Source organism: Topomyia yanbarensis, unplaced genomic scaffold (genome assembly GCF_030247195.1).
Source record: "Topomyia yanbarensis strain Yona2022 unplaced genomic scaffold, ASM3024719v1 HiC_scaffold_91, whole genome shotgun sequence".
Lineage (NCBI taxonomy): Eukaryota > Metazoa > Arthropoda > Insecta > Diptera > Culicidae > Topomyia > Topomyia yanbarensis.
In genome coordinates, this window is record NW_026684169.1 from 1 (window position 1) to 134,000 (window position 134,000).

Below are 134,000 nucleotides of genomic sequence, written 5' to 3' on the forward strand. Positions count from 1 at the left end.
AATATTTCTTGTAAGTACACACATTAGGTTTATGTGCCAGCAAATAGTGTCTATATACCTCCGTAAATTGCAAAAAAATACACATAGATTAATAGGCATAACGTTTACTTTTTTTGAGTGTAGAGAGGGCGTTAAATGTTGTTTTTGTTAGCCACCGCAGCAACCAAACTATGGTAAATGCGGTGTGAGCATATTTTCGTGTGACAAAATGATTTTGCTGTGTATCATTTGCCTTATAAAAAGTACTCAGAATCAACAAGCATTACTCCAACTTTTAGTAGGTTCAAGTAACCTACGGCTGAGTTTGCGCACTTGTTTGGTTTTTAGGTACAAATTACGAATATCTTGTGATTAGGGTCGTAAAGCCAATGATTTCAAACCGAGAAAAATTAACATAAAGATTATCATATATTTTTATTCATTAATTAAATGGTTTTTGATCCTTAGCAAAAAAAAACTGTTTAGTTACTTGGTAAATAAAACATCGTTATTTGCCATTCGTCGGCTGCCTTGGCAAAATGGATTACTGCTACCTCCATATGAAGATCGTTGCGCACTCATCAATCTCCCTACGTTGCGAAATAGGCGAATTTTTCTACAACGACTCTTCATCTTCGACTTGCTTACAGTTAACTTAGATTCCCCTGTGCTTTTAGCGTTCCGAGAAGGTCTCTCCGGAGAAATGATTTTTTTTTTCCGACGCTCAACACATCGCAAGCTAAATGGCCAGAATATTCCACTGGATGTTTGTTGCCAGCTGTACAATAGCGTTTATCATATTTTTGATTTAAGTATAAGCAAAGAATCATTCAAATTGAAAATAGTTAGTTTATAATTAGATTAAAGTTATTTAGTTTGTGCGATGTAATATTTTCAATCGAAGACAATACAAAATATACAATACATCGAAATATAACCCACACTATTTTTCTAATTAACGGCAGGATGCCTAGAACAACTTTCCAATAGCCTGCTGTTTGCCTTGCTGCCTAGTCGCCTAGTATGTAGAGTTACTGTGAGATTTAGTTATTGAATTTTAAGTTTTATTTTCGATTTTTCATATACATTAGTATATAAACTTGAAGTGAAATAGAGTTGTCGGGATATATTTGGCATATGGTTTGTGGAGCCAATTACTATTTGATTTAGCGGTATTCCGTAAAAATGTCCGAATAGACCTTTCTTGTCAGACCTAACCCCTACTTTTTTTTATTTTGTATCTAAAGACTTCTAATTCCTAAGATCATTCCTACTAAAATCTGATTTTTTGGGCCTTTCCTGATTTTTTGATGATTTTTCAAAAAAACCGAATTGCAAGAATGTTGAATATTTTTTTCACCAAATCAAGAATGGTGTGAATCAAAATATCCATTTCGGCAGCACGGTACTGCATATTTCTTAAAAAATTGATGACAACACTGAAAATGAAGTGGTGAATCGTGGTACAACGTTCATTCGTAAATGTAAACAAATGGAAGTGAACCTTCCACTGACAAACGATTTTCACGGCATAATCCTGAATTTCCTTATTAAAAAAAAGGTGTTCTGATTGATCGGCAAGGGATTTATCATGTTCAATATGTATCTCTGCTTATGTGTCTGATGGATGTGGCTGTATTGAAGGCCTTTATTGATACTAATCATTCCTCGCTCAAATTAACAAAACAACCTTAACAGGCAACGTTCTTGTCCACTTTGCCTTATTTGTTGTGTAGCTACAGGTCACTTAGAGCCAATAGTGGCTCGTCGGGATAGTTACGGAACGATCTCGTTATGTGAGAACGAGTGTTTTGCATTTCTATGAACCTACTTCAAATGAATATTGTGTTCAAGTGACTTCCAGACCACCAAAAAAGTTACTGTCGATCTCCAAATACATTCCAAGTCTGTTTATAAACGGGACAAATTAGAAATTGAGAAATTATTGTTTCACTCATCATGAAATTTGTTTGCATTGTGACAAAAAATCACAATTTGGTCTCCTTATGGTATGAACAATCCCGCGCGAATCACTGGAGTAATATGCCGGTGGATCCGTAAAACTCGTACAATCACTATTCTGACCGTCATCGCAAGTCAGTCCCATGTTCAATGGGATTCCCTATCTAGACTTGCGATTATAGGCAGTATTCACTAAAACGGTTTTGCTTGAGGCGAAACTGAATCAGGTTCTAGCCTAAAGTAACCAGACGTCCCGGTTTAGACGGGATATCCCGCATGGTAAAACGTCCCGGAAAGCATCCCGCATTTACCAACATGCTGATTTTTATTAACCATATTAAACCATAACCAAAATAAACATAATGTACAAAAAACTCATGAAAAAAACTGAGTCATGCTGCTTAATCTCCGAATTTTGTGCGGAATGTACAAATTGAGCCAATTTATTCTGATTGTCACCGTTCATAATATGAGCCAGGTCATGAATCTTTACGAAAAAGTCCTCAGTCTTGCCAAAGTTGCAACTATTTAGGAAAAGCACATCGCGAATAGGTCCCGTATTCGTCCTGAAAACATCTGGTCACTTTATTCTAACCCCAACTGCTGTTAAAATTTATGAACTAACAGCGGTTGGGGTCGGAACCGGCCTCAGTTTCGGAGTCTAGCAAAACACGGCAGGTTATATTTGGATATATACAATGTTCGAAAGAACACTAACTAGTATGTAATATGATATTACCATCCCTGATATTTAACTATGCGGTTCCTTTGGCGATAAGTTTGGTACCATTGAATCCATCATTACTATGAATTTCATCTAGTAAGCCAGTATTCTTAAAATTATTACAACCTAAATTAATTTTTTAAATGTCTTATGGAATGATTTATCAGATTTGGAATGATTTTTCCGCGTGGTAGATATTAAGTTAATTATTCGTACGCCTGCCAGTTCGGAATGAGTGACTCCCGTTGATTATCAGCATAAACAAACTGACACCCTGATGTTTCTCCTCTAGAGCACAGTTGGCAAGAATATATATCGTATCCGGACTAGTTAACATGTAGCATACTGTACATGAGCTTACTGAAATCGCTATGTACATCCAAGTACAACACATGACTTTGAAACTACACCAATATCAGCTTTGTTCGGCAGTTATTTCCAAACTAACCAATTCACGCATCAGTGGTTGCATATTTTCTGTACTATCCCTAATATTCACCCGTAGTGCCATTGAGACTAGGGCTACTCTGAAAGTGAGAGTATTGGTGAGCAACGATTTTTTCTAAATATTTTAACAGTCAGTTTTCGCACCATTTAACAGACAGACCAACAGGATATATTTCTTTATTAAGGCCTAAAATAATTCGTATACGTGATTAAACGTATCTTCATAATAATTAAAAAAAAGTTTTCTTGTGCATAACTTTTACTATAACCATAATGACTCCAACGATATATTACGACTTTAAATTTTATTAGTATAAATTATTTATAGTAAGAAACACGATGGCGAGATATGGTACATTTTACTATCATCTTGTTGTAGATAGCGATTGTAACAGTAGAACATACTATTTACTACTTTCATTTTAAAAAACCTATGTGATCTACAATATTTATGTGGGTCAATATTTTTATTTTAATCCGTTTGGCCGAAAGTGCATACAGGAAGCATTTTGTTCGTATGCGTGTCGCTCTCCATTCCCGTGACGAAATGCGAATGTTGGTAATCCCTTGGTTACACATTTGCATTTCGTTCCAAGATTATTAATCTTTTCGCCGATGATGCCTAAACCGAAGATATTGTAAAGAATACTCTGGTTGCACAGATAGGCCGGCTGGTTTTGTACACTGATCTCAAAAGTTTAGACAGTGAGGCATGATTGCGTCGCAATAGCATCGAGTACCATTCGGCAAGTACGATTCACACGACACATCTGCTTCCGTCAATGGAATAGAACCTTGACCTCAAGTCACCGTTCCATCATGATACGTTGAATACATTTCTCGTGTGCACATTCATACGTTCCGTACGTCATAATGTTTTGTGTCGTGGATGTTGTGCCTAAACGTCTCCATAGAAACTGCATGCAACTAAATTTGATGTTCCGTTGAAGTGCTATACCTACCGGTGACGGAAGGCTGACGCATCGTGTAACTGGCACTTACTACGGGTACAGTTTTCTGCCAGTCACTTGTGCACTATATCACCAAAACAACACGATTAAATTGCTGCAATAAAAGCAAATCATTGTTAATTGAGTCTTACAAGTAAAGGTACAATTTCTCTATGAACATAAGAGTCGACCACGTACCGTCACAATCTTCGACCAGTGGCCTCAATTATCAGGTGTCAGCAGACGTGAAACTACGATTTTGACGACTGAGTAGATTGTTGATATTCCTTCGTTCAACCATATGCTAAAAAAAATTTTGTGTGTTCAGATCTTAAATAGAATCACAAATCCTTCATCTGAGGCCAATTGTTCAATCGGAATAGGTTGAGCCAAGATTTTGGCGATATTAGGATATCTTATGTTCGTGCAGCATGAAGGAATCAATTTCACGAGTGTTACTGCTGGCAATATCCTGTGGATGGCTTGCACTTGTATTAAACGATTTCTCTCGGGATGTCTTGCCGTTGGGATTTGTCATTTCCCTATTCAGCAGTAGATTTACTAGGCCTTGCCATCCAAAATAAATATGCTTTACAGTGGCTTAAGTGGCGGGATGAAACTTTTATCACACCGTTAACATCTATTATCCGCAATTTTGATTTCGTGTACTTGGCCGAATTTGACTGGATATTTGGGGAGTGTATTCCGTAAGCGAAAGTTCTGTTCCTTATCATCACCGATGACCAAAAACAGCACTGAAAATCACAACAAAAGCAATTCAATTAAAACATTCTACTTTCCCATCAACGCTAGCAAATTTACCTGATTTTTTAGAAGTAGCAGTGAGCAACCCAAAGATTGAATCAGCCAAATCGTTACAATATTTTTGACAATTATTTTTGACGAGGAAGATCTATTCCACTTACACTAGCGAGATTATTGGATTTTCGGGAGAATTTATTCAAGTTCAAGATGGAAAGGTGGTTACATTTTTCATAGGTTTTTTTCGGGGAATAATCAGATATGAAGAAGAAAGCGAACCAACATGGTACCACACTTTGTTCTGATTTATTAGTGATAAATTTATTCATTTTGCGACACTAGCTACTAAACGTATGTTTATCGCATGCTTACAACTTCGTTTGTTAGTTTTATTGTTATGCTAAACATGCAAGTATCAAACACGACAAATTTTCACACCTTTCTGATTCTACTTCTTGAATCAATTTGACAGGGTTTGAACGAAGACTACATATTAAGAAGACTGATATCTCTTTCCTTTCCCCATACAAACGAGAAGCGACAGAGGTTACAGCGCCTCTATTGGAAGAAGGGAGGAAGCTTAATGTAAAAATGTATATGTGTGTGTGCATTACTATGAAAAGTACCACCTTCACCCGCAAGTGGCGTTGCTGTTACTGTCTCCGGATTCTGGACAGAGTTGCCAGTCTTCTTGATATGGAGTCTTCGGTTTGAATGAATTATCTTAGCATCAGTGATGCCAGGGCGATATGTGTAATAGCTTGTAGCAGAAATCGAAAAAGTTTGTATACTGTCACATACTTCTGCAATATACTTGAAACAAAAAAGTGATGCGATCATATTTATAATAATGAAAAAATGTTAAAGACTGGTTGGAGAGTTTATTTTCCGTAAAATATCTGTAATCTGCAAAAGTCTGCAACTTATGTGAAATATCTGAAGTTTCACTGATGCAGCTACAAACCTGGCATCCTTATTACATTATTTCATATTCCCCACTCAGAATTCATTCATTTGGTGAGCAAAAATGAGGAATCAAGGCAAGATAGGTCATTAGAATATGGGGTTAAATGGGCAGTTGGAAGAATTTTTGATTTTTTCAATAGTTAGGAACCCCACATCATCGCGCCAATATGCAGTATCGATTCAAAGATGAAAAACGAAGCATTTAGGCATATAAAATTTTTCTGCAAGAAAGGTCTATTGTCGCCTGTCGAATATGTATGTTCAATTCAATAAAAAAAAATTATCACATCAATTTCAGTGCTATCACAGCAAATTTGGAAAAGTGTGTTTTCAGTGAAGGCGTGAGTTGACACAGAAGCAGAAACTACCACAGAATAAGGAACTATAAACAACTTCAAGCGAATATAATTGAGTCAATAGGGATCTTTAGGGGTGTACGGGTTAAGGTATATTCTGATGCACATTAGTACCATGAGTTAATATCTCCGAGGGGTAAGCACTAGCTGGTTTGAGTGCGTCGTATTGAAAATACCAGCGTATTTTGAATATTATTAAAGTAAATAATGAAAGTATTTAAAAATTCTGCTGTTGTACTTAATAAGGTAATTAATGTAATTAATATTGATGTGTACGTACTTAAAGTATTTAAAACACATGTGATGGTAATTAAAATATTTTGCGTATTTAAAGTACGAAGATGCTGTACTTAAAATCGTTTCAGTAATTCAAGTAGAAAGAATTTGACACGTACTTTTTGGAATCTTTGCGGTACTTAATGTACTTTATGGTACTTAAAGTAACTAATTAGTAAGACTTTTGGCACTGCGTCGTATTGAAGATTTAGTGCTTGCCCCTCGCTTTTTCTATATATGTGAATAAAGGCTTCGAATATAGAATAGAAAGAATTTAATTCAATAATTTTAAAAACTTTGTGAACCCGAATAGAATTATACAGAAACAAAACCATGATTTTCACTGTGACAGTACAGTAATTTTACAATAATTTATTGTAAATTCTAGTGTTATGCTACCACGCAAAAACAATAAACTTTAACGTTTCTACAGTAAATTTCAATGTAAAATCGATTTTTACAGTAGAAAAGGGGGGTGGTTATGTATCTTAACATCAAAAAAATTGATTTTTCTTCATACTTTTTTTCTCGAAAACAGTCAACTTTAATGTGAATTTACTGTATCAGTTTTTTCTGAACAGTAAAATTGATTGTTACATGAAATTTTATTGTAAATCTACTGCAAGAACGCTGCGTCGAACCATGTTGAAACAGTAGAAACTATAATATTTATTGTTTTATGATTGTTTGTAGGGTAAATGCTATTGTAAAATTCTATCCGGGAAGCTTTGCGTTTCGATCACAAAATCATGCAGTCTAGTTTGCAAAAAAGACAAAAGTTTTTAATTAGCTTTTAAAACCAAATCTGCAAATATTCACTGTTAATTTTTTTTTGAATAATGTTACTTGCCATTTTCAAGAAAAATCGTTGATTCAAATGATTTTATCCAAACATGATTTTTTCTGCTCGTATAAGTAAAAACATTTAAGCGTGTATAAATATTTCCCAGCCCTGTGCCAACAGAGTTGTCATTATTATTCCCCCAAGATCCCCATTTCAACATGACGTTTGCTTTGCCTTCCAGCCATTTAGTACAACACCGATTTTGCCAGCAACTTTTTGGTCTAACCGCACCGATCACAGCCCGCAGTTGTGAGGAGATCATCGCATCGCCCAAAAGGCATATTACCGCTATTCGCTGTACGGAAGAAAAGCATACTGGCTAGAAAAGTTATTCGTTGATTAGTGTGCGCTGCTGAAGGCCACCCCCGTCCGTGTGTATTACTATTTTCGCGTCATTTACCCGTTTTGCATCGTCACCGTGTACGAAAATCCACAGGAATTCCGATTCGCTGTGTGTAGAGAAGATAGTGAAAATCGTGTGATTCCGGGTGTGAATTTTTCGCATCGGTTCTCATTCTCTAGCACCCCATCAGAGGGAGAAAGCAGCTGGATAACCTTCAGTCTTTGTGCAGTGTGTTTTGTGGTGAAAAGTTGTGAAATTGTAAAGTTCTGTTTGGAATAACATCTTAGCGGCAGTGGATTACAGCAAAAAGTACCAGAAGCGAAAGAGGAAAAATCATTTCTCGTCGGCCCCAATTGCGATTTTTTCTTTTCATTATTCAAGTCTACTGAAAACGGTGTACTAAAAAGTAAAAAGAAAACGATTCTCTCTCTTGGCCACTCAACACAATCACCATCGTATCCGTGTAGCTTGCCAACTTTAGCCAGTCAGCAGTAACGATTTCTGTGAAGTCATCGGGAATCCGGAAAACCAGCGAACACAGCAGAATGGCGGAATCCGGCGAGGAAGTTCATTCGCAGCTTAGCAAGAATCTACCAGGTACGGTTTAACAATTCCTTTAATCCGTCCCTTGCTTCCCGATCGTTCAGGTATATTGGGTGTCAGCAAATGGGGAGAGAAACGATTTGCTCCCCTACGAAGCAGAAGGTGCACACGAACACCGTCCCTAACGCTCTTCCGCAGCCAACAACAACAGCAAACATTAATCCCGAACGAAACGAATGATACCAATAGGGAGAAATGGCATATCGATCGGGTGAGTCAGTAACCTTGGTCGCATTTGGGGTCGGGGAATTTCCGGACGGATTCATGGGAATGTCGAATAGTTTTGTTTTTTTTTGAGTTGAAACCACCTCACAGTTTTTTAACTGAATTTGAAACAGCAGCAGCGTGAAAACAATTACGATTGGACAAGACACGTACAGAGATGATTGACCACCGTCTTTCGGAATCGTACTCTGCTGCTGATGTGCTGTGCGACGACGGTTCATTTGGTCCACTGTCGGTGGCTTTTTGTTGGTATCTCTAAATGTATTAGCGAAAGTCTACGTTGATTATAATTGCAACGTCTCAGGGTGCCAATCGGCCCCATGTACGGTTCCGGACCGGTATACGTGTTCTGGGAAAGTAAAGCTCATGCACCGATAGGTTTCGAGCAACCAGTACTGGATTAGTGAATTTTCAGGGTATTCGTTTCAATTCAGTTTTAGCAGAGACTAATTTAGGGGCCATCCATGGTGGACCCAAAAAAAAAGTTCCTTTTTGACGCCTACCTTCCCCATAATGGACAAGCGTGGATAATTTATGTAAATCTACCTCCTCCCCATGATGCACACGATTTCAATTTTTAGGGAAAATTCCTTCAAACCTGAATTAAAATCGTTGAAACTTTGTCCACAGTCTTCTTAAACTTTTGTGAAAATATCAACTTTTTGAACAAAATTGATAACATTTAAAATTTGATGTATTAATAACAGTCATATTGAACAAGTAGGCTTTGGATGATACTGAACAAAATTCAGTTCTCGGTTCTACTAACATTTTGGAAAATCGAAGGAAACTAATTGAAACGCCGAGGAATGCCAAGTAATTGTCTGGATAGAATTTAGAGACAGTTTGTGGTCAATGGTTTGAAGAGACATATGCGTGGAATGTGAAACTTTTCAGCACCAGTCAAAATTTTGCAATGCGGTTCTGATTTTGAAAAAAATCCTAATATTACCTCGGGTATGAAAGGATCGTGCACGGAAGTGAAAACAATGATGTGATTGGCCAATGAATAGTGTTTGTCGCTGGTGCCCAAGTACCCGGACGAATTCTGATGATTATTAGGAGTGATTAACTAGTGCTTGCCCGGAAAAAGGTGGATGCGAGTTTTCTTCAATCTCGTTCTTATCAAGAGAAACTTGGTAGGTTTCGGTGGAGTAGTAAATTTAAAATGGATTGTTAAAAAGGTGGACCGAATTTCATGAGAATAAATGCCAAATGGATCTTACGCTGCTCATAACTCAGATGAATGTAGCGATAGCTCTTTTCGCTGTAAGTCGGTCATGATCTGCGTCATCAGCGGCCCTTACACGTTCAATATTTTTGTCAATACCAGTATTGACGATATTGTTACAATATTTCAGTCCCGTTTGAAATCCACATCGTCAATAATTTTTTTTCCATTACACGTACAATACTACGTACAAATATTGAACGTGTAAGGGCCGCTATCACTGTGTCGACCACGTTCCACGTGTTTACGTCGCTTGTCTCCCTGCGCATCGCTTCAAACCTCGGACATTCGAAGACCACATGCTGCGGTATCTCCTCGACGTTCTCACAATCCGGACACGATGGGGATGTTGCGTGCCCGAGCAGTTGAAGAAACTTCTTGAAGCAGCGTTCCTGTTGTTTCTTCGATTGTAGCACTCGATATCCGCCAGAGGATGTAGATGGGGATCATCCCGGCGATAACACATACTGCCTCCGACGATATTCTGTATGCGCTCGAGACTCGTAAGATCATCAACCGAACGTCCTGTTCAGTTTTTAGCGGTTCCACTTGGTTTCCAGCGCTGCACCCCAGATGGGAACCGTATATCGCAGTATTGATGACGAAACACTAGATAGCAGACGTATCGCACTATTTCTCGGGCCGTCGACCCTCGCTATTTTGTTTATCGCCTTCGCCGACTTTTCACAGGCATAGCATTCACAGGCATAGTCACCACGTCAATTATTGAAGTTCAACCGGATCTTCGATTATCACTCCCGATTGCTTCGGTGCACGCTTCGATGCAATCACGTGCCCTCTGACGTCGATCTGCATTTGCTGAACCGCTTTGCAGTTGCTGACCAACAACACTTCCGTCTTGTGGTGAGCTATTTGTAGCTTCACCCCGTTCATCCAGTTCTCGATCGCGTCTCTTGTTTTCGTCATAGACACCTTCACTTCTTCAAGTGTCTCATCCATCACTGTTAGTGACACGTCGTCCGCGAAACCCACGATTTTCACTTTTCTGGGCAGCCGCAGAGTCAAGACCCCATCGTACATCCCGTTCCAAAATGTTGTACAGCTGTGACCCGCATTGACTCCTGTCCTTCGCCTCGTACAGCAGCACTCTGCTCTGAAAGTAGCTCTTCAGTGTCTGGCTTAGATGGTCGGGGACCCTCATTCTGTGCAGCGATGGCTTCCCAACTGGCGCTGTTAAATGCATTCTTGACATCTATCGTGACCACCGCGCGGTGTCGATCCCCTTTACGCTTCTGTTTAGATGCCTTCTCGGCACTCTCGAACGCTGTCCGAATTGCATCCACTGTCGATGCTCCTTTGTTGAATCCGAACTGCATCTTGGACAGTCCGCGCTCGCCTTCCGTGAATTTAGTCAACCTGTTAAGAAAGATCCTTTCCAGGAGTTTTCCGAGTGTATCCAGCAAACATATAGACATATACGAGGCCGCATTGCTCGTTGGCTTTCCTGGCACCAACACCAGCTTCTGTATCTTGAACATTTCGGGGAAGTTGCCTTCATCTAGACACTGCTGCAGCATCATCCTGAACATAACCAGATATGCCAGGATTGCAGCATTAAACACCACGTTTGGTATTCCATCAGGACCGGGGGCTTTCATTGATTTGAGTCGCTTCAATGCTTCTGCAAGCTCATCGTTATACACCTACCGATCGTCCCTGTTTGCTCCTTCTTCTTCGTCGTATGGTGTCCGTGGCCAGGTAGTTGGATCGTGTTTCGAGAAGAGATCCTCAATGATTAGTTGAGTTTACCCGGGTACATTTCGGTTGGCGTCGATGGGCCTCAGATTTTCGCCATCCCGGCTCGGTACGCGTCGCTTTCTTCTCGGCCCAGTTCCTTATAGCATTCTGATTAGTCAAGCTTTACCTCCCATTTTAAAGCGGCTAGCTTCCCGAAACGCCGCCTTGCGTTGCTCTCTATCTGGGTTGGACGCCGTTCTCTGAGCCCGCTTTCTGGTTCTGAGACCATCAGCTCGTAGCGTACTGAGCGTCTCGGTCCACCAGTAAGCTGGACGCCGTCCATTGCGTGGCTCCAGTTTCGCGGCATTGTGACATCACAAACCGTCAAAATCCTACTTGTTACATTAGTTGCATCCACGTTCTCGGTCCCGCCGTCCGGCGAAATGCGTCGACGAAGGAGTCTTTTTTGAAAGCTTTCGTTTTCCGCTTTCGCTCGCCGGTCACCTTTATCCGTGCTGCAACAGAGCGCAGAATCGCCTGGTGATCGCTATGCGTATACATCTCTCATACTCCAATCCCCGTTCGCCGCCGTTGTAGGGCTACAGAATGTGACGATGGTGATAGAATGCCTCTTGTCTCTCCAAAATGTGCTAACGCAGCCTTCATTGCACAATTATGCGACTAACTTCGCTAGAGCTTCCTGCAGGGTATACCTTGGTTACTCTACTGCTCCAGCCCATATTCCAGGTGTTGAAGTCACCATTAATGTCTTTTCGGACCGTTTTTCGGTTAGCTGTTCCAGCATTAAGCTGAACTGCTCCGTTGTCCACCGTGGAGAAGCATAACAACTGCACACGGAGACGCCGTTGATTTCGGCGTCCACGAAGTTTTCGCATGAGCGTTCTACCACTTGTTGAATGGGGAATATGCCCATAACTTTTATTGCAGCCATTCGCTATCTATAAGCCACCCAGTTATGACATGACCGGGAACAAGTGAAACGGGAGAACTCACTTTTTGCTAGCATCTGAACCATACACTATAAATTAAGCATAATCGCGGCCAGCGCGCGATCATTCAAGAACACGCGAACATGCGAATGTATCCACGCGAAGTCACATACACACTAGCACATACAAACGCTCGAGTCCTTCGCGATCATCCACGCACACCCACGCCCACGATCTCGCAAACGGGATAACACCCCGGCGACTAAGTGAACGGTTGAGCACTTATAAATTCACTTACGTGGTCTCAAGAGTAAACTTCCAAATGCCCGCTTTCGCGCGATCATGAATAGGTTTCGTCCGGAAGTCGCTATTCTCGGCCCTAGTAGCAATGCCTTCAGATGGACCAATCAAAAAGATGATGCTCATATCTACTAAACAACACGTTCCATGGCGACATAAAAATTGAAATTGATCCCTCCGTGACCATTCACGGCACCTACATCCGCTATCTCGCAAACATGATAACATCTCGGTGATTAGGTAAACGTCTCAACGCTTATAAATTTCCAAAAGGGGTCTCAAGCGTGAACCTAAAGACTCCCGCGCTCGCATGATCATGAATCGGTCACTCCCGGAAGTTTTTATCCTTGGCATCAGCAGACTAGGTCCATGCCTTCAATTGGACCAATCAAAAATGAAAGGTCCCATATCCAATGGACAACATGTTCAATGGCGACATGACCGGGAACTCTAGTGATATGGGGTAACTCACTCCCTATCAGAATGTAAAGTGTACACCGAAAACTAAATATCAGAATGAAGGTCCGCGTAACCATCCACGAACGCACGCGAATAAATGAATGGCCAAAGGGTTACAAAATCCAGTTGTGTAGACGCGAAATCACATGCACGCGAGCACAAGTGACAAACACGTTAACATACGAACGCTTAAGCCCTTCGCGATTAATGACGCAGACGTACGCGATTGTGCAAACTTGATAACACCTCGATAATAAGGTAAAAGTTTTAGCAATTAAGAAGTTTCAAACGCTGTCTCAAACGCGAACATACAAACCTCCATGTTCGCACGATCTTGAATCGGTCACGTCCGGAAACCATTACCCTCTGTCGTAGTAACTTAGGGCCATACATTCAGTAGGACAAATCAAAAAATAAAGCTCATATCCACTAGACAACACGTTCCAGGGTGACATGACCGGGAACTCTAGTAATGTTAAAGATCTCACTTTCTTCTAGCATCTGACCCGTACACCAAAAATAAAGTATTAGATTCATGGTCTGCGCGCATTCATCCAAGAACACACGCGAATATGCGAAAGGCACATGGTTATAAAATTTATACACGCGAAGCTACATACACGTTAGCACACGCGACATACAAACGCACGCGTGATCGAAGACGTTTACGTACAAACGCTTGAACCCTTCGCGATGATACACGCGATCGCGAAGTTTACTCCCACACATATCTGAATTGTACAATGAATATCACATTCAGAATCACGACCCGCTGCAATTGGCCTTAAGAAGTGTTTTAGTTGGCGCCATTGCCTGTCTCGTCTGCAAATTGTAGTATGTGATTCTGACGGGGTGCCCTTCCGAGAACCTAGCTCTAGTAGGACAAATCCCGCAAAAAAATATCGACAAACGACTCGGTGACGAAGCTTTTTGTAGAACGTCTCTGGGAAAACATGATTTGCGGTGTTACCTGCCATTCAAAAACTACTAAACCGCTTTCTTTCAAATTTTGCATACAAATTCTATGTTAACAATACCTAACCTCTACGTTGAGTTTTTGAGGTAATTTTTCATTTAAGGGGGTGTTTACTCATAAAAAGGAGGAATTTTTCGTGAAAAATAGAAATTTTTGTTCAATATTTTCTAGAGACGTTCTACGAAAAGCTTCGTCACCAAGTCGCTTGTCTAAAGTTCTAAAAAAATCGCAAAATAGCGTTTTTTCGCGCTAAAACTCTTACTCCCCCCTTAAGTTTTAAGTCAAGAATCACCTCCAACGTACTTAACGTGATCTGCGATAATAATTTCAGAGTCAAAGAACTGCAATGGACGAGCTCCGGTTGTAATCTTTCGTTGCGTAAAAAGTACCATTGATGTTTTATTTGGATTAACTGATAGTCCAACATGAAGACACCATTGCTCAACAACAAATAAGGCTTGTTGCATCAAAACAAAAAGTGTGTTAATGCAAATACCGGTAATCATTATGTGATACGTTGGAAACCCAAGGTCATTAAGTTTTGTCAATAAGCCATTAGCGAAAAGGTTCCATAGAAGTGGTGACAGTACACCACCTTGAGGACATCCGCAGATACTCAGTTTCCTTATCTCTACTTGTCTTAACGATGAGCACAAATTCCGATTGCTAAGCATTGCGTGTATCCAGTTCGTGGTATATGAAGGTACCCTATGACCTCGTGCCGCTTTCAAAATGGATTCGAAAGACATGTTGTCAAAAGCACCTTCAAAATCGAGGAAAACTCCTAAACTTGATTGCTTTTGTGAGAAAACTTTTTCAATGTTGTGGACAACATTGTGTAACAGGGTGGTAGTAGATTTCTCTCGCTATATGCATGTAGCATTCCAAGCTAACATCCCGAATGTACTGGTCGATTAAACGTTCGCTCTAAAGCTCTTTGCTTCCTTATTAGTGACGCGGCCACCTTTAGAATTATTTCCTGCCACGCTAATGGAATGTATCTAGTTGCAAGACTACAAGTAAGAACGTTTTTCAAAATATGCTTGAAGTGTTCATATCCTTTGTAGCCGTCGCTGACCGATCCTTGGAAGCGCCTAGTTTTAGCGCCACTCCTTTCGGAGACTACCGCCAAGTTTGAGATGTCCGGATGAGACTGCAACAATGCCAGTCAAAAAAAAGAATCCTTTCTTTGAAAGAATCCAGATCGGTTCAACTAGGCACACAAGCTAAACCCTAGAACAGGTCCCTACCCTAAATGGCTAAACTCCCCAAGAATCAAAGCTCACCTTCTAAATCCCACAGTCGAAACTCCTCATAGCCAAAAAGCTTATCATCACTGGCAGGGTCAATGTTTGCCACCAGATCGCGCTAACAACGTGGAAGAGATTTTACCATCTAATTCAAATTTGCCACGCGGCGAAGAAAAAGCGAACGAAACATAATTGGTGACGTGGGAAATATTTCAGTGAACTAAAAACTCTATCTCAAATACACTAACATGAAACATTTACTCAAAACGAAACATAATTACCGTAAACCGGAGTGACTTTGATCACTCGAAACTTTTTTCGTAGATCGCTTATTAAACCAAAATAGTCTACCGAATTTGAAATGATTTTTACTCTAAACTTATAAAATACTGATTTGTTATACATTTTGAGTATATTATTCGGTTTTTTGCTACAAAAACTACAAAAAACCTAAATTTGTCCTGGGCTTGGGTGATGAGCCTAATGGGCGCGTACTCTTGCTTGATCGATAAGAGTGGGAGATCCGAGCGAGTGCTGGTTCATTGATCTCTGAATCTCATGACTAATAATCATTCGATCGAGTGTTTTGGCGAGCGGCTGATATGGATGTTTTTTCTTTCAAATGGGGGAACATGCTGGTTCGGTTGTTCGGGGATTCATTTGATCTTGAGCATAGTGATCGAGTCATTCGATTCGGATCAATGGACTGTCATCTATAAGAGATGATCAGACTGAAGGTGGGTGTTTTTTATCTCTTAAATCGCTCTGTCGCTCTGGCTCGTGAAGATGGCGAGTAACACTCGTCTATAACGAATCGGATTCGCTGTTTTCAGAAACGGAGATGACAATCTCTTATGGATGGAACCTTCTCTTAAACATACTGTTCAGCCACTAGTTAATGTTCAACTAGATCAACTTAATAAACTGAAACTGAATATCTATTTCTTTATCCCTCTCGCAGGAGGATTGACGGTATTGTAAACATCACCAAGCCACAATAGACTCAATATCTAAAATTAAGGACCCCTCGCTCTTTTTGGTTTCTATTTGCACCAAGTGCTACTACTAGAGGTTAATTAGTTCATATGTTAATAATCCACCAATCATTATGACGCAAGATTTTATTTATATAAGAAGCCCGCTTCAAGATGTTGATTGCAATACGCCTCGATAGTGGTGTATCGAGGAGGCCGGGAGGGCTGATAGGAGCCTTTTTTTCTGTTCTTTACCTTTCTTCTATTCACCCCCTCATAAACAACAATCAACTAGTAACAAATAGATAATTGAGAAAGGATGTGCTATGCGTGGTGGTTGGCTATTCAAGTATTAGTAGTGTTTGAAGTACTAATGTATGTCTTTCATGTGATGATCATAACTTTAGCTGTATCTTGTACCTGTCTAATCTATTGCGTCTCTCATATATTGTCTTTTATCTCTTCTTTTCGAATCCTATACTGCCATTCTACTCCCGCCTTCAGCTGGGTCAGCAAAGATTGTGATAGTGAACGTCTTAACACTCACACATTCTCAAACGCGGTCTCAAGCGGGAACCTACAAAAATGCCCTCGCGCGCGATTACGAATCGGTCACGTCCGGAGGTCTGCCCTTGATCCCAGAAGCCTGGGTCCATGCCTTCAGCTGGACCAATTGGGCAAATACGCTCATACCTATTGGGCGGCACGTCTCATGGCGACATGACCGGGAACCTTATCGATATAAGAGATCCCACTCTCTGCCAGAATTCTGGCCGCACACCAAAAATTTATTATCAGACTCACGGTTCGCGCGACCATTCAAGAACACACAACACACGCTAGTATGTTACAAAATGACGTCAGCGTACAAACGTTAGAACCCCTCGCGATTTTCCAAACAACCTACGCCCACCAACTCGCAAGCATGATTATACCCCGGTGATAAGGTTAACGTTTCAGCGCTCATAAACTTACCAACGCGATCTCAAGCGTTAATCTACGAACTCCCGCGTTCGCGCCATCATGAATCGGGATTGTCCGGAAGTCTTTATCCTCGGTACCAACAGTCTAGGTCCCTGTTAATTTAAAAAAAAAAATAAAATTGAAAAATTAAAAAAAATCGCTCCCATATCCACTAGACAAAACGTTCCATGGCGACATGACCGGGAACTCTAGTGATATGGGATAACTCACTCCCTGTCAGAATGTGATCCGTACACCGAACTAAATATCAGAATGACGGTCCGCGAATATATCAATGGCCGCAGGGTTTCAAAATCGAATTTATACACGCGAAGTCACATACACGCGAGCACACGCGACAAACACGTCAACATACGAACGCTTAAGCCCTTCGCGATCATCTACGCACACCTATGCCCGCGATCGCGAAAACTTAATAACACTCCGGTAATTATGTGAACGTTTTAGTACTTACGAAGTTACGAACGCGAACCCGCAAGCGTGCGATCATGAATCGGTCACGTCCGGAAATCTTTAGCCTTCATTCTAGTAATTTAGGTCCATATATTCAGTTGGACCAATCAAAAAAATAAAGCTCATATCCACTAGACCACACGCTCTACGGCGAAATCGCCGGGAACTCGTGATATGGAAGATCTCACTTTCATTTAGCATCTGAGCCGTACACCAAATATAAAGTATTAGATTCACGGTCCCCGCACGATTATCCAAAGAACACACGCGAATATGCGAAATGCACACGGTTATGAAATATATTTTATACACGCGAAGTTACATACACGTTAGCACACGCGACATACAAACGTACACGCGATCGAGCACGTTAACGTACAAATGCTCGAGCCCTTCGCGATAATACATGCGATCGCGAGTCCCTACGCCCGCACATGCCTGAACCGTAGAATGAATATCACATTCAGAATCACGGCCCGCTACAATTGGCCTAATGCAGTGTTTTATTGGGCGACATTGCCTGTCTCGTCTGCAAATTGTAGTATGTAATTCTGACGGGGAGCCCTTCCGAGAACCTAGCTCTACAGCTCCAGTAGGACAACTCTCGAAAAAAAACAATTATTAGCTGACAATGTGTGTGTGTGTGTATGTTAACCATCCTATCTATCACGCGCAGGTAGTGATTTACAGAAAAAAGATGTTTGCGTGTATTTAAACATATTCATGCAAATAACTTTGTTTACGGATTTAGGTAGTTAGCTCAACTGACTTTCCGACGGCCCATTTCGTATACAGCGCCAGATATGTTCCGAGGTCATAGTTCCATCAACCAGCCCCGCCTTAATGTAATGTTTGTATCAAATGGATTTCAACATTCCAGTAAAACCTTCGATTCCTTACAGGAAGAAATCGACGCGTATTTAGTGTTTTACTTTGATTTGTATATATAAATTTACTCATGTATACTGAAAACCTACCAATTTTCTATCTTCTACCTATGTCTCATTCAACTCGTATCAATATTTCCTGTATTTCCTGCTTATTAAAGAAAAAGGGAAAAAAGAAAAAAACTGTTTGACATCGTGTCTCGCTCAGTGCTGTCGCTCCACTGAGTCTGATATCACTGCCGCCTGTTGGACTTGTATAGGTAGTTCCATTAGAGATCTCATAGGAGCAATCCACGGTGAATGAACTACGAGGCTTAGTCGCCCTTAACTGCCCTCAGGGGAAGTGCCTGTTGATCGATTTTATCGCCTATGTTGGGAAATCCGGGAAAGTCGTGGCTGCATCTCCCCTCCGTTATACTACCTGTTCATTCAATTCAATATTTTAATATGTTACAACTAAATCACTGAGAACAGACATCCATGTTCGTACAAGCAAGATTAAAATACTTGTTTTGCAATTCCGTTAGAACACTATGGCCACCATACTGGTACATCCCAATATAATTATGACGGTCACTTGGACATCAAGTTTGTGGTCCACTGTCAATTCAGTAAAATTCACGCATTAAACGGAATAATGGAGGGACATCACAATTCCCTTTGGTTGCGCTGTAATTTTTTTACTGAACTTTCACGCTTGAGATGGACGTCTGTTCTCTGTGCCTAAATTGATGTTGCTTCTCAGTTTTGCGCGACCCAGAGGGAACTTGGCCTTAATCCCACTGCTCTATTATCGCTATTACGTCATAGTCGTTATGGAATATTGTTTGTTTGGGGCCATTCATAAACCATATTTCGCATAAAAGAAAAAAAAATACTCCAAAATACACTTGCCCTCCAAGCTTATTTCAAATTGTTCTACTAGTACGTTCTACTAGTACGACTCAATCGATTTTTAGTTTTTTTTGGCACTATATTTTACGTCACGCTCTTTTCCAACGGTCAATACTCGGCCCTTTTGTGAGAATATTTAGAGCAGACAATCTAGCGAAAACTAGGATCGACAAGATTTTAGTGCGCTTTCAGCACCATGTGTCACATCTTCATGTTTGTTATACATACTAAGAATACCAAATCATATTATGTGATGGCCGGAAGATTAGAGAAGCAATCTCCCCTCCCTTCCCACAATCAGCAACAATTATTAGCTGACAATTAGCTAAAATATACTTTTTCGAAATCTCGACGGATCTGATTTTTTCAGATTTGGACGAATCTTAAACTGACAAGTCCATACAAGTAACAAATAGTGTTTTCACTAGTGTATTATGAAAAGATTGAAGATTTAAAATAACTCATTTGCTCCTTTTATAAACTGGTTGTCCAGAAATGGACGAAAGCAAACAGAACAAAATCGAATATGATTTTTAATTATTCGAGTTGTTTGAAACAAACAAAAAACATCAATTTGAAGGAACAATGTTATCAAATGGTGGGACTAGTTCGCTATGGACGTGTGTGATAAAGATCTGTTTTGCGGAGAGTACAATGCGACTTGAGACGAGAAGGTATTTATGGAAAATTGTTGTCATGTTTGTTACTATTTCAAGCAAGATACCTTCAATGCACATATATGCATTATAGAGAGAACATTGTAAGATTGATATATTATTAGAATTGTCTAAAGTTGATGAAAGTTATTATGAAAATTCTGCTAGTTAACTTCAGTACGTATGCTACAGAATTTGCGAAGTTAAAAGCTGATGAAGCACTATCTCTAACAATCGACATTAATCTAACAAGGTATCAATACGTATTAATTAGCGAATAAGTTGCGGAAAGGCGTCTTTTAATATTTGGCTAGATCATAAAAGATACTTTTTCCAAAGATAAGTGCTACAACTAAATCGAAAACACAGCTAAGAAATCAACCGAATTGAGGCTAGTCTAAAACACACAATTAATAAAATTGTCGTTTAAAATCAACAAACGATACCGAGTTGATACCTGAAAGTCATAGTAAGAATGTCGATAGATTCTATCATCTAAATATAAAATTTATGTTCTCATTCGTATTCACCACGATTGGCAAAATTTATATCATAAAATATGTGACAAAATCAAATTTATCAGTATAAGATTAATTGATCCGATATTATCGATATTAAATATGTGGCTACCGGACGAAATTCTCTGAAAAACTATATGACGGATGAAGAGAATGTAGAGGTTATGTAGGAAGAGATTGTGTGAGGAGAAGTTGTGAGGGGGTTAATGGAGTATGCAACACCCAACCGCATATTATATCCTCCATTTGAGATTTGGTTTATGAAAATCGGTTCAGTCATCACCAAGTAATCGATGTGACTAATTCTGGAATACGTCCATAACCCGAGAATTCCGGAACTTTCGATAGTGGACAATATATTCAAAGAATCTTTGATTGGCCATCAGTGATCTATACTTGCAAATAGAAATGATGTGATCTAGATTTGCAAATAGAAATGGAGTTTCAACGAAGTATTATGATTCTACCGGTTTATATGTTTGTAAAAATCGGTCAAAAATTCCCTGAGGAAAAGGTGTGACGTTAACTTACGAACTTGGAAAGTACCCAGGAGCCTCAAGAACCACCATAGGTGGCCAATGTGGTCAAAGCTGCTTAGAATGATCATTAGTGACCTAGACCCGCAAATCCGAATTATGTTGCAACTTTTTTAGTATGTATTGCACCATTTGGACATCATGGTGTTACCATTTTATGTGGAAATTTGCTGGGTGACCGCACTCTTCAACCCGTAACTCCGGAACCGGAAGTCCGATCGACAAGAAAATCAATAGCAGCTTATGGGAGCGTTATACCTTTCATTTTAAATCATAGCGATTCGGTTCAGCCATCTCTGAGAAAAGTAAAAAAATACTTATACACATACACACACATACAGACATTTGCCGATCTCGATGAACTGAATCGAATAGTATATAAGACTCGGGCCTCGGTTAAAAAGCCGACTTTCACAGTGATTGCATATCCTTTCTATTGAGAAAGGCAAAAAGATAGAAACTTGTGTGATTCACAAATCTCTAAAAATCTCTAGAACAAAGCATTTGCAGGGAATTGGAAGATATAAAACACATGAATCATTGGAGATAGTCATATAGCTTGTTCGACAAAGTTGCTTCAATTTAATTGTTTTATATTTTGTAGTACACTATGTGGCTAAATTTTAAAAATTTTGTTGTGGACACCATATATCTAAAACCAACGTTTTGGGCGCAAACAGTTTTGTCTTTCTAAATACAGCTTTGAGACCATAGTGCACTGTGCACACGGGGTACGATAAAAACTCTTCCACCTATCATGGATGTTATGCAACAAGCACCGACCGACGCACAAAATGTAAATATAACTAATCCTGTCGCGAACAAATCAATCCTCTTGCTTATCACAAAATCTGATTAAGGGGTAAAAATACGTAATATAATGCACTTTTTACCGACACTGATAAACGACCAGGTGGCAAATTTCTGCAGTCGGTTGGAACTTTGAACTGTGCAATGGCGGCGGCGATCGTCGTCTTGTTTAATTCATATGTTAACAGCAAACCCGTAAACGGGACTTCGTTGACCGAATGTATGAACCAAATGAAATGTTTTAAAACAAAAAAGTACGAACTTGTTGATTGTAGATTCCCGCAACGAACATCAGTAACACTGTCTATAGGCGTATCTATGCGAAAATGGATGAAAATTTAGCGAGGGCCGATGCCATGATGCTTATTTTTTTCGCAAACCACTGACCCATATACGACCACTCCACAGTGAATGTTGCTTGGAGCTTTGAGGGTACCGCTGCTGCTGGGCTAACTTTGCGCTACACCGCGCCGCCCGGTTAGCGGATCTTTTGTCTTTCCAGCTCCTCCCACTAGCATTATTTAGCTGCTGTTTGTCGGGGACCGGTCAGCAAGACAACGTGTTACGGTACGGGCAGCCGTCGTCGTGGTACCACCAACACGCGATACTTTCACCCTAATTGATAGGCTGCCATAATTAATTCATTGGCCGCAGCCCGAAAAGCTACCAAAAATATCGCGGTCGGTGTGCGGTGTTGTAGAGGCAGGTTGGTTGATATTGTGAATTTGTAGAATGTTATAAAATAGAGATCACAGAAAGCAAATAGGACAAATGTAGACATTGTAACCATAGTGCAGTCCGACTCCAAATTCATGACAAAATACATGAGAAATCAACAAAAAGTATAAAAAAACGCGAAATACATTTTCAAGGAAATATAAACTAAGTCAGATAAAAAATGACGTTTCCTAGGCAGAGTAATCCACGAGAGAAAAACTTCCAGAGGTTTAGACCATGACACTGGCCACAGAGCAATACTTTCACAAAGTTCAACCATGCTCCACGGGAATTCGGTATCAATTTAGCAATCATTGGCGTAATCCTTTGTGAGCGAATAATAGACTCGTATTGAACTTTGAACATTTTTGCACAGCCATATGTGGCTAATTATCAAATGCTTTACCACCCAGTACGAATAATTCCATGCCGACTATACAGACATATATTGGTAGCACCAGATACTCACGAACATACAACCCTCGAGTGGCAAACCTTGTTGGCCGTGTTGTTTTTGTTTGATGTGCGTATTCTTATCGAACCAAGCAATACGACTGCATGTTTAGAGCCCTTGAAAAGCTTGTTGCTGGACCTAGACACTAACGCCAATAGGGTTGTCTACCACGTTCTGATTATTTTGACCTATGTGTATATCGTTTTCACTAAACTTTCATCATGTTTGTCCAAAACATCGCGAATCAGTAAGAAAGCGACTACGCAAACACACAATCAAATCCGTATGCCCAAACAACTTGAGTACCCCATTGACACAGTCAGCGGGAGCCTTCGCGAAGTGCATCACCACATATGGTCAGCCCCAGTGCATGCATCCAACAGAGGCAGGCAGGTAAAAGGTAGCGCTCAAACCGTGGCACGAATAAAACGATTCCGTATCGATTAAAGACTCGTGCACGAGTGCGGCTTCAACTTTCGAGCTTGCTGGTGTGTGTGTGCTTGTTCGTGTCCGGTAGTAGAAGTAGTAGTTGTATTGTAGTTGCAGGCAGACTCGTAAGGCAATCATCGAATCAGCTGTGTTATCATTATGGCTGCTTTTGTTGAGTGGTCACTACCAACACACTCCCCCACACCATCGGCAGATATCAGCTGCAGTAACAAAAGAAGAGCATAACAATTGCCGTGGGATGTGCACTAGAGCAAAACAAGATATATGGAGTGACAGTGTTAGTGAAGGAGAACTGCTCAATTTTAACTCTCTGTCTTTTTTGTTTACTGTTACGTTGGGTGGTGGTGATAGTTTTTATCGTGGCAAAACTGCTGGTGGGTTGAAAATTTACACTGTCATGGTCAAGATGAATACGCTGCGTTCTCCGTGTACCGATAAGGTGTTAATTGGCGTAGCGAAAGATGAAAAATGTGGCGTGCATGCGGAATGATGTTAGTTTTCAAGAATGTGATGAACTCCTGGAAGAAGGTGGAGGAAACAATCATTTAAAGCCGATCGTCTTGGTAAATATCTGACATCGTGGTGAAGAAACTCTCACAATGTGCGACTCTGGAATGGATTGACGGTATTGCAAACATCTTCGAGCAATATTACAATTATTAGTTTGAATAAGCTTAGTGCATTAATGATTAACAATTAATACTAGTTCAATCCTAAATCTGTATTTAATGGGACAGGTAAAATAACCACTCAAACTCTATTGAACATAATTGTAGCTCTCACCAGCCCAAACCAAAGTTCAGTCAGCAGTTAGTATTTGTAGTAGTATTTGTATGGTGCTCGGAATACTAATGTGTGCCTTTTCTTCCTTTAATTTTAATTATTTTTTGCTGTTCTGCGCATGATTGTAACAATATTTAATATCTTTCTCCAATATGTTGTAGTATATGAGTCTGAATTAATGTCTAATGAATGTGTCATTTCTTATTTTGCTCTGTTTGTTTTTCGGCCACAATGAAAAGCAATGGAAATATAAAAACTAGTTTGCTGTTATGAAAAACGCATCGGTAGATTCGAACTTACAAACGCGCTAGCATACGTGACATTCAAACACACACGCGGTAAGTAAACGCGCACAATAACATGCAAACGCTCGAGGCTTTTGCGATAGTACAATCCCGATTACAAACGCGACCGTTCACGCATGCATACTAGAGTGACAAGAAAAAAAACCCTGTCGGTTTTTCATGAAAAAACATGAAAAAGGGTTTTCATGAAAAAACATGAAAAACTCTCGGTCTCCTCGATGCACCACTATCGAGGCGTAAAGCAATAACCATCTTAAAACAATTGTCTGTCAGAGGTAGTTTAGCAATGATACACGCAATATGCTTGATGATGTTTGCAATACCGTCAAGCCCCTCAACCAAACGGAGGATTTCTAACCAAGACATGACCCGTATACTAAAATTCTTCTAAATATATTATTTAGCTAAACCTAACAGCATCTATTTCACAAATTTACTTTTTAACGACATTAAATTAGCTACAGATTACTGAGCAGGGAATGTTATGAAAAATTAGTACTTAAGTGAGAGCAAGGATATGAAATATGCAGTTCGGAAAACTAGAAATGGCAGGGTCATTAGAAACTGGCTTAAAATCTTATCTTTTGTCTTCTGCTGGCAGTAGTCGAGCTTAGCTAACTACGAATCACTCAAATCTACCAACATGTCTCCTGGTAGAGACAGACGTTGTCCCTTTTTATCGTGAGAATCGATTTCACAAAAATGTATAGTTCGTGGGAATCGAGTACTGATACACAACCATGCGCTGTTAGGCTCCAAACTGACTCAGACATCACTTCAATAAAAGTTTAATAACTCCTTCTAACAAAGTCGGATTCGCTTGTAGTCTTCGACAAAGTTATAGATAATTAAACTATTTTCTTATTTTCACTTGTATTGATAGCAGTGCCACCTAGCGATGGAAAGGCGAGTTTTCTCCATGTAAAATGTCGAAAAATCTCGTAAAAATTTCAGACACGTTGGTCCGGTAGCTATGATCCTGAATCGGTCATGTCCGGACAGCCCCACTGTTCTAGCAGCCTAGGTTCATGCCCTTAGTTGGACCAAACTCAAAAAAGTTACGCTCTTATACGCTAAAAAGCGCGGGTCAGGGTAATATTGCCGAAAGCTCTAGTGATATGAGGGGACTCACTGTGTTTTAGCATCTGAACCGTACACTCAAAATTAAATATCAGACTACATCACTCGAATATTCAAGAACCCACGAAAATAGGCAAATGGCCACACAACCGTTATACAACCGAATTTATACACACGAATTTTCATATAAGCTAGCGCACCCGGCATACAAACGCTTAAACTCTTCGCAATCATCCACATACACCTACTTCTACGATCTCGCCAACAAGAAAACGCCCTGAGTGAACGTTTTAGCACTTATACATTTACGTATGCTGTCTCAAACGTGTACATACAAACGCTCGTTTCCACGCGATAATGAAGTTTTCACGCTCTCGTGTCTGAGCCGCACACAAAATATCACAATCAGAAGCGCGGCCCGCTGCAATGTTTTAGTGGGTGAATTTTCCGTCTCGTCCACAATTGTGGCGAGTGATTTTGACGAGGAACCCTTCCGTGAACCAAGCACCACTCCACCTAGTGGTGCGATTGTGCCTTTGTCATTTATCCAAACTAGGATTTATAAGCTGGCTTTGTTCCATAAAATTGTGGAAATGTCTATTATATTCTTATTTTACTTAGCACGTATCGCACGACTACCACGAAAATTGACACTGACTTACTTTAAACATAAAAGTATAATATTTAATTAGCTTAAGGGGTTACATACCTTTTTGTGTGAAAAATGTCAAGAAAATTTGAATTTACGAAAAGGCATAAAGCAGTGATTTCATTACATCAAACTTATAGGATTTTGGTAGTACATTTTTCAGTGAAATATACAAGTATAAGTTTATAAATCACGATTGAAGACCAACAGAACAACTAAAATCCCAAAACTCAAAAAATACATTACAAAATAACTTTATACATGTTTTTAAATTTCATACTAAATAACATACAAAACTGTAATTTTATTACAGAATATAATTCTAAGAATCATTTTAAATCAAAATGCATTTAACAAAAATCTTCTAAAATGCGGTAGTTTTCGAGATATTTGGAATTTTGTTCCAGCAAACACAGTTAATTCATGTGATTATGTCCTTTTTAAAAGTTATTCACGTTACCCCATTATAAAATGTCAAAAATCAAATGTTTATCGTTTTAAAGACGTAAAAGAAACTTTTTCAGTGTATTTGGATCAAGGAGAAGCTTTCAATAAAAATGTTTTCCCAACAACAACTTTTGATATATTTTTAAATTTCATTCAATTTGCAGACCCTCTCCTAGGCTGACGGGTTTGACGGTATTGAAAACATCTTCAAGCATATTTGAGCAGACACCTGCTTTAAGATGGTTATTGCATTACGCCTCGATAGTGGTGCATCGAGGAGACCGAGAGGGCTTATGGGCCTTTTTTATGTTTTTTGTTATTTCATACTCTGCACCAGCCCAAACTAACAGTCAGCTAAGAACCTGTGCACACTGGCGTGGACGATTGGCGGGTCGCCGTGGATTGACTTTTTGTGTGGGCTGTGTCTGCAGACATTGTTCAACAGCTTAACAGCTGTCTTTTTGAGCACGGCTCACAGTGGGAGTCATTGTGTGTCGATTTATCGGTCGATCTCGTCAACGTGCACAGGCGCTTTAAAAATTAGCAGTTGAACCCTACTAGTTGTATTGTGTTGTAATAGTTGTCGTTTTTAGTACTAGTGTAAAATTGTTATGTGCTAGTCGTATGTCTATCTGTGTATGTGTTCGTCTGAGTATTTGTGACATATGGGTCAGGGAATGGATGCAGAACTGGCTTATATGATAGAATAGTGGGTAATCCTTCTTTGGATCACTTTTTATCGGTGTTCAATTCGTGCATTCGATTCGACTCATTCGGATTGGATAAATGAAGGTACGATTAATTTACCGACGCACAGCAATCATCCATTCCCCGTCAGCATAGCATGAGAAACTTTTAACGGAATGCAATTGTCGTTAATAGTAAATATATATCATTTTCTGGCATTTAGACGATTACAAGTAGTTTTATTGCATGTTATATGTGTGTTGTTCAAATAATACTCAATAATAATACTAACTCTTCTCTTTATTTCATTTTGTTTTATTTATTTTCGGTCTCATGCGTCACATTCCTATGATGACCTCTCCGAGTTCATTCATCAAAAAAGGGTAACATTGCTGCCAACAATGACTATTCGCTACCATCAGACGTCGCCAGGTTTTAGAAGAATTGAGATATACTCTCATACTCAATTGAATCAGATAAGTAGGAACGACCAAAAACTGCAAGGAGCATATTACACATGTCTTATTTTAACACATTAAATATTATTTGTATTAACTTATTATTTACAGGTAACACACATATCTCAACACACAACACTTCCCATGCACACGTAAACATTCAAACTCGCAAATATACAAATTCTCGACAGGTGACTGGGCCAAGTGCATTCACTCGTAGGATCTATCATTTCGATGATCGCCTCGATTCTACGAAACCAGTGCACAATTAAGCTGACATAAGCTATTCGCGTCTGGTGAATGCATGTAACCTGGAAGCCCCAGACACGACAGGACGAGACGGACAGATGACGGACTGGACTCGACGGGGCCTAGTTCAGAGTTTTAGGCATTCTTCAATGCACGACTAGCGACATAAAAAAAGAAAGGACGTGCTATGTGGTGTGGTTGGCTATCCAAGTATTGGTAGAGTTTGAAGTACTAATGTATGTCTATCATGTGATGATCATAAATTCAGCTGTATCTTGTACCTATCTAATCGTCTCTCATATATTATCCTTTATTTCTTCTTTTCGAGTCCTATACTGCCATTCTACACCCGCCTTCAGCTGGGTCGGCAAAGATGGTGATAGTGAACGTCTTAACACTCACACATTCTCAAACGCGGTCTCAAGCATGAACCTATAAAAAAGCCCTCGCGCACGCGGTTACGTATCGATCACGTCCGGAAGTCTATCCTTGATCCTTGAAGCCTAGGTCCATGCCTTCAGCTGGACCAATCAAGAAAATACGCTCATACCTATTAGACAACACGTCATGACCGGGAACCCTATCGATATAAACGATCTCACTCTCTGCCAGAATTCTAACCGCGCACCAAAAATTTAATATTAGACTCACGGTTCGCGCGACCATTCAAGAACACACGTTACAAAATCACGTCAGCGCACAAACGTTAGAGCCCCTCGCGATTTCCCAAGCAATGCCAAATATCTCCAAAAATATCGCATTTCGGAAGATTTTCGTTAAAAGCATTTAAATTTAAAACGATACTTAGATTTATATTCTGTAATAAAATTACAGTTTTGTATGAAATTTAAAAACATGTATAAAGTTATTGCTAGAAAAACTTTTTTACCGATACCGATTTTTACCATCATACAATCACATTCAAAATATTTCTTTTCTCTTTCGGTTTTTGTTCATAAAATATAAAAAATCAGAAAAATGGGTTTTTTGCAATTTAAATTTTTTATAAAATTTTTTGTTTTTATGAAAAATGATACAACATTTTTTTCAGAGTATTTTTTTTTTCGTACAGAAATGTTCATTTCCTGTAGCTCGTTCCCAGAAAGTTTGGTTGTATAACATGCAGAAATCGATCAAAAAATATTGGAAATTAATGCACGTAGAAATGTCCACGCTCTTTTGAAAAATTGCTCTTGTATCAAAATATTTCAATTGTCAGAGAAAACGATGGAGATTCATAAACCGAACACAACTTCAAAGTTTCGTTCGAATGGACGATAGTCATATTTTGTGGTCGGCCGGTTTCTCATGGAATCCCTTATAAACTAGCACACACGGCATACAAACGTCTACGCGTTCCAACACGGTAACGTACAAACGCTCAAACCCTTCGCGATCATCATCTTGAAAGCTATTCGACAGGACTCGGGGTTTGGTGGTAAAAGATCAAAGCCTGGAGATATTCAAAGGGATTGAAGCCATATACAAAAAGATTTCGGGAAAACTTACGTAATTTCATAAACGAATTGAGTAGTTCCGATTACGAAGATTTTACTTAGGATTTAAGCTGTGTTTTTTTAGCTTACATATGTCAATCAAATTTTAGGATGAGTTTGAGTAAAATGTTTGAAATATTTAATTGGCGCACTTCGTTAGAACTTGTCAGTCGGTTCCGGTACGCGCAATCTGCTTTTGTCTACTTCCTCATCATGTCCATTTTGCCCTTTGCCTCTGTTTTGCCCCGCCGAGCTTCGCGGTTTATCATGGTCCAATACGTTTTTGATTGGACAAAGTTCAAATAAGTTCAGTGGGTCCATGTCTTTCGCACAAAACCAGCCAAATTAGCCAAATACTGCTCCCGCACGGTTTGGTAATAGTGGCATGACGTCAAATCAAGGGTTTTTGATCATGATATCACGAAAACGGCAAAAACAGTTTTTAGAGGTACTCAGTTTTCTAGATCATACCGTTGAGGGTGCCTTGTATCACGAATGGTTCACTATGTTTTCCACAAGTGCATATGGCCTGCCAAACCAGGTGCTTCGAAGCGAATCTCGACAGCTTTGTCCGTTTGAAACGGCCATCAACAGTAAACTTGTCCTTACCCTGGAACCCTTGGAGGGCCATTGAGATTGTCGAATGACATATATATATTAGTTTTCTCAAGTGCGATGCGACAATCCACGATTTTACTTGTAGGTACACAAAATCATTTCCCGAAAGGTTCGCTGATTTTTTTTCTGTTTCGACAACTACACAAAACAGTGGATATAATCACCACATTCTAAAGAGAAACTGGGCAAAATACGGTTAATTTCGGTCAAGTATTGAAAAAGTTACGCAAGTTTGAACGTGTTGCAATAACTAGCGACTCACCCTTTAATAGAGGATCTACTAATTTAAAAAAGTTCGTCTTTCAGGAAAGTCTTAAAAAATGCATGGAAAACTAACTGCTTCAAGCCTCCGGAATGCCCTAAGAACTTCAGAGATTATATACGTGTTGCAGTCAAGTCGTTTAAAAAAATGGGACAAAAATCAGGGAAGTCCTGAAAGCTTCAGAGGAATTTCTGCAAACTTTACAGAAGTTCTTTCTATAAGCAGGGAAGTCCAACGTAGTCTAAATTGTTTTTATTGAATTTCAGAGTATCTCTCTGATTTTTTGGGAAATCTTTTCGGTTTATGGAAACCCTACAAACTTCAGAAAAGGTGAAGAAGAAGATTGTTGTAAAATCCTTCAAACTTCAGATAATTTCTACGATTCCAAATAATTTTGTCCACGAGATTTTCAAGGATTGGTGGTATCTTGTGGTCCATTAGGCTTTAGCCTATCAGTTTCTCGCAAAGAATGACCAGAGACGCGTACCGTTCGCTGAACTGCGCGTGCAGGAGCCTACTAAAGAGGTAAGAATGCCACGTAGATAATATCAAATATACATATTATTCACGCTACTGCGGTCTCAGAAGATAGTCAGTATCGCTCCAGAATAAATTACTATATGTAGGTCAAATATAAGTCATTTTAATACTTCATAATATTAACTTGAAACCTTAAAATCAATTATGGGCCATCTATATACCACGTGGACCAAACAACGTTCTTTTTTAATCCCAGTTGCCCCTCCGTGGCCAAGCGTGGACAATCGATGTACCCTTACCCTCTCCCCACGATGTCCACGTGAACTTTCCCGATGTTTTTGTCGAGTAATCTCAGTTTTTAATTTCTGGAAAAATAAGGATTTTTCAATGTGTTGGATTGCTTCGATACTATAACCTGAAGAACTGAATGAAAATCGTTTTAACTTTGTCCACTGAACTGTATACGTTTTCTTAAACTTTTGCGGAAATATATTTTTTTTATTTTGATTATAAAGGTTTTAATCTTAGGGCCATTCGCCTCTTTTCGAGTTAGAGAAATCTCTTTTGAAAAAATCTAACCCTATGTGCGGGGTTGGGACTCGTGAGCTGCGTACAAGGCAATCGATTTACCAACTACGCTAGCCCGTCCCCTCGGAAATATTTAATTTTTAGGCGTTAACTGGTAACGTTTAAAATTTGTATGTCTAAAACCCAATTTTTACATTCATCATAACAGTACAAAATTGAAGTGACCTATGCAATCTTGAATTGGCTAAAAAAATGTTACTTAATTCTAAAAATAGCATGATTTGACAAGCATACAGAAAATCGATGACATTGACAAATGTCTTGTCAATTTCTGTAATTTACTAATGACGGAGTGATCACTATCAAGGCCCAAGCTGCCGATCTGCATCCAGTGAAAGATACCTTGGACAATCTATCTACTTGAGCTCTTCAGCAGAGTATTATTAGCACAAATTATCCACGGGAAAACGGAAATTTCGAGGAAGTGAGAATAAGGGCAATTACAACTTATATTTATGGGTTAAACTATTGCTTATGTTTTAACATTTGGATGCCGCGATTCATTTGTATTTTTCGACACATCCTTCAACGAAGAGATTTATGGAATCACATTCGCCCATAACTCTCGACGGATCCTCTGGCTTCGGTATCTTCAACGCAAAATCAAACCTCCTAGTTCCAACACCACATTGAACTCTTGCAGAACCGAATAAAATGTCAATTGAAACAGGATCACTTTCAATTGACATTTTCATAGGTTCTGTAAGAGTTCAACGTGGTAGCAACCTTGCCCCTACGTTGTTCACACGCTTTTTGAACGATGTAAATCTTTTCTTTAGCGATCGTTGCAAATTAAACTTCGAAGAAATCTAATTTGAACGCAACTTTCTAGCAACAAATCGAACACCTTCCCAATGGGTCGATGACGGCACACGACCGATGACACATAGGTTCCTACCAGCGCGGCCGCGTCATCTATGTCGTCTGTCAGTATGGCATCCCACGTACATGGACGGTCCGATTTCATCGATTCACAACCGACTGTGACTGTCGGCGCATATTTGAGACTCGCGTATCCCTCCCGTTTCTCGTCGCGTTGCTATTCTCTCGATCCCTACGGGCAAGGGTTTCGATTCTGAGGTTTCGCCGGTTTGACAATACAATTTTATATGTACAGCAAATTCCAACAATAATGTCAGCGTTTTTGTTGTTGTTGATGTTGTTAGTACCGCTCACCGGGCAGTCGCGATTTTACGTTATTCGGGAGTCGAAAATAGATTGCCGCATGAAACACAGGGTATGTTGTGAAGACACCATCAATCTGTTCGAACTTACTCGATTGGTTGTTGTCATTCACACTTTCTGTCCATCGTGTTCTGTGACTCAAGCAGCGAGGTTTAATTATTCTTTCAGGAATTTCATAGATTATTCATCAAGTGTTAAATTCATTTACGAGAATCGTTCCGCATACTGATTTAGAGGTAGATTCCAAATTCTGAATTCCTTATTTCTGCCACAAAATGTTTTTTTCTATAATCCATGGTTCCAAACAAAGAAATTTGTACAGCAAGAAAACATGTTTCCTCATCGGTATGGCTTTTATTCTTCAATACATTAACAGTTTATTTAGCTCTTATTTGACTAGTCAAGATATAGACATTAATTCTCTCTTCACAGTCGTAATAAAAAGTCGCACTGCAGAAATAAACGTCTCCGGTATTTATTACGATACCGAAGACACTGCATAGATAACGAGTTGCAAAATAGGGACAGCTTAACAGATTGAGGTGCGTTTTGTCGAAACTGTTTTTTTTTTCTGCGATATATTCAAAATTCACACGAAAAATCAAAGCCGCTAGGATTTATCGATAGAAAACTCGGTGTACAGAAATAGCACAGAAAAATAATGTTCCATTGCCGCCGACAGGTATTATGAGAAGGCGCTTTCGCTGCTATCACCGAACAAATAATAACAGGAAAAGGGGCTAAGAATCATCAAAGTGATGGTGATTGGCGAGACCTTATGATGCGATGTTTTTTCCTCTATACAGTAAGCACGGTGGTATTTTTTATGTGTTCCCTTTGGCTACCGCCCGATGACGACGACGATGATGTTGATGGGAGGCCTTGGTTAATTTGAATCACTGGTAGTGCAACCAACCTACGGTGAGTCATGTTTTGTGTTTGACCAATTATATAAATAGCGTCACGTGCGACCGGTTACCAAATGCGATGATGCTGGTTAGGAGCTCTGAAGTTAAGCATACATATTTACATTTGCAGATTTGGTTTGGTTAAGTCATCGTCGGCACTTTGCGCATTCGGGTGTGGATTTGGGATTTTTTAGTGAAACAAACGAACAGTCGTAACTTTTGCAGCATTCCGGTGAATAACGCAGCATTCCGGTGAACGCTAACGTTCTTGTCAGATATACTTCAATCTATAGTTACTCCAGAAAGTTTATGGTAAAGTAGAACTGTGTACTCCAAGCTAGTTGATTAGAAAATTCACAAATAAAAATGTTAAAAGGCCGTTGATGTATCTAGTGGGGGGATACATGACACTGTGATATATGTGTACGTTTCGTTATTCAACAGACAATATAATTTCCTAACCTATGATAAACAGTCAACAAACACTCTAAAGCCACAATTTATTATCCATCTGTAGGAACCGCATTCGACCATTTAAATGAGCACGTAAAACGTTACAGCAAGAATAATGTTGAATCCACACAGCACATCTCGCAGTAAAAATATTCACTGAGTTTTCCAGATCTGTTTAGTTTTCCCAGTACAGTAAAAACTCGTTTTAATCAGCCTCTTGGTGTATTTTAGGTTGACGAAACGGGGATATTAACAATATATATTGGAAGATTTTTTTTTCTTTCTTTTTATTCAACCAAAGCTGTTAAAATATTTTTCTTTTCTCCCTAGACGTTTTCCTTGAGAGGGTCTTCCAGTGCAAAATTTAAATAAATTGATTTTTAAATTTATGCATATTTTGACTCATTAAGATGAGATAAATTTTCCCAAGAAAGGATTTACTCGATTTTGATTTTATTAGTTTGTTAGAGTCCATCAAATAGATTTTCATATAAGGCTGACAAAATCGAAAGGGCAGACAAAATTGGGACTGATAAAATCGGGTCTTCACTGTATACATTCGGAATTAAAAGAAACACTATCTTTTAATATTTTTTTTTTTGAATTATTAAAGTAGAAAGGGGTCAAATAGGTATGGGGTACAATAGGTATAAGATAATGATCTTTGCTACGTTATTGCAGAGGTCGCTCATCTTGCGGAATTAGATACACGGTAGAGAACTTGTGTTGTTTTTTCGATACAATAGAGTTTTGTGTTGTTTTTTCGATACAGTGAAGACCCGTTTTTATCAGCCCCTTGGTGAATTTTAGGCTAATAAAACCGGAACATTGATAAAATCGGGACATATTTTTTTTCTTTTTAAGAAACCGAAGCTCTTAAAATATTCTTCTTTGGTCCCTAGATATAGCCTCATAACTTTTCCTGATTATTTAGCTCAAACTTCCCTTAAGGGGGTCTAACAGATCAAAATTTTTAAAAAATGAAGGAAATATTTTTTTTGCATATTTCGGATCTTTAAGATAAGAAAAATATGCTCAAGAAAGGATATGCTCGAATTTAATTTGGTTCTTCTGCTAAAGCCCATCAAACTACCAACTATCAATTTTCATATGAAGCTGATAAAATCGGGTCAAAAAGCTGATAAAATCGGGGGTAGATGAAATCGGGCACTGAAAATCGGGTACTGATAAAATCGGGTTTTCACTGTATTTTCGTTTGAAAAAAAAACGGACATCAACATGAAACATACGCTTGGGGCCCGATAGATCAGCCATTTGGGGGCACTACTACCCATGATCGCATAGTTGTCCCGTTTTCTATGTGACTTTCTATCTTTATGGGACTGATATGCGATCATAGGCAGTGTAGGTCACTACTGATCGTCTCACAGCTAATCAATCACAAGATCCGGAATGAACAACTTCAATTCCACACTCTGGCGACGACGATGACACCGAAGAAGTTATTCGCAAGTACAAAGCCAGACGCAGCTGTCGAAACAACATGTTTTTTCAACATTTCCTTTCGCTGTTTCATGATTTTTCACATCATTTGCTCATTTTCTTACCTAAATGACGACAATTTAATTTTTAAATAATCTGCACTATTAATACTCTTCAAATAAAAGTTGAACCGGTGATTTTCTAGGCGTGTATGTACATCGTTCACAGCTTATCGTGCCCCAGATTTTAAAAAAATACATCGAAAAAAGTAACTTCGCCTTATTGGATTTAGCTTGAAAAATATTTAGCGAGGCCTAAAACCGTTATTGTCAAAACGTTGCCAGATGTATAACCTATCCAACGAGTGCTTGTTTGTCAAAATCAGTGCAAAAATACCATCACACGAGCTCGCCAAAGAAAACTGACCTATTAATTATGGGGAAAATTTATTATCATACCAAAGTTTCGTAGTTTCTTCTACTTTTCAAGAGTCGACATAGTTCATGTCTTCAGCAAAGTTGTTCAAAATCAAATGGTCGTGTAGGTGATAATCATTTTAGTTCGATACACTGTTACCATGTGGTATATGTGTAATAATGCATTTTCAATCAAGTGATTTTGACTACCAAGAAAGTCCCTAGCTTCAGATACATTTATAATCAGACCAATGTCGTGCGGGTGGTGATTAGTTTCATTCAAAACTCTACCGGCAGAGGGTAATAGTTTAGATATGATGAACTTTTGACCATCCAGATCTCAATCCTATCTTGCTTATTTGGGATGCATTGGATCGTGAAGAAGCCCTTTTAAAACCTATCCATCGTTTGTAAAGAATGCGTAATGCAGTGATAAAGCTGATGTAGTATATTTCGAGGATGCTAAAACATAAATACGCCACGTAATTAATAATTTTTATGTCTAGTCCAATTATTTCAACCTATTCACTTGATATTGATTGAATGTCAACAAACTTTTTAATGTTTGATATATTTCAAAAACACCCAAGCACCGAGAGTCAGCCTATATAGCATTAATTGTCATCATGAATTATTTTCCACGTACACTAACAAAATGTTTTACTTCGCTGAAGACACGAGTTTCAGTAGATAATTTGAGTTCTAAAATGCATTTTACATGTACACTAGCAACACCAAATGATAAAATTTCAAATCGAAATGATGTGCCATGCCCAAAACATGATAAACTATGCTATATTTCACCCTAAGGAGGAAAATTTTGGTAAAAACCAAAAGTGTTTTCGCATAGGCCTGCTAAGCCAAGACAAGTTTCGGCTTCACTGTGTCTCATCGGCATAAACAGAACTTCTGCTCGAACGGGACATCACGTTTGATCAGTCGTTCGATTGAAACACAAAGTGTGTTTTAGTTTAAAGGGATTTGCGTCAAGCCGGCGCTAATCTATTCCGACAATAAGTTAGTGTCGGTTTCTGATGAGGCGAAGCCGAAACGCAACTAAGTATGATAAACTATGTTAAAGACACAAATTTGAATCGTACACTGAAAATTAAACATCAGAGTCACGGATCACGCGAACGTTCAAAAGCTCACGGGAATATGCAAATAACCACGCAGCTATTCAAACGAATGTATTCCAGCTAAATTACATACACGCGACATACAAACGCTTACGTGATCAATCACGTTCACGTACAATCGCTCAAACCTGACGGAAAACGCGAATATGCAATCGCGATCAGCCACATTTACAAACCCCAAGAAGTAACCAACATAAAAAACGGTCCAGTCAATAAATCAGCATGTTAGCATTTACGAATTTTGAAACGCGGTCTCAAGCGCAAAAATTCAAACGCTCGTTTCCACACGATCATGAATCGTCCACTCTTGGAAGCGCTCACTCTGCGTCCGAGCTTATGAACGCGGAATGAAGCGTATATTCAGTGCACTATTTCAGTGGATGATAGATCCCAGTTTGGCTGTAAATGTTGTTAGTGATCTCGAGCAAGAGTCCTTCCGCGAATTTGGGTCTAAGCCTCCAGTTGGATCACTCTTGGGAAAAAGGTACTTATGTTCATTCACTGAAAAATATGAAGATACCATTCAACAGGAAATTTTCTCAGCCTTTCAAAATTGTTTTCGAGTTTGAGGCACCTTAGGACATAAGTTCGTTAATTAAATAACCGTAACGGTAGAGATTTTAAAAAGGAGCGTATTACGAGGATCGCAAAGCAATTGAAAATAGCCAAAACCACCGTCTGTGCTGTTCTGAAATATTTCAAGAAACGTTTGTGGCTCGGAAGGTGTACTCAAGGTATCTGGCATTGTGGTTAACAAACTCCGTGCTGTACAGTTCGAAATATGCGCATTCGGAAAGGTTTCAGAGCCATATCGCAAAAAAGTACGGCAAAATGCACGTCCAAAAGCTGTGTGATCATGTGCTGACCAAATCAAACGGATGCATCCTTATAAACAATGAAACCTGTGTCAAAATGGATTCCAATCAGTTTTAGAGACAAAAATTTTATGTCGCCAGGGATCGCTGAGATGTTTTCCAAGAAATATAAAATAGTTTTTGCGGATAACTTTGCCAGTATTTTTTACATTTTAACGATATTCAATTATCTGGAGATTACTGAGTAGGAAAAGTTATGAAAATTTAGAGCCATAGTACGCAGGTGAGTTGCAAGGATGTGCAATATACAGATCGGAAAACTGAGAGTGGCGTGATAACTAAAAACAGGCTTAAAATCTTACTGACTAATCTTTTTGATCTGGCAAGGAATTTGCAACTATGGCTGGAAAACCTTGATTTTCATGGCATTCATGCATTCATAGTAGGCATATCATCCATGTGTCTGTTCACGAAAAGAAAATTTCAAACCCTGCAACCAACAATACAGGCTCGATTCCTTAGAAATGTGATACTTTCTAATGCGCGCATTTGCCTAACCTTTATGAAAACAACTGCAACAAATCATTCATCGTTCCACGCACTTTTCTGTTTATGTCACTCTTCATCCGACACACACCTTCTTGATTAACGGTCTTGGCCTGCAGATCCCACCAATATTCTTCATCCGATCGATCTCGCTGGAGACCGTGCTGTTCATCTTCAGTTTCCGTTTCATTATCGGCCAATACTTCGCTATTGGACGGTGTTGGGGACAATTTGGTGGATTCTGCTCTTTTTGGATGAACTAAATGTCATTGTCGTATTATTATAGCACGTCATTGCTGTAATAGCAGCTGGCTAAATCTGTTCAAAACGTAACGGACCATCATGGCACTTACCGAAGGGTAACATCCTTTTGTTGAGTAAATTCGTTTACTTCCCAATTCATAGTGTTATCTATCACGAAAACGCTGGTTTTCTAGCCATAGGAACAGATCCCTTGCCAAATTATATATTTTTCGGGAACTTATCCGCGAAAAATTTGAGCAAACGGAATTCGTTTGAAATCGGTTATCGTATAGGTTTCATCGTCAATCGAAACACATCCATCGAGTTTCATCCGCACCTGGTCGAACAGCTCATGGATATTGATTATGAGCACTGATTGTTGCTTGAGGTTACAGATAAATTGCTTACTTGTTCGATAATATTTGTAAAATTTTCGAAGACAGATTTAGCAAAATTATATATGAAAAACCTAGAACAGTAATTGTCGATATACGGATCCATTCCGAGGTTTGGTTTGCACATTACTACACACATATTTAAAAAAAATCCCAAAATTTCATCAGGATCGGAGCACAACAACTTGAGTTACAACTTTTAAACCACTCATAGGTGAAAGTTGAATATTTATTCTAAGTGTTTGGACTTCTGCTCAATCAAAGAAACTGTAGTTAACTGAGTTCATAAGAAACATACATTAATTAAAATGATTGCAAACATTACTAAAAACTTTTGGAAAAGCCGTTTAAAAATTTCGGAAGAAATATGTGGAAACATTTTTGAACGTTATTAGCTTTCATTGTACCGAATGGAGTTACATTATTAGTACAAATCAATCTCCAGCACAGCAACTATTAATCTATCTCGACTTATGCATGAAGGTAAAGCTTCCATAATATTGGTTCATGAACCGTACTCCCTTAAAGGAAACTTCTATATTGCAAAGTTACTTTTTTTTTATTAATTTCGTTTATTTGATAGATAAATGCGTTAGCTTGGCGGTGCCAAATTCTTTTGTTTTTACATTTTGGATTTTAAAACTAGGAGGTTACAATGTTGAAATATTTTTTTTATAAAAGAGAGAAATTTTACAGCTATTTATTTTAAGACTACACACCAAAAAAATCTGAATTTTATCGTTGACGTAATTGCAAACTTGACACAATTCAACAAACCGTAATTTACGAAATGACGGAATATTACCGTGTTCCGTTTAATTTTACATGAAACATATACTTTACATGCGCAATGACATAAAGTTACACTTCCTACCATTGAGAACAAACGCTGTATGTGGAGTAAAATTACATGATTTACGAAATTAAACGTCATGTAAAATTAAAATCAAACGTAAAACTAAGTCATTTTTGATGCTCGTATATGTCAGGGTCAGGAGACGTAAATTTACACTATTTTTTCTAGGTGTGTAGAAATAATATTCTATATACCAGAGAGGAGGCAAAAGATTTTTTATGAAAAATTTTAAAACAAGGAATTCAGTTTGATATACAAGAGGGGGAGTAGCTTTATAAGAAATATTTTACAGTTGTCTTAAAACTAACAATATAGTTTGGTACAAAAAAGATGGAACAAATATTCATGAGAAATTTCACAGATGTCTTAAAACTAGCGCTACAATTCTATTTACAAGATGGAGGACAATAGTTTTAACAAAGAGTAAAAATTACAGCTATCTTAAAACTAGGAATACAGAATACAAATTTGATTTTTTAACGAAGACTTATGCTTGGTCAAGATATTCAGAGGGGGGCTTATTTCCACATCAGTGTAGCAGCAGTTGTATCAAGGACAGGGGAGAGAAGGCGTATATGGTGACCGGGAGAGAAGAGCAAAACTTGCAACTTTCGGGCAAACGGGAGATCAGCGAAACAAATTAGCGCCTCAGTCTAGTAGGTCGGATTGGCGGATGGTATACTTCGGACCCGCGGGGAATCCTTCAAGAGTCATCGGACCTCAAGTCGCTTTCGCATCAGTTTTCACAAGGCAGGAGGAAAGTTCTAAAGACGAGAAATAAAAGAGAGTGGCTAAATTGGGATATTTATCGTTTTTATGAAAGTATAAATAAGGGACATATAGGGGAAATCGCGAATTGCCAGAATATCACGAACTGGAACATTGGACGGTCTACCTCGAGCCCGAAGGGAATTCTTTAACTGAGACCTGGCGTCACAATACCGTGCGCACACCCAGACAACGTGCTCGATGTCGTGATAGCCCTCGTCACAAGCGCACAGACTGCTCTCTGCCAGCCCAATACGCCGCAAATGCGCATCCAATGTGTAGTGGTTGGACATAAGCCGGGACATTACACGTATGAAATCTCTCCTCTGACGACATATACTAAAAAATTCTTCGAAGCAGATTGGTCTTTCGTATGTCACCATCTAATGCGCCTACCTTTGCTAAAGAGTCGGCCTTTTCATTGCCCGGGATACAGCAATGAGAGGGGTCTCATATCGGAGCTCAGCTACAGTTATATTGAACATAACCAGCTAATGAATCATAGGTTGATAAATAATAAAGGCACATTAGGTGGATTGAAACAAGTTTTTTATTAACTTTCGAAGTATGTATGGACTTCTATAAATAAAGCCCCTTCGTAAGTTACGCGGAAAACCCAAAATTTGATAGTCTATTTCTTTCGAAGTCGTCAGTATCATGCACCTAAGAGACCTCACAATATTGTTGAATATTGGGATATTATATAAGTCCTGCATGCATTTTTGTGCTAAGTGCTTCATTCATCGTTCGCTAGTCGAATGAAAAGCATGTGGGTGCACGGTTAAACGCGGTGCAGTAGGAAGACAGCAATCAGAATTTTCGTCGCCCATATATTGTTACGCATATTACCTTTTTCTGCATTATATCGGATCGCTTTTTAGGACGAATGTGATTTGCAAGTTTTGAAGATTTGTTGGCAATATTGTATGTGCTTAAGAACCACGCAAAATCTCGCTCGGATTTGGTGCGTTTCTAGTCTATTGTCTTCCGTAACATCGTTTTAATCAACTGAGTCGTTTTCATATTTAAGAAACGTAGAGTTGTTTCTCTGACATTTGCTGGCGATGCACTCAACGATCTTCGTTCCGTTAGTCATATTTTAACAAGAGCAGAAAATCTTGGAATAATCGATCACGGCTGGCTTTACTAATGCATTATTCGATTTTGCAAGTAACACACATAGTACGAAATATATTCACCATAAATATTCAAACCACAGCTCAGCCAACCGAATACAACCAATAGTCAAGGTTGTTGGCTTCTCTTACCGGAAGATCTACCCAAAAGAGCTAAGGGTTTTGTGATGTGAGGGAGGACGCAGACCCACGCGGAACGGACGTATATCCCACAGCTGCATAATGCATGTTGTTCGCTAACCAGCGAGCCGTGCCGGGAGCGACGGGTGTATGCTCGAACCATAGAGAGAAAGACAGAAAGCAAGCAAGAAAAGAAAGCCAAACTAAGATCCAGCTTGCCCGGAGTTGAAAACTGTCGGCAGTAAATCTATCGTTTTTTGCTGGTTAAAACTTTTTTTTATTTTTTCCTGTAGTGCACGCTGTACCTGCCCGGATAGCATACACGTAAAGAAGCAGGAAAATCTTCACGGTGGCAGCAACTCCGTTCTTCGCATAATCCTAACCGGTACCGAAGTGCCCACCATAAAAGCGAGAATTATTGGCATGAGAGTCTTGTCTATTGTGCACCGGGTGGTAACAGCGTGCCAAGTGCCGGCAGAATTGAAAGAAATGGAGTGCAGTAAATTTACAGATCTTCAGGCGTGGTTTTTGCTGCTTGAATCGGAGCTGTAAGCGGTAGAAGGTACTCGTCTAGTAGTACATCATCAGCACCACACCGTAAGATAGTTGGAGAACATAGATAGTTGCCGCCGGGAAGCGTTACCATCATTAATAACTTTCTAGCACAATCCAGCATCCAAGCATACGGATCCAATTGTCTACGGTTCGAAATCACGCTGAGTTCAGCGCAGTTTTAAATCTTCAACTGAATATGAAAACTTGTCTAGTTTTGATATGGTCGTTGGAAATGAGACCGAAACTTGATTTTTTTCTCAGCTAAAACCAAGGCCGGCCAGTTGCTCTATTAAATTAAAGTAGTTGCTAAAACAAAATGGCAATCGATTGAGGCAAAAGTTGAAAAAAAACGCTGCAGGTTGCACCACTTTTTTCCATTTATTTAGAAATCATATTGGAATCCGAACGGGCTAATCAAAACAAGATTTTCCACCCACAACCGACAGATACCGAAACTCAACCCGAACAAACGGAAACGGCAAAAAGGAAAGCATGCAACGTCGGCGCAGTTCAACGACCTCCTGTCCAGCGGAAGATCTTCGGTGGCCTTGACATTAACGGTGTATATACCTATCTAACGAAAAGGTTCGCACCCCTCTCTTTTTTGTGCTTTTTCCTTTGCTGTTTCCCTCAGTCAGCACACCTCATTTGCTAGGTTAAGTTTTTTTTTCGTACTCCCTCACACTCCCATCGCGCACTATACACTATCTTGTTTTGCTTCTTTCGTTTCATTTCGCAGCATTTTTTTCTGATCCCCTATCGCGCCCATCAAAATTCAATGCCAGTGGCGGCGGTGGTGCAGCTCAGTGTGTAACTTTTATTGTTATTGTTCCAACTTGGCGTGATTCGTGTTTTTTTTATCTCCATCGTGCTTCGAACTCCTCCACACACCCATTCATCTCTTCGTCCGCCGTACACTTCGCGATGCGCTCGTCGCGGTTTCGGGGTGAATGAATTTCAAAAATTCAGAATTTAATTAGCAGAGTGGATGAAAACCGTAAGAGCGCCATTTCTTCGCCATCGCTTGTTTCAGTTTTTTTTTCGCACAGTAGGGTGAAGTGCCTATTTTCACCATACTAAGGAGGGCGCCGCACTGATTCATTAATTACTCGGCCTACAAACAATGGAATGCGTACAAATTGGCATCAACAGCTTTGCTTCGTTGTTAAGTACCAAGATAATAACATACATGCGCTGAAAACAGTGAAATTCTCGTGTTTGAGCGCAACGAAAACACGAACCGAGTGCCCCTATTGTTGCGCTACCATTTGATTCAATGCGTTAAACAAAGATGGCAGACACTGCTCTAACCAACGGCTTCAAATGGGTAGCGTGATAATAGAAACATAGCGATAATGGGCTCATCACCCTACCTGTTTGGCGGTGATGGTGATGGAAGTGCAGCTGAACAGTATGGGACCGAGTATAAGCTTGTCCGGTAGTTTCGTTTTCCGCTTGATTCATCTTTGATTCTTCGACATGCATCGTCAGGGTTTTCCCATCTTTCTTCACGGCTGATTTTCCGGAAGAAAAAAAAAATCTACAAGTGCCTTACATATTATTTTTCGATTCACGTTCAGCTATAATAAAGCAAAGGAGGGAAAATAAACATTAATTTTGTAAAATAAATACATCGATACAATGAAAAAACAACCAGGTTCCGTTGATCCGGATCAGAACGCGTTCAGCATATCGTAATCGGATCTTCGGATCACTGCTTCCGAAGTGAACCTTGGATCAAATCATTTGTTACTAGCTCGGTTTGTTATAAGATAAGATCATATTGATTTCAAATGCAAGAGGCGATACCGATCGCAATCGTTGAGAAAAAATGTAGCGGGTTGTCCTGAGGCAGCCGATTGCTTATATAAATGTTTGGCCAAGAAAAAGTAAATACTGTAATCAGTTAGTATCTCTTTTGTATCCTGTTAACTATACAATCAAGGTAGTACAAGTTAGTTTCGTCAACAAGTGATACATCTGTAATAATCAAGCTAAATCATTGTATTCGTGGCTATGTGATTTTTGGTTACCGAATGAACGATTGCACAAGATGAATATGCTTTTGGACCAGCAACCTGAGGGGCCGTTTATAGGCCACGTTGGTAATTTAGTGGAAGGGGGGGGGGGGAGGGGGTACTAAGAAGTTCATGCCAAAGGAACAAATATCCACGTGGACTTTTTCATTACATGAATATTTTAAATTTATTAAATAAAATTGAACAATTTTGCAACAGTGGCACACGGAAAACATCTGCTTTTAAATTTGTTCAAGCGTGTGAAATACTGAAAGCATTCATCAGAGCTCAGAAATAGTGACATTCCCGGGTGAACTTTGAAGAGGAACGAAATTAAATCATATCTGCTGCGCTGAAGGGCATGTTTAAATTGTTTACTTCGTCAGTCATTCGTTTGGTGCAGCCTATTCATTCAATAATTTTCGTTTTAAATTCAATTTTCTTTTATACTGGTTCTGAATAGGGATTATCGAGCAAAAACGCATCAGACATAGATTACGCAGTTCGTAAAAATGTAAATAATGTCACCTTCTGCATTCAGTTTCACAGAGATCTTCGTTTATTTGTCAGAATTTGATTGGAATTTTATTTATCGTTCGACAATGGTTTAACAAAACTGCTGTTGTTCAGGCTAGAGCCTTGTTGTCTCTTGATGTATGTAGAAGCCGTCTTCACTCCACTCGGTCCATTGCTGCTTGTCATCAGTCTCGCAGTCTTCGAAGGGTCCGCAGGTCGTTTCTATCTGGTAGATCCACCGTGCTCGCGTCCCTGTCAAAATGAAACTAGTCTCGTCTAATAAGAGTACAGCTCTTCTTCAGAAATTGAAGCGTGAACGTAATCAGTGTCAGCGTCGGCTGCTGGCTTGTAACTCAAACTCAGCAATAGTGGCAAAATTCAATTTCAAACGGGGGAGTGCTGAATAGAAAAAGTTAAATGCTTTATTTACAAATCATACGTTCTCAGGGTGCACTTTGGATTACGTTCAAATTCCTTGTGGGGTTTCGTAACAGTAAGAGGAATCACACCTCAATACCGTTGAGTGTGATATATGCTACTAGGGAGTACATGTCACAACACTGCGATTTCTTAGCTAAACACATTGCATCCGTTTTCCAAAGTTTGTAATCATTTAATTATTGGATCTAACTACAACTCGTTTATCGGGAAAGAAAGACAATACGCAGGTCGCCGTTATTCATATAGACTTGACAGCGGCGTTACATAAAATTGATCATAACGTTATACTCAATAAACTGTTACGACTAGGAGCTTCGAGCCGACTGGTGTCGTGGTTGTTATCGTACTTGATCAACAGGATGCTACGTGTTAAGTTATGTTCGAGCCTTTAGCTCCCGTTTCTTAGCACATCTGACGTCCCGCAGGGAAGCAACCTAGGCCCCGTACTGTTCGAATGGAATAATTACACAAGAAGAAAATGTTTCAATTGTGTCATCCACTCTCGCAGGTTGATGGGATTGACGGTATTGTAAACATCATCAAGCCACAATAGATTCAATAGAGTTATCTAAATATAAAGACCTTCGCTCTTTTTAGTTTCTATTTGCACCAAGTTCTACTTCTAGTTAATTAGTTCTCATGTTAATCAGAGGCGACGCGTCGCACAGTGGCGTAACTACTACCAAATCCTGGCCAAAATAGCAAAACATAATTTTTGGTGTTCTTTCCAATTTTTTTCGACAAAATAGTTTTTCAAATCACACTCTAATAAATGACAACAGAAAAAAAGGTTTTTCGATTGATAATTTTTGTATGTGAGTATTTGAAAATGGTGAATTTCTAACGGATTTTCTAACTTTGAATTACATTGTTTCACAATTTTTCATATCGCCCAAAAACTAAGTATACAAAGTCAATATCTGGTATAAAATCGTGATTTTCATAACAAACACTAACAAGTTTGACCAAAGAACATCTATTTTTGTTACATTTTTTTCCTCTTTTTAGTTGGGTTCAAAATGCGCAAATTTTATCAATATTATTAAAAATTCGGTGGTGGAAAAAATATCTTGTCGGGTATTGTCGGGCAGATCCGTTTAAACGACACGGTTATTTGGGCTCTCTTCTCTCCGTTTCACGAAAAATAATCACCGAACACTTCCAAGTTGTGTGGAAGGAACTTGATAACTTATCAGTGCAAAAATGTTCATTTGTGCGAACCTTCTGACTGCAATTTTTCTAACTTATAACCATCGGATCGATCTGAAACATATCGGAAAATGAGAAGCGAAATAAATAACTCCAAGCAACGGCGCAGCCAAGAGAAGGTTTTGGGGTTTAACACCATACAACCCCCCCCCCCAACCACACCCAAAAAAATATTGGATTGAAGTTGAAACTTTATTGATGCAGACTGATTTAATTCAATATTACACTAACAATTATCTGATTCGTACATTGATAACCTGTAGTTGTAAACATCATGAGGACTTTTGATAAATTGTCATAATGGGGTCCTGATATGTAACTGATCTATTGGTCTTGATTTCACAGTTGTCTAATAGCATCAATATCAAATTCCTGCCTGAAAACATTCCAATAGAAAATTCCAGAGTTCTGTAATCAATCATAATCCTCAGATATATTTTCAAATTGAGCTCGTTTTTGTAGAAATGTACTGTAATAAGGGTCTTTATTCAATAGGAAGCGAAGTTAAAATTGATTTAATTCTATGAAACATAGAACTGCTCACCAAAAAATGCATAACTTTCAACATTTGCTAAAAATGTTTTTGCCTTTCTCATTTACTCTAAAATTCGTCAATCTAATCCCGACCCGGAGGGCCGAGTGTCATATGCCAATCGACTGAGTTCGTCGAGATCGGAAAATGTCTGTGTGTGTATGTGGAAAAAATGTGACCTCTGTTTCTCAGAGATGGCTGGACCTATTTGCACAAAGTTAGTCTCAATTGGTCTTTTTTATTGATTGGACTTCCGGTTCCGGAGTTACGAGTTGAAGAGTGCAATCACACAGCAAATTCCCATATAAACTGAAATGAAAAATTTTCAAAATCAAATTTGTATTTTTGATGCCAAATGACTTTAAAATGCATGAAACATTGAGATGTTTCACTAAAATTGACTTTTTTGGACTTTGGTACATTTTTGCCTTTCTCATATAGAAAGGTTATGCAATCACTTTAAAAATCGTCAATCATACCGGTCCGGAGGCAGTATGCAGTGAGGGGTTGCTACTTTAAAATTAAAACTAGTTTAAAATTTCTTAACAAGTTGAAAATTTTCGGCAGGACCTGGACCTCCCCGATCTCCATGATCGGCCGCTGGTTTCAAGCGATGTTTCAGTATCACATAGTATCTCAAGATCGTGGCTGTCGATCCATTGTATGTATGTGCAAATCGTACTGAACATGTAATATTCATTTCCACGATTGTATTGAACATAACCAGCCATGGAATCGTAGTCTGGACAAATGAGACAAGCACAATTGCACCACTAGGTGGATTAAAACAGGTTTTTATTTTGGGAATGCGTCGAGTTGAGACGAAAACGTAATATAATTAATAACGAGGATAACACTTTCCGAATGTAGTGAGAAATTCATGAAAAATGACGATTTCCATTTGACTCAAGCAGGTTCTGATCGATTTTGATGAGCATTTGATTTTTGTTGTATGACCAATTATATGTATAGGTCAAATGTTCAAAAACCGCCAATTTCGGAGGTTTAGTATCTTCGATGAGTTTTACAAACGTTAAACAGCGCATCATTTGATAAAATAATTTTGACGGTGTATCGTCCAAGAAGTATTTATAGTGAATTTTCTCAGGTTAATATTCATGACTATAATAAAATCTCAACAAATTCGCTAAAGACACGAACTCTGTTACTATTTTCTGAAAAATTAATTCTGCATAATTTTAAAACTTCAAAAATTACGGTTTCGGAATTTCTGGCTACGCCGCTGACTTCAAGTAAGTTAGTTCTACACTCGTTCACAAGAAACTTCTTCGAATGCTGAATATCCATTACAATACATTGAAACCCCGATTTTATCAGCCAAATATGAACATATGTTTGATGGGCTCTAGCAGACGAACAAGACTGAATTCGAGTAAATCCTTTCTTAAGCATGTTTTCCTTATCATGAAGATGGAAATATGCAAAAATAAAAAGTTCATCATAATCAGAAATAGTTATCAGACTACATCAAGGGACGGGAAGAATATTTTAACAGCTTCAGTTTAATATAAAGAAAAAATTGCACGTTTTAGTCAATGTCCCCGTTTTGTCAGCCTAAAATACACCTTGATACTGGTAAAAATTGGTCTTTATTGTATGTATTATTCACTGTATTTCATTTTTGGAGATTTTTTTATTGCATCGAACTACAACAATTTTTAGGTAGTTTTCAAGGGGTTATTTTATAGACTTCCAATTCGTATACAAAATTATTGGTATACTTAAGGGTTTATATGTTGCAGATAGAGAAAATACTGAAATTTTCAGCTTTTTTCCTACACAATATTACGAAAGCTTATTAAACAATTTTTCCTAATAAGTTTGTGAAAATTATAAACTATTTGAAATTTTTTAATAGTTTTATTTTTTATTTAACCGTGATTTTTTAATAAATAGTGACCATCGCTTCACAACGTAGTACCATTTTTTCGCTTTCCCATTGATTTGGTTTGAGATATCTAGCACTGATATTGTCGTATGCTGATTTGAGCGATTCTCTGAGTCCTGTCACTATCCCATGTAGTATATGTTATCAAAAACAACGTGAAGCATCAAGTTCTAAATGTTCTCAAACGATATAATATCCGAAGAGAGTGATAAGAGTTATAAGAAATGTCTCATCACACTGTTAAGTGGATTAAAAATGTTTTGTTTGCATTTACATGCTGAAAATATGTCTACTGAAAGTGTAAAATAGACAAACTCAAATCAGGAGATGTTCTAATCATGAGTGCTCGATATTGAATGCAGTTTTCCTATGATATTTTGCGAGGAAAAAGTTCTCTGGATTTAATTAATTGCATTTGGAAAATTCCAATTGCTATCCCATTTGAAAGATGTAATATATTTTTTGCTTTTGTTCTACGGTAAATTAAGTATGATGATCAGAAACGTCTCATGGAATTGAATTAGTGACGTTTCTGATCAGTTGCTTATTTCGTGACATTTTGAGGGCCCTCGTGATACATTGAACAGGTTAACGGTGGAACCACGCGTCGCCTCTGATGTTAATAATCCACCAATCATTATGACTACTCATGATTTGATTTATATAAGAAGCCCGCTTCAAGATGTTGATTACAATACGCCTCGATAGTGGTGTATCGAGGAGGCCGGGAGGGCTGATGTGAGCCTTTTTCTGTTCTATACCTTTCCCGCTCATAACCAACAATCAACCAGTAACAAATAGATAATTGAGAAAGGATGTGCTATGTGTGGTGGTTGGCTATTCAAGTATTAGTAGTATTTGAAAGTACTAATGTATATCTTTTATGTGATGATCATAACTTCAGCTGTATCTTGTACCTGTCTAATCTATTACGTCTCTCATATATTGTCTTTTATTTCTTCTTTTCGAGTCCTATATGTACTGCCATTCCACACCCGCCTTCAGCTGGGTCAGCAAAGATGGTGATAGTGAACACTCACACATTCTCAAACGCGGTCTCAAGTGGGAACTTACAAAAATGCCCTCACGCACGCGATTACGAATCGGTCACGTCCGGAAGTCTATCCTTGATCCTAGAAGCCTAGGTCCATGCCTTCAGTTGGACCAATTAAGAAAATACGCTCATACCTATTAGACAACACGTCCCATGGCGACATGACAGGGAACCCTATCGATATAATGGATCCCACTCTCTGCCAGAATTTCAACCGCACATCGAAAATTTAATATCATTATCGCGACCATTCAAGAACACAAGCAAATATGTTACAAAATCACGTCAGCGTACAAACGTTAGAGCCCCTCGCGATTTTCCAAGGAACCTACGCCCACAAACTTGCAAACATGATTACACCCCGGTGATAAAGTGAACGTCAACCTACAAACTCCCGCGCTCGGCGATCATGAATCGGGATCGTCCGGAAGACTCATTCTTCGGTACCAACAGTCTAGGTCCATCTTGATTAATAAAAAAAATTGAAAAATTAAAAAAAATATATAACTCGTATCCAGTAGACAAAACGTTCCATGGCGACATGACCGGGAACTCTAGTGATGTGGGATAACTCACTCCCTGTCAGAATGTGATCCGTATACCGAAAACTAAATATCAGAATGACTGTTCGCGAATATGTGAATGGCCGCGGGGTTTCAAAATAGAATTTATACACGCGAAGTCACATACACGCGAGCACACGCGACAAACACGTCAACATACGAACGCTTAAACCCTACGCGATCATCTACGCATGCTTATGCCCGTTATCGCGCACCTGCAAACGCGCGAGATCATGAATCGGTCACGTCCGGAAAACTTTACTCTTCATTCTAGCAACTTAGGTCCATACATCCAGTTGGACCAATCAAAAATAAAGCTCATATCCATTAGACCACACGTTCTACTGCGACATGACTGGAAACTATAGTGATATGGAAGAACCCACTTTCTTCTAGAATCTGAACCGTACACGAAAAAATAAGTATCAGCTTCACGGTCCGCGCGCGATCATTCTAGAACACACGTGAATATGCGAAAGGCACGCGGTTTTAATATAGAATTTATACACGCGAAGTTACATACACGTTAGCACACGCGATCGAACACGTTAACGTACAAATGCTCGAACTCTTCGCGATGATACACGCTATCGCGAGTCCCTACGCCCCACTATGGGAAGGTTCCATACAAACAGGTGGCCAAAAAAATTTTGTCTCATATTCTTTCGCGAAAAGCTTGTTTGAGTTGTTAATAATGAACGAAACTCATAATGGACGTATCCAGGTTTAAAAACCTTAAGGGGTGGAGGAGGGGGAGAGGTGGGGGGTTTGGTGTAAAGTATTCAAGGTAATTTTTTTTTTTCAAAAAAATAAAAAAGAGGCACAGTTTTAGTCAATTCAATCACTTTCCATATAATGATGCAGTATTTGAACAATATTTTCTCAAATTTTCATTGGTCAAGTGACAGTGATTATTTCAATGTTGAAATGAACAGTGAGCGTTAAAAGAAATGTCGCTCTTTCAGTTGATTGCTATGCCAATATATCTTATTCAGATGCCTCCCCATAGTGCGCCCGCACATACCTGAACCGTACAAAGAATATCACATTCAGAATCACGGCCCGCTACAATTGGCCTAAAGCAGTATTTTAGTGGGCGCCATTCGCCTGTTTCGTCTGCAAATTGTAGTATGTGATTCTGACGGGGAGCCTCTCCGTGAACCTAGCTCTACAGCTCCAGTAGGACAACTCTCGAAAAAAAGAAGGAAATGTTTCAATTGTGTAGTGAATAGTTTTGCTGCGATTCGATTTAATCTTCCACATCCGACAATCGCAGTATGCAATAGGCAACTTAACTTTGTCTATGCTATTCATGTGAGTCTTTGTAGAAACCTTTAACCAAATGTCACATTACAATAACTTAAGTTAACTCTGGCCTGCAGAGTCTGTGCAGTGTTCTCTGCAACCGATTTAGATGCTTTGTTCCACAATTCTTGATATTTTTCTTTGGTAGTGACCTGCTGTTGGTGTATAGGCCTTTTCTCTCATCACGATAGCATAATTTCGCATGATATGACATAGATCCGAACAGTTTGGTGAATTTGGCTCTTTCGATGTAACATTGACATTATGTGGTTCATAATACGCAAAACATATTGTTAATTCATTAAATTAATTATACAATGGCGAAAACGATATTTATAGAACTATTAAAAAAATTCTGGACAAAATTTAACTATAATCATATGCAGTAATATTATTTGCATCCTAATCTCGCCCAGTAGAAATTTCAGATTAATTATTGTAGATATTCAGCAACTTTGATTTGGTTAACATAATTTGCTTCGCCAGATTCCACTTTCTTTGAGTCTATTTCCTTGTGATGTAGAACTCAAAGGAATTTATAACCTCTTTTGGTGTGAATTTATTCCAACTATAATGGTATCAACACTTCTTAACTTGTAAGACAGATTGTGACTCCAGTTCTTGATCAGAACAATGTACCACCAAGAGTCAAGAAATTGCTGTAACTGCTCCAAAACCATCGACAATTAAGCCACTCCTCACGTTGGTAACAATTCACAAAATTCCATAACTAATTTAACTATCATATTCTGTCGCTGCAAAACACTTCAATTCGAGGTCCGCCTTTCCTTGACCATGATGTACAATATGTGCTTATATTGTTTGGTATACAAAATGTGCATGGCACACATTAGAAATTGTTTCTTTTCTTATGAAAAGTATATTTTTCTTATTGATTTCATTTGTTTGTTTCATGCATGTTTTATGATATTACGTAAGAAGGGAGGAACCCTCCCTCCCCTCAGATAAGAATTTGTAAGATATTGTGAAACTCCCCCTCCCCCCATGCCCTTACGTAATTAGTGTATGGCCCCTAGTTGGTTTAGTTAGTGTTTGGATAACTGTTTGTCATGAATTTTTTATTGAATTCGAACTTCTAACGCGATAACAACAACGACGCCCGTGAATACCCGCGATCGGACTGTACTCGTTCGAAAGCTTTGAATTTTCTCTTTAAAATAAGTCTGCTAGTTTTGCGAACACTTGCGATAAGCAGTCAAAATTTACAAAAACTGAATGGAGACGCATGATTATTACTGATATTGAATTTAAATAATCACTTTATAGCTAGAATAATGACACGAATGCGCACAATTTCAAATATCATTGAGAGTATGATCTAGAAGAGTTTTATTAGTGATAAAACGTGAGGGAACGAGTAGGAGGTATGGTTTTTAGATGGTAAACGTTTTCAGAATGTTTAAAAATCAGTAAATATTTTCAACAATTGAAATATATCATAAAGAGTTTCTGGAACTATTCCTTGCTAACTTACGCAGTAACGGTCAAATTGAGTGGACAAAGTTGAATTCTAGTCATTTGGTAAGACTATTTTGATCAGAATTTGTATATCACTGATCTATCTTAAGGGTAAGCGATATTATCCAAATATAATAAGACCGTTTTTAAATCAACCATATACGCGAAAAAAGGGTTTTTGATTTATTTTTATTTAATATATGAAATAAGCAATCTAAGTAACTTAAAACATACCTGCAAAAAATCGTTAACCTCCTTGTTGATTAGTGAATGTAATTAAACATTCCTCAAAATATTTGTTTTGAAAATGAAATAATATGTAGTTTTCATATCAAGTAACCCACTAATGAATTAAGCGTTCCAAAATTAGTCGACCACATCTTATTTGATCCGTCAAAATTAAATAATCATTACTGAAGCACCATAATGAGATGCAAATCAATTCGTTTCAATATGAAAAATAAATTCAGCTTACCATAATTACTATTGAAAAAATCATTATAAAAGACAAAATGGTTACTTTTCAGCCACTTCTAATAAGTAGTAAAGTTGATTTATATTTTTATAACCGAAATAGGAATTCAGTGCACACAAATTTCTTTAATTTTTTTTTGAACTTTCACAACAAAATGATTATTTTTGAGCCACCTTAATGAATAATGAAGATTTTTTACAAGTGTTAAATGCAAAAACGATTTGGCATACGGAAATTAATATACAAAAATTTAAAGAACGATTTCGATCAAATATATTTTTTGGAGGCACCCCAATGAATAGTAAATGTTTATTTTTTATATGTTATAATATCAAAATACGAAATCAGCGTACCAAAATTACATAAAACCGTCCTATTTAAATCGATACGGCAAAATTTTGACTTTCCATCTTTTATTTTAAGTCGTGCCACTATGCCGTGGCGACCAGCGACTGTTTCGCCCGCGCGTTGTTTTTGGCATGCCAGGTAACACAAAAATCAAATATGCTCGCTCAAATTTTTTTTCTTGGAATTAAAAGCTGGTAATATATGCAATAGAGTGGGACATGGTTACATGAAAAAAATAAAATTTTGCTTCGAGTAACTTTTTGGGTCCCATTTAACTCCCAGAACAACTCTACAAATTTTTAGCTCGATCGGTGAAACTATATTTTTGCGCCTAGGGTTTAAAGTTTACATGGGATTTTGTATAGGGAAATCGTCTTTTTCAAAATAAGAAGACCAAGAGTCGCCCTTTACCTCCTAAAAATAAACAGATGTCTGATTTCTATAGGAAATTTGTCAAGGAAACAAAGTCTAGAAGACCGCGAAACGATCTGACTCTTGAAAAAAAAAATTATTAAGTAAAAACCGATTGATGTCCTGAAGATTGATAAAAATTTCACTTTCCATAGCATCACTGCTGCTGATGGTCGAATTTTACACAAAATTTTTAACTTTCTCTTATTATGTACAAAAGAAGCCTCAATTTATCTCTCAAAACTCTTGCGAAGTGGCCAAACAGTATATATAAATGATTTAGAAACATTAAGAGAAAATTAAAACAAAATTGCGTATAATTGGACAACCAAAAGCAGTGGTACTAGAAAAAATGAATATTTTATCAATCGTCAGAGCATCAATTGATTTCTGCTTAATAACTTTTTTCTCAAGAGTCAGATTGTTTCGTGGTTTTCGAGACTTTGTTTCTTTGTTAAATTTGCTATGAAAGCCACATAACGTTTTATTGTTAGGAAGTAATGGGCAACTCCTGGAGGAATTATTTTGTGAAAGTTAATTTTCCCATACCAAATCCCTTGTAAACTTTATACAGTGTACGCAAAAATATAGTTTCAGGGATGGAGCTATGAATTTGCACAGTTGTTCTAGGACCCAAATGGAATCTAAAAAGTTGCTCGGAGCTGGAATCTGGTTTTTGTCCCACCCTAATATGCAACCTTTTACAACTTAAACGGTATGAATATCGCGTGAAGTAACCGATTAAGACTGTATTTGTTTGAAAAATAGTAGAAGTAGTTAACATTTGTCAAACATTTTTTCGACATTTTCTAGACTAAACATTTGTTAAACCACCAGTGAAGATTGGTGCAATTCGTAAATAAACTTTGGCTGTAAAAAATATTACAATACAAAGGTGTATAAATTTTCAAATAACGAAAACTATTATAAATATTTCGAATAACGACAAAATACTTCACGAAGATGTTCACAGATACCTAAACAATAACATTAAAACAAGTTTTGCAAAGTTCATAACTTTGTGAAAAATGGTGGTTCACTTCAAATTTTTTTACTCAAACCGAAGCTCTTAAAATAGTCCCTAGACACATAACCCCTTCTGATTATTTAGTATAAATTTCCCCTAAAGGGATCTGACAGTGCAAAATTTAAAAATTAATTAAAGTCATTTTTGCATATTTTGGATCTCTGAGATAAGAAAAATATGCACAATAAAGGATTTACTCGAATTTATCTTGTTTCGTCTGATGCTGACAAAATCGGGTCTTCACTGTATTCTAATTAGTGATCCCTGATTTTCGATTGAATCGCACATAATACTTTTCTATCACACGATTCTTTGTATGCTATTTTTGAAAGCACTTTTTATATATCTATGAAATAAGCATTTTTAGATAGAACAGTTATACGACATTCATATCTGAGGGAAACTTCTAATTTTTTCTTTGAATATTTCAAGATATGTGTTTTAAGGTGTCCAGATTTTGTCGCGAACAAGCTTTAATTACTCAACTCCAGCACCATTTTCAATCGAATGCCTATCCCTACTAACAATCTCCCTCTTTCCGTGATACTTGTGGAGTGCGTAGTAGTATATACGGGATCTAGAAAAAAAACAAGAGTCGGACTAACATTCCTTCCCTTTCTAGAGGCAATCTGCGTTGGCCCTGACTGGCGCCGATATTGTTCAATAAACAACTTAGGATTACCATGAGTTGTACATTGATGTGTTACTTCTAAACATTATCATCTATTGATCCCTTGTGCAACTTCAATTACTCCGCAACAATAACGGAGAAGCAACCAGGGGTGGTCGCACAAGCTGAATATAACGCCTATATAATGGGCGACTGAAAATTGTCTACAAGAAGCTCAAATAAATTTTTTTCGTTCGATTTTTAACATGAATACATGTTCAAGTGAATCTGACGCTTAATTTCATATATTTTGATCGTGTAGATTATTACTATTGTATCGTGTATTCATGTCAAACAATGATTGTGTGCAAAAGTACTATTACACAAAACACGATCACATGAACCATGAATTAATGGTGTCATAACGGCACGCGATTACGCTCGATGCGAGGTCGTATTTTATGCGAAAACGGCTCGACGGTCGGTTCTGAAGTCATTCATACTGGCCTCGTTTACTATTTACTGTCCGGTTCGCTTTCTTGTTTGTTTTTGTTGTTGTAGTTTCAAACTACAATCTTGTCATTACAACTTTGCTTCTCTTAACCGTCGACGGATTTAAACAATGACTTCGGATTGATACTTGTCTGATTAGTTCATCTAAATATACCTAAATATAGCATTCATCGCTTTCTGTCTTTCCATCTCACTAGCCTTAGACAAGAGCAAAATCGTATCTCAGCATAAGAGGAGCCAATGATTCAGAATAAATGATCGTTCTAAAAATACCACCTTCAGCTCTCATCAATGGTTGCGACCGACTGCAATGGAAATGCCGAATAGGGGAGAATGCTCATCAGATGGTAACTACAGAAGAACCTCGTGGAAGACATGTTGTAAATATGTGCCGGTGCACCTGTTTCACTGATCCCAAACCTAAATTACTGTTAAATCTAAATTGCAGTCAATCAAAATTACTGTTACATCCGGTCACATCTATACAATAAAATAACTTTAAAAATAGACGATTTCGTGGGTAAATTTGTCTCGAGCAGTGAAGGTTTATTTTTAGTAAATTGTGCATCATGTTATTGTTTTTAAGCAATGTGAGAAACACCTGAATAATCTACGCATTGAAAATCGGACTTAAATTTACACTTCTTCTTCGAGTAAATTTCAGTCAGTCAGAGCCCAGAGCTACAGTCTCCCCAAGAGCAATCTGATGCAGTAGCTGCAGTCGCATTTAATGCTCCCTATGCACCGACCGGCAAAGTTGCACATGTGTGTTGCTGCTATGAATGATAGTGGATGGAAATGCACAACTGTGGCACCAATACCACCGATCCACCAAGAGAGAACTGAGGAGCCGTGAATATGATGATCGCATGTGAGCAAAAATCACACGTGCATGCTGATCAGGATGAGAATCTTGCTTATGTGATGTACATTCCATCGACGGTGGCTGGCGGAAACGGTGGCAGTGTGCCGTCTGACCAGGAAAAATGCAATCGTCTAGATGCACCGAGATCTGGAGCCTGACCCCAACATTTGCTGCTTCGCTGCTGTCGTGCGAGTCGAAAGTCGGGATATTATTAGCACTAGAAAAAAGCACAGAGTGATGGTCGCCGACGGAGTCATAATTTTCCGGTAGAATGTTAATCGTGATCTATCGGTGTGCGCTACATGTCTATGTAAGCAAAACGATAGAAAAAGTAAAACAGGAAGCCCCGAAATTGATTCGAATTGATTGGTGAGCTGTCTTGAGAATCAATCGTCGCTCGTAATCGAAAACCAAAATAACTTGTCGCGTGAGAATAGCGTGTCGATAAGGAGCGAATGCGACGGTGACATCATCATCACCATCGATGTCATCTAGCACGCACAAACGATTTAACATCAATTACTTTGGCGGCAGTCATATTTGGAATACTAACAATTAATTGGATAATTGCGCATACTGATCCATCGCTTTATTATACATGATTATTACTATAGCGTTCGCAAAGCTTTGAAGTATTTTTACCGATTTAGTACCTACTATTTAAAAACAATTTGGTCTTTTATATTTTTCCCTCTCGCAGGTTGATGGGATTGACGGTATTGTAAACATCATCAAGCCACAATATATTCAATAGAGTTATCTAAATATAAGGACCTTCGCTCTTTTTAGTTTTTATTTGCACCAAGTTCTACTACTAGAGGTTAATTAGTTCTCATGTTAATAATCCACCAAACATTATGACTACTGAGGATTTGATTTATATAAGAAGCCCGCTTCAAGATGTTGATTACAATACGCCTCGATAGTGGTGTGTCGAGGAGGCCGGGAGGGCTGATATGAGCCTTTTGTCTGTTCTATACCTTTCCTCTATTCACCAGCTCATAACCAACAATCAACCAGTAACAAATAGATAATTGAGAAAGGATGTGCTATGTGTGGTGATTGGCTATTCAAGTATTAGTAGTGTTTGAAGTACTAATGTATGTCTCATGTGATGATCATAACTTCAGCTGTATCTTGTACCTATCTAATCTATTACGTCTCTCATATATTGTCTTTTATTTCTTCTTTTCGAGTCCTATACTGCCATTCTACACCCGCCTTCAGCTGAATCAACAACGATGATGATAGTGAACGTCTTAACACTCACACATTCTCAAACGCGATCTCAGCGGGAACCTACAAAAATGCCATCGTGCACGCGATTACGAATCGGTCACGTCCGAAAGTCTATCCTTGATCCTAGAAGCCTAGGTCCATGCCTTCAGCTGGACCAATTAAGAAAATACGCCCATACCTATTAGACAACACGTCTCATGGCGACATGACCGAGAACCCTATCGATATAAACGATCCCACTCTCTGCCAGAATTCAAACCGCGCACTGAAAATTTAATATCAGACTCACGGTTCGCGCAACCATTCAAGAACACACATTACAAAATCACGTCAGCGCACAAACGTTAGAGTCCCTCGCGATTTTCCAAGCAGCCTACGAACTCGCAAACATGATTACACCCCGGTGATAAGGTGAAAATCTCAGCACTCATAAACTTACCAACACGATCTCAAGTGTCAACCTACAAACTCCCGCGCTCGCGCCATCATGAATCGGGATCGTCCGGAAGTATCTATCCTCGGTACAAACAATCTAGGTCCTTGTTAATTATTAAAAAAATAATAAAATTGAAAAATAACTACCATATCCACTAGACAAAACGTTCCATGGCGACATGACCGGAAACTCTAGTGATATGGGGTAACTCTCTCCCTGTCAGAATGTGATCCGTACACCGAAAACTAAAGATCAGAATGACGGTCCGCGAATATATAAATCGCCGCAGGGTTTCAAAATCGAATTTATACACGCGAAGTCACATACACGCGAGCACACGGGACAAACACGTCAACTTACGAACGCTTAAGCCCTTCGCGATCATCTACGCACACCTATGCCCGCGATCGCGTAAACTTGATAACACTGCGGCAATTGTGTGAACGTTTTAGTACTTACGAAGTTACAAACGCGATCTCAAACGCCAACCCGCAAATGCGCGATCATGAATCGGTCACGTCCGGAAATCTTTAACCTTTATTCTAGCAATTTAGGTCCATACATTCAGTTGGACCAATCAAAAAAAAAAATAAAGCTCATATCCACTAGACCACGCGTTCTACGACGACATGATTGGGATCTCTAATGATATGGAAGAGCCCACTTCCTTCTGGAATCTGAACCGTACACAAAAAATTAAGTATTAGATTCACGGTCCGCGCGCGATCATTCTAGAACACACGCGAATATGCGAAAGCCACACGGTTATGAAATAGAATTTATGCACGCGAAGTTACACGTTAGCACACGCGACATACAAACGCACACGCGATCGAGCACATTAACGTACAAATATTCGAGCCCTTCGCGATGATACACGCGATTCCGAGTCCCTACGCCCGCACATGCCTGAACCGTACAAAGAATATCACATTCAGAATCACGGCCCGCTACAATTGGCCTATTGCAGTGTTTTATTGGGCGACATTGCCTGTCTCGTCTGCAAATTGTAGTATGTGATTCTGACGGGGAGCCCTTCCGAGAACCTAGCTCTACAGCTCCAGTAGGACAACTCTCGAAAAAAAAAAAAAATGGTCTTTTATATTTTTATCATCTTGACAATAATATGTTTTTGAATTGTTTAAACGGCTCCCAGCTAACCAACCCCAAGTTTGAAAAAAATAGGTCAACATTTCTCGACAAACATATGATTACGGCCTAAAAGCCAACTGTCAAAATCCACTTTTAATGGAAATTCCGGACAAACTGTTACTAGCTGAACACAGTTCACAAAAGTTTATGAAAGAGAAAACTTTCCTCTTTCGTTTACCATCAACATCTGTGATTGGCATGTAACGGTTTGTCCAGAATTTCCATTTAAAGTGGATTATGACAGTTGGCTTTTAGGCCGTAGTCATATGTTTGTCGAGATTTTACGACGATTTTACGATTTTAATAGAATACACGAACTGCCAGCACTGTAAATAAATTTCCAAATGCTTGATCGATTCGGACTTCCGTTTGCAAAGAACTCTCTCCGGTCGCTGTTATATACTAAATTCCCATGAGAACGTCGTTGACAGTGAATAAAACAGAAAGCCCTCTGCAATCCAATCGAAACTGAGTGCACTAAATCAAACCGGAATCTCATTCTGAAGCAGAACAAGTCTCGTTCGGTCGATCCTTTGGCGCATTCAACGCCATCCATCACAGCCAGCCGGCGGAGATACAATGGCGAACAAAAGAAGCCTTAGCATACATACGTACACGTAGCTCCGTACTTTCCTCGTGCAGCGGCCTCTAAAGCATCGACGACAGGAGAAGGCAAGAGCAGCGTAAAATTACGTCACACTTCTGGTACTGTAAAGAGTGCTAAAGAACATGGCTTTTCCTAGTTTTTTTTTGTACGCAGCTTAGCCGAAACCGGGCTGGGTCGTTTGACGAGGAATGGTGGATTACGTTCGCTGGCACGCTGGTTGCTTGAGAGGCGAAATCCGTTCCAACTGACGAAACTGGTTTCGCCGGTTGCTTAACGCCATCAAAGACAATGAGGTGACACAATTTTCAAGCAATCGCATATCGCATGGAGTGCTTCCCGAAAAAAAGGAAATAAACGAGCCATGCCAGACATTATGTACGTGCATTGTGCTGGGCGTTCCACTTCTGGGCTTCTTTCAATTTTCATATTATGGATGCATTTTTTATCCGCAGTTTGGCAGTTGTTTGGCGCGGTGACAGAAGACGCAGGCTTCGGAGAAAATGCAATTAAATTGTAGAAATTTTTGAGGCAGTTGCATCGACTGTCTTAGTTGCATAATATAAGGCGAACAGTGAAGAAGTTATTAATTCTATATACAATCTAGGCATATTCGGTAATTTACTAAATTCTTTGTGAGCTGGATCTGCAAAACTTGGGCATATCCACATAAAGCTTGCTTCATTTAAAACTACGTCAGCACCTCTAGTTTTTGGTATGCTTATGACAACTAACGCTTTAGACTCTGCTTCGAAATAATGCTCATAAAGAGTACAAAAACTACAAGGGACAACCCGATGGGGTTGCACAAACTGTGGACGTAGGACTACACTACTTACTATGAAATATTGAATTTCTTAGATCATTTGGATTAATAATAAATCAAGTATACTTCATTCGTACAGTTTAAATATAACCAATCAACATCGAATGTCACATATTGAACCAAACTTTCTTGTTTATCATGTCATTTTATTTGTAGTAGGCGACCGAGTCCGATCAAAAATATTTGAGAAGACATGAAGAAAAAAGACACTGTACACTGCGTCTGAAAACCGAACTAATAGCAGTACTGTATTAAATGTTTATGGGACAATCTCAACTTTGGAAAACTTTTCGATATAATATTAATATTGTCACATTTCATGTGTGGCTTTGTAGTTTTATTTTGCTATTATTGTAACTTTCCCAAAGTAGACATTTAAATGTAGCGAATGCAGTGGTCTTATTCATATATCGAAGCGCGTGGAATATTGTATTAGTAGAATTAAAGTAGATAGCAAAAGTGGAGTTGAAATAAATCACGTAGAATCAATAAACGTAAATAAACCTTCGTTGCGCTTTCAATCGATTGGCATAAATTTATTCCAAAGAAAGTTTTCATCTGTCCGCAACGAAAGTACAGATTGTTATCATGAACGCATGCAACCGCGTATACACATTTGCCTCAAGCATTGAATCCATGCGAACGGTGTACAATTGTACAATGCTTGAATCAAACAACTGTGTGAGTGCATCGTGTCCGTACACGAATGGAACATACCTACCAAGCAAAATTAGTCAACGCTGGTGACGAAGACGGGAGTGAGAGACAACTAGTACCACGACGCTATGTTAACAGTGTTTGCATATGTAGCTCGAATGTACAAGCGATTTTGTGCACGTGTTTTATCCGACTAAATGTGTTCATGATTGTACATAAAATGTGTGCTTGAAGTGAACACACCACAAGGGGAAGCATGGTGTTTGATCGGACAAGCTCAGTCGCCTGTTGAACGGGCCCACCCAGCGTACCTCCAAAAAGCACGCAACGAATAGTGATGTCTTTTTTTACTCGATTAACGCAAATAATCGATTAATTTTTAAAATAATCTAGAAAACAATAATCGATTACAAGCTTTCGGTATAATCGAGCAAATCGAGTAGCTGCTATCAATTAATCGAGAGGATAATGAATGAAGGGTGTGCGTTGAAAATGAAAGTCGCAGAACAAAAAATATGACAAGACTTCTCTAAATTTTTTAAAATGTGTTCAGTGATCTTTTTTTTAGTTGACAAACTAAGATTTACTAAGTAATCGATTATTGATTTTAATCGATTATCTTGGTCGATTAATCGAATGAATTAATCAAACTCAAAAATTATTCGATTAACGGATAATCGATTATTTGCGAGAATCAGACATCACTAGCAACGAAGTGCTTCACCTGCCGTTCAGCAGGCAACTGAGCTTGTCCGACCAAATATGTTCCTTAAATAGTCGATGATGACGTCATTCATAGAAGTGTAGCGCGCTAGGTACATGAACATGTCGTGCCAGTCTTGGGAAGTGATACTTTCTGTGTGCAAATGCGTGGTGTTTTGACTATGTTATACATCATTTAATTTTTAATGCCATGATTTCAAAAATCTATGTGTTTGGATGAATCGGATTTTACCGTCCAAACTACAAGAACAGGGGTTGTGTATTGGCCCAGTGCACAGCGGTTCCATTTCTTAAGGGGCCACCTCCATAAATGTATGCAATGCAAATTTAGATGCAAAACTACATTTCTTTAGTAAATTTGGGTCGCTGAATCCGAATTTCGCAATAAAAAATCGATTATATCCACAGTGTGATATGGCTTTTCTTATGCTTGAACGAAAATATTTTAATATCGTTTTCGTTGAGCATGATATCTCGTGAACCAACTCACAGACCAATTTGCAATTTCGGAATGTTGTTTAAGATTATAATAGTAAGTTCCAAAAAAAAAATAATAAATTGTGTATTTTCCCCTAACATATGGTTTTTGCGAACAAAAAAAGCTTACCTACAATCAAAAGAAAAATTCTCGCATAATTAAAAAAAACCCTCGTTTGTGTATCAACTATTTTAAAACGGCGCACTAGTTCATTATTTCAAATTTACTAATAAATTGGAACCACGAATACCGTGTTAATGTGACTCTGGTTCTAATGATCCGATTAAAAAGAAATTTTGGGAAAATAATGCTTAAGCTACATAATTTCAAGATCAGTAGTTTATAACTAATAATATAATTTGATAATTTGTTATTAAGTTTTTCGCATTGAAAAAAAAACCCGGTGAACATATCCCTCTCCTAGGTTGATGGGTTTGACGGTATTGCAAACATCATCAAGCATATTTCGTGCATCAGTGATAAAGAACCTCTGATAGATAACAGCTTTAGGGTAGTTATTGCATTACACCTCGATAGTGGTGCATCGAAGAGACCGAGAAGGCTTATGGGCATTTTTTATGTTTTCTGTTTTTTCATACTCTGTACCAGCCCTAATGAACGATCATCCACAACCCTGTGTGCGACAGTGTTGGTGGACACGGCACGCAGTTGGGGCCATTGTGTGTCGATTTATCAGTCGACTTCGTCATTCTTTCCAAACTAAATAAGAAAAAAAAAGTAGAAACCTATAAGTGGTTGTGTTGTAATAATTGTAGTTTTTAGTTACACTACAATTTTGGTGTAATATTAAAAAAAACTATGGTTTTTCTTTATTTATTGTTATTAATTATTATTGTTTATAATTATTTTTCGATCCATTTCCCTACGATAGACACATAAAATATGTATTTTTTTTAATTTTCAATAATGAGATGATAATCTTCGTATTAGGTCAATTCAATTAGATATTTTTTCGACAGTTACGATTTTCAGTATAAATTTTTTTCTAGCAATATAAATAATAAAGCAAAATATAAAAAAAACAATTTGGAATATAATTTTTGGAGTGAGCTCTCGTAGCACTAAGATGTTACACGTATTATGTACTTGACGTATCAAAAGAATACAACCTGTCATAACAAGATTGTTTGTGATCTACGCGTCACCCACAGACGTCAAAACCCCTCCTACACTCTGACCAGTAGCGTGTAGCAACATGATATAGTGAAGACGCACGTGCTTGACAAAGTCTACTGAGAAACCCTGAGTGGGTAAAATTAAAAAAAGCAAGTGAACTTAAACTTTTGACTGGTAGTGAATGTTATTTGCTAATCGTATTTCTAGTTGTGTGTGTGTGTGTGTTCGTCTGAGTATTTGTGACAGCTGGGTCAGGAAAAGGATACTGAACTGGCGTACATGATAGAATAGTGGTTAATCATTCATTTGTCACTTTTTTCCGATGCTACATTCGTGCGTTCGATTCGATTCATTCGGAAAGATCGGATTAGATAATTTAAGGTATGGTTAATTTCCCGACGCACGTGAATCATCCATTCTCGGTCAACAAAGCATGACAAAAATATAACAGAATGCAATTGTAGTTAATGGTAAAGAAGTTTCGTTTGCTGGCATTTAGACGAGTACAGGCGGTTTGATTGCATGTTGCATATGTTCTTTTCTTCTACTTCATTAATCTGTTTTTGTTGTACTTCTGGTAGTTTGCTTTTCCACTACCGATGTATACCAAAATAGAGTCGGTCAATTTATACGCTTCAACTTAATTTCGGATCTTTTTTTCTTTATCCGGTATGTTATTTCTCGTTTTATTACTATATCCCTAATTAAATTCACGTTAACTTAACTAATTGTATATGCTCTCATATACACTCACAATCTATCTCATTCCGAACGTGCAAGCGCTCGTGGTCTTCGCGATAACACAAACCTGGTAACAAATGTCAGAATGCAATTGCAATCATCCATACATACTTACGCCCGCGATCTCACCAACATCGTTATGGTGTTATGGGAATTAAATGAACACTTCAGCACCTGTTGATTTACAAAACGCGGTCTGAAGTATTAACCCACCGCTCGCGCGATCATGAATCGGTCACGTCTGGAAATCTCTTCCCTCGATCCTAGCAATCCAGACTTATGCCTTCAGTTGGACCAATAAAGAAAATAATTCTCATATTCACTAGACAACACGGCGACATGACCATGGGGACTCTAGTAATATGGGGAACTCTCTTCTAGTTCCTGAACCGTACACCAAGGGTTGAGCGTCAGACTCGCGGTCCGCGCGATCATTCAGGAGCACACGAGGGTATGCGAATGGATTATAAAATCGAATTTTTCCACGAGAAGTTACACACGCTAGCAGAGACCATTATTACGTTAATATATAAACGCTTGAGCTGCGTTCACGCACAACTACGTCCGCGACCTCGCATGATCATTCAAGAACACGCCAATATGCGAACGGCCACACGGTTTTAGCAAATAATTTATACACGCAAAGTTACATACACGCTAGCCCACGCGACAAAACCGTCAACATACAAACGTTTGAGTCCTTCGCGATCATTTGCGCACACCTGAGTCCGCGATCTCGCAAACACTATAATGACCCGATGACTTTTGCACTTATAAACTCACAAACACGGTCTTAGGAGTAAACCTACAAACACCCACTTTTGCACTTATAAACTCACAAACACAGTCTTAGGAGTAAACCTACAAACACCCGTGCTCGCGCGATTATGAATTGGCCTTCAGGTGTACCAAAAAAATACCCACGAAAAAACACCATGGCGACATGTCCGAGAACTCTAGTGATATGAGAGAACTCACTCTTATAGCATCTGAACCGTACACTGAACATTAGGTATCGGATTCACGGTCCACGCAATCCAAAAACACGCGAATATGCGAATGGACACACGGTTATAACATCGAATGAATACACCTGAAGTCACATACACGCGACAAACACGTTAAAATACAAATGCTTGAACCCTTCGCAATCATCCACGAATCCACACCCGCGATCTCGCAAAGATGATGGTCTCAAGTGTGAACCTACAAATTCCCGCATTCACACGATCATGAATCGATAACTTCCGGTAGTCTCTATCTCCGGTACCAGTAGTCTAGGTCCATGCCTTTCATTGGACCAATTAAAGAAAAATAGAATCTCATCCACTGCATAAAACGTTCCATGTCGCCATGACCGGGAACTTTAGTGAAATAGGATAACTGTTAAAATGTGAACCGTATACCATAAACTAAATATCAGAATGACGGTCCGCGTGACCATCCAAGAACACACACGAATATGCGTGGCCACATGGCTACAAAATCGAATTTATGCACACGAAGTCACATACACGTACATAAACTACAATTATTACCTGAACACCACTTTGCCGACGACGTAACCTTGGAGGTCTATGGGGAGTCAATCCCTGAGGTAGAACTAACCGCAGAACACGCGATCAACACGGTGGAGGAATGGATGAGCGCGAGAGGCCTGGAGCTCGCTCATCATAAGACGGTGGTAGTTATCGTCAACAACCGCAAGTCGGCACAACATGTGGCAGAAGTCGCGATCACTTCACAGCGGAGTCTGAAGTCTCTCGGAGTCATTATAGACGACAAGTTGACCTTCGGCAGCCACGTCGACTATACATGCAAGAGAGGGTCGACTGCTGTTGCGGCTCTATCGAGGATGATATCCAACAGCTCAAAGGTGTGCGCCAGTAGACGTAGGTTACTGGCAGGCGTTGCCGTATCGATCCTCAGGTACGGCGGCCCGTCATGGTCAAGAGCACTGAGGGTAACCAGTTACCTACAGAAACTGGAGAGCACCTACCGCGTGATGTGCCAGAGTGATATCTGCCCACCGCACGGTATCACACGATGCATCCTGCGTGATAGCGAGCATGATGGCAGTCGGGCTGGTCATTCGGGAAGATGAGGAGTGTTTCGAGCTACGTGGAAATAGAGGAGCCCGCGAGCGCACCAGGGTCTTGAGTAATTTTCGAGTTGCCTTGAGTTATTTTCGAGTTCGATAGTTTTGATTTAACTTCTAAGTAATTTAGTACTTTCTCGAGTGATTTCGAGCGAACATTATTTTTCGAGCTCTGATTGAACACCATAATGCAGAACAAGTTGATAGAATGCTGAGTCTTCCTGAGACCTCAAGAATAACAGAAATCGTTTTGGGATGTATTCTTCCTTGTATTATTGTAGGAGACTTAGGCGTAATCTTAGACTCCAAGCTCACATTTGTGGAACATTATAATACAATAATAAATAAAGCAAATAGTATGCTGGGCTTTATTAAACGTTTCACCTACAATTTTGAAGAACCTTACACAATAAAATCATTATACAATACATATGTCAGGCCAATTTTGGAATATTGCAGCATAGTATGGATCCCATACATTGTCATGTACGAAAAACGCTTCGAATCGGTCCCAAAATAATTTAGTTTGTACGCACTTCGTAAACTAAACTGGACGACATTTCCTCTTCCATCGTATAGAACACGTTGCATGCTCAATAATTTACAAACACTCATAGAACGCCGCGAATTTTCCATGCTTTGCTTTATCAACGACATTATTTCTCAACGTGTACAATCCGCATCCTTACTTTCGCAAATAAAATTTTATGTACCTAGCCGACAACTAAGAACTCGTAATTTAATCCAAGAACAGTCTTTTAGGACAAACTATGCAAAAAATAGCCCCATCAATAGAATGATGCGTCATTATAATGAAAATTGTATAATAATTGACCATTCCTTGTCCAGAAAACAAATTAAATCTGAACTCAACCGTAGAAATAATGTATAGTATATAAGTAAATATTGTAAAACCATTCTATGTAGTCTACATATGATTGACAAAAAAAATAAATTACCATAACTTTGTCCTTTGACGTTCCCAGCTGTCATGAAAGACTGACTTATTTTGCTATAATCGCAGATCGCTTGCCAGACGAAGGTTTTTTTGCTAAATATAACAGCTATATTCATCGTACAGTCCCAGAAATGACTGTCTTAACGGTGGCCATTTTATTCTAACCATGAAAACAATTGCAAAAGCTATGTCGAAAGTCGACGGGATCCAAAAGGCCTAAAACTCTGGATCAATTCTCAAATATGCAGAATGACCTTGAATTCTATTCTTATACCATTCCATCCATACATACGCCAGAAGCCTACGTGTGTCCATTAACGCTACCAAACAACAGCTAAGTGCAAAAAATCACCATGTTGGAAAAATGCCGCTCAATGTTCGTACCTATTTATAGTGATTATCTTATCGTTACCCGTTATCGGCATCAGCGGTAGCTTCAAATTGCAACCGTGTCTGAGCTGCTCAGTTCTCGTCATAGAGCGCAAGATGTTTATCCGTGTTGCATATTTGCCAACACAGACACACATGCTAAACTCACAAGTGAACCGGGACAGCTCGTTCGGCGGAATCTGAACCTGTCAGAGAGACGACGGCGCACGGTGGTGATTCAGTCCGATACGACACGCAGCGCCGTACCGTGCCGCTGTCGATGATTGATGGAAGTCAGTCATTTAGCAGAGTGTTTTAGCCGCCAGCGGCTTTTCCGTGCGGCGCGTTGTTTTGGTTAGTGATTTTCTTTTCCATCATTTCCGGATAGGAAATGTATTTGTTTTGTAACCATATTGAATTACCGTTTTGCTAGAACGACCCGTGTTTTATTGGCACTGATGGTCTCATCGATTTTAACGGATACGTCCTGAGTGCAGTTGTTATTCTGCAGGAGAGATGGAGAGGTAAAGTGAGAAAGGGTACGTTGATAAATATAGATGTGCCACCCACGTATGTGTGTTCGCATGGTTGGAATGCTGGCCGGTTCATGCACAACAAGAAGAAATTGTCTAGGATTTGTGCTGATTTGGAACATGCATCATCGGAGATTGTTTGTTAAGCCGCCAAGAAAATTGTTCAACCAACATAAAGGCTTGCACCACTGTTTTCTGTGAATTCACCAAAGAATATCACATTTAAATGTTTTCGAGGATTGGTATGTACCAGACACTGTAAGGTACTTTTTTATTTATGAACTATTTAGCTGTTTCATTCAAGTGCAAAATATGTTTTTCATTCGATATCACACTATGGCCGTTTTTGCAAAATGACACGATTGAAAATAAACGGAGAAAAACTGCTGATCCAGCAAAAAAGCAACAAATGTCGTCGTTTGCCGCAACTGAAAAGCGCTTGCCAAACGATGTATTTTGGCGAATTTCAAAAAAATACAACAATCTATCTGCGGTATCGAATTTATCTCGGACAGGAAAATTCTTCGAATTCCGTTTTCCTCATATCGTTAGAATAAGATTAATAATTCTTGAAAGTGACATGTATCTAATACAAACCTAGTTGCACTTTCCATGACCAAGTAGCAACAGTACCCAATAAGAGACTAGTTCTCCATAGTAATGAACTCAGTGTAAGCCAACGGCGCTTGTATTTTGACAAACCTGCCGTGCATCGTTCCAGTTCTAGTCGAGTTGATAATTGAATTATCGTACTGGCACCAAAACAGTGCGCGCGTGATTAGACTATTTCGCTGCTCGTAGTATTAGCATATTAGCTACAAGTCTGGCGTTTGTAGATCTTCATCGGTTGTTTTGTGTCTAGCTAATCCAAGCCGGACGGCGACGAGCAAGCAATGGAAAGCTAAAAGCCACGAAATACGCTCTCATAACAATTTCTTAGAATCGTTTCAATGGATAGTACATTCCATTGGGGATTTGTCTGATTAGCATTTTCGCTCGATTGCTTTTATTATTTGGTCGTTTTGCTGCGACCAGGATGTTAAGGTCCTAAAGTATTCAAAATGTATTGCAATTTATTCAAGAACCGAAGAAGAATAACGTCTAGGAACAACGTCTCATTGCGAATTTTGATTTCTAATTTCAATAGAGTTTACAATACATTTTCAGCGTAGCGTAGCTCTACGTCATCACAGCAATCATTTCGACGAAGTTCGACTCTATAACAGTTTTGTGTGGTAAACATGATAGAGAAGATGAAATTGTTGTTGTTAGTTGTTTGTTTGTTGACAATTAGAAATTTTAACGTTGAGCATGAGCATGAGCATGATGACCGCACAATTCGTAGTTGCTACTCCGTGATTGACCAGAACAAGCGAAATTGCACAGAGAATCAACAGATGGGGCCTGGGAGTAGCTATCCACCATCAATGTACAAGTCTCGAGAGTTCTATTCTTTAAAATGTCAATAACGGCGCCGGCCACGTCCTTACAGTCATCGGGGAAGGAAAGGAATATTAGTGTGGTAAACGTTGTTATGGAGACCGTGTATACCTCTGCATCTCCACGTTTGCCACCCACGGGAAGGTGTTTTTGTTAGTGGGATGGGGTAAAGCGTTACACAAATCTGGATTCACCTTGATAAGTGATACGATTATGCAACTCTCAGAGATGTTATCATGTATTTGTTGTTCTGGGCAGCCGGATGCCGAGAATTTATGATCGATTTATCGTTTGTTGAATTAATTCGGAAATACTTGATTTGTAAAAAATGCAACTTCAACTCCGGGCAACCGGTTGCCGGGAGTGTTGCCTATACTTGAATGAATCAATTTTTTTCAGATGGCATGCACACGAATTTATTCTTCCCTGTTTCATCCTTCCGGCAAAACACGACCGATCAAGAAAAATACAATATAACATAAAGCCTAGATCAAGATTTCGTAACATAACATTTATGGATTACCATCATTGATACTACTACAAGTAATGAAACGACAATTATATACATTGCTTTTTCTTCACGAACGATTTAATAAAATACAGACTTTTATGCAATCGATATTCGCGCGGGTTTTTATGCTAGCTGGAATGCATTTTGAGCGGTATAAAGCAAGCACCACCTAATTCCCTGAAACGACCGACTTTGTATGTCCGATATACAACCGCTGACGCGCGCTTTTTTACACTAGCTACTCCGAATTGAGGCAACACCGAAGGCAAGGAGAAGAATGCAATCTACTGATTGAAGCTAAAATAAGCAGAATATGTAAAAAATGAAGTTCTTGTCTTTTCTCAACACAATACTAATATTATAATTAATATTCAATATTGTATGTTACATCTATAATCAATCTGTTACATATATAATTCAGAATGAAACAATTTCGAAAAATGTTATATAATTTCAGTGAGCATAAGCGTTATTGAAGAAACATGGAATACTATACTGATCATATCAACGAAATACTCGAGAGCATTATTTATCTCGGTAATCGCAATACCTATTCCACATGGGTCTAAAGAGCATACCTTACACTGTCCATCTCCCTCCCCCGCACTTCGCCGTGATTTCCATGTATACTAGGGCATACACCTCCAATAACATTCAATGAGTGGACAGACCGAACACGTTCAATGAACAAAATTCACAGCAGAAGAAAAGAGAGGCAAACAGAGCAATACCTCATCGATGAACAAAAAGAGCTCCTCGTGTATTCACTAGCAGCTTATCCATGGCAGGCAATACAAACTGTTGGAAGATGCAACACATTCATAAGCTTTTCCGTAACAGAAGGTGAAAACAGCGGCGAAAATGTCAACACTACACGGGGAACTTTATTCAGTCATCAACAGCAAACCCCTCCATCTATTCCCCGTGACTCAACGCACTACACAAACTCGGTCCATCCACCTCCCAAACGCTCACCAGAAATATATGCAGGAAAACTCACAAAAATCACAATAGAATAAAAGAGACAGGACAGTTAACAGAAATCAAGCAAACCCTGCATATCCCCGTCCCTCAGCGTACACTGCACGTTTTAAAACCAATGAGAGAATCAGTGCAAAGAAAGACGGTGGTGATCTAATTTCTCTTTGCCAGGATGGCACTATTCCAATTAGAAAGACAATAAACCTATCGGAAGAAACAAGCCGCCATCCACACGATGGCTGTCGGACCTACAAAGTCCAACAACTGGCAAACAGACTCCAATCGACCCCAAACAGTGTATGTGTGTGAGATGAACTTCGTAATTTTACTATATATTCCATGGTCGGTTCACACATTAAAAACATTCTAGCTTGGTGCGATAATATACAGAATATGAAGGGCATTGCAGATTAAAATATGAAAAAGGATAACTTATCTTGATTCCAACGGGAAGAAGCATCCGTTTTGAAATTCCTAAGCATCCACACCCTGCTGCCTCACAAGCCATATTCACTATGTAATGCTCCGTATCTATATACTTTCTCACTACAACACAACCAGCTATATCATTCCACTAAGACGAACGATTTTAACTGCATGTTTGCTTTCTCTAGCTTCTAGATCCTATTTTTCGAAACATCACTATTCACTTCATTCCTCCTTGGGATTAACAGCAATAAGGCACAATAGAACTATTTTACAACCTATAAATTACTACTAACTGGAAAAGACATTCATACGGATGGCATAGTACCAAATTTTTTCCACAGAAGGAAACAATCGCGAGAGAGCTGTGCAAAACGATCCTCTCGCAATGACTGTCCAAAGCAAACTCCAAAAGTTAGCCGTACAAAACAAGCGTACAAAAAGTATAAAAGATATCCCAAATGAATGTGAAGAAATTCACTGAGAAATTCTAATGACAAGTTGGCATCTCCACTCTCCATATCAGATACGTTTCCATGATTGGGTTAAATGTTAAATTGCAAACGACATGCTTAATAAATATAATAAACAAAACGATAAGGGCTTTTGATCCATCGGCGGCCCAGAAGAAGAATGGATGGGAGAAGAGCAATACCGGCAAAGACCGACTATTATATGAGCGGTTCACGCTCGAAAGAGTGACGCAGAGTACTGCACTGGATGATTTTGAAGAAAGGACCAGGGGTGCGATTTTACGAAGTTTTAGCTTCCGAAGGCCCTACATTTTCTGACAGAGTGAAGTTCTGGAATGTTGAATTTTTTCATTGTTTAGGAAAGCAAAAGTAGTACAGAGCTAGTGTCAGACCTTCATGAGACCTAACGAAGTCACTTTTTCAGGTATTCGTCAATACAGATTTGTTGGTAGACGGTTCAGATTTTATTAAAAAAAAACATAATTTGACACATCTACAGATCGCTTGCAACATAAAAAAAACTGTTTGTGCAGTTCGACAGCTTCATCTTAGGCCAATTCAATAAATTTCCTAAATGAAAAATTACTTTTTTTAAAGCGGTTTTTTAACCAAAGCTTTGGAAGTTATACCTGTGCGTAGAAGAGCCGGTATATTAATATATATTGTTACTTAGTGTAGAATTAGACTTCATCCTTTACGGCTATTATACAACCGCCAGAAGAAACCTAAAACGTTGGTACACAATCGGGAATAGCGAATCAGAAAAGGTGACTATATGTCAGTGATTCACTAAATACCGAATGGATAAAGGCTATGATGCAAAACCTTAAGGTCCGTGCAGTCTTCGGTACGGAGCAATTCATTGACCTAGGAACTCCTAGCACGTTGTTAGTCGCCTCTTACGACATGGGAGCAGCTTCCCAGAGGTTCTATTCTTGGCTGAAATAGTGCAAAAGGATTTCAGCCCGCCGGACACCACACGGCTTAATTAGAAATTTTAACGTTGATTGTGTAAAGTACCTTTCATATAATTTTTATTTGTTCATTCAGTTATCATTATCCACTGTAGAGACGATGTTGTTAAAAGTAAACACGTAAATAAAATGTGTTCATAAAATTTGCGGCAAAATGTTTCGATTATGTACACAACTCGGGTAAGCACATACAAATTCATTCTAAAAGAGAGTGTGGGCTATTAATATTACCTGATAGCTGCAGAAACATGTTGCGGGTTTTAAAGCACTGTAAATCGAGTAATATACATCTACCGACGTTAGGTGGCAACCTAATGGGGTCGTTCCATGAAAATTAACTGACAAAAAATTGCACAAAACATCTTTGGATGCAGCTGAGGAATTCCACGAAGATCCGTCCGAAAATCTTTAAAATCGTGACCGACCATCTTAGATTCCGATGAAACTTTACATGTTTCACCGTCATAGAAGACTAAATATTTTCCACAGGTAATAAGATTATTTTGACTCAAGAGCAACTTTTTTCAAAAGGGCGTAAACGTTTCTACGTGTATGAATTTCGATTTTTTTTTGTTCGGTTATTGTATTTTATACAGCAAAACTATCTGAGAACGAGTTACAGGGAATGAATACTTCTGGCCGAAAAAAATATACACTGAAAAAAATGTTGTGTCATTTTTCAAAAAAAAAACAGAAATTTATAATAAAAATTTAAATTGCGAAAAAACCCATTTATTTAAATTTTTTATATTTTGAAAATAAAAACCTAAAGAGAAAAAAAAACATTTTGAATGTGATTGCATGATGGAGAAAAAATCGGTAAAAAAGTTTTTCTAACAATAACTTCGTACATGTTTTTAAATTTCATACTAATTGACATACAAAATTGTAATTTTATTACAGAATATAATTCTAAGCAACAAAGCAAATCAAAATGCATTTAACAAAAATCTTCCAAAATGCGATAGTTTTCGAGATATTTGAAATTTTGATCCTTCAAAAACAATTAATTCGTGTAATTATGCTCTTTTTAAAAGTTATTCGCGTTACCCCATCATAAAATGTCAAAATTTTAATGTTTATCGCTTTAAAGACGTAAAAGCAACTTTTTTAGTGTATTTGGATCATGGAGAAGCTTTCAATAAAAAAGTTTTCCTAACAACAACTTTTGACATATTTTTATAATTTATACTATTTGCAGTCAAAAATACAATTTTCTTTTTGAATATGATTCCAAACGCCATTTTAAATCGAAATGCTTTTAACAAAAATTTTCTGAAATGTAGTGGGTCTCGAGATATTTTAACTTTTGTTTTAACAGCACAATTATTTTGTTTTATTACGACCTTTTCATGAGTTATTCGCGTTTCTCCATCAACAATAATAGGTTTTTCAAAAGGCCCGTAAACATTCCTGCAACTTTCCCTTCGACTTCAAGGCGATATTGTAAACCATTTGAAGTTACATGAAAGCAACCAAAACCATAGGGTCTGATGATTAAACTATATAGTTGAATCATATTTTGGTTGTTTTCATGTAACTTCCAAATGTTTCACAATATCGCCTTGATGTCAAAGAGAAAGTTACAGGAAATTTTGTGGACCTTTTGAAAAACCTATTATTGTTGATGGAGAAACGTGAATAACTTATGAAAAGGTCGTAATAAAACAAAATAATTGTGTTGTTAAAACAAAAGTTAAAATTTCTCGTGAACTATTACATTTCAGAAAAATATTGTTATGAGCATATTGATTTAAAATGGCGTTTAGAATCATATTCAAAAAGAAAATTGTATTTTTGACTGCAAATAGTATAAATTATAAAAATATGTCAAAAGTTGTTAGGAAAACTTTTTTATTGAAAACTTCTCCATGATCCAAATACACTAAAAAAGTTTTAAAAAGAGCATAATTACACGAATTAATTGTTTTTGATGGAGCAAAATTACAAATATCTCGAAAACTATCGCATTTTGGAAGATTTTTGTTTAATGCATTTTGATTTTAAATGGTGCTTAGAATTATATTCTGTATCAAAATTACAATTTTGTATGTCAATTAGTATGAAATTTAAAAACATGTACGAAGTTATTGTTAGAAAAACTTTTTTACCGATTTTTTCTCCATCATGCAATCACATTCAAAATGTTTTTTTTCTCTTTAGGTTTTTATTTCTAAAATATAAAAAATTTAAAAAAATGGGTTTTTTTCGCAATTTGAATTTTTAACTTAAATTTTTGTTTTTTTGAAAAATGACACATTTTTTTCAGTGTATATTTTTTTCGGATAGAAGTATTCATTCCCTGTAACTTGTTCTCAGATAGTTTTGCTGTATAAAATACAGTAATCGAACAAAAAAAATTGAAATTTATACACGTAGAAACGTTTACGCCCTTTTGAAACATTAGTCTTGTATCAAAATATTCCAATTGCCAGAGAATATCATGGAGATTCATACAGCGAACACACCTGCAAAGTTTTGTTCGAATCGACGATGGTCATATTTTGCGGTCGGCCGGTTTCTCATGGAATCCCTCAGCTGTAGTCGGCGACTTTGAACCACGTACTGTAAAATGGTGTTAGTCTGTATAAATCATTGTAGTCCACAATGTTCCGCGTATCTCGCAAGCCTTGGCAGTTTTTGCATTATTTGTGCTATGATCCTGAAAGCCCAACTTCCTACTAAAGAGTAAGAGTACTTACATCACGGCTAAAATCGACTCTTTCAATAACTCGTCCTTATAGACGTGCAGTTAGTAAGCAAACCTTATCAATTTGCGTAAATTAACGATGATTTCTTTTCCACCATTCTTAAAGTCTAGAAAATTTGAAACATAGGGTAATTTCGGGTGAGATACCGCGTCGGGTGAGATGTCGCACTTTCTATATCTCGGGTCACTTTTATACGGTAATACAATATTGTGAGTTTGTCTTTCGAAGAATTGCTACACTGCAGATGTAAAATAATCCTTACTATCAACTCACGACAATTTTATTAACGTTTGTGTGCATCCAATTACATCACGGAGTGCCAAAAGTTTTTCAGTACCACATTAAAATTTTGTTTTTGCCTTTCTCATATAGACAGGTTATGCAATCGGTCAGAATTTCGACTTTTTAACCGAGGCTCGCAGGGCCGAATCTCATATACTATTCGACTCAGTTCGTCGAGATCGAAAAGTCTGTATGTGTATGTGTGTATGTATGCATGTATATATGTATGTATGTATGTGTCAAACAATCTCACCGATTTTTCTCAGAGATAGCTGAACCGATTTGCACAAACTTAGTTTCAAATGAAAAGTACAACCTTCCCAACGATCGCTTTTGATTTTTTTTATTGATCGGAATTCTGGTTCCAAAGTTACGGGTTGAAGAGTACGATCACACAGCAAATTCCCATATAAAGTGGTATCACCATGATATCCAAATGATGTAATAGATTTTAAAATGTGTGCAACATTACTTGGATTTACGTGTCTAGATCATTAATGATCCGTCGAAGTCACCTTGACCACATTGGCCACCTATGACGGTTCTTGATGCTCCCGGGGAACTTGCTAACTCTTTTAGTTAATGTCATACCTATTCCTCAGCGAATTATTTACCGATTTTTACAATCTTGTTCTCAAATGAAAGGTCCAAAGTTCCCATCAGCTGCTATTTAATTTCTAATTGATCCGACTTCCGGTTCCGGAAGTACAGGATATGAGTACGAAAACACTGCTAATCCCGATTTCAACGTATACTGCGATGAATGTAAAAAGTTAAAAAAAATCGAAAATGTGACCACCTCTACCTCTAGAATAGTCTTCCGAAATCTCTGTTTCCGCGCTGAACTTTTGTTTCAAACAACCATGCATTCCTCGCGCGTATTTACTGTAACACATGCCGATTTCAATTTATTGGCAGTATGAATAGCGCTTTTCTCGAAATCGCATTTTTAAAATTGTCGGACACGATAACTCAAAAACTATTCAATAGATTTTTTAACGACTTCTAAATATGTGTAGTCAACCGATGAACTACGGAATACTGAATAAAAGAAAATTTCTCTCCATTATAGTGAGCGAATTCTACACTAAAATATGAGATTTTTCAGTTTTTATACAGCCATTTTCCGAAATTCAGACATTTTTCTATTTTTTGGTTAATCGAGTAACTACAAGTCTAAGCTTTAAAAATCTTACTGAATTTCCTATTTCAGACAATTATATCAAGAGTTATCTTGTTCGCCATGGCGCTTCTAGACATGGAAATGGTTGGACATCTACTCTTGGCACGCTCTACGTAACTGAAAAATACATTTTTTAGTACATATTAAATTATGAATAAATCCTTACATTACACAAGAGGTGCATTGTTGCCTTACTTTCGAAATCGTAAAACAAAATTACTTTCGGTTTGTCTAATCTAGCTTATACGACAATCAAATTATTTATTTAATCAAGAATTTAATCAACGAATTATTTTGAGCCTTGAATAAGGAAGAAACGTGGACAACCGTACGGACCGTTTCAATTTGACGGTGGTTTGATAAATCGTTGGAAGTGGCTAGGCTAAGAGGGTTAATGTCCCTTCTTTAGTCCTTTCCTGGGACAAATGTATTTAGACCTGCCTGCCTAAAACAAAATTACTTTCGGTTTGAGCACTTTACAGATTCCCCCTCTTAACAAACACACATTAGGTTCTAGAGATGGTTGGGCAGATTTTCACAAACTTAGTCCCAAATGGTTATCTACATTATGTACATTATCTCGACAGACTGCTATGAAATTGTGTATGCATCGGTTAAATGGTTCCGGAAATATAAAATGAATCGTAACATAAGAAATCCCCATATAAGCCGGAGCTAAAATTTCCGAAAGATGAAATTGCAGAAATCGAATTCGTATTTTTGATACCAAATTTCTTTAAAATGCATGAAACCGCTCCCGTATGCTGCTATTGATTTTTTTAATTTATTTATTAACAGATTAAGGCCGAAGTTGCCTGTGCCGTACACAAAAGATTCCTCCATTCCACTCGGTCCATGGCCGCGCGTCGCCAGCCACGCAGTCTGCGAAGGGTCCGCAAATCGTTTTCCACCTGGTCGATCCATCGTGCTCGCTGAGCGCCACGTCTTCTTGTACCGGTCGGATTGCAATTGAGAACCGTTTTCACCGGGCTATTGTCCGACATTCTGGCTACGTGCCCGGCCCACCGTAGTCGTCCGATTTTCGCGGTATGACAGATGGGCGGCTCCCCCAACAGCTGATGCAACTCATGGTTCATTCGCCGTCTCCATGTGCCGTCTTCCATCTGCACTCCACCGTAGATGGCACGCAGCACTTTCCGTTCGAAGACACCAAGTGCGCGTTGGTCCTCCACGAGCATGGTCCAGGTCTCGTGCCCGTAGAGAACCACCGGTCTAATCAGCGTCTTGTAGATGGTCAACTTCGTACGACGGCGAACTCTGTTCGACCGAAGTGTCTTGCGGAGGCCAAAGTAAGCACGATTTCCTGCCACGATGCGTCTACGAATCTCTCTGCTGGTATCATTGTCGGCGGTCACCAGTGAGCCCAAGTACACGAACTCTTCAACCACCTCGATTTCGTCGCCACCGATGCAAACTCGAAGCGGGCGGTTCTCATTCTCGTCTCGTGAACCTCTTCCTATCATGTACTTTGTCTTCGACGTGTTGATGGCAACGTCATCGGCGAAGCCAAGTAGCTGAACGGACTTTGTGAAAATCGTACCACTCGTGTCGATCCCTGCTCTTCTTATTACACCTTCCAGCGCGATGTTGAATAACAGACACGAGAGACCATCACCTTGCCGTAACCCTCTGCGTGATTCGAAGGGACTCGAGAGCGTCCCTGAGACACGTACTACGCACATCACCCGATCCATCGTCGCCTTCACTAATCGCGTCAGTTTGTCCGGGAATCCGTACTCGTGCATAATCTGCCATAGCTGATCTCGATCGATAGTGTCGTATGCGGCTTTAAAGTCAATGAACAAATGATGTGTGGGCACATTGTACTCGCGGCATTTCTGCAGTACTTGACGAAGAGCGAACACCTGGTCCGTGGTAGATCATTCGCTCATGAAACCCGCCTGGTACTGCCCCACGAACTCTCTTGCAATTGGTGATAGTCGACGTCATAGTATGTGGGAGAGTACCTTGTAGGCGGCGTTCAGCAGGGTGATTGCTCGGTAATTACAGCAATCCAGCTTGTCGCCCTTTTTGTAGATAGGACACACGACACCTTCTTCCATCCACTCCTCCGGTAAAATCTCCTCCTCCCAAATCTTGGTAATCACCCAGTGCAGCGCTTTAGCCAGCTCGCCACCGTGTTTTAGTAGCTCGCTTGGTATTTGGTCAACCCCAGCGGCTTTATTATTTTTGAGCCGGCTAATCTCCTCCTGGATTTCTTGGAGATCCGGAGCCGGTAGTGTAATGTCTTCCGCGCGTGCTCCCAGGTGCGTTACCGTGCCATCCTCGTCGTCTGCTGCATCGCCGTTCAGGTGTTCTTCGTAGTGCTGCCGCCACCTCTGGATCACCTCACACTGGTCCGTGAGAAGATTCCCGTTTGTATCTCTGCACATGTCGGCCTGTGGTACGTGGCCCCTGCGCGAGCGGTTCAACTTCTCGTAGAATTTCCGTGTGTCTGTAGCGCGGTATAGCTGCTCCATCGCTTCGCAATCTCGGTCTTCCTGCTGGCGCTTTTTGGTCCGGAAAACCGAGTTCTGCCTGTTCCATGCCTGTTTATATCGCGCCTCGTTCGCCCTCGTGCGGTGTTGCAGCATTTTCGCCCATGCTGCATTCTTCTCTTCGACTAACTGCTCGCATTCGCCGTCGTACCAGTCGCTTCTTCGGTCCGGGCCCACCGTACCTAGTGCAGTGGCTGCGGTGCTACCTATGGCGGATCGGATATCTCTCCAGCCATCTTCAAGGGCAACTGCGCCTAGCTGCTCTTCCGTTGGGAGTGCCACTTCCAACTGCTGCGCGTATTCTTGAGCCGCTCGGCCATCTTGGAGCCGCTCGATGTTTAGCCGCGGCGTTCGGCTTCGACGAGAGCTATGCACTGTCGAAAGTTTTGAGCGCAAGCATACTGCAACCAGGTGGTGGTCCGAATCTATATTCGCACTGCGATAAGTGCGGACGTTTGTGATGTCCGAGAAGAATCTACCGTCGATTAGAACGTGGTCGATTTGATTTTTTGTTACTTGGTCTGGTGATCTCCAGGTGACTTTGTGGATATCTTTGCGAGGGAAGAAGGTGCTTCGGATTACCATTCCACGGGAGGCTGCGAAGTTCACACATCGTTGGCCGTTGTCATTTGATACGGAATGCAGGCTGTTAGGCCCGATCACCGGTCTGTACATTGCCTCCCTTCCTACCTGTGCGTTCATGTCGCCGTTGACAATTTTCACGTCTCGCAGAGGGCAACCGTCGTATGTCTGCTCCAGCTGCATGTAGAACGCTTCTTTCTCGTCGTCGGGTCTCCCTTCGTGTGGGCAGTGCACGTTGATGATGCTGTAGTTGAAGAAACGGCCTTTGATCCTCAACTTGCACATCCTTGCGTTGATCGGCTGCAACCCGATCACACGTTGGCGCATCTTGCCCAGCACTATGAAGCCGGTTCCCAGCTCGTTGGTTGTACCACAGCTCTGGTAGAAGGTAGCCGCTCGATGCCCGCTTTACCACACCTTCTGTTCCGTCCAGCAAAGTTCCTGCAGCGCCACGATATCGAAGTTGCGGGGGTGTAGCTCGTTGTAGATTATCCTGTCACATCCTGCAAAGCCGAGCGATCTGCAGTTCCATGTTCCGAGTTTCCAATCGTGATCCTTTATTCGTCGTCTGGGTCGTTGCCGATTGTTCTGGGTCGTATTCTCTTCTGTATTGTTCGTTATGTGGGTTTTTTAAGGGGCGGCTTATAGGGCCTACGCCAACCACCTGTCTCGCCGGTGGGCATTCGTGCCAGGACTGCTTAAGGTCCCACCTGGACACCAGGACAGGTTTACACCTTCCGAAGAAGGGTAACCCCCCCTTCCCTGTGAGCATACGACCAAAGTTCCCACCGGGGTTGGTTACCCGATCTTCACTAAGGTTACTCGTATCCCAGTCGACGCCACGGGGAGGCCAGGGCTAGGAGTTACTGGGCAGGAAGCTAAGGACCGCAAGTGGGGTCTATTTTATGCCTTCAGGTACAAGAGGCTCACGCACTGCCCAGTCGTTGCCGACCATTTGATTTTTTAGTGGATCCAAATTCCGATTCCGGAGTTACGGATTGAAAAGTACGGTCACACAGCAAATCCTCAAATAAACTGGTAACACCATGGTGTCCGAATGATGAAATACATATATAAATGGATTCAACATTACTTGGATTAGTGGGTCTAGATCACTAATAACCAAGCAAAGTAGTTTTCATTGGCTCCGAGGAACTCGACAAGTTCCTAAGATACTGCCCAATTTTCCACCGAACTCTTAACCGATTTTTGCAAACTGGCCTAGATCACTGATGGTGAATCAAAGATTGTTGGAATATATTGTCCACTATCGATAATTCCTGGGTTCCGGGCATAGTCCAGAACTAAAGCCACTTCGATGATGACTGAATCAATTATCACACTCCTTCCGCTCACACCCCTCCCCAACTCTCTCACCCCTCCCTCTCAGACCAACCTGACACCCGCATTCGCTTTATCCACCTATATACCGAAGAACGTTAGGTTGTTCCCGACGTATTCTCCCTCTCCTACTATGTATCCCCCACTTCCTTACCACCCCGCATTTCAAAATATGTTAACATGAGGACTACGTTGAACTCACGCTGATAAAGCTAGTTAAATATTATATTTTTGTTTGTTTCAAGTGTGTCAGTGCCGACATGTTGCTTATCAGATTCGTGGCAGTCGTGCACTTATATATACTTACCAAGTTTAATAAGAATGTAATAGACATTTCCACAATGTTACATTGAACGTACCTAGTTATTAAATCATAGCTATGATAAATGAGAAAGGCACAATTGCACCACTAGGTGGATTAAAACAGGTTTTTTTAATTGTTTGATTTTTTTTTTGTGGTAAATCCTGTATCGGTTGAATAGCTGGGACCTTTCAGAAGGCATTCTGATCATGAGCACGGTCATCCATAATTTTAGAGGAAAATATCGTCGTGCGGCATCTCTACCATACAATTGGGAGAGATGCCGTGTCAAAATTACAGGTGAGATGCCGCACTCGATGGCGGAGGATACGTAGCTAAATGGATTTTTCTTTGGACAATTTTGAACCTTGTATTCGCTGCTCCCAGTTTCCTATTTGCTCCGTCCCTGTGATCGATCCAATGTCAACCGATCCTTTGCTCTTTTTAGTGCTTCTATAACGGTTGAATTCCAGATTTTCAGGATTTTTTAAGCACGTCGGGAAAGCTCCGCATTTTCCGTGCAAGCGCATAAAATTTTTACACCCATCTCCAATTGACTCACTTCCATTTTTAGTGCAATAAAACACGACTTCGAAATTTCTCTCCCCTAGGTTGAGGGGTTTGATGGTATTGCAAGCATCATCAAGCATATTGCGTGCATCAGTGCTAAAGAACCTCTGACAGACAATTGCTTTAAGATGGTTATTGCATTACGCCTCGATAGTGGTGCATCGAGCAGAGCGAGAGGGCTTATGGGCCTTTTTCATGTTTTGTATTTTTTTCATACTCTGCGCCTGCGCATATTAAAGCTCAACCACTAGCCTGTGCACGCTGTGGATTGACTTTTGCTGTGGGCCGTGTTTGATGACATTGTTCCACAGTTTAATGGCAGTGTTGGTGGATGAGGCTCACAGTGGGCGTCACTGTGTATCCATTTATCGGTCGACTTCGTCATCGTGCACAGGCTAATTAAATTAAATTAATAAATACATAAGTAGAAACCTTTTCACATGAAAAGTTATTGGCACTCACACAACTTCTCCGAAATACAACGCGTTACTTTTCCGGATAAATTAAACAGCCAGAGAATGAGCGAATGAGTTTATCGCGGTATCTCTTTTTCGCTCACTGCCTTGGTGCCGCTATTCCAAAACACGGAAAAAACAAGTCTATCGTGTTTCTTTGTCGCCGTTCTTGGAAATGAACTGTATATTTTGACACTTTTTTTGATTTCTACGAAATTAATATATACACTTTCTCCGGTGAGAAAGAAAAAATCTGATAAATTTTATCGGGAAAATTATTCTCACGATATTTGTGGAGACGGAGAGTTCATCTTATCTCGGATAAGTGGAACATCGGTTAATCTTCTTCTCGCATAAGTGAGTTAGAATTACAATGCCTGACCTCTATACTATACTCTATCTCTACTCATATCGGTACAATCGTACAAACGCTCGTGTTCTTCGTGATAACACAAACCTGGTCACAAACGAGACCATACAGTTGCAATTATCTACACATACTTACGCCCGCGATTTCGCCAACATTAAAGCACCCCGGTAGCACATATAAACTTTAAAACGCGGTCACAAGCATTAACCCACCACTCGCGCGATCATAAAACGGTCACATCCGGAAGTCTAACCTTGGTCGTAGCAACCCAGACTCATGTCTTCAGTTGGCCCATCAAAAAAAAATGACGGTCATATTTACTAGACAACACTCCCATGGCAACATGACCGAGCTCTAGTGTTTTTCTATCATCTGTACCATACATTAAAAATTAACACGATAACATCCCGGTGATAAGGAGAGCGTCTCAGTGCTTATAAATTTTAAAACGCGGTCTCAACCGTGAACCTAAATACTCTCGCGCTCGCACGATCATGAATCGCTCACTTCCGGAAATTTTTATACTTAGTATCAGCCAACACAAATCCCCGACTACATGCGGGGAATGTGCCATTTATGCCAATATATTCTGATTCCTGATTCTTGATCAGCCAACTAGGTACATGCTTTCAATTGGACCAATTAACAAAAGAAAGCTCTCCTATCCACTGGACAACACGACATGACCGGGAACACTAGTGATATGGGGTAACTCACTCGCTGTCAGAATGTGAATTGTACACCGAAAAATAAATATCAGAATGACGACCGCACAGTTACAAAATCGAGTTTTGTGCACGCGAAGTCATATGCACGCGAGCACACGCAACCAGCACGTGAACATATGATCACTTAAGCCCTTCGCGATCAGCAACGCACACCTACGCCCGCGATCGTGCAAACTTGATAGCACCCCGGTAATAAGGTGAACGTTTTAGCACTTAAGAAGTTTCAAATGCGAACCTACAAGCGTCCGTGTTCGCGCGATCATGAATCAGTCACGTTCGGAAATCACCTTCCATCCTAGCAACTTAGGTCCATACATTCAGTTGGACCAATCAAAAAATAAAGTTCATATCCACTAGACAACACCTTCCATGGCGACATGACCGGGAACTCTAGTGATATGGAAGATTTCACTTCATTCTAGCATCTGAGTCGAACACCAGAAAGCAAGTAATAGATTCACGGTCCGCGCGCAATCAACCAAGAAAATACGCGAATATGCGAAAAGCACACGGTTATAAAATAGAATTTATACACGTGAAGTTACATACACGTTAGAACACGCGACATACAAACGCCCATGCGATTGACCAAGTCAACGTACAAATGCTCGTCGCTTCGCGATAATACACGCGATCGCGAAGACTTTACTCCCGCACAATGAATATCACATTCAAAATCACGGCCCGCTGGCCTAAAGTAGTGTTTTAGTGGGCGACTTTGTCTGTCTCGTCTGCAATTGTAGTGTGTGATTCTGACGGGAAGCCCCTTCGAGAACCTATCTATACAGCCCAAGTAGGATAATCCTCGAAAAACAGAATAAATAAATACTAATACTATCAGTCAAAAATAATATTCAATTGGCAATGAAAACTCTTAAATATGCACCCAACATACTGTCAACCTTGCAAACAACTTTTCGAAACTTCAAAGGGCTTTGTGAATTGCACTATCCCAATGATATAGCCTGGAGCAATTACATACTTGTGCAGCTGTTAGTTGAAATACATAGAATATACAACTATCAAATCATTCTTTTCCTTTTCGCTTGAAACGTATAAAAGCTGTATTCTCTTCTCTTCTGAGATTGGCAAACGCATTTTTCATCTACAACACTATAACTAAGACCTTTTGTGGTGTCACGAATATTTATGCCTGACGTATGAAAAACAGCTAATACGAATGTTTGGAGGCATGCCAAAGCTAGGTGTGATGCCGTATGTATACAAAAAGTACATAATGTTACACAGCCATGCCAGATTGTATGTTTATGTTTGGTGAGTGGCAGAATTTTTGTTGTCTAACAGTGTGACTTTAATTTTCAAATGGATATTGATTTTTCGAGGCATAGAACGAGTTTATAGTAAGCTACATGCTGTGAATGAAACCAAGCTCTATAATTTGCTAGCTTCATTTATTAATTAAAGACTGTATTGCTCATATTCGTATGTTTATCCCATGTTTCGTTGAATTCCCTATCCACATGGGACTAACTTGCGATTATAGGTAGTGTACTTCTTTTTGATATATGCGATGCAGAGAACGCCAACGAATGAAATTCTATTCACTACGATGGCGTATGTCTGAACTTAATTATTCTATATCTATAGCAAATGACTGAACGTGCGACGGTGGAGAGTTACGACCAGCGAGAAAATGACCGAGATTCTTCGTTTAAATATGCCACCGAACGGCTGAACATCAACTGTGCTTCGTCACAATTTGTCATACCTAGCAAATGGTTTCAATCATCGTTGCGCCAGTGCAAACAAAGAGGATTATAACCGGCATCCTTTAGCTAGTAGTTTAAACCATTTAAATAAATAAATTACTCGCCCATTTTCCAATATCTTTAATTTCATATGTCTGGTACCAATCACGCTCCAATTAAATTTATTATCACTCCTTTGAGAATAGCCGTTCTTCCGTGTACTTCCCAGCACCCGTTTCTGGTGGAACAAGTTCCACCGGCGCGGAATGCAAATCGTTGACCTTCTCCTCCTGTCGGCAGATCGATATCTGCTGGAAAATACGTCGCAGCTAATTTTGTCTCATATTTCTTTACCAACTGATTCACACGGGGATGCTCTCTAAGCCATTTGCTGACACCTGATATTTTGGCCTCCACCTTATTTCATTCCTCATTGCCCACCACCTACACGTAGCAGCTCAGAATAGACTAATCTAATATGTTATTCTTTTGTTTTAGGTAAGTCACGTTCGTAAGATGATGTATTGTTCGATCGGAGAACCGGAACGTACGTGTGATGCGGTATCGATGTCCTATCGGATGGAAATGCAAAACGAATGGATTTGAAATGAGACGGACCGGAAACTGATGTACCATATTGCAAAGATCGATCGGACAGCTATAGAGGACCTAAGATTTGCAAATAGTATTAGGTGGCGTGTGACTAAATAGTTTCCAATTTCATTAGAGCATAGTTAGTCGTAATAGAATCGTAATTGATATAATGAACCAATAGTTCTAAGCTAAATAGTATTTAAATATTTTCTAGAGACTTAATGCATAGTTCATTTTTTATGTAAACTGAATGCGTCAGAATAATCCCACAGAATTCTTAGTCGTTATGTTAGATGGATTGAAAACAGAGCGTTTCACGTTCTAATTTATTGTTCAACATTACGCTCAAAGGTGCAATACGAAAATCTGGTGCGCAGAGTAACGGAATTCACATCACGAGATCTGACATGCTTCTCGTTTTAGCGGGCGACATTGACATCATTGGCATCGATCGCAGAGGAGTGGAAGACACGTTTGTACTTTTTAAAAGGGAAATTGCAAGAATCGGATAGACTAAGCTATGACAAGACGAAGAACATGATAGCTAGAAGAGCAAAGCGGTTCAAACGTTGTTGGCTCCGGCAATGGCTGAGATAAGATACGAGGTTGTCGACGTGTTAACATACCTTGACATGTGGCAGCGATCCTGTCTACGGTTTGCGTAGTTAGCCAAAGTTCTGTAGCCTTCATGTGCACACGAAACAGGCGCTGCCAATGATACTCTTTGTTTCTCCATACAATCAAACGGCATGGGTGTTGCAGGAGGCAGACTATCGAATGTTCTATGTGTTTGCGAAAAGATGTTTTGCGTTCAATTCTCAGCGACACAGCATATGGAGAATGGAGAAGACACAAACTATCAGGCTACAAACATGCGGACATCGGATGACTGAAAACATGACAGACTACAGTCAGCTAGACATGTTGCACTAACGACGGAAGAGAGACTAGCCAAAGTAATGTTCAACATTGAGCCTGGAAGACGTGGTCTAGTTTGAGGTTCGCTGGCTGTATGCAACTGAGAAAAACAATATAATATATGGCTCATGATTCGGGACATCCTGACTGTTTCTAAAACAGTGTTCATTTTCCAAATTTCTGAAAAGAGTTGAAACACACGCTTATCCAACAAATTTGTCCGACCACAGGTACCCTTCAAATGCATGAGTGTAGAAGTCATCGATGGTGTCAACTGGAGTTTTTAACATATAAAGCAAAAAGAACAGCTTACGGCACACTGCCATTACGGTACTTGTACAGGGTGGTACAGATTCAAGGTCGAAAGAAAACGACGTGCCTTACCACCAATTAATAGATTTTAAAATGAGCCAACTGCAGAGTAAGTTGGAAGACCAATTATAGTAGGTGGTTTCAATAAAACTATAGTTGCAGTAAATACAAGTGACGTTGAATGTTCTACCTGTGTTCTACAACTAAAACGAATCCAACAAGTTTAGAAAAGAAACTTGTAGCGGGCGATGACGTATATGAAACGGACGATTGATTATGTGACCAACTTGAATACAGGCGAATTGGTTTCTTGCCTTCGCCGACTCAAAATCATTCTCATTAAACCCTAACTTGCTACTGGAAATACTAAATCTAGAGATTATGATTCAGTAGAACCTACTGACAAAATGTTCACGATCTGTATTTCTGTATTCGAAGATCCTCTAGCAAGGTGGTAAATTATTAAAAGGCTTTCACCGATTTGGAAGTGGACACCGCGAATAAATTGTTTTCGATCGCTTTGGATGATATTGCAACAAAGGATATGGGGAAGCTAGGATATAACCAATATGAATTGGACACGATGAAGGCGTCCATTGAGATAAAACGATCAAGAAGTGCTTCGGATGGATCAGAATCGGTATTTGCAGGAAATACATTGAGAAACTATGATATTTTTCGTGGAGAATGTTCTTTGTCTGACGAACAAGGCCATAAAAAGTTTCTATAATTTAAGAATAACTAGCGCGCTGAAACGCAAGGAGAAGTCATACAGACGGATTGAGAATGGAAGCAGTTTTATGAAAATTACATTATCTGATGAAGGAATCAGTTCTCGAATGGTAGCTAAATCTAGGAGCAAGTCGTTAAAGGGCTTTCGGCGAAAGATATGTCCACTAGATCATGGAGTTCGTTGAGTGTTTGAAAATACGACAAATGGTGAAAAGTTGATTACTATTAAAGAAAGCATGATTTAAAAAATTATTCTTGAAAAAGGAAATTGGCGCCACCAACAAAATTTTTGCAATATTACGGCAATAACCTACGTGATCTTGGAATGTTGGACTCGTCTGTCAACGACCAGTGAAAAGAATACGGTTTTCCATCTTATATGTCATTCAGTGGAGATTAAGGCATCCACAGGCCCCTCTCTCCCTTTTCTAGGACGAACTATAACTTCCAGTTCCTGGGCCCAGAAAGCGCCCCTCGTGTTTTGTCATAAAGTGCATCAGTGGACTTCTTATACCACCTCGGTCCTTGAGATATCACTCACTATTGGAATATTGCCTTCTTGCTGGAAAGGAGCCCATATGTTTCCAATTCATAAAAAGAGAAACAAATTGAACAATGACAATTGTCTGGGAATCGTGTTTGAGTGCCGTGTCAGAACTATTCGAGCTGGTTGCTTAACACTCGGAATACCAAGGGGGTAAAAAGTTACGCGGACTACCAAGGGGGTCTAAAAAAATGGGAACGCTTATTTTGACCGATCATATCTCAGCCGTTACATAATCGATTTTAAATCTGTCTTCACCAATAGAAAGATATGTCTTTTGTGAATACGTCATTTTAAAAAATGGAAGAATAGAGTTGTCTACCGTAAGTTACCGTAAAAAGAGTATAACAAAGTCAGTGAGAAAAAAAATGGGAACGCTTCTTTGACTTGCCATATCTTAGCTGTTTGCTCACCAATTTTAATTCTTTCTTCACCATTGGATAGGTAAATCTTTTGTAAAACAGTGAACAAAGAATGATGGAAATCAAATTTGTATATCTGAAGTAATTGTAAAAACAGTAATTGAGAGTCAGTACAGACGAAATGACTTTTTCTGTTCAAACAATCGTATCACGACCGTTTGTCAACCAATTTCAATTTTCCTTACACCAATGCAATCCTTAGAGCTTCTAGACTTGTAATATATGCAATAAATAGTAGATTTTCAAAAATTACTATACTTTTTCGAGTTTTTAGGAGATAGGATTTTTACAATGTACGTAGCATACGGTTGATTGAAATTCTTTGCGACTTGTTAGATTTACGGTTTGAAAATTACCTGTTTACTCAATAGTTCTACATATTATACATGGATATTATTATATCAAAATGATTGCACGAACGTGGAGAAACACATTATTGTATGTAAGTTACTAAATAATAGAGTGTGTTAGGACGATTCAGTAAATACGAAGAAGTTCAGAATTTTAAAATATTCGTCATATAACTTTAAATTTGAAGCGATGACCTATACATTTTAATACATCAGTCGATTGTAATTGATAGCGGCTACAATTTCTGAAAAAATATATTTTCTCAAAAAAATAGCCAAAAGTACGTAGAAGTACAGAAATTCCATTTAGTTGGCAAATAACGTCGAGTTCAAAGTGATGGCCTATACCTTTTTATATACCAATCGATTATAATTGATTTTGGTTACAATTTCTGGAAGAACGATTTTTATATTTTCTCAAAAATAGACAAAAGTACGTAGAACTACAGTAATTTCATTTAGTTGACAAATAACTTCAAGTATTCAAAGCTATTACCTATGCAATTTATACACCAATCGATTGTAATTGATTTTGGCTACAATTTCGGAAAAAACATATTTTTATATTTTCTAAAAAAATAGCCAAAACTACGTATAAGCACAGAAATTTCATTTAGTGGGTAAATAACGTCGAATTTTAAGGGATGATTTATACTTTTTTATTCACCAATCGATTGTAATTAATGGTGGCTACAATTTCTGAAAGAACACATTTTTATATTTTCTCAAAAAATAGACAAAATACGTAGAAGCACGGAAATTTGATTTAGTTGGCAAGTAAGGTCAAATTCAAAGTGATGACTACACTTTTATATATACCAATCGATTGTAATTGATTTCGGCTACAATTGTTACAAGATAAACTTTTTATATTTTCTTAAAAAAAACGACAAAAATACGTAGAAGTACAGAAATTTCGTTTGATTGACAAATAACTGCAAATTAAAAGGGATGACCTACACTATTTATACACCAATCTATTGTAATTGATGGCGGCTACAATTTCTGATAGAACAATTGTTTATATTTTCTCAAAAAATAGCCAAAAATACGTAGAAGTACGGAAATTTGTAGTTATGTGCCAATCAGACGAAATTTCTGTACTTCTACGTATTTTTGTCGTTTTTTTGGGAAAATATGAAAAGTTTCTCTTGCAGCAATTGTAGCCGAAAGCAATTACAATCGATTGGTATATACATAAAAGTGTAGGCCATCACTTTGAATTTGACCTTATTTGCCAACTACATCAAATTTCCGTACTTCTACGGATTTTGTCTATTTTTTGAGAAAATATAAAAATGTGTTCTTTCAAAAATTGTAGCCGCCATCAATTACAATCGATTGGTGTATAAAAAAGTATAAATCATCCCTTAGAATTCGTCGTTATTTGCCCACTAAATGAAATTTCTGTACTTGTACGTATTTTTGGCTATTTTTTGAGATAATATAAAAATTTGTTCTTTAAGAAATTGTAGCCAAAATCAATTACAATCGATTGGTGTATAAATGGAATAGGTGATAGCTTTGAATACTTGAAGCTATTTGTCAACTAAATGAAATTACTGTAGTTCTACGTACTTTTGTCTATTTTTTGAGAAAATATAAAAATTGTTCTTCCAGAAATTGTAACCAAAATCAATTATAATCGATTGGTATATAAAAAGGTATAGGCCATCGCTTTGAATTCAACATTTTTTACCAACTAAATGAAATTTCTGTACTTCTACGTACTTTTGGCTATTTTTTGAGAAAATATAAAAATGTGTTTTTTCAGAAATTGTAGCCGCCATCAATTACAATCGACTGGTGTATTAAAATGTATAGGTCATCGCTTCAAATTTAAAGTTATATGACGAATATTTTAAAATTCTTAACTTCTTCGTATTTACTGAATCGTCCTAACACACTCTATTATTTAGTAACTTACATACAATAATGTGTTTCTCCACGTCCGTGCAAACATTTTAATATAATAATATCCATGTATAATATGTAGAACTATTGAGTAAACAGGTAATTTTCAAACCGTAAAACTAACAAGTCGCAAAGAATTTCAATCAACCGTATGCTACGTACATTGTAAAAATCCTATCTCCTAAAAACTCGAAAAAGTATAGTAATTTTTGAAAATCTACTATTTATTGCATATATTACAAGTCTAGAAGCTCTAAGGATTGCATTGGTGTAAGGAAAATTGAAATTGGTTGACAAACGGTCGTGATACGATTGTTTGAACAGAAAAAGTCATTTCGTCTGTACTGACTCTCAATTACTGTTTTTACAATTACTTCAGATATACAAATTTGATTTCCATCATTCTTTGTTCACTGTTTTATAAAAGATTTACCTATCCAATGGTGAAGAAAGAATTAAAATTGGTGAGCAAACAGCTAAGATATGGCAAGTCAAAGAAGCGTTCCCATTTTTTTCTCACTGACTTTGTTATACTCTTTTTACGGTAACTTACGGTAGACAACTCTATTCTTCTATTTTTTTAATTCGACGTGTTCACAAAAGACATACCTTTATAGTGGTGAAGACAGATTTAAAATCGATTATGTAACAGCTGAGATATGACCGGTCAAAGTAAGCGTTCCCATTTTTTTTACCCCCTTGGTATTCCGAGTGTTAAGACCCTATTTGCATTCACTGCAAACACTACATTGCAGACGACCAACATGGTTTTATGCCTAAACGATCGACAACGACCAACCTGCTCTCGTTCACAACATATATACTTGATGGATTCGCTGAGGGATTGCAAACCGATGCTATTTAAATGGATCTATCTGCAGCCTTTAACAAAATCAACCATGATAGCGCAATAGCGAAGCTGGACAAACTCGTTCTTCATGGACAACTTCTGCGCTGGTTTCGTTCCTAACTCCATGGAAGGCAACTCCAAATCAGCATTGGGGACTGTCTATCTGCACCAATCCGTGCCGCAACCAGCAAATCATAAGGAAGTCATCTCGGCCCAGTAATATTCCTCCACTGTTTTAATAACATCATCCACTATTTTAATGACGACCTAGTCTTTCAAACGTCGACCACTTTAAAATCGACAAATACAAGTTAAAACCGATGCCGAGTTTCTTCAGAGTGTACTGGAGAGCTTCAGTAAGTGGTGTGATTTTAACAGAAAGTTTTAAATCCAAGTAAAAGCTTAATCGCCACGTCAAGGATCTCGGAGTCAGCGTAGATCGGCACTAACGTTCAAACCACATACTTAATACATCGTGGATAAGGCATCAAGATAGCTTGGGTTCATCTTCCGAATAGCGAATATCTAAAACTGCTCTATTGCGCTTTGGTTCGCTCAACACTAAAATATTGTTCTGTAGTTTGGAATCTGTACTACCAGAACGGCGTTGACAGAATCGACTTTCGACTGCCGGCTGAAGATGTTGCCAAAGCATTTGTCCGAATCTCGATGAACAGAACGAAGAACGGTCAACTGACAATAACAGCATAACAGAAGGTCCATTAGACGGTTGGTGCAACAGCCACATAGGTGTTGGATGCCACAGGTGTAAATCAGCGTAATGGCTGCTTCGATGTTGAGTGACTAGGAGCGACAGACGGGAAAGACTACTCCAGAAGCCGAATGATTGCAGTGGCAATGAATCTGAGCAGAAGGTAGCCGTGAAAAAACTTCAACGGCATACGAAACGAGGATGTTTGGGAAATATATAACGACGCGGGAAGGTTTTACAAAGCGATCGATAACGCGAAAAGAAAATGCGGCACTGGCCTTGATGACCAATACTAGTAGATCAATAGAACGTACAGAAGTGGTTGCGAGGTGGAAGGAGCACTTCAGAGGTTATTAGTAAATGAACAAACAAATAGACAAAGCACAAATGGAATAAGGACTGAAAATAAAACTGTGCATCCTTTCGCACTAGATAGAGGGCGAAGAGCTATTCCATCTGAAAATAAAAAGGCCGTTGGGAAAGAAGGAAATCTGGTCGAGCCTTCAGAAGTAGAGAGTGACCGGCTGGAGGTAGCAATCCACTACGTGATTATGAAGATCCGGCTGGAACAATAAATGCCTTCGGAAGGGTTGGAAGGTTCATGTGCCCTACATGAAGAGCCATAATCTCAAGTGTAACGCCAGTAGACAGAATAGTATGTCAGTGAACAAATGATGGAACATCATTAATCGAAATGGCATGATATCAGCTGTTGGACTCAAGAATGCAGTACAAGTACTGGGAGGAAGCGGTGAACACAGCATGTTACTTTCAACACATGCAATCGACAAAATCTGTTTCGAAGACTCCGTTTGAATTTTGGAACCAAACTAGATTTGAAGTACATCCAAACTTTTGGAACGATGGTGTACGTGTGGATTTCAAAAGCAAACCAAACTTAACCGAAATCGATCAAGATAACTTTTGTCGGTTAGTCTCAACAACGCAACAACTACTGTTTCCTAGATCTAAAAACTAAGTGAGTCGAGTTGCCATGTTTCTACCACTCATCGCGGTTCAGGAAGCCGGGACTCATGAGACAACTACGGATTCCATACCTCGCGAGTGTCACGATGTTCCAGTTCTTGATTATGAACTTGAGTCGGCATACTTCAGACAAAACTGAAGAGGACTATGGGGATGCTGCGAATGACACGACCCTTGAAGAACTAGAAAAACTCAGACTTTTGCGATTTTCCTGGGCAGGATAATTTTTACGATGGGGAACAGAATGTGCACCCGATACGACGATCCGAGCGCGCTATAAAGCGTCTGCCACCATCGCGGTACAATTAATCTTAGAGAATGATCATTCATCAACACATGAGCCAGGTGCATACAATGAGGCAATCTTCGGTTCTGATAGAAACGAGAGGAAGACAGGTATGGATGAAGAGCTAGTGTCTCTTCGAGAAAATTAAACTAGGCAATCTGTTAAACTGGCTCCAAATCATAAACCCATTGGATCAAAGTGAATCTTCAAGAAGGTTTGACGAACATGGCGAAATGATTCGTTACTAGGTTAGGCTTGTTGCTGTTGGGTCAACAGCCAAAAATTCTGCACTGATTATGACGAAGTGTTCTCCCCTGTTACTCATTCATGTTGGGGAATCTTTTAGCCTTAGCAGCACGTCACTAAAGGCTGGTCAACCATATTTATATTAAAACGTCTTGTTTACAGGGCGTTCTAACGGAAATGATTTTCATGCGGCAGTCTGTTGGTTATACATGTGATGATAAGCAGGATGTTTGTCAACTAAAAAAAAGCTTATACAGGCTGAAATAAGATGGATGCGATTGGAATCAATAGATTATGAATATTTTCAAAGTGCTGGGATACAATCAATCAACTGCAGACGCTTGACTTTTCTTGAAGCATGGAAATGAGAAGCTATCGTTTTTACATATTAAAAGAAAGAGCAGGACATTTTTTGCGGAATCAGGCAACCTACATTAGGAAGATTGCTGAGGAGTTTAATTTGAACAATGCTAAGACTTTAGCCATTCCTGTGGATTCTGGTTATCCAAACGAAAAGCGAAAGGAGAAAGATATCGTGGATAACAGTAAACACTATCAGTAATTAGACGGAGCTTTGCTGTACGTAACGGTTCGTTCTAGAGCAGATATAGCTATAGCAGCTTCCATTCCAGGTCGCAAGGTCAGCAAGGATTGAGGCGAAACGGACTGTGAGATATCTTCTCACGACTGCTTAATTGGAATTCGGCAACACCAGCGATTTGGTAGGATATGTTGAGGGTGATTGGGTAGGTGATAAAACTGATCGAAAATCTAGTACCGGTTACGTCTTCAAATTGGCAAGAAGCTCGAACAGAGGGGCTGCTAGAAAACAGCAATGCGTTACGCTGTCGGAGACTGAGGCGAAGTACGTCGTGCTTTTAGAGTCATGTCAGGAACTATTACGGTTGTTGAAACTAATGCGACAAATTGCAGAAGAAATTCAATAACCGATATTATTAAGTGAAGACAACCAAAGCTGTATTTCCATGCTTAAATCGGAAAGGGAGCAGTTGAATCAAACACATCGACACTAGCTTTAATTTCAACAGAGAGTGTAGAGAGAAGTGAAGGACGTAAAATATTAATACTTGTTTAGTGGTGGATACCACTAAACAAGTATTAATATTTATAAAATAGATCGAAATGGTGAGTTAAAGGAAAGCAATTATGTGAAAACAATTACCCCAGCTGGATTTGCGAGCTACAAAAAACGACCAAAAAAAAAAACAACTTATCGTTGGAGCGCGTTCGGATAAATATGCACACGATGGCTACCGCTCTAACGTATAATTTCAAACTGATCACTGACTGCCTTCTACAGCCTACCTTTATAGCACCCGCTTAGTGCGACAATTAAAGTAGAAGAAAAAATAATGCCAATTTAATACAATGGTTGTTTACTCGACTCGAGCGAAATTAAGTTTGCAAGGACGACTGAAGGTCAAGCTAATTTTCGTTAACGGCGTTTAGATTTGCTTCCACCGTAACACCAGCAAAGGCAGGATTCGAACTTGCTACCTTTGGGACTCCGGCCCAATGCATAAACCTTTATGCTATCCCTGGACTGGGTCTGGGTCAATTGGCATAGTCATTTGGCATAAGGTCATTTGGCATAAGGCCATTTAGCATAACGAAGATTTGGCATAACGGTTATTTGGCATAATGGTCATTTGGTCTAATTTGGAGAATTGATCACACTGAAGGTCATTTGGCATAATGGACATTTGGCATAATTTTGAGGATTGATCACACTGAAGGTCATTTGCCATAGGGACATTTGGCATAAGGGACGATTGGTATAAGGCCCATTTGGCATAATCTTCATTTGGCATATCGGATATTTGGCATGATTTTGAGAAGTGATCACACAGGAGGTCATTTACTATTTTTTCAACTACAGGGAAACATATTTTAAGACTGTGCGAGAGGTAAGGTAATTCGGCATAATTTTGAGCCGTGCTACTGCGTACAAATATTTTTATGTTAAGAAAAACAGTAATTTAGCATAACGGTCGTTTGGTATACACACTCAATTTGGCTCGGTAATTTCCCAACAGCTTTGTAGTCAGCAAATTTGGAAACTGATATCTCAGTAAAGTGAGATTAGTTTGCTGATTTTTGGTGAAATGTTTTTTGAGTCTCAGCACTCAAACGTCACTTTTACTGAGATCTCTGCAAAAAATAATGTTTGCTGAATCTCAACTGTTCAGATTTCGGCAAAAGATTAAAAAAACCTGTTTTAATCCACCTAGCGGTACAATTGTGCCTTTCTCAATCATGAACACGAGAATGCTTGCGTTGTTTATATTCATTAAAAGCTTTCAAATACAAATATTACATTTTATTATTATACATGACATAACAAATATACAAGAAAAGAAATCAATATTCGAGTTCTAAAATTTTGTAAAAGAAAAAACAGCCACGGTAATATTCAACTGAAAAAGGTGCGAAATCGGCAAAGTCCCAAAAAGTCGATTTTTATAAAAAAAAATTCGTTGTAACATAAAATCTCGACGTTTCATGCATTTTAAAGATGTTTGGCATCAAAACTACGAATTCGATTTCTGAAATTTCATGGGGTCCTTTGACCCTTTGAAAAAAAATTATATGGGAATTTCATATGTGACCGGACGGTTCAGTCTATATTTGGAACCATATAAGCGATCCGTGCGAAATTTCATAGACATCTGTGAGGATATAGCTATCATTTGGGACTAAGTTTGTGAAAATCGGCTCAACCATTTCCGAGAAACTGATATGAGTTTGCTAGTTTTGAAAGATGCCCGCTTTTCCTGGACACTTCCGGAACCGTCTATGGTAGTCAATGTAGTCAACGAAAGTTTGTTTGGCCGTCGGTGACCTAGAACTGTAAATTTAAGTTGTTTGAAAGACATTTTGGCGAAATTTTTACCTTTTTTGCTTTCATCGGAGTATCGGTTTGAATCACAATTTGCTATGTGATCGAACGCCACAACCCGTAACTCTGGAACCGGAAGTCGGATCGGGATAAAATTTAATAGCCATTTACGGGGACGCAACATCTTTCATATGAGACTAAGTTTGGTTGATTTTAGATACTTCCGCCGGGGCTTCCGGAACCGATGATGGTGGCCAATGTGACCAAAGAGACTTTGAATGGCTGTTAGTGACCTAGTACTACAAATCGATGCAGTTGTGGTCACATTTTGGAAAAATTTATACATTCATCGCAGAATTTATTAAAATCGACATTTTCTGCGTGATCGTCACCCTGTAATTCTGGAACCGGAAGTTGGACCCATTAGAAATTCAATAGCAGCCTATGGGAACGTTGCACCTTTCATTTGGGACTAAGTTTGTGAAAATCGGCTCAGCCATCTCTGAGAAAAGTGAGTGAGATTGTGTTCGCGTACATGCACACAGACGCACATACACACACACATACATATATACACGCATATATACACACACAAACATTTGTCGAACTCAATGAGCTGTATCGAATGGTATATGTCACTCGGCCCTCCGGGCCTCCGTTAAAAAGTCGGTTTTCAGAGCAATTGCAATACCTTTCTATTGAGAAAGGCAAAAAGCTGAGATTCGGCAGAAGAAATTAAGTGTGTATGTTGTTATAAAGTTATTTATTACCAGGATGTTTTTTGAGTATATTCTTTCCTTATGTATTATGTATTTTGATGATATGTTAACAATAACGTTCATCGTCCGAGGGAAAGTTAGTTATACCGTTGGTATGTAACTCAAATATTTGATCATAACGGCAACTACCTAACTACTTAAATGATTTTGAATGAGTTTGTTTACCAATGGTACTAAAATTGAACCAAAATTAATGAGATTATTATTCTAATTAATATAAAACATTTACGACTAATGTGGCTACGTCACATCGCTTCAGGTCGCGTGCTGTCCGACATCGCTGTCGCTCCGTCGGACAGCACGCGATGTAGGACAGCACGCTTCCGGCGGCAAGCCGGCCAAAACTCACTGGCGATCATAAAAATAATGACTAAAAGAAAACATACGTCTGGTGGATCGCATGCTACACTAAAAGGTAAGTCATAGCAAAGAATCCATAATTTCAAAAATGAAACTCAGAAGAACTGCTCATATTCAAAAGAAGGCAAAATTTGTCAGATAATATTAAAAATTCGTTCGAAATATAATCAATATCAGGTAATGGATAAGACATTATTATTGCTCAGTGCAGCTTTAACCGTATGGTCATTCGCCTGATAAACTACACATTCGTATGTTATGCCAAATGACTTTCAGTGAGCTCACTTAGAAAAATTATACCAAATGTCCGTTATACCAAATGTCCAGTATGCCAAATGTCCCTTATGCCAAATGACCTTCAGTGTTATCAATTCTCAAAATTATGCCAATTGATCATTTTGTCAAACGTCCGTTACGCCAAATGGCCTTCAGTGTGATCAATTACAAAAAATTTGCCAAATAACCGTTATGCCAAATGGCTCGCTCCCCCGTGGACTGTTATGATGTCCCAGGAAGAACACATGACGTAACCGATATTAGTGTTTTGGTTTTATCTGACCGTATTTTGGTGATGTAAATTAGTGTGTTTTCACTGTATAAGGGGCGATGAAATGCTAACTTTTTTATTTCACTTTAGAAGCTTTTCTGTCTTCTGCAAAGTTTTAGATCATTTAAATTATGACGAATAGCAGGCGCCTAGGCTCTGTATTCAAAATCAAATGAATTATAGCAATTTTCATAAAATTTCACTGAAATTTACTTGTTTTGTGTTATTTTTTTCATATTTGTACGATTGATATCTTTTTATGATACGTGTCCATCATAATTAATAATTTGCGTTTATTATGAGCAAACAAAATTGAAAAATTTGATTTCAAAAATGAAATTTCTCAAAAAGTCGAATTTTTGGCGAAAAGTCATCAATGTTTCGACGTTAGTATACCATATATGTCATACCAAATATGAAAGTATGCCGGATACAGATTTTAAAATATTAGACATATATTGGTTTGAAATTTCGATGATTATCGCTTCGGAAGGTGCGTCTGTGTCTCCCTAAACAAGCAGCCGCATGTGCTCAAAGATGGTTTCGCTCGAATTTTCGATCATAGTACACTCAGCCCGGAAGATTACAAATAATTATCATTCAAGAACTTATTGATTTTTTAAGGACTCTCGCGTGTACGTGTGCATTTCCGCATGCACTTGAAATGCTGGGTCGAAATTAGCAAGACAAAATCACTTTCTGGAAGCATTTGTTTATCGATATCTCTAACCAAGTGTCTCGGATTTACATACCTGTGTCTTATTTTGGTGATAAGATTTAGCCAAACTATTGAAAAATATCACACCCAAAAGAAACTGCTACCGCAAAAAGTCATTATTGTGAAAGTATGTCGAATATATAATTTAATGTAGGCAAGGTGCCTAGTAGATGTATGTTCATTTAAGAAGTCCGGAGAAGCTTTCTGTGATGATTTGGTTCGTAGTTAGTTTTATAGCAATTTGAAAAGGCCATAAAATGTGTCTAAGTATCTTGAAAAAATAATGAATGAAATGAAATTAGTGTTCTTTTACAGTTTTTGAGTGTCTACATTATTGAGAATAAGCCTGAAGCTAGAACACATGTTTAGTGTTTTTTCTCGAAGCCCAATACAGTGATGCAATATCGCTTTTGCATAACGTCGCGAAATCATTTCTGGTCAATCACACTCGAGCGTTCAATAAAATTACTATAATAAGCATTTCACCATCACCACAGTAGAGCACCAGTCAGCGGCGCAACGGTCAGTATAGGCGTCAGAAACCACACCGTATCAGAGCTCTGCACACTTCATTCACGCTCTGACGATACTGCTCAACGCCAATAACTGGCGAAACACGCAATCGCCGGGGTTTCCATCGTCGACACTTTCACGATCGTATGAAGTTCCGGCCCGTCGTCGTATGTTGGTCTGGCTGCAGCAGCGCACTTCCTTGTGCTTCTCATCATCATGTTGCTCAAGTGTGCCCCTCATATTGGCGTGTGAAAACTTAATTTTTCATTTGCTTATCTATGCTATAATCCCCGGACCCTCTCCGTGGCCGTCGCTTCCTTTAACCGTTTGACCACTTGAGAGGTTTCGTTCGAGTGTCGATTTTTTCTACACCGAGGGAACAGTTTGGTCGAAAACAAAAATGCGCTCAAATTTCCTATTAAAAATCAGTCTAGTTTTCAGACCCGTTTATCTGTAGGTTGTTAGGTTCAATACTATCCACTTCAATTTGAACGTGCAGGTCATTTTATGCATATTTTGACCTATTTGGGATCGGCAAGACGATCTTACCCTAGAGAACGAAAGGCCCCAAAAATGCTAAAACCAATATCAACTATTTCCCTCAGTGCAACAGCATCACCACTCGAACCACTCTCGATGAACACACACTTACGGTGATGGCCAAACACACACCGTACCGGGAGAAGACTTGCCGTCTGGCCGGTCGATGGGCGACCGTTCAGACTTTCATTGCCGCTATCATGTCAAATTAACTGCAATCGGGCAATAATCCTGTAAAGTGTGTGGTAATTGATTGGTCTGTCTATGCGCGCTTCCCCTATGGCCACTCTTTTGCCGTCAGCTCGAGGTTGACTTTTCAATGTTTGGAGCTACTTGCTACTATTCAAATCAACTAGCAGATACCATACGTGAAAATAAGCGGGGAGAGACACACCGTAGGAAGATCGAATTTCCGCGGTTGGCGTTTCAAAACTACATTAGCAATAGTGAAGTTAATTCAAATGTTTTCAGTTATACGTATTTTCCCAATCGTTCTCACGCAGATGAAAGTAAAAGCATTGGAACATGCGCATGAGTTGAGAACCGTGTCTAACCACTCAGTTCACAGGTTCATCGAGAAGGGTTTTCAGTTGTCGATGGAGTGTTTTTGTTGCTTGACTCTGGGGTTGTAGTCGTAAAGCAGAATTGGTTTTTCATTCATATTTCAAAGATAGTTTATGACAATATTATGTGAGTTTTAAGCCAGTTTGGCGAAAGCGATGAAAATTCCCGTATGTAATGCGCATGAGTCTTTAGGCCTTTTCCATACCAAAGTTGTTGAAAAACTACTCCATATTGAAAGTGCCTTCGCTTTCTATATATGTTTGTTTAACCTCTTATACTACGAATGTTTTTCAATTATTAAACATATAAAGCTCGTGCACAATTTCTCAAACATGTGTAACATTCCTTGTGTTGTATTGTTTATTGGGGCTTTAACCTCGATGGGTCATTCTCCCTTGTAACATTCTTTGTAGATTCAAGCAATCGATAATGGATATAATTAGTCTGATGGCAAATACAATGAGACATTATTTTAAAATCGAGAACAGAAGCATGCCAAGATTGCTGCCTTGTAGAACTTCGAACCAGTCTGAAAACGATTCCGAAGCTCTTGAGTCAATTTTAACCTATACACATAATGGGTTGTCAAGAATGATCTAAATAAAGCCACCTTTCTTCAATTTTCCCAGGTGAATTTCATGATCTGGTTTGTCTATTGTCTATAGATCCTTATACGTCGTGTCAATTTGTCACCCAGAATCAATGTTCCGTAGAAAGTTCGAAGTAAACTGCAAAAGGTTAATAGATACCGAGTGTTTCGGGAAAATAACCGTGTTCTTCACAGATTACTCTTTCCAAAGAGCACAATGATTTGTCATATGAACTCTCTCATTATAGGCATAACTATTTTTCAGCATTCTCAATGCAAGAGTCATCCTCACGATTCTCGGTACAACAGCCGAACAGGCAGACGATTCTTGTAAAAAAGACGTAGTTAAACACCAAGGTTTATCCGGTATGAGTTTGAAGGGACACACAATTTTGTCCCAGCCAGTGCGATTTCCTTTCAAAAATGTTTGCTCTATGAAACAAAGTATCCTTGAAACAGCCAACCTCGTGTTTCAGTATATCCACGCACACTTTCGAATCAGTGACCCCCCCGTTGATCTCAACTTTGTAAGCGGACATTTAGACGCGATAGTCCTTCATAACAAGTCTTGTCGCCACTAACGTCATTTGCTTGCTTTAGACAGAGTATCACAATTCTGAACTTATCTTGACGACTTTTCGGGATATCCGTTACTGTTGAATATGTCTGCGTTAGTTCTTTCAAAATCTTTACAATGCTTAGCTGATTATCTTTGGTCCATATGAAGCTCAAATATGATCCAACAGAGTTCAATCAATGTTTTCAAACGGGTAGTCGGAATATGGGTCTTTTCAAGAGAGTTTATTTATGCCCAGGCCTAAATCCCGGTGCAAAATGAAAACTAGGAATACAAAGGCAGAGTCAGAAAATACGGAAGATATAATAAAATGAAAGACAAGTCAAAGGATAAACCTGCAAACATGTGGTAAGTCTGGGGGTCCGCTAGGAATGACATTCCCAACGGTTTTTAACCGAAACTGTTTTGTCAAGTCTTGTTATGTGATTTTTGTGTAATAACCTGTAAATGAGAAAACATCCGACTGCATTGTTACATTACTTTGATCCTCCTAATTCACGAAAGAACTGGGTGTTATCGAACTGAAACACCTGCTTCTCGAGTTTGTGTCAGTGGAATGTTGTACAACGTATGTTGTATTCACATGTCCATGTAAAATTTTTTAAACCTTTATATTTGAAGTCTTTCTTTGGGGGGATTCATGTTTACCACACACGAATATCGCTGAGAATACTGCAAATGCCTTTGTGGCCACCGCCTTAGGAGAGCGGAGCCATGTACATACGAAATCATTGTTCCAAAGTCGAACTAAAAAGAATGACAAAGTTAACACCAAAGGGGCGCAAAACTGAGACTTCGCCAAAGGTCACGCTAGGACTCTGCTTACGATTGTGTCCTTTTTGAGGATTGGAAATAAATAGGAGAATTCCCAGCATGCAGGGAACTCACTTTGCTGAACCGAGAGATTGAATAGCCTACCGGCTACAAACATCGACTGCAAATCGTTTTAGCATAGACGACGGAATAACATGTGTTTGGAAAGTTTTCAGACTAAATTCCAAACGTCAGATCGAAAATTCTTTTCAATGATATGCCATCTTATTTATTGATAGTCGAAATATACAGCGCACTTCAAGCTTATAAAAAATCATTTCGAAAAAAAAATCATTTTCTAATTACCGATTTTCTAATTATCGAGCAACACTATAACTATCCAGAAGAGCTGACGTCCAAGAACCAATGGAAGATAATGATGGATCCGGAAAAAGGTTATCAGAGGAACCACGAGACCATTTAATGCTGGGTACATTGAAGTCTCCTAAAACTAGAATGCGGTCGTTTAACTTCATTTTTTCAGTTACCCATGACAGGGATTGAACGTGTTGGTCTAACAATTCTACGTCCACACATATAAATAAATAAAGCACCGCTAGGGATCTGTACTACAGCCCAGACTTGTTCAACAAGATTGCAGTTCGGAGGAAATAGCTGATGGGCTTTAAAGATTGAAGGTATAGCTAGTAGAACTCCACCGCCGGAGCGCTTGTTGCTGATAACCTCAGAGCGATCTAATCGGAAAATGCAGTACAGTAGGGGGCCGAATATAAGATGGGAAGGCGTTTTTCTCGTTGAGCCACGTTTCAGTAAATGCATAGGCGTCGTAGCAGCCGTCGGAGCACGCTAAAGCGTAGTCAGTAATGCGTGTATTGATGCCTCCTATGTTTTGATAGTATATGGTGAGGTGGTTATTTATACTAACGACGTTCTTATGTGTGAGTTGACCGTTGGTACAGCGAGGGGAGATATTTGGGACAGAGTCGTTGCGCAGATCTAGGGTAGGTTCTTGATAGCTGAGCGGGAATGGGATTGCGGAACGGGTGCGAGGTAATACATTGTTCATTCCAAAATAATTCTCTAAAAAAGGGGCGTAGTAACGCCTGAGGGCCAAAAATATCAGTGACTCAGGAACACATATCTTAAACGATATAAATGATAAGGGTCTGGATTCATCGCGGTTGGGACGTACAAGCTTATGGTATCGAATGACGGAAGGGTCGCAACCAGATTTGCTGACGACGAACCGAACTAAATTTTCAACCGATTCGTGGGGCTGAAATCTAGTCAGGTAGTACCATTACATTGGAATCGATGGAGCAGCAACGGAAAAAGATGGGGGGGGGGCTATATTTGATAACCCCGAAGGCGGTCCCGTGTGAATTGGATCAGTATTAGCGTTCAACATTGCTTGACTGCCTAAGAAGACGTGTTCAATACTTTGTCCAGCGTACGGTGAGATTATTGATGGTGGTAGGGATTGTTGAATTACATGTCGTACACGGTGTGGCAAGAGTTGACCTAGGCTAACTTCATTAGTCTGTACTTTTGCACATCTATTAGTTTGCTTTTCCATTACTGATGTATACCAAAATAGTATCTGTCAATTTATACACTTCTAATCAAGCTCTTTTCATCTTTTTTCTTTGATCGGCATGTTGTGATTCCTTTTATTGGTATATCTCTACTATACGCTATCTATACTCATATAGGTACAAACGCTCGTGGCCTTCGCGATAACACAAACCTGGTCACAAACGCGACCATGCAATTGCAATAATCCGCACATACTTACCCCGGTAGTTAAGTAAACGTAGCATCTTTAAAGTTCCAAACGCGTTCTCAAACATTAACCCACCACTCGCGCGATCATGAAACGGTCACGTCCGGAAGTCCCTCCCTCGGTCTTAATAGTCTGGACTAATGTCTTCGGTTGAACCAATAAAAAAAAGTGACGCTCATATCCACTAAACAACACGTTCCATGGTGACATGACCTGTAACTTTAGTGATATGGGAACTCTTCTACCACCTGGTACATACACTAAAATTAAGCATCAGATTCACGGTTCGCGCACGATCAAACAAGAATACACACTATATCATTATAAAATCGAAATTATACACGCGAAGTCACATACACGTGACAAACACGTTAATATACAAATGCTTGAGCCCTTCGCGACCATCCACGGCACCTACACCCGCGATCTCGCGAATGTCTCAGCTCCTATAAATTTTCAAACGCGGTCTCAAGCGTGAACCTAAAAACTCCCGCGGTCGCACGATCATGAATCGGTCACTTCCGGATGTTTCTATCCATGATATCAGCAGACTAGGTCCATGCTATCAATTGGACCAATTAAAAAAGAAAGCTCTCATATCCACTGGACACCACGTTACATGGCGACATGGCCGAGGACTCTAGTGATATGAGGTAACTTATTCCCTGTCAGAATGTGAATTGTACACCGAAAACTAACTATCAGAATGTAGGCCCGCGTGACCATCCAAGAACACACGCGTATATAGGAACGGCCACACGATTACAAAATCCAGTTTTGTACACGCGAAATCACATGAACGCGAGCACACGAGACAAACGCGTTAACATACGAACGCTTAAGCCCTTCGCGATTAACAACGCACACCTACGTTCGCGATTGCGTAAACTTAATAACACCCCGGTAATAAGGAGAACGTTTTAGTACTTTCGAAATTTCAAACGCTTCCTCAAACGCGAACCTACAAACGACCGTTTTCGCGCGCTCATGAATCGGTCACGTCCGGAAACCATTACTCTCTGTCCTAATAACTTAGGTCCATACATTCAGTATGTCCAATCAAAAATAAAGCTCATTTCCACTAGACAACACGTTCCATGGCGACATCACCGGGAACTCGAGTGATATGGAAGATCTCACTTTCTTTTAGCTTCTGAGCCGTACACCAAAAATAAAGTATTAGATTCACGGTCCGCGCGCGATTATCCAAGAACACACGCGAATATGCGAAAGGCACTCGGTTATAAAATAGAATTTATGCACGCGGCGTTACATACACGTTAGCACACGCGACATACAAACGCACACGCGATCGAACACGTTAACGTACAAATGCTCGAGCCCTTCGCGATGATACACGCGATCGCGAGTCCCTATGCTCGCACATACCTGAACCGTACAATGAATGTCACATTCAGAATTATGGCCTGCTACAATTGGCCAAAAGTAGTGTTTTAGTGGGCGACATTGCCTGTCTCGTCTGCAAATTGTAGTATGTGATTCTGACGGGGAGCCCTTCCGAGAACCTAGCTCTACAGCTGCAGTAGGACAACTCTCGAAAAAAAATGTAAAGTACTATTCATCATCCAAAATGGATTTCCTATTCTCATAGTGGTTAGAGTGAAGTGTACAGCACCAAATCAGTATTTTTCCGAGTTGTTTCGTTGTATAGTTTTGTGCACGTTTACGTTTAATATATATTACGATGATTTTCTAAGAAACTCAGTTGATGACGGCGCCGGTGGTTGAGTGGTAAGCGTGACCTCCATTCATTTCAGTTGGTCTGGGTTCAAATCCTAACCAAGGTCGTTGAGATTTTTCTGAGATGAAAAATCTGTGATCACGTCTTTCTTCGGAAGGGAAGTAAAGCCGTTGGTCCCCGGTCCATGAGTTGATGGATCGCTATCTAGTCCAGATAGTGGAGTCACCTGGATCTGGCGATGGTAATGAAGAAGTAGAATTCAACTTCTATACTGACTAACAAATATCCCCCTCCCGTGATACTTGTAGAGTGCGCAGTAGTATATACGGCCTCTAGCAGAAGTAAGTATCGGTCTAACATTCCTTCCCTTTCCTTCCGCGATCTACATTCAGGCATGAGCGGCCCCGGTATTGATCAATTAACACTTCAGGATTACCAGGCGTTGCACATTGAAAGATGTTTCGCTACTCCCGCGCATAATTATCTACTGATTCCCTGTGCAACTTTAGCTAATCTAGATCGATAACGGAGTAGCAGTCAGGGGTGGTCGCACAAGCTCTACACTGAAAATTAAGTATAAGATTCACGGTCTGCGTGATCATTCAAGAATACATGCGAATATGCGAATGGCCCCACGGTTATAAAATCGAATTCATACTCGCGAAAATACATAGACGCTAGCACGCGCGACATACAAATGCCCTTCATGATCAAACACTCGAGCCCTTCTCGATCATCTACGAACATGTAAGCCCACCATCTCACAAACATGAAAAAAACCCGGTGATTAAGTGAACGCTTTAGCGTTTCTAAAATTCAAACGCGGTATCAAGCGTGAACTTGCAAACACCCGTGTTCGCGCGATCATGGATCGGTGACGTCCGGAAGATTCTACCCTCGACCATAGCAGCCTAGGTTCATGCCTTCAGTTGGACCCATAAAACGATACTCATATCCACTAGACCTCAATCCATGGCGACATGACCGCGAAAACCTAGTGATGTGGGGGAACCCAATCTCTTCTCACATCTGAAAAGTCAGATTCTCGTTTCGCGCGATTATTCAAGAACGCACGAGAATATGCGAATGACCACGGTTATAAAAGCGAATTAATACACGCGAAGTTACATATTAGCTATCACGTACAAACGCCCACGTTATCGAACACTTTAACATACAAATGCTCGAGCCTTTGCGATCTTCCATGCGCACATACGCCCGCGATCTCGTGAACATGGAAATACCGCGGTGATTGGGTGATCGTATAACTTGACAAATGCGATCTCAAGCGCGAACCTCGAAACGCCCGTGGGATCACGCGATCTAAGCTAAGCCAAGTATCTAAATCATGCACTGAAAATTAAGTATCAGATTCACGGTCCATGCGATCATTCAACACACGTGAATATGCGAATGGTCACATGGCTATAAAATCGAATTCATACACACGCGTCATATAAACGTCCAAGCGAATTCTATACATTTTAGACCTTCAGGCGGGGTCACCTGATTGTAGTTGATGACCTGACTACTGGGGGCTAAGTAGTGTAGTAGGTATTCATAGTTATACGGATATGGCCAACGAATTTCTCAAACACCCTATGGGCCCGGGACAGAGGGCCAAATTTAAAGACAATGCTTCTCTTCGCTGTTGATTGCAGCGTATCATCATAAGCAAACACTCTCTTTAGTTTGAACTCTAATGAAAATCACGTTTGTTTACATTATGTTAGCCAAATGCTTCCCTCGAGGAGTACAGTATGCCCCTTTTGATCAGAACAATTGCCGAAAAGAAACGAAAGTTTTGTTATTTTATGTTTCGAAATAGACTTACGATTTACGTACTTGCAAACAATCGTAAAGCTTATGACGATGATAGTGAGAAATCATCGGCTTGCAATGGACTGGCCTCGACCAATGAAGAGGTGCCCAACCACCATTGCCCAAATATCATTGTCTGCTTGATTCGCAGATCAGATCGGTTACATCACATGGCGAAGGAGAAAACGTTTATGAAAATATGCCTTCCTCGCGGCTATAACTTGACTAAACAATTTAGCGAGCCCCGTCGTGGTCATCAGCAGCGTTTTCGAAGACGCTTGAAAACATTAACAAAATATACATACTATTATGCTTCGCTTTACAGTGGTACCTTTTTATAGGTCGCTGTACAAGTGTCAGATGCTATCGGACAGCTTAAGTTATGGTTGTCGTAATTATCATATTTAATCTGCATTTTTTTTTGTTTTGTTTCAAGTCTGGGGCTGGGCAGTCATCTTGACATATCTGCTATTGAAGTCAACACCTTAAACAAAGAAACATACAAATATTTTTTTACTATTTGAATTTGGTTTAATTGTTCAGATTAGCGAAAAAGGAACAGAGGCTTTATTTATGTTAGGTTTTATTCAGTAAGTTTTATGAGAAAGTTTAGTTTTTGGTTAAGTTCGAGCTTCTCGAAAATTCGCTTGTTTGGTTTATGCCACTTTCGTTGCTATATTGTACACAAGTGTTTTTATGCGGAGAATGTGTCATGCGTAAACAAACCTTCGAAAAATAACGTTTACTTAAAAATTTGCGTGTAGAAAAGCTACGTTAAAAAATCGCATGAAAAAGACTTGAGTGTACTTCATCGTTGTATTCTTATGATTTGCTTATTTTTTTATCTTTTTTATTGTTTTTTCAGAAATGCAACAAAATTTATTCATGGATGATCAAGGTATGTTTATTTTAATTACAATCTTAGTTTTAAATTCAATTCAGTTCCAAAAAATTCAGTTAATTACATGAACCCAAAAACGAATGACTATTTTGTTGAAACTTATTCAAATCATATTTGTTAGCATGAGCTAACAACGTATTGTATTTCCACTGTAACGAAACAGTTTTAATCATGATCCCTTGATCGGTGCATCCGCCGGGAGTTAATTTACCTATAATCTAATCTCATCACAGTGAAAGAAAATGAACATTTCATAATAATCATAATAAGCACGTGCCACACACCAGTCGTCGGTCTTCATCTGTTTTTCTGCTACAGTTGGCAGAGCTGGAGCATTTTATTACGGTTTCGTTACAGTCAGTCGTGACGAATGCCTTCAGAGCAGTTAAACAAATGAGAGTGAACAATTGAACGCCCGAGACCGAAGCCGTTGTGGTAATTATTGTGCAATCGAGTACGACTTTATTTGTTTGGGCTCCTGCATATGAGCGATCGAAAACAAAAGTTTGATGCTATCGAAGTAAAAGTTGACTGTAATCGTCAGTCGTAAAAGTTGGGCTGTGGACGGAAATATATCATTTTTTATTAAAACAAACATTTGAATATTACTCCGTATCTTAGTTAACTGTTCCGCATACAATCAAATTTTTCAAAATTATTTGTTGTTATGAAAGAATTACGTTATCAGAGTACATTGCGGATGAATAGCTACTCCCATGTCCCATTCGTTGATTCTCTGTGCAATTTCGCTTGTTCTGGTCAATCACGGAGTAGCAACTACGAATTGTACGGTTATCATGCTCATGCTCATATAAACTAAGAAAACTGAGATCATAGTAGGCCAGCTCTCGTCTGTGACAGATCATTTTCTTCGATCTCGGTTTTCTCCAGGTATCTGCTACGCCGCCATGTTTTCGAAGTCAACATCCAAAACGTTGCGTTAGGGTAGATCCACAATAAACAGAATCGATTTCATTCGACACAATTTTGTGATAGTCGAGTTCGTTTAATTTGTTAGTGCACCATGGTGTAAAATTTTTGTTATTCACCGACATGTCCAAAACAACACATTTCTTCAATTAGCTGTCCAACATTTTCACTTTTTAACAAATGTCTAAACATTGAGTCATGCCGTACGGTATCTGACTAGTGAAAATCGAGCTTCGAGCAAAACGAGCAGAACAATTTGAACTGTCAGTGGGGCCCATAATTTCTGTGCCCGCTGAGATGTTGACTTATGTCAGATCAATACAAATGGGATAGGGGTGCCATATACGTGGTTTTCTCCCGTACGTTCTAACAGCAAAAGTGCACTTACACGGGGTAATATTTCTTTGTCAGCCAATCGTCAGTGGTCCATTAGGCTCATTGTTTCTGGACAATTTTGTTTATGTGGAATTATGCAAAGGTTAAACCGAACAATGTTCGCGTTGTTTTGTCTGACCCGAAACAAGATAACGCGGTTGCTTTTGATCAGCTCTACATGTTAGAGCAATGCGTATATGTACCATTACGAGACGTGGAGATTGACGGCGTGGGCAGCGAGATGATTTTCACCGTCGAAGACTTTCTAAATCACGGAGGTGGCAGTTTCAAGAACTCTTTGCTTCGACCAGTTAAGGTACTTGAATGCGAGCAATTGCGCAAGATTTCGTTCATAGATGAGATGAAGACTTATGCTCAGTCTAGCCACGTATATATTGACAAAATTCGTTTACCGGTTCGCCTGTTTGTTCCACGAATCATGAACTGTCTAAAATGTAAAGAGACGGGACATACGGTCATCTATTTTGACAATAAGGCACAGTTTGGTAAGTACGGAGAGCACGAGAGATACTGAAAAGTGTTATATTGAGGCCGACTCCACATGATCTTTCTACATGTCCCGCGTACCTATTGAGCTGCGTAGAGAATCGAGCGAACTAAAATAGAACGCTCTAGGCGCTGTTATGCAGAAGTGCTCAAAATAGCTACGCCAGTGCTACTTGTTCAGAAGAATCTGTTTGATCTTTTGTCTTCTAGTAATGCAGACTCTAAAGACCTCTACGAAACACATATTTTTTCTGAACTTTGGGGGAAGAAAGAATCTTTCTGCTCCTAAACTTCATAGAAAATGAACTAGGATATTTCCAGCAGTAACGTTTGAAACAAAATCAAATAGTGCTGATATGAAACCTAAGCAAGTGCCACACGGATTTGAAATCCATACAGGATTAGTTTTTGCACAGTGTGAACTGGATCTTTAAAACCTTCCATGTCTCTAAACCTATAAAATCACTTCTAACAGCAATTCTTCCAACAGCAAGAACATGTTTCAAACAGTAGCCTGCCCAATGACCCCTCTTGGCAGCGATTGTATCCTTCGATCGCTAATCCATCGACCATGTGATTACAGTTTCACAGTGGAATTACAGAAGTATCATTCGTAAAATGTATTCTTTTATATATTTGACTCATCGTCGTTAATGTAATGGTTTTGCTCTTTGTGAAAGAAGGCTTACTTCAAACATTAATCCCAACTTCCAAAACTTTAACAACATTCGGCTTTACCAAGATACCCCTACGGAGGAATGCTTTTAGGGATCGAAGAGGGAAGTGGATTTCCCCTTGGTTTCTGGTATTGCAGTTGTCGCTTGTCAAGTGAAAATGATTCTGTTCTGTTACCCATGCGAAAAAGTGCGAAGCATATGAATAATTTCAGTAGTATGATAGTGGAACACCGGAAGCCTTAGAGAGATACACGGTTTTGGATAACAAGTTTAAAATTCGCGCGAAGAAAGCAGCTATTGGCGCCAGTTTGTCGATGATTTATCTAGAAAGGCATCGATGAGCTATTTATAGAACAATGCAAAAAGAACGCGTAATCGAAATGTAAAGAATGAAGGTGGGGAATATTTAATGCGACGGGTTTTCAATTTTCGGGGAAGTTATACCATGACGCTTCTCCTATACAGAAAATTGTGCGCGACGTGATGCCGGCAAACTACGAAATTGACACACCTTTTTCGATGATGGAATTCTCAATTGCACTCCTGTCATACAAGAATAATGCAGCCGGGCCAGACAGAATAAAATTCAACTTATTCAAAAATCTGTCTTACCCTGCAAAAGACGTTTGTTTAATTTGTTCAATAGGTTTCTTGTTCAGAACATTGTTTATTTATTTATTTATTAACAGATTAAGGCCGAAGTGGCCTGTGCCGTATACAAAAGATTCCTCCATTCCACTCGGTCCATGGCCGCGCGTCGCCAGCCACGCAGTCTGCGAAGGGTCCGCAAATCGTCTTCCACCTGGTCGATCCATCGTGCTCGCTGCGCGCCACGTCTTCTTGTACCGGTCGGATTGCAATTGAGAACCGTTTTCACCGGGCTATTGTCCGACATTCTGGCTACGTGCCCGGCCCACCGTAGTCGTCCGATTTTCGCGGTATGACAGATGGGCGGCTCCCCCAACAGCTGATGCAACTCATGGTTCATTCGCCGTCTCCATGTGCAGTCTTCCATCTGCACTCCACCGTAGATGGTTCTCAGCACTTTCCGTTCGAAGACACCAAGTGCGCGTTGGTCCTCCACGAGCATGGTCCAGGTCTCGTTCCCGTAGAGAACTACCGGTCTAATCAGCGTCTTGTAGATGGTCAACTTCGTACGACGGCGAACTCTGTTCGACCGAAGTGTCTTGCGGAGGCCAAAGTAAGCACGATTTCCTGCCACGATGCGTCTGCGAATCTCTCTGCTGGTATCATTGTCGGCGGTCACCAGTGAGCCCAAGTACACGAACTCTTCAACCACCTCGATTTCGTCGCCACCAATGCAAACTCGAAGCGGGCGGTTCTCATTCTCTTCTCGTGAACCTCTTCCTATCATGTACTTTGTCTTCGACGTGTTGATGGCAAGTCCGACGCGCTTGGCTTCTCTTTTCAGTCTGATGTAGGCTTCCTCCATCTTCTCAAAGTTTCGTGCAATAATATCAACGTCATCGGCGAAGCCAAGTAGCTGAACGGACTTTGTGAAAATCGTACCACTCGTGTCGATCCCTGCTCTTCTTATTACACCTTCCAGCGCGATGTTGAATAACAGACAGACCATCACCTTGCCGTAACCCTCTGCGTGATTCGAAGGGACTCGAGAGCGTCCCTGAGACACGTACTACGCACATCACCCGATCCATCGTCGCCTTCACTAATCGCGTCAGTTTGTCCGGGAATCCGTACTCGTGCATAATCTGCCATAGCTGATCTCGATCGATAGTGTCGTATGCGGCTTTGAAGTCGATGAACAAATGATGTGTGGGCACATTGTACTCGCGGCATTTCTGCAGTACTTGACGAAGAGCGAACACCTGGTCCGTGGTAGATCGTTCGCTCATGAAACCCGCCTGGTACTGCCCCACGAACTCTCTTGCAATTGGTGATAGTCGACGGCATAGTATTTGGGAGAGTACCTTGTAGGCGGCGTTCAGCAGGGTGATTGCTCGGTAAGTACAGCAATCCAGCTTGTCGCCCTTTTTGTAGATAGGACACACGACACCTTCTTCCATCCACTCCTCCGGTAAAATCTCCTCCTCCCAAATCTTGGTAATCACCCAGTGCAGCGCTTTAGCCAGTGGCTCGCCACCGTGTTTTAGTAGCTCGCTTGGTATTTGGTCAACCCCAGCGGCTTTATTATTTTTGAGCCGGCTGATCTCCTCCTGGATTTCTTGGAGATCCGGAGCCGGTAGTGTAATGTCTTCCGCGCGTGCTCCCAGGTGCGTTACCGTGCCATCCTCGTCGTCTGCTGCATCGCCGTTCAGGTGTTCTTCGTAGTGCTGCCGCCACCTCTGGATCACCTCACACTGGTCCGTGAGAAGATTCCCGTTTGTATCTCTGCACATGTCGCCTGTGGTACGTGGCCCCCGCGCGAGCGGCTCAACTTCTCGTAGAATTTCCGTGTGTCTTTAGCGCGGTACAGCTGCGCCATCGCTTCGCGATCTCGGTCTTCCTGCTGGCGCTTTTTGGTCCGGAAAACCGAGTTCTGCCTGTTCCGTGCCTGTTTATATCGCGCCTCGTTCGCCCTCGTGCGGTGTTGCAGCATTCTCGCCCATGCTGCATTCTTCTCTTCGACTAACTGCTCGCATTCGCAGAACATTGTTCCAGGTGAGTAAAAGGAAATCTTACTCCACGTCTACGTATTGAATTGAGTTGGAGCGAAACGCGTGTTATATACTCATTTTGACTTTCGCAAAGGCAAAGGGACAAACGATTGTCGCTTATTTCATCAAAAATTCTACTGGCATACGCTCATAAAGAGCATATGGCATCAGTATTAGGTATTAAGGGGGCTTTCGATTGTGTAGCGATTGAGTCTGATAAACTTCATCAACACGGCGCACCAATTCTGAATAACCAGTTGGGATTTCATTAAAGTGGTGTCCAGGCTCATGTCCAATCACTATACGGTCGACGCTCGTCTATTTCGTATTGGGCTTACTGAGAGGAATCTTTGTGTCTGTTGCGAGGGTTACCAAGATATCAAGCACGTTATTTGGTTGTGTGCTGACTATCGTAGTGCTAGCTTTATTTTAGAAGATACTCTTTAGGCCCGAAAAAGACCACCCAGTTCGTGAGTTTCTAAATGTAAAATTCAACAAGCATATTTTGGCAGTCTGGTAGATTCTTCATCTAGTTGAATTATATTCTGTCTTGTTACATAATAAGAGAGCAAACGAGGACCTCATCATCGACATGTTTTGCTCGCGGAATCGAGAGGTTACACGGCGATTTCTGTGCCTGGGCGGAATCCGGGCGAACCTTTTTGGCTAAATCGAATACCCAGTGTTTTATATATAGATTCCACGCTCTCCGTTTCGCATACATCGGGCCGTGGCCCAAAGAATACACATTGATATTTCTCTCGTTAATCCGTCAACGAACCGGCGACAGTAACCAGGTTTTTTGGGCTCATCAAACTCTTCATTCGCGTTTCAAACGTCGCGTATTGTCGATTGCTAGTAGGTTACCCGTCGTCCAGGAATGCCTTATATAAGCGGGGGCCTTCTCCGCATATAAACCTGGGCACTTTTTGTTCCACCATAGTTTGGAGAACCTTTTTGGATGTTCTCGCTGGGTACTGGTTTAGTACGAGCTTGATTCGCGCTGTCGAGAATCAAGCCCGCCAAAAACCTGTACTCTTGCTTCGGAGGAAGTTCTTGAGTAGACTCGTTTTTGCCGTATATCACGACAGCATAGCTCTTTCAGTCAATGTTTCGTGTGAGGTCATACGAAATATTGATTGATTCTGAAGGCCTTGAGCCGTTAATGATTGATACTACGATCGTCAGATGGTCGCTACTATAGGGATCAGATTGTTTCATCCGTGTTGTTTCACCGGTTTTTATAATTGTCAAATTGAAGTTATCACAAGGATTCGTGAATTAAGGAAGACCAGTTACCATCATAAAGGCAACCATATGCCGTACCGTGAGAGTTAAAGTCTCCTAAAACTAGTCGCGGTGCAGGTAGAGATTCTATGATTTCTAACCAAATCATGGTGTTATGGAGAGGGTATATTTGGATGCAGTGCAAAGATTTGGTTATTACTTGACAACCCAATGCTAATTCAGGTGTTATGGCACTCTTAAAGTCGCTCTTAAAACTTAGAATACACTTGTAGTGTTCTATAAAACTTCAAATGTTACTTGGGAAGCGACCACTTCAATGCCTTGTAATCGAAGGAAGGTCGATTCTGTAGAAGGAATAGCACTTTTGATCTGCAAAAGCACTCCTCCGTAGGTATCTCGATCCAGGCGTGGAAGTTGAGAGTTATATCGGAATCTTACCAAGCTTCATCCTCTGAGACCTGGAGCTACTTGCTACGGTTAGCTTACAGCACTTCCAAGAGATGTCACTTCCAGAGCTCCGTTGAGGAGAACCTTCTGACCTTTACAAGGAAGTTTAGGAGAGAAATTTCTCCTCCTCTTCCTATGATTGCTTGGCACCCTAGTAGATATTTCCTGTTGTGGGTCATCAGCCTTGCCCTCGTTAGGAGTTAAGTGAGCATAGAGGTTCGTTGGGGGTGCTGGCGTGGCTTTATTCAACATTTCTGCAAAAGAACGTTTGGAACGTCCCGTTTGGAAACATTTTAGTTTATTTCCGCGAAGTTTGTGCCGTATCATGCAGACTCTCCGCACAGTAAGCACACTTTTTACCATTTCTACTGTACGATACATCCACACACTGAAAGCCATTCGATGAAGAAAATAACAAAACAAATTTTTGTTTTCCTAATTAGTTGATTTCAACAGAAAAATGAATAACATAACTGAATTTTCTCTTAATTTTGAGAGATTCTCAAATAATAGTTATTGAAAATTATTATTGATTTTGATTCAAGACGCACATCATACGAAATGACAGCAAGTAGCTAAGATGCACACCTTACTGAAATACATCAAGGTAGCGACAGTAACTATGTTCATACACGCTGGGCATAACGGTTAAGCACGTAGGTAGTTGTCTCAGCTTGGAAAGCTTGTTTTATCCTGGACGCAACTACCTGAACCAGTACACAAAAAAACAGATATTCAACTGACCTCATTTTGGTTTTACCTAGTTTTTCTTTAAAAACATTTCAATAAAGGGATGATTTTTATTGACATTTTTTTCAATACATGTGCACTGAAAATTGAAAGTATTGTCGAAAATTGTCAAAATCATTCTATTTCGGATTTAGTCGATTATATAGTAACATTTCAATTATTAACCAATGTAATATGCAATATGATAATTATTTTTCATCGTTTGAGATTCCAAACTAGATGTGGAATAAGTATGAAGTTTTTTTTGTAGTGCTGGATAGTGTTTGTGACTAAATAGAAAAAAAGTATACCTTTATTCTAAAATTCAAATCAATCAATTTCCAACAATCCTTAAATACCTTTGGCTATTTCGTCTCATTTAAGATTGCAGTTTATAAAAAGATAACATTATGAGAAACATAACTCTGTATTATATTTACGTGTGAATTACTGACATACGGAATTTTTCAACAATTTAATTCCATACCTTTCATCCGTCGGTCGGTGAAACAAAACGTTTGAAATATCCTATGTTGTATTTTACGATGAAGCAGTTTAATTCAACAATGAGATTAGTTGAATTCTAGTCGTTTGTGTCTTGGCTGAAAAGGTAGTGTAACGGCATATGCAATTGTGTCTGGACTAAAATAAGCGTTACAAGCTGAGACAAGCGTGTCAAGCTTTAGCTAATGTAGCTTTTCAAGTTTTGTGCTTTAGCTTTTTAAGTTTTGTGCTAGGATGAAACGTTCGTGTCCAGACTGAAACTGACAGCATCAAACCAACAACGTTGGATTATTGTTTTCAACAAAAATTTAGTTCGCCCAAATATTAACTAGACGAAACCAAAAACTCAACTAATTTTTTAGTTGAAATTGTGATGAATCGGTTTTCCGTGCATGATTCTTGCTGCATTTTCCACAGTGAGCCTTATTGGTACAATGTGTGACTTGTGCGACTCAATTGTTTAGTGCAATTCATTACTCGTGGTGAAAACAGATATACCTTGTGTAGTTCAGTACAGCGGTTCCAGCGAAGGTCACCCGATATAAAGTTTAATTAGGGCATGTTTTCTTTTCATCCTCCGCGATTAATACTGAATGCGAACGCTTACAAAGTACGACTGAAGTAAGTGGTTTCTGAAACAGTCAACCGACTGTGCGACTCAATTGTTTAGTGCAATTCATTACTCGCGGTGAAAACAGATATACCTTGTGTAGTTCAGTACAGCGGTTCCAGCGAAGGTCACCCGATATAAAGTTTAATTAGGGTATGTTTTCTTTTCATCCTCCGCGATTAATACTGAATGAGAACGCTTACAAAGTACGACTGAAGTAAGTGGTTTCTGAAACAGTCAACCTCGTAATTCATAAGATCCTCGCACGTCAAACTCTCATCGTTGACGACGCCTTCAATCTCTACCCTTATAGCTGGAATACACACATTATAGTCCCGCGAGTTAATAAATTTCCTTCGAGTAATTCTTTTTTTTTCAAATGTTCACTAACTCATTTCAACTTGGGTTAAAATCAACTCGGTTCAAACCTAACTATAGTTCAAACTGCACCACCGACTCTGCTTTCTTCGCGATGATGCAATATCTCACTGCAGCTGCGTTGGTCAATAAGCCGTGTGTGGCATTTTCGTTTCAACTGACGTCAGCTAGCACGTAATGTGGCTTCGTTGCTAACTCGCGTAAAGTGCTCGCCGCAAGCAATATCGTTTGTCTGCTTTGAGTTGGCTAGCACGACCCTAACTTTGTCCGAGCGGACGTTTGTTATTTCGGTCACAGCAGAGAACCGTTCTGTCAGTTCTTTGGAAATCTGTAAAAGATTCAGCGATTTAGTTTTGGACCGTAAGAACATCACAAATGGACGATTTTGAGTCAGATTCATGATAAGTGGCCCATGGGAGACCATCTCAAAAATTGGAAGACGTATAAAGATAAATTACTGATATGATATGAAACTTTTTAATTGGATTTTTTTGATGCAGAACAAACGTAAATCAGTTTTGCACAAGAATCCCCCATCCATAGTTTAGCATATTCATTCTTCTTTTCAATGAACTTAAACTTGCTCCAATCGGCTGTGTAGTTCTTGAGATATCGCCATTTGAAACTCCAAGGTACTAAAAATTCTAATGAATGGAGTTGAACAGAAATCCTCGACATCACTTGTTAAAAATTCCTTTTTCATCCGATTATAGTAAAATTTTGAGATACCTTTATTCAAACTGAGAGAAAAATTAAAGTAAATACTTACAAAAGAATTACAAGCCATTGACTTTTGGGGTTTTGTCACTCGTCGTGCCACTGTGCGACGTGATGCGAGAGCTTAAAGGAGCCGTGGGTGTTTTATATGTTTACAAAAAATAATTATTAAAAATAACAGTTTTAATGTACTACCACCGAATCCTTCATACGCAATTTACCTGTGTGCGTGAAGATGCTTTGCCTCGGCGGTGGAGCATTTTTGGCGTCTACCAACGTCTGAGGATCATTCAGTCTGCCTCGCCTGAAAGCGTATGAGGTTCATTCAGTCTACCTACTTGATCATCCCTTTCGTTTATAGTTTTGTTACTGTTGGTGTATTGGATGTTGCGGATTACTTTAACTTTTTTCTTCAGTTTGCGGATTACGGCCGTGAGTGGGGCTAGTAGTTTTTTGTAATGCGCTGGAAAATAATATTGAGCTTGAGCTTGTGCGACCACCCCTGGCTGCTACTCCTTTATCGATCTGGACTAGCTGAAGTTGCGCTACTCCCAACCATAATTATCTACTGATTAATTATGCTTGGGAGTAGCGAAACATCTTTCCAACTTCTGGTAAGCCCGAACGTAGATCACGGAAGGAAAGGGAAGGAATTGTTAGTCCGATACTCGCTTTTGCTAGAGGCCGTATATACTACTGCGCACTCCACAAGTATCACGGGAGGAGGATATTTGTTAGTAAGTATGCTTACAGGTTTCGGTTGATGTTGTTCGGTGAAAAAATATAATAAAAATATTTCCGTTGTCAGTTCAGTTCCGCAGGACTGTCCAAATAAAACTGTTAGTAAGTATAGAAGTTGGATTCTACTTCTTCTTTACCGACGCCAGAGAAGTGGACTCCACTATCTGGACGAGATACCGATCCATCAACTCATGGACCGGGGACCAACGGCTTTACTTCCCTTCCGAAGGAAGACGTGACCACAGATTATTTCACCTCAGCAAAATCTCAACGACCTCGGCTGGAATTGAACCCAGGCCAACTGGAATGAGTGGCGGTCACGCTTACCACGCAACCACTGGCGCCGTCAGTAATGCGCTGGAAAACAATATTGCTGTTTAAGTTGTTGCTGAAGGTTTAGGAGGTGTTTCTTATGAATATTTTGTAGTTGGTTTTGTTGGGATAATTGTTTTTGTCTTGGGTACTCACGCGCAGAGTTTTCTGTAGTGTGCTGATTATTTACAGTACTGACACGTAGGAAACTGGTTGCCATTAGTACACAGCTTGGTTTGGGAATAGGCAGATCTAGATTAATCCTCCGTGAGGGAGAGAACTTTGCCACATTGCGACATAAAATTTTAATAGGAGCTTCGAGTGCTTTCGGCGAAAGATCGTGTAGTTTGACTTCAACTGTATTATTTTCACAGAACACGGATACCTTGACTCTAACATTCTCACACTCAACAAAGTGTTCCATGTTATTGCGTAAAACAAAATTTTCTATTACGAAGAAACTACTGGATTCTATCAGAACAACCTTCTATTCGCTAGTACATATTTTATCCGTCAGCACCACTAAATTTCTCGAATAGGGGGTCTGACTTGGACGCCACTGATGTCCACAACGGCCGTACAGAACTGCGAAAGAGTAAACTAATGATAGTCACTCATGGTCATCTCGACCTATACAGTCTCTACATTTGAAAAAAAAACCTTTCTGTGTTGTCGATTTCTATAGCAAAATAGAAGAATTTCATTAAAGTTTTCAAAACATCTCTTTAACCCTCCGGTAGTCGCGCTTATGGCCCACTGAACGAGCAGCCGCTGGTGCTCTAAGACGATTTCGTTAGATTTTCAGAGCTGCGTGCACTCAGTGCAATAGCGCGACTGCCGGAAAGTTAAGTTATGTTTTAATAATATTACTCAAATGAGCACAAGTTTTCTGCATTTTGGAGAATGTTTTCTGATTTTTTGCAGTATTTTTCTGAAAAGCACATATCTTTCCAGAAATTCACAACAACTTCCTGAAGTTTACAGAACGTTCTTATTTTTCGCAATCCATAGTTTGCTGATCTTCCTTGTAATACCTTCAAATTCGTTGTACTCAAAGTAATAAAAATTCCTTGTAGTACTTTCCTGTGGATTGAAGATGGTATTTCTTCCTTAAATTTTGTAGAATTTTCGTATGACTCTCAGATCTTTCCAAAAGTTTTTACAACTTTCCTGGGGTTTGCCACCCTTTTGAACATTAAAACTGTTATATACGTCGATTTATTATTTCTTATGCAGTTACAGGAGAGAGAGAGAGAAAAAAAGGTTTATATTAATACAGTTTCGACCCGTTTTTATAAACTCCCGGTTTTATGCACCCCCGTTTTAATGCACCCCCGATTTTATGAACTTTTTGTACTCGATGTTATCAACCTCCCCTTAATTCATTATTTTTTGCCAGCAATTCAGGCCTACAATCTTACAATTGTATTCAATTAAGGTAAAGAGTTTTGTATTGTTAGGTAGAAGTCAAAATGTAAGGTAGTTTACCCAATTTTGGTCCTATTTAAGGTAATTGAAAACTAAAATCACATTTTGCTTGAATTCTCAATAAAATCAATGCTGTGTGTTTTCATGATAAAATAACACACTTTCACATATTCTCCGTGGAAAACATAACAATTGGAAGAGACACCCCAAGTAACAATTGAAGTTTTATAGCACGCTACAAGTGCTATCTAAGTTTTATGATTGGCTATAGAACTACCATAAAACCTCAATTGTTACTAAGGACCGTATGTAGTAAAAATTGTATATTTGGCAATATTATATCTTAAATATGTCGTAGTTCATGACAAACTGCAAACAAAATTTAAACCAAAGATTATTTTTGCGGAGTATCTGTAAACACCGGTCCCGAGGGTACAATTTAGCGCATATTTTCTCAGAGACTGTGATGTCTGTTCTCTAGTTTATCTACTCCTATAAAACGATCTCCTGCCAGCGCTCTTGAGTCATCACTAAACAAACTTCGAATTGAATCAATAGTTGATTCTTGATTTTCTATTGTTATCTCCTATGTCATCCAAGCGGATTGATCTATTCACTTGTAAGTAGGACCAAACCAACCAGTCCGAAGCAACGAGAATGGGCCATGCCAGTCGAAAGCCACTGACCTAGGCTCAAACCGCCCATCTCCATGATAAACACGCGTGCCGGTTCCAAATTCTTTGATATCCGTTACAGAATATTGTTTGATGATGAAAACCCTTAAAACATAACAAGCCTGTTTTCCCACCGTTGAAATTCTACGCATAACTCTCCCGCAAATAAAATAATCAAAAAAGTAAATATTAAGTGTGTCAACTAAGAGATGGGTACAACATTAAAAACTGCAATAGTGAGATCGATCCTGTACAACTATTCATCTCTGTCGTCGCTTCCAAAAACTTAAAACATGGCAAACTCATCCATTTCCGATTTTAGTAAAACTTGAAATCGCTTAACAAGAAAGCTCTCAGTGCAAACTTTCTTAAACAAAATAAATACAAAACATAGTTTGTGTGGATGGTAGATGAACCAATATGCTCAGAATTATCCGATTTCTGTCAGATTTTCCCACTGAGCACTTTTCGTAAAATCTTCCGTAAATTAAATTTTTCTAATGAAAAACTGGATTGGCTCTCATATCCACTGGACACCACGTTACATGGCGACATGACCGACATGACTCTAGTGATATGGGGTAACTTACTCCCTATCAGAATGTGAATTGTAAAAACTATCAGAATGAAGGTCCGTGTGACCATCCAAGAACGCACGCGTATATAGGAAATGCCACACGGTTACAAAATCCAGTCTTGTACACGCGAAGTCACATGAACGCGAGCACACGTGACAAACTGGTTAACATACGAACGCTTGAGCCCTTCGCGATTAATAACGCACACCTACGTTCGCGATCGCACAAACTTAATAACACCCCGGTAATAAGGAGAACGTTTTGGCACTTTCGACGTTTCAAACGCTGTCTCAAACGCGAACCTACAAACGTCCGTTTTCGCGCGCTCATGAATCGGTCACGTCCGGAAACCATCACTCTCTGTCTTAATAACTTAGGTCCATACATTCAGTAGGACCAATTAAAAAATAAAGCACATATCCACTAGACAACACGTTCCATGGAGACATCACCGGGTACTCTAGTGATATGGAAGATCTCTTTTAGCATCTTAGCAGTACACCAAAAAATAAAGTATTAGATTCACGGTCCGCGCACGATTATCCAAGAACACGCGAATAGGCGAAATGCACACGGTTATAAAATAGAATTCATACACGCGAAGTTACATACACGTTAGCACACGCGACATACAAACACACACGCGATCGAACACGTTAACGTACAAATACTCGAGCTCTTCGCGATGATACACGCGATCGCGAGTCCCATCGCCCGCACATACCTGAACCGTACAATGAATATCACATTCAGAAACACGGCCCGCTACAATTGGCCTAAAGCAGTGTTTTAGTGGGCGACATTGCCTGTCTCGTCTGCAAATTGTAGTATGTGATTCCGACGGGAAGCCCTTCCGAGAACCTAGCTCTACAGCTCCAGTAGGAGAACTCTCGAAAAAAAAGTTCTCTCACGGTAGACTTATTGAATTAATGAACTTAAAAACATCCGATATTTTGATGGCCGTACCTGCCATTAATATGGTTGGTTGTTTTCAAACGCGATTGACCATTGAATGTTTCCTTCATTCTGAAATCCCTTTGTTCATTGCAACCATTTAGGGATCCTCGCGTAGGTTCAGAAAATCGAGCAGACGACGACACCCCGAATTCAGAATATAGGCGAAAGTTTTTAAGGTTTTCATTTTCGCCTGCCGCGCGCTTCAACACGAATCGAATCAGTTCGCCGCCACGATTTGCAATCTCGACCGATTGTTACGGCAGATAGATAGCGTGTCATACTGGCGGCAGCTGCTGCCATAGATGCATTTTGCGCGCTCGTTTGTTGTTCAATTCGATCGATCGTATATTACTGATTGTGATCTAGATTTATCCCCGTTCGTTTGAGGAGGCTCATCTTTCATGTGGCGGCATGCATTGGTGGTGCTAGGAGAAAAAAACAGCTACGTAAACATAGCAAACAGACCATAAATTGAGTTGATTCCAATCGCAACTGCAAACGTACTGAACCGCACAGGTTAGACATGCAATCGCAACAGATGAAATCAAGACGTGAAATTATTTCTCTTCAAGTCTGCTTTTGCTGTGCTGCTATGAAGCGTTTTTCGGCGGCTGTATCTGGGGCTTTGCGTTTGATGGGAAGTTGCGCTTCTTCCTCTTTCCGCTTAGTTCTTATATTGAATCAAACATACACGTATACAATTATTGCATGGAAATTAGAGCAGATAGACATTTGTTGAGGGTGATTATTTAAATAAAACAGTCTGTAGTATAAAATCTGCTGTTACATCATTTCCAATCCGTTTTCGAAATTAGGCGTGCGCAATCTGGATCTTTTATAGCATTCTGTCATCATTGCTTCCGTCAGCATACAAATTACAAAAAAAACACACAAAAATAGTATATATTTTTACTACGTCAAATGTCCCTGACGCTTGGCTTTTACCTTTCATCATAAATTCGGCTATCAAAGGGTGAACTCCATATGCAGATTATTTCACTACTAATTCAACTTTTACACATTGAGATTGATGACCACTGTCCGCTACCACACGCAATTCATTCATCCACGATTCGATCGAATCCGGCAGTCGGGAAAATGATATATTACCTGGCTAATTATTACTGGAAACATCTGTCGGAACTGTTCTGGTGTCGTGTGGTTTTAGTGAGAAACTTTGGACCATGTAGTAACGAAACACCTCAGACAGGCCGACAGGCAAACTGGCAGCAAAGAGAAATAGGAGAACCGTTTGTACGGAAATATTGCTGTTCGGTGTCATGTTACTGTTTCTTTTAATTCGTTTGACTGTTAGTTCTACACACGAGATGTATGGATTTTTCTAAATTAGTGGCTTGAGATGTATATTTAATGTTGCCAATGATTAGATGTTCGTTGTTTTCTTCAGTGTCTTACTCAGCCATTCATTGCACAGTTGTTCAAAACGTCAATTTCTTCTTTCTACTAAAACTATATGACTTTGCCATGGAATGCCTTTGTTACATTATTTAGTACTTTCAAACACCCTTCTTTTAGTTTGGCATCTAGCGTGGTATTTAATGATTAAAATAGAGTCTTACTGCTCTCAACATACTTGTGGAATAACTCAGTTTAAGAAAGTTCACTAAAGCAGAGGAAACTTAACTGTGACCGTTTCCTTTGTTTAAACCCTTTTAAGCCAGTGTAGTTCAGTATAAGAAAAAAAGAACGCTTTTTTCCCTTACAGAATCATAGACTTTATATAAATTGATGGAATATTATTATCTTGCTACTGATACGGTAGTTGGGAATCCATAATTTATTAAATAAATAACTCAATAAGTAAAACAAATACTAATGATGAAACTAATCCCGAAACTTGAAACAAATCCTTATCTTCAGATATTATCATTGATAGATTACTTTTCAAAATTTATATGAGTATTATTTTTTAAACAGAAAATGAAAATAACCAATTATTTGTTTGATTTCCTTTGGAATAGAAACATTTCTCCGCGGAAAAATTGGTGTTCCTCAGGGAAGTCTCGTAAGTGTTTGCTTCACCTGTGCACTACCCAAAAAAGTTCACGAAAACATGCTTTCAGACTTATAATAAATAGTAACAATTATACATTGATTAAAATTTTCAGTGAGAAATACAGTAATAACACTGTATTTCATTATCGAGCAAAAGATTTCCGCATTATGGTATAGTGAGATTTGTTGCTATTTAAATATATAGACAAAATCACGTTACATTACATTAAGATGGCCATTTTAATATAAATTTCAATAAAAATACATACTTTTAATATTCATTTTACAATCACCTAAAAGTATGCTCCACTAGTGAGATTTTCCTCACACATAAACTTTTGTATTCGGTTTGTGATTTGAGAGTTATCGTTAACGTGGACATAAGTTACATATTTTGGAAAAAAATAGCTTTCAAAGTTTCCTTACATTATCGAAAAATAAGTTCTTCTCTTGAACTATTTTCAATAAATGATGCTTATTTCTTAGATGTATGTAGAAAACGAAACTTGACTGATGCTGAGAGAATATGTTTTGACTTGTATAAAAGCACTGTTGCTGTACACGAAAAGACATTTTCGTTACATATAGAGCAAATGGTTCTGCCTTCGGCATGATACTGTACCTTGATGGTCCGGGGGCTTTTCCACCAAAGCAGTATTACAGTGATTATATCACAGAAACTTGGGATACGATTTTTTTTTAGTTAAGCTACATTGTGATCAATTTTAGTACTTAACTTGGCGACCTTTATTATCCACTGTCATGGTCAAATAATATACAATGTGGGTTTAGGGCCCAATTTTCTCTGTAGGCACCCTTCTTTTGTTGCTATATTTTCAATTAAATCCATGCTAACACTCACTAACACAAATTGCTTATTCTCTCATACACTAACAATCTCTCATTCCAAACGTACAAACGTGGCCTACGCGATAAAACAAACCTGGTCACAAATACGAACGTCAGCGATCTCGCCAATATTCAAACACCCCGATTGATTAGGTGAACGTTAGAACCTAAGAACCTAAGCTCGCGCAATCATGAATCGGTCACGTTTGGAAGTCTACCCTTGCTCCTGCAACCCAAACTCATGCCTTCAGTTGGAGCAATAGAAATAAAAACTAGACAAGACGTCCGCGCGCGATCATTGAAGAACACGTGAGCATGCGAATAGCACACGCTTATAAAAATAATGTATCCACACGAAGTTACATACGCAATAGCACACGCGGCAAAAAACGTCAACATACAAACCCTCGTGTCCTTCGCAATCATCCACGCATAACCACACCCACGATCTCGCAAACAGGATAACACCCCGGTGACTAAGTGAACGGTTTAGCACTTATAAATTCACAAACGCGGTCTCAAGAGTGAACCTCCAAATGTCCGTGTTCGCGCGAACATGAATCGGTTTCGTCCGGAAACCTCTATTCTCGGCCCTAGTAGCACCGGTCCAATGTCTTCGGGTGGACCAATCAAAAAGATGATGCTCATATCCACTAAACTACACGTTCCATGGCGACACAAAAAATCGAATTTGTACACACGAAGCCATATACACGCGACAAACAAACATACAATTGCTTGATACCTTCGCGATCATCCACGCAACCTACACCCGCGCTCTCGCAGACATGATAACATCCCGGTGATAATATGAACGTCTCTGCAACATTCAAATGCGGTCGCAAGCGTGAACCAACAGTCCCCCGCACTCGCGCGATCATGAATCGGTCACGTCCGGCAGTCTCTATCCTCGATTCCAGAAGTCTAGGTCCATGCATTCAATTGATTCAATTAAAAAGAAAGCTCTCATATCCACTGGACAACACGTTCCTTGGCGAAATGACCAGGAACTTTAGTGATATGTAGTAATTCACTCACTGTCAGAATGTGATCCATATACCGAAAACTAAATATCAGAATGACGGTCCGCGTGGCCTTCCAAGAACACACGCGAATATGTGAATGGCCACAGGGTTACAAAATCGAATTTATACACTCGAAGTCACACACGCGACAAACACGTCAACATACGAAGGTTTAAGCTCTTCTTGGTCATCTATGCACACCTATATTCGCGATCACGCAACCATAGAACAACAGTGTGAACGTTTTAGTACTTACGAAGTTACAAACGCGATCTCAAACGCTCGCGTTCATGAATCGGTCACGTCCAAAAACACGCGAATATGCGAAAAGCAAACGGTTTTAATATAGAATTTATACACGCGAAGTTACATACACGTTAGCACAAGCAACATACAAACGCACACGCGATCGAACACCTTAATGTACAAATGCTGGAGCCCTTCGCAATGATACACACGATCGCGAAGTCCCTACGCCCGCACATACCTGAACCGTGCAACCTTGTTTCATCTATTTCAGCGATTCTCAACATTTTTCGTACAACGGATCCCCTATAAATTACCCCGAGGTTGCTGCGGACCCCCACGGATAAACATCGATTTTGTATGCTATGAATGTTATTTTCAGTTTATTAAGAAACAAAACTTGAAATTTCAATATGCACTCGGAAAATATATTTTTCTTCGCGGAGCCCCAGCAACGACTTCATGCCCCCTAGGAATCCGAGGACCCCAGGTGGAAAATCATTGATTTAATTTTTAGCAAAGGTTTCAGTAGACCATATTTGGTGTCCTTGAACGATACATTCAAACTATTTTTCCAAAAAAAACTATTTTCACATGAAAAAAATGATTAAAGAAATCATAAAATTAATATGAAAATTTTGACGAAAAAATAAAATCGTTCAAGGACACGGCAGTTGAATAACGAACAAGTTAAAACAAAGTTTTGAGATCGGTTGAAAACTTTTTCGGCAATCGTAGTCAAAGACGTTTTTGGGAAAACATGATTTCGAGAAAATCGCGTTTAAAGTTTCAAGTATAAGCCACGCCTCCGCAAGGGAACAAGATGAAAAACGCTGCAACTTTGCGTCTACTGCTCCGATCTCTATAAAAATTTGAAATGATATTTTTAAGAACCTGAACTTTAGGATAGAAGAATAAAAAAATCGATTTTTGGTTGACCTCAACATATAACCCCTTAAATTGAGACAATTCAATTATTTTTTAAATTTTTATTATTTTTTAAAATATTGTCTGCTTTTACATTTAATGGGCCGATCTAATTTAATTTATTCATTTTATTTATATGATATTATTCTATAATTATATATTTTCTATAATTTATTCAGTTTATTCGAGATTTTATTCTTGTCGGACTGTGTTCATCCCATCTCTACTTGGTTGCCCACTTTGCATGAGTCCTGCAAATTAATGAAGGTTTCAACAGAAATGCCGCTATCTCGCAACCTTGAAAACATCCCAGTGATTATGTGAACGTTTTAGCACTTTTAAATTCATAAAAGCGGTCACGTTCAAAAGTCCCTACCTCCTCATATCCACTAAAAACGCGTTCCATGCCGACATGAGCGTGGACCCCAGTGATGTGGGGAATCTCACTCTCTTCTATCATTCAGCACGTTAACATACACACGTTTCAGGCTTTCGCGATCATCCCCGCAGATTTATGCCCGCGGTCTCGCAAACATGAAAACACTCTGATGATTGAGTGAATGTTTTTACACTAATAAACTTATAAACGCGCTCTCAAGCGGGAACATACAAACGCCCATATTTGCGCGATAATGCATCGGTTACGTCCGAAAATCTCTACCTTCGGTCTTAGCAGTCCAGAACCATGTCTCCAGTTGGACCAAGAATATGACGCTTAGACAGCACCATTAGTGCCATGACCGGGAACTCTAGTGGTATGGGAAACTTACTCTGTTCTAGTATCTGTACCATACACTTAATATAAAGCATCAATTTCACGGTCCGCGCGATCATTAAATAACACACGTTTATATGCGAGGCCATACAGTTATAAAATCGAATTTATGCACATGAAGTTAAATACACGCTAGAGCAAGCGACAAACACGTTATCACACAAACGCTCGCATCCTTCACAATCATCCACACACACCTACCACCGCGATCCCGCAAACAGGATAACACCCATGTGACTAAATGAACGTTTCAGCACTTATAAATCTACAAACGCAGTATCAAGAATGAACCTACAAACGTGTTCGCGCGATCATGAATCAGTTTCGTCTCTCTCGAAAAAAATTAATTTTTAGCGTGACACAATTATTTTCAAATAATCAAAAAATCAGAAAGTTTTGAGTTGTTAAATTAGATTGGTTTAAATACTTAATTCAAATATACTTTCACACTGATTACTTGATTCATTAGTTACACTTTTCTATGCCTTGAAGAAAACATTATGGCCGAATCGAATGAAAGTTTGAGTCAGATCATCCATATTTACGATAAACGTATGTCGTCGCTGTTTTGTTATCTTATCACAAGCGCTATTTTGCACACAGTGAAACCACTCTTTGTACGTGAGGGGCATAAATCTTAATTTAACAAAGTCATGGGTGCGTTTCGACTTCGTCTCATCAGAAATCGACACTAACTTATGGTCGGAATAGATTGGCGCCGGCTTAACACTAAATCCCTAAAACGGAAACACAGTTTGTGTTTCAATCGAACGACTGATCAAACGTGATGTCCCGTCCGAGCAGAAGTTCTGTTTATCTCGATGAACACTCTTGTTTTTTGCCTTTCTCATATAGAAAGGTTATGCAATCACTCTGAAAAACGTCAACCTAATCCCGGTCCGGAGGGCCGAGTGTCATATCCCATTCGACTCAGTTCGTCGAGATCGGAAAAAGTCTGTATGTGTGTGTATGTGTGTATGTGTGTGTGTATGTGTGTGTATGTGTGTGTATGTGTGTGTATGTGTGTGTATGTGTGTGTGTATGTATGTGCGTATGTGTCAAATAATGTCACTCATTTTTCTCAGAGATGGCTGGACCGATTTGCCCAAACTTAGTCTCAAATGAAAGGTGCAACCTTCCCATCGGCTGCTATTGAATTTTGGATCGATCGGAATTCTGGTTCCGGAATTACGGGTTTCAGAGTGCGGCCACACAGAAATTTCTCATAAAAGCTATGGGAAAAATTAAAAATAGAATTTTTATTTTTGATGCTGAATGTATTCAAGGTGCATAAAACGTCGAGAGTTGATGCAAACACGAAAAAAAATTGACGAAGATTCACTTTTTTGGATTTTGCACATTTTTGCCTTTCTCATATAGAAAGGTTATGCAATCACTCTGAAAAACGTCAACCTAATCCCGGTCCGGAGGGCCCAATTTTTTTTTCGACTCGCTTAAGGTTTCTGGATTTTAACAGGGGCGTAGTTGATGGTTTACGGAGAGGGGTTACACTCCCCCTCTACTGTTCACTCCCCTCCTTTAAAAATCTCCTTAAATCACCCCTCAGACCACCACCTCATACCCCTCCCTTTCAACCCCATCATCTTTAAACCACCACTGTATTACAAAGCATACCAATTTAAGCTGGGGAGTCGTTCGTTCATGGGACTTTCGCCCTCCTCACATACCCATCCCCGCATGACAAAATGAGTTAGCAAGCAGATAACATTGATCTAATGCTGATTAGGCTAATGAAGTATGATATTTTTTTGTTTCAAGTGTTTCACCGTCGACACGTAGCTCATCAAGTTCGTGGCTGGCATGCCATTGTGTATAAGTGCAAAGTGTACTAAGAATGTAATGGACATTTCCACAATTATGTTGAACATAAAAAGCCTCCGTGCCATAGTTTAGAGAAATGAGAAAGGCACAATTGCACCGCTAGGTGGATTAAAACAGGTTTTTTTAAGTTAGGATTTGTCGATATCTGATGAGACGAAGTCGAAACGTACCCGTATGATCAATTGTTTGGGAAAAAAAATAATTTTGGGTTACAGTGCTGCCAAATCTGCTATATTTCTAATTTAAAACATAAACCACATTTTTCTCACAATTCGTGTATTTTTGTTTTGATATTTTTACACAGAAAAACAAAAAAAACGTCAAGACACAGTCATTTGAATCAAAATTCTCATAATTTCTCAGAACATTTCTCGCTATATCTCAGTAATGAATCAAAATGTCAAAATTGTGAAAATGCCACTTTGTAGAGATTTTTCCAGACAAGAATGGTGGCATATTTAACTCATTTTACCCCATA

At 39.3% G+C, this 134,000-nt stretch overlaps 1 protein-coding gene and 1 long non-coding RNA gene across 2 annotated transcripts; one reads left to right on the forward strand and one right to left on the reverse strand.

The window, feature by feature from the left end:
* Positions 1-3,532: 3,532 nt before the first annotated feature.
* Positions 3,533-4,951, reverse strand: LOC131696201 (uncharacterized). Its single transcript, XR_009306738.1, has 3 exons — positions 4,885-4,951; positions 4,261-4,817; positions 3,533-4,177 (listed from the first exon to the last, which is right to left on the reverse strand). It is a non-coding gene; the product is annotated as an uncharacterized LOC131696201 (long non-coding RNA).
* Positions 4,952-7,424: 2,473 nt separating this feature from the next.
* Positions 7,425-88,219, forward strand: LOC131696202 (uncharacterized). Its single transcript, XM_058984744.1, has 3 exons — positions 7,425-7,429; positions 8,207-8,423; positions 87,995-88,219. The coding sequence occupies exons 1-3, from the start codon at positions 7,425-7,427 to the stop codon at positions 88,100-88,102; spliced, it is 330 nt and encodes a 109-aa protein (XP_058840727.1). The 3' UTR covers positions 88,103-88,219.
* Positions 88,220-134,000: the final 45,781 nt, after the last annotated feature.

What these genes read in the sequence shown, in the direction of transcription:
- LOC131696202 (XM_058984744.1), top strand. An exon ending in AGAAATGGCATATCGATCGG is followed by an intron (nt 8,424 to 87,994) that starts GTGAGTCAGTAA and finishes CTTTTGTTTTAG; the next exon opens with GTAAGTCACGTTCGTAAGAT.